This window comes from Carassius carassius, chromosome 47 (assembly GCF_963082965.1).
Source record: "Carassius carassius chromosome 47, fCarCar2.1, whole genome shotgun sequence".
In the NCBI taxonomy this organism is placed as follows: Eukaryota; Metazoa; Chordata; class Actinopteri; order Cypriniformes; family Cyprinidae; genus Carassius; species Carassius carassius.
Window position 1 is genome coordinate 4,148,580 of NC_081801.1, and position 144,179 is coordinate 4,292,758.

Below are 144,179 nucleotides of genomic sequence, written 5' to 3' on the forward strand. Positions count from 1 at the left end.
ATTATTTAACATGAGAGACATAAATGTCTATCTATCTATCTATCTATCTATCTATCTATCTATCTATCTATCTATCTATCTATCTATCTATCTATCTATCTATCTATCTATCTATCTATCTATCTATCTATCTATCCTAATCCTCCTATCTGCTTGATGAACTGCAAATCCCAGAAGGCGTCGCGGGGGCGTGTCGTCACGTGACCCAAGCAAGGTGTTTTCACATGAGCGCGCGGAGAGCAGAGGGCTCACAGAGGTCAGAGCTCAGAGAGTGCAGGCGGGCCGCAGAGAGACACGCTCAGGAGGATGGAGGTGGAGAACCGACCCAACGGATTTGACTTCTCCAAACGGGACAAATTACTGAGCAGCGGTGAGTTTCTGGTGCTCGTGCACAGTTATGCGGTCTCAGATGAAAATTAAGACGCTTCAGTTAGTTTTGAATCTTATTATAGATTCATCAGGGCATTACTCGGACATAGTGTGTTTTGCTTTATTGTTTCTAAAATTATCCTTTCCAGGTGTGTTTTAAATAATGTAGTCTACTTTTAGAGCTTTCTCAAAGGAATTTTGTGCAGTGTTTATGCAATGTGTAATTTTACCCCTGTATGGAGTAAAATGTGATGAATGGACATCCAGAGCTGGAGTTTGGGGACAGTGAGGTCTTTTAAAGGGCTGCTGAGGAATGTTTTTTATATGCACGTCCGCGAGGAATCGTAAAAGATGAACTTTTGAACTTGAGCGAATCACCCTCGAGCGCCACAAAAACACATCAGTGGCAACAAACAAGCAGTTGTGGCATTTTTAATCAGTGAAAATAAATCAATGAAGAGAAAAAAAAAATCAGATTGTATGTAAAAAAAAAAAAAAAAAGTAAAAATAAAAATTTGGATTGTATTTATTAATTCATTTACATCGTTTAGAATATTATTAATAATTATAAATTAAATATAAACTTTTTTTTTTTTGAAAGATTAGGAGAGTAGTTATCTAATGCTTTTTTATTTTCAAATCTGGAAAAACATTTAAAGTTGAATATCTTTGCTCTGTTTACTAATTAACTATTATAGGTTCTTTATCTTCATCTATGATTCCACAATGAACCTATTTATTGGTCAGCTATTAATAAAAAAATTTCAAGGGGTTCCAGGACCTTCAATGTCTATAGTGATTATGGCCCTGGTAATATGCAAAATAATGTGTAATTTACAGAAAGGCAATGAATCTCCCTGCTATGTAATTAATCACTGGTTTCTGCTGGTAAAGCGGACTCATGACTTCACCCTCTGGAAAGAGGTGCGTCAGATGGACTGGTAATAAGAGAATGATTTAACATTGCTGTCTGAAGACAATGAATGATTATTGTTGGTGTAAATGCATGCATTTACTTATAATTTCTATATGAATAATGTTACATTTATTAGGGAAGGACTACGAAAGTACTATACGTATGTATGTATTTATTTATTTATTTTTTGCACCATCAGGTTGAGTTCATATATATTGAGTTCATTCAGGCTCAGTTTATATATATATATATATATATATATATATATAAACTATATATATATATATATATATATATATATATATATATATATAATTTTTTTTTTTTTTTTTTTTAAGAGTGAAAAGCCCCAAGCTTTCAGTCCATTAAGGAGATGCACATATACTCTTAAGTTGACCAGCTTGTTTTTAGTGCACACAAAGGTTGCCAGGACTTCCAGATTTTACAGCTGCATTTCCAGCATCTGTTTGACACAGATATGCACACACACACACACACATACAGCAACTGCGGTCAACACAAACACATAAAAACACACACAAAAACACACACATGTTGCTATAGAAACACTGGATTGTTCACTGCACATACCAAAATACAACTGTATAGTCAACAGCCTTGACCTTTCACTTCTGAGTGACTTTTCTCCTCTCACTGACCTTACAGAGCAGAAAAAGAAAGAGGAAGGAGATGCCGACATGTATGTGCTTTATATGCACATGCATTAAAATGCATTTTCACTAGAAAAAAGTAATTATTTTTTGGTGATAGACTTTAGATAGACTTTAAATATCAAGCTGAAAAAACAAAAATCTAATTTCCTTCACTGATCATACAATTACTGTGAAAGGTGGTTTGTGTGCGTGTGTGATTAAAGATTTTACCTATAAGGTTGGTTGCCCTTCCCCCACAAAAAACAAACACATCATAAATGCATAGAAGATAAACTTCCTGTCCTCCCACCCACACAGGGATCATAAACAACCCCCCCCCCCCCCCCCCGCCCCTGGCCATTCCATGACCCCTTGTTTTGACCCTCTTGTTGCCATAGAAACCTTGACGGACATGTCAAACAGGTAGATTTGTTCTGCCCCATGAGAGTTTTTGTTTTTCATCCATTTTGCCGTATAAATTGCGTTTTTAAAGCAGGAGACCATTATTGCATTTTGAAGGGATAGTTCAGCCAAAAGTGAAAATTCTTTTAAATCTCATGTCATTCCAAACCTGTATGACTTTTCCTTCTTCTTTGGAAGACTTATTTTGAAGAATATTTGTAACTAAACAGTTTCCGTTTCCATTGACTTCCATTGTGTGGACGAAAATAGGTTTGGGACGACATGAGGGTGAGTAAACATTTGAGGGTGAGTTTTCATTTTTGGCTGGACTGTCCTTTTAAAGGTGTTGGAAATCTTTTAGGTTTCATTTTTATAGATAACATAACAAACATCTTAAAAAGATGCTTAACATCCCAACTTAACATTTTCTCTTCTTTTTCTTATTTGAACCAACTCTTATTTTGAATCACTTCTAAAACACCATGAAATAAATTGCTGCCAGGCAGAAATTAAATATGATTCTATCATAAATCAAGCAACTAGATTTTGACATCTTGAAGCTAAAGAAAATGCAAGTAGTTGCTTCTGTGAAAAAGCATGCAAATAGTTCATAATAAATAGATGCAAAAAAATAGCTTTTTTTTTTTTAAGCAAATCCTAATCCAGATTTTCAGTGTACATGAATCGTAAATTTATGCCTGGATATGTGAGTAGAGTGTAGATGACCACACATACTCATATGCAGACACACATTGTGATGAGCAGAGACCGGGGGGTCAGCTGGGATCTCATGTCCTCGGATCTGAATGATGAAGCTTTGGAAAATGGAAAATAAATGGATATTCAGGTTACGTATCACCACTACATCTGTACAGCTCCCCTCCCGATCCCTCTTTCCTTCCATCAGCCAAGTGGAACAGAAGGCATCTGGGCAGCCTCATCCTTCTCTTCTGCAGATGGGGGGTGGGGTATTGGTATGTGTGAGTGTGCTTATACGCATATGCCTCTATACCGGTGTATATGCATGCCTGGACTGTGTGTGTGTGTTTGCTTGTCCTGTGTGAATACAGTGCAAGTGCAGTGCAAGATCATGCAGAGTTTTTTTCCGCTTACAACTTATTCCATTGCTTCTCATCAATAAATTATATGTATAAATATCAACATCAATAAATTTACATATTAATTTTTTTTATTCATGTTGTATTATTAAATTGTCATTTAAAAAAATCTAAATACATTTTATATAAAATAAATTGTGTATAAAATGTGAATTTATTAATATAAATATATTAGGTATTGTTTGCAAACGCCATTGGTTTGATATTTTGTGGTGAAGCTCAAAATTGTAATGTCAAAACATCTTAAGTGTCCAAAATCTTTTTAGTGCCACTGTATATATAACTGAAAACACAGTTTGGTGAACCATTATGGAAATGGAAATTATAGCAGTATTTCTAGATTGAGAAGATCCAGCCCTAGATATCTTACCAGTTTAACATCATCCAGAAGTTAAATACTGTAGCTTAATGGTCTGAGGAGGGTTGAGTGGGATGGAGAAAATGTATGGCACAGAAGGCAGACGGTGAGCGTTCGCTACTGTAGCTCAGTGCCAATGGCCTACAGCCATCACAGATATTAGATTATCTTCAAGGAACCTGCGGTTGGTGGAGTGTGTGTGTGTTCTGCTCCACCATATGCCATGGGTAGCTGGAGTGTGTGTGTGTGGAGCCCTGCGTGTGGCAGATCAAAAATCTGCAGATGTCATCGAGCCAAAGAGATTACACTCATACACACACACACACACACACGTGGCACTTTCTGAAGAGGTCGCGGAGGTCACGTCCTGAGGGACAGAAGTGAGAGGTCTGGGCAGATGGGTGTATGTGTGTATGAGAGTAAGATAGATAGAGAAAGTGTTGTTTTAAGAAAGAGAGGAGGCTTTGTTTTAATGCGCTCTTGATGTTTTGTGTGGTATGAGGAACTGCTGTTCAACATTTAAGTGTGTCCATTGTAAGAACATTTTAATGTTCATTATAGCTTGGAATAGATTATGATAGTATAGCGAAATGCCTGCAAACATGTTTATTGAAGGAATTTAAGGGGATAGTTCACCCAAAAATGAAAAATTTAAACATTTACTCATCCTCATGTCACTTAAAATTGTTAAAGCTACTTATAATTTAAAGTCAATTTACCCTTCAGAAAAACAAGCTAAGAAAAGTGTAGAAAAAAACTACAAAGGTGGTATTTAAATGTAAATTAATTATTTGGTACAAAGCAATGAGGACCTCAATGACAGACATAATATTAAACAAATGTAAAATTTGGTTAACGAAAACTAAAACTATTAAAAAAACTACAAATAGTTTTAATTTGGTGTTAATTGAAATAAAGGTAAAATAAAGTAAAAAAATATATTCATTTATATAGAAAAACGTTCTAAAACTGAAATAGATATAAATTAAGGCTAAATAAAAAAATTAAGAAATCAAAAACTAATAAAAATTATAAAATTAGGCTAAAAATTAAATAAAATCCTATTCAAAATATTAATAAATGTTATAATGATCAATAAATAATACTAAAACCTAGATAACATTAATTTATACAAGTCAAAAACAGTAACTAGCATTTAGCTAATGATTTCACTTTGATCTATAAATTGTTTAATTGGAACAGTGTGAACAAAACCATTTACTAAAATGAGTCAGATTTTTGCGGTTTGTAAAAACTGCAGGCACGATAGATGTGGAAAAAAAAAAACATATAGAGACTATTTGTTGATAAGGACAAAAGGCTCATTACCAGATTCCAAAAGTTGAATCATTCATTCTTATGTCTTTTAGATTTTTTTTTTTAAATCTGCTGTATAAATACCAACTTACTAATGTCCTCTTTTTCTCTACGCTTCATATCCTCTCACCCTTTCTCTCATCTGCAGGTTTTTATGAAGAGAACTCCCTTCAGGACGACACAGGTGAGGGAACTGTCTGTGCTTGATCTCCATGCTCGTTTCTATGCTTTGTGTCTCAAACTTTTTTTTTTTTGATCATAAGGAATAATTAACATTATATTGTGTGGTGATCTTTTGTGTTTTTATATTTTTTAAAGCACAGTTAGGGATAGTAAAAATTAACATTCTTAAAATTAACATAAATATGAACATTCGTTCATCATTTACTCACCCTCCTATTGTTCCAAACCTGCATGAGTTTCTTTCCTCCGTTTAACACAAAGGATGATATTCTGAAGAATGCTAGTAACCAAGCAGTTGCTGGTAGCCATTGACATCCAAAGTATTTCTTCCTCTTTCTATGGAAGCCAATGGCAAAATATCTTCTTTACGATTAACAAAAGAAAAGAGCTCATACACGTTTGGAACAGCTTGAGGGTGAGTAAATTATTAAAGAATGTTCCTTTTTTGGGTGAACTATCCCTTTAAGAATCAAATAAACTCAAATAAAGAGGGAATTAAAAAATGTGACCGCAGTACTTAGCTTCACCAGTAGAGCATGTCACAAAGCTCTCTCTCTCTCTCTCTCTCTCTCTCATTCTCCAAAGCTCTGGTGAAATTGCATCTTTTAGGGGTTAGAATTAGTTCAGGAGTTTCTGATCTTATGTTGCCAGCAAATTCTTCTCTGATGCAAGCTGTACAAGTAAGGGTCAAACACAGTTAGAGAAAGGAAGCAGTTGATTTATGTGAGAAACCAATTAAGCCGTAAAGAGACAGAAGAGCATTTCTGAAGCACACACACACACACACACACACTGTACACACACATACTGGTGACATCACCTTCACTCCCTGTGGCAGTGAAGTCAAAGTTAGTTCAGCAATCAGGCACCAATAACAAACAAAATTGTAGGCATCTGATTGGCTAAAAGTATTCTATATTTCAATATCATAATATGTAAAGAAATATTTCACACAAAAATGAACATTTGCTGAAAATTTTCTCAACCTAAGGACGTCCAAGATGTTTGTCCATAAGAACAGATTTGGAGGAAATGTAGCATTACATCTTCTGCAGTGAATGGGTGCCGTCAGAATGAGTCCAAATAGCGGATAAAAACATAACAATAATCCACAAAACTCCAGTCCATCAATTAATGTCTTTTCAAGTGAAAAGGTGCGTGTTTGTAAGAAATAAATTCATCATTAAAAAAAGTGACGTGACATACAGCCAAGTATGGTGACCCATACTCAGAATACGTGCTCTGCATTTAACCCATTTAAAGTGCACACACACTCCGTGAACATACACCCGGAGCGGTGGGTAGCCATTTATTCTGCGGCACCCGGGGAGCAGTTGGGGGTTCAGTGCCTTTCTCAAGGTCACCACAATCGTGGTATTGCTGGGGCGAGACTCAAACCCACAACCTTAGGGTTAGGAGTCAAACTAAAAAAGCATTTTAATGATGGATTTGTTTCTTTACAAACATCCAGTTTTTCACTTAGCATGTCGTAAATTGATTGGAGTTACATTTCTCCAAATCCGTTCTGATGAAGAGACAATTTTATCCACATTTTGCTTGGCCTGAGAGTGAGAAAATGTTCAGCAAATTTTTGGGTGATCTTTTTTTAATATTATAATTCCTATAGTAGTCATAAAATTAACATATTACACAACATTTAATTATTCCGTTTATTCTCACTCTATAAAAGTATCTGACCACTGAATGCTGCGGTTAACCAGGCAGAACAAATATTTTCAAACTCCAAAATAACTGTTTAATAAAAACCAACAGTACCACATTACTTACCTTACATTTTACACCATCCTGTGCTTGTTGAGTGAAAGTTTGAGAAGTTTATTCTGTTTTCTCAGCTAATTTGACATCTATAGGTCAGTATTTTGTCAGATAGTAGTTTTTTAGGTCTTAAGGTCACAAATGCAGTATCTGAAATGTCTTATCAGACGATGTTCCAGTGTTCCTACTGCAGTGTGCACTCATTGGTCAGTGAGTTGCTTGCATGTTAAACCCAACGACATCAATGAATGTATATCACAGTCATGAAAATGAGATAAAGCAGTGTGTTAGGAGAGAATTGACATGTGTAGTATATGGTGATTTCAGGGCACAGCCAACGGTCGATGGTTTCTTATGCATCCAAACTCACCGACAGCGTTGAATGTTCCCAGAATGCACCAGGTGTGTCTTTACATATCCCGACCGCAATGTTAAATATACTGAATCTTATGTAGATTTATCCTTTGATTAAATGCATGTTAGATCACACTGGGATGTTGCATAATTATATGATGATTGTTTTATATAATTACTATCATGTGCTCAGAGAAAGCACATATTATTATTTCGAGAGAAATTATGTGGTTGTAATCATCTGCTATTGTATTCTGCTCTTTAGTATTATTCATTTGAATTAGAAATGAGAAAGCGAGTCATACACCAAAGCACAGTTATACACTATTATCCTGTAAAAGAATTGCTGCCATTTATTATGCTTGAGAAGCTTCTAATGCTACTAAATAACCCAAAACCATGTTTTATTTTATTATTATTTGAAATACCATATAAATAGATTGGTTTCTGAGTGTAGTAGTCATTTCATACCATGGTATATATAAAAAAAACCTTCAAATACCATGGTAAATGGATGTGATAACAATTAAGTAGCTGGGTTAATGTAAAAGTACCATGGTATTAGTATGTTTTTTGATCTATGTACCATGGTATATGGATATGATAATCATTCAGTACCATGGTATATAATATGGTGCAGTAATTTTATCACAATCCCATAATAGTTCTTGATGCAATACAGAAAATGATTTCTTTTAATATAATAATTAGATTCTAATCAGCAATGCAGTCACTTGCATTTGCAGTCATTTTACATATGCAAAATCTGTTTAACTGGGTCAGTGTCAACAATGCATAAAACCAACTGAATCAGACAAAAGAGCAACTGAACTTACAGTGAAAGATGGAGAAATCTACAGATAAATTAAAAGAGAAAGCATAAGACATTCTTACCTTGACATATTTACCTTGACTCTCCAGTGTTGACACTAATCAGATAAACAAGACTAGCTGCTTGTCGTCTAAAGAGTTAAATGATAACTGGAGAAATGTCTGCTTCTTCTCTTTCTGGCATGAAGAAACTGCCATGCTAAACAAACATGCTGGATGAGTCACTACAGAGCCAGCATCCTCATTGTTAGCTTGCTGTATTTGAGATGAACTATATATGACCCAAAAGATGTGCCGCTACGAATTTGGACATGTGCATTAAGTGATGGATTTTTATTGGCTGAGATTCCTGATGCTCTGAAATTGAGCTCTCTGATTGGCTGGGGCTGAGTTCATTTGCATAGATGGAGAGAAAGACAAAAAAAGTCAAACAGAAAGAGGCGAGAGACTCTTGGGAATAATTGATGAAAGATATAGTGATCAAAGAGAATAGAGGAGATGTGGTAGATGGATACATTTTGCCATTGGCAGTTATCGTCTGCTTAATTCCTACGGTTTGTTATGCTCTGCTTTCAGCTGGGAGCAAAAACACACGTCTAAAAACAACAAAACATTTTCATGTGTGTTTGTGAGGTTTTATTTTTTATGTCATCTATGTCAATCATTCTGGACACTCTAGGGGTGCATTTCCCACAATCCTCTTTGCCTGTGGTGACCCTCTCGCACAACATGCGTTAACTAGGTCAATGCATGTACATAGGAACTTATGAAGTAACCAGGCATATCTAAAACCCCATAAAATAGGACTGGGGCTCACAGACCAGTGATCTAAATGCTGGATCCGGTCACACCAGGTTCTTCTGCAGGTTTAAATCCTTCATTCCTCCCAATCAGAAGGAAGACTGATAAGTTACACTCCTCTGTGAAAATGACATTTACAGCAACGGTACTATGTAGTGTAAATACCCTTGTGAAGAAATTTTTTTGTGAGTACTAAATACAGAAATAATATACTTAAAAATATTAATAAGTGCACATTTAAATTGACAGTTCACCCAAAATTAAAATGGTCATAATTTACTCACCCACCATCAAGATTTTCAAAACCTTTACGAGTTTCTTTCTTCTGTTAAACATAAAAGATGTTCTGAAGAATGTTGGTAACCAAACAGTTGATGGTAGCCACTGACTAGAATGAAAAAGATACATGTATGCCATGTATTTAAATATATTTGTAATTATTACATACAGTATTTGTAATGATCAATTTACAGTTTAATCTATAACTATATAAAATATAATTAATTGTTATTTAAATGTAAAGTCAAATAACACACTACAGTTAAATTAAAAATCAAGTAATTAATTTTAGTAATTAATTTAGTAAATTTAGTCATTAATAGTCAATTAAATGATATATATTTTTTTACATGTGCTTTAATTTCAAGTGCATAGTTTGGTCAACAAATCACAATAAGTGGACTTTAAAGCACAACAAAAGATTAAAACAATGTTTTAAAATGTACTTTTTAATTAAAACTTAATTTAAAAGTGTACTTAAGTGTGTTAATAAACATAGTCATGGAAGTTTATTTGCTTAAGTACACATAACTTCACTTAAGTACACTTAAGTGGTCTTTTATTTAATTATTTAATTTATATTTAACATTTTTCCTTTCTCTTTGGAGTGTTAAAAGCTCTTGGTGCATAAAGAAGATCTGTAAAGTTGCAAAGACTCAAGTCTCAAAAAGAGAAGTTCTGTATCAAAAGTTAAGACTCTGCCACGCCCCCTAAAACAGCACTACATCACAATGTCTACATCACTATTTTGAAATATTTTCGCAATGCCACCCAAATGTTCACGCAAAGAAAGAAGGCGTGGTTACCGTATGCTTTTTTATAAAGATTCAGCGTGTTGTTTTACATAGGATAAATGTTTACCTAGTGTCACTTTAAGTTTAGCATGAACAATGGTTTGGTTATTTAGCCAACCAGCTAAATAAGACTAGAAACCAATAAAAAGGATTCTTGATTGTTGAAATGTCGCTTTTTAAATGTATATTGCTATTATCATCTTTAGCTATGTCAATCTTCAAATACTTAAAGACTAATGTTAAAATCATGATGGCATGAAGTAACACCTGATCTGGTCATTTTATTATTAACAATTTCCTCTAAAGCTGTTACTTCATATTTTCAGTGGTTTGGTACTCTCTGAGTGATATTAACAAGCTAGAAAGATGCAAGAGACATTGTGATTTCCATTGCTTCTGAATGTAGGAGGCAGTAATACACACTGACAGATCTAGAACAGCACAAACAGGGGATAAAGAGATGTGCAGTGAGAATGACAGAGGGATGTTGGGAAATCAAGGGATATGTTGCTCCTGCTGAGAACTAGATGGGCCGGCATCATCATTGCACGCTGACTGTGAAATGACTGTTTCTTCTGATCAGCAGAATCACAGGCCTGTTCAGAGTGGAGTAGTAGATTACTGTATACTATATGCAGTAAGTATACTTTGTTTAAACTGCATGTGGAACAGTATGCATTATGCAATGATAAACATTTGAAAAGCTCATACATTACTTTGTTGGTGCAATACCTCAAAAGTGCTATGAGCACATGCACTCTTAAGCCCACCAAGGTTGCATTTATTTGATCAAAGATATATAAAAAATATTGTGAACTTTTTTTACCATGAGATTGGCTGTAACCGTGTGTTATATCCCATTTAAATATGTGCATATATAGCACATTGACTGGCTGTGTTTATTAATAGATGATGCTGATATATATATAAAACCATAACTTCTAACCCTGTTTATTTTAAAAGTCTTAAATTCCTTGAAATCAAACATAAAACCAGTTAAGATGAAAATAAACTGCACTGGTCCAACTGCTGTTCTATAATATTGTCTCTCTCTCTCTCTCTCTCTCATACACACATGTGTATATATATATATATATATATATATATATATATATATATATATATATAAATCTGCATACTGTATGCTGATTGTAGTATGTAAACTTTGAACAATGATATGGTTAATTTCATATTATTATTTGCATTTAAAATGGTTTTGTTCTCCCTGCTGTCTGAGTCTGATCAGACCTTTGACTGATTTCTGGGATGCAAACTTGCAACCTACCACTTTTATTTTATTATTTCTACCTCATTCTGTCTCTTTTTTTCTTTTTTTGTGGCATTAAGACAATGATGCCAGTTTTTTAGCATGTGGGTTATAAAAAAAAAATCTATTGGTTTTATTTAGGTATCGGACACATTTAAATGGAGTGAGAGAGAGAGCGGATGTGTGTCAAAATTAAAAATGTGTGTTCCATAGTTGGCGTTGGCTATAAAGTTTGACCTGGGTTTGACCCAATCCACACAATACTGTGCCCTTACATCACACAACCTTCTTGAGGGTTGTAAAATGGCTCTAGAGTTCAGGGTTAGGTTGAGTGCTTTCCATACCAGTTTATGACACTCTGGCTTTTAGAAGACCTTTCTGTGACCCCGACACTCACCTGCTCCCTCTACAGTTCACCAGCATTTTTGAGAAACCAACGTGTCTGCCAAGTTTAGTCAATTAATTTCTGTGCATCATTTCTTTTGGGTGGTTAAAACTATTCATCGATTGATTTGGAATAATAATTGCTAAAGTTTGTATGTGGAATTGTACATATTCTTGGAAAATTGAAGTACTAAATATCAGTCCAACTGTGAGACTGGGATATTGTTTAAATGTAGATTTCATTCAGTTGTCTCACTTTCTAATGTGTCCCATCGCCGCTCCTGTCAGCTCTGTGTCTCTGTGGTTTGTAGTGAAATCTGGGTCACGCTGCATGATGCTGTAAGTCATCTCAAACGCACAGCGAGACTGGAGAAGATTCCTGGCGTGTGTGTGGGTCGCTGTATTTGTGTAATCCTGCTCTCTGTTGCAATGAGATTTAGATAAGAACTTTTAGAACTTTATTTAACTTTATAAATTTGAGATTAGAATAATTTCAACAGCTCAGTAAACCTAGATTAACCTACTATCAGACGTCACAGAGATAGCAGTGTGTCATTCTTGTTTTCCTGTTCTTTAATATTAAGGGAAAAGGTTGTCAGATTATGTTTACACATATTTATATCCCATTGACTGATGCTGATATGTATATAAGAATTGTTTTTTAACCCTTTTTATTTTATTCATGTATTAAAATATATATATTTTTTAACTTTTGATATTTTTGATTGTATTAAAATCACAAAATAATACATTTTATTGTATTACATTACAACATATTTCATATATTCTTATATCTTAAATGTAATTTTTTTAAATGAATAATGTATTATTATATATATTATATTAATTTTATTTTATTATTTAATTTTATTATTCTTTTTAGATTTAATATTATTTAAATTGTATTTTTATTTTATTTTAGTAATGCATTACTAATTCCTAATGTATTTTAATAATAGCATGAAATCATGTATTTTGTTACTTTTATATACTTCAATTTATTATTTCATTATTTTTACATTGTTTTTAACAGACCTATTTTTATAATAATGCATTAAAAAAACATTAAATATAATACTGTCATCTCTCTCTCTCTCTCTCTCTCTATATATATATATATATATATAATTTTATTTTATTTGAATACTATGTGAAAATATAATTGTATTAATTTTTTTCTTTTTCTTTTTTCTTTTATCAATATATTTATAAAATCAGTGTATTAATGTATCTGATTTAAAGACATACCTTACCATAGACCATACCATACATTACTATAGACTTCTAAAGCTGATAATAATTACTATGGACCTCCCTGTTATTTTTGAAAATGAGGCCTCACTCTTTGATTTGTGTGTACTTAAATGACATCTCTTTCTTTCTCTATAGAGGACGGCGGTGAGCGCTGGTGTCTGATCTGTGGGGACCGGGCATCTGGGCTGCACTATGGCATCATTTCCTGTGAGGGGTGTAAGGGCTTCTTCAAACGCAGTATTTGCAACAAGCGCATCTACCGCTGCAACAGGGACAAGAACTGCCAGATGTCCCGCAAGCAACGCAACCGCTGTCAATACTGCAGACTGCAGAAATGCCTTCAGATGGGAATGAACCGCAAGGGTGAGAGAAACACGAGCAACAAACAACCACACACACACACACACACAGGTGATGATGATTCAAACCAGAAGATTGTGTCTTAAGATTTGTGATTAAATCAGCTGTGCTTAAGAAATAAAGTGGCAAACCTATTTAAATCATGGATGTTATTATTATTATTATTATTGAAATAAAAATTTGATAAAAAATTAAACATTCATTAATTTAGAAGATATCATAATATATGCATAAAATAATAGAATTTAAAAATAACAGTGTAATATAATTTCTATTCATTTCTAATTCTAGTTTATTATTAAAAATAATATAATTTATGTATAAATGAAAACGTTTTTTTGTAAATAAAAACATATTTTAATTATCATTATCATAATCTAAAAGAAAGGAAAATACAAGAAAATATGATTTAATTTCAGTTTAAGTTTTTGATGCTTAAAATATTATAAAACTTTAGATCTTTTAAAACTTGGCTATTAATTGGCTAAAACATCCTTTTATCTTCTGCTTTGGCTTTGTATTTTCTTATCTTTACCTGTGTAATTTTCTTTTTCTTTTTCCTTTTTCACACACATCCATTCAGAATTACAATTTCACCCTAATTATGCAGCACGTCTTTTGTATAAACACAAAAACATAATGTTCAAGGATTATGCACTTTATATATTTATTTACATCTTAACTCTGTCCATCTCATCTGCTCTTTGATGCTTAGAAGCAGATCTGATTTTTCTTCTATGTGAAGAGATATAGATCAGGGTTTGATCGGGCATGCCTGAAGAAAAAAATGCACAGAAATCAGATAGTAGATCTGGGTTGTGATGCTGATAACAGATGATTTCTTGGTCCAGAGCATGCTGTACCTTTCTTGGCAAAACTCACACACATATAACCATATAAATAATACACATTTTCTAGGCTTTAGCCTATGACACGGCTGATTGTACTTGCCTGCGTTTTACACCAGAGGGAGCTGTTGGGTATTTATTGCTCGATCTGCCACCAACTTCCTCTTTCATCCCTCTGGCAATATTTGATTTGCAAAAATAGCAATAATAATTACTTATATGCTGTATAATGCATTACATTTAGTTATACCAGTGCGGGTAATTTCTAAATAAATAAATTTTATGTAAACAAAAATATATATATATCTTACATTTTTGCGGCTCCATTGAGAAATCAGTCAAGAAAGAGATGTTAAAAAGCTTGATTGATATTGCTGGTTAATTTTTCAAATTGAATATACAACTACATATTGAGATAATTGCATATCATATTTGAGATGTGATCATATTGTTTCTGGAAAATAATGATAAATCATCCAGTATTTAATACAAAAAAACTCTGCATGTTATATATACAGAATGTTGCTGAAATAGTATGCAGTCCAAAACATAACATTTTGATCTCTTTTTCAGCAATCAGAGAAGACGGGATGCCAGGAGGGAGAAACAAAATGATTGGGCCTGTACAGGTAAGATATTTTTTTTCTCGTAACTATATTTTTAGGGCAAATAAGTCCCCAGAAGTGACCTAAATCTGATAAAAACACAATTTTGAGACATATAATTATAATTTTTTTTTTTCGTTTTTAGTAAGGGATATCCTTATTTAGAAAGCTAAATGTCTTTTTTTTTCGACTCGTGTCTGAAACCTCATATGCTTTACACTTAGCAAAAATTATTTGACTGTAACAAAATGTACAATGTTACAAAAGATTTCTATTAAAAAAGAATAGAATCATTTCTAATCATTGAAGAATCCTGAGAAAAAATAATATCACGGTTTCCACAAAGGTATTACAGAACACAGCTGTTTTCAACTTTCTTGAACATCGAATCAACATATTAGAATGATTTCTGAAGGATCATGTGACACTGAAGATTAAAGTAACGATGCTGAAAATTCAGCTTTTGCATCACAGGAATAAATTACATTTTAAAATATATTCAAATAGAAAACAGTTCTTTCAAATGGCAATACCATTTCACTATATTACTGTGTTTTTGTTCATATAAAAGCAGCCTTGGAGAGAATTCTTTAAAAAACATAAAAAAAAAATCTTTCCCACCCCAAACCTGTAGTGAATGTGTGAATTAAACCTGATGTGCTTCTCGCCGCCGGGGACTATTGCTTGCGTCTCATCTTTGTGTTTCCTCTGAGAGTTGAGTGAGATTCTGAAGGCCACGAATGGAGCAGATCGATTGTTCTTTGATACAAACAGAAACCCTGTCCTTCTCTCTCTCTCTCTCTCTCTCTTATTAGTATGTATACAGCATATAAATCTATAGAGCATGTGAATGAGATGCACAGTGTGTGTTTGTGTCACGGTGTCCTTGTTATATGCACTAAAGTGTTTATTAGCCTTGTCGCTCATTTTTATTTCTCTCATTCTAGCATGAGTTCAGTCATTCGTTTACATCTCGCTCTGTTTAAAAACACAATAGACGAATCTATCGCTTTCAGTCCGAACCGGATGACAGTCGAGGAGGGGCACAAGATAAGCAAGTTTGTTTGGAGCTGAGTGTCTATCCAAGCACCCCATGTCGCTATTGATTTAGTCTATTATTGATGGAAGTAAAACAGATAAAAAATCTGTACAAGTACATTCTCGTCAACAATTTCAGCTTATTCGCAACAAACTGCTCCGTATTGACCAATCACAATCCTTTATTTCCCAGCGGCGTTCTGCTCGCTGTCGATGGCATGCATTCATCACTGATTCTCTATATTTCTCTCTGTGTAGATCTCGCTGGAGGAGATCGAACGAATCATGTCTGGCCAGGAGTTTAAAGAAGGAGCTGAACTATCAGATGTGTGGAGCCACAGCTACAGTAACCACAGTTCACCTGGCAACAGTATCTCAGATGGCGGTCAGACCTTATCTTTTTCCGAGCTGTCAACCAGGTGTGACCCGAATGAGATGTTCGAACGCTTTTACACACGGACACACTGACCTGCGTCTGTCCTTTTCATGTGCACGGACAAATGGCTTTGATTAAACTGAATTAGGAGATGTTTGTGTTGTGGAACAAACAACATACTACACACATGAGCAAAAAGTGGAAATTGATGTTATTAATGTTTTTAATTAATTTATTTATTGTGTATGATACTGTAAAGACATTTTTTTTCATAATCTTTCATATGCAATTTTTACCGTTGAATTTTTTTCATATATTGAGCATGTTATTCCAAAGACAATTTTTTTTTACACGCGTATTACAACAAACAGAATCAGGGAGTTCAATATACAAAGAAACACAAAAAATTTATGCTATTTTAATTTACTAGCACAAATGATAAAAAAAAATAGTTTTTGTAATTTTTTATTAAATATAATCTTTGTTCCACCTCTAAAACAACTTTCCTTTTCTGCCAACATCTTTCCATAAATAGACACTTTTCCTAATGGATAAAATGTTATAGATAAAATACATTTTTATATCTGATTATCGTTTTTACTTTTAAATATGTGACAGAATTTAAAATAAGAGTTATGATCGTTACTTAAAAAGCTAAAACAAAAGTTTGTTACTTTATATAAAAGTTAACTGAAATAAAATATTGAATACTTTAAATTATTTTTTGTCATCTAGTTGCCAAGGCAACATTTCCCATTTCTGTTTAGTTGACGTTGATGTACTAAAATAACTAAAACTAATAAGTTAATTTAAAACTTAATAAATAATATAAAGATATAATAAAAAAAAATTATAAAATAGTAAAAACATAAAATTAAAGAAAATGTAAAAATAAACTAAAAAGAGAAAATATAAAAAATAAAACCTTATTCAAAATATTAACAAAACCTATAATAGTATAACAATGATACTAAAATTACACTGTTGCAAATGAAATTTCATATTGACTTTTGGCTTTTATATCAGATTCCATGTATATGCTAAGATTGCTTTTGTCATACAATGACATGTATGATGTATAATTTCCTTTCTTGTTCTCTCTGCAGCCGTTCTGTGGATGTGAGCACATCCCCCGTGTCCTGTAGAGATCAGTGCAGCGGTCCTAAGCTGACACACTCTTTCCTGTTGTGTAAATATCCTTTACCTCCCTCTACTGGCAGCAGCCTGAAGACGCAATCACACACACTGTCAGCCCAGCTCCTCGCTGCTGAAGATCTCACACCTCTCACTACACCCATGGTCATAGAAGAGGGGTAAGACTTGTTCCATTTCAATTCTATATTACTCAGCTTTCAGCACATAATGGAAAAGGTTTTCATTGTTCTTTTAAGGGGGCATCCACATATGAAGTCTTAAAGACACTAAAGCGAAACCAGCTTGTTTAATTCTAAGGTTCTGTCATTTATTCAGGTATAAAGTGACTCAGTCGGAGCTGTTGGCTCTGCTATGCCGTATAGCTGATGAGCTGTTATTCAGACAGATTGTCTGGCTGAAACGTTTACCCTTCTACAGCAATCTGTCCATCAAAGACTGCACTCGTTTACTGGGGGCTTCCTGGCATCAGCTCATCCTGCTCTCCTCACTCACTGTGCACAGCAGACAGATACTGGGAGAACTGGCTAACATCACACACCAGTACATACCGTCCAACCTAACACTTCAGGGGTGAGCTAAATGTGTATAAACAGTAGTGATCTCTAATGCACGGGAACTCCACCCACTGTAAAATCTCATTGGTCCAAAATATCTATGAACGTATACATGTGTGTATACAGGTTTGGTGAGGATGCCATGGAGGTCATGGAGAGTTTAAATTTTCTCTTCCGTAAGTTTCATCAACTAAGCATCAGCAGTGAGGAGTACAGCTGCTTAAAGACCATCACCCTGCTCAATCAAGGTAATACGCACATTACACTAACCTTGATTTACACTGAGATCTTTGTGGTCATAGCGGATGTGTGTAATTTGAGCGTGTGTGTGTTGTAGATAAGGCAGGTTTGTGCAACACATCCACACTGGAACAGCTGAGTGAACGTTACTGGTCCGTGTGTCGTGACCTGACCGAACAACTCCACCCTCGTCGACCCAAACGCTTCTCTGACATCATCACCTGCCTCTCCGAGATACGCCACACCTCAGGTGTGTATCTGTATAATACTAGAGGGAAATTGCAGCACAATATTTCAGACTTGATGCGAAATATTTCATAGAGATTTATTGTTTCCTGTTTAAAATCTTGTTGCGGATCAGGATACTACACGAATACACAGTTTGAATATACAACAATTAGCCAATCAAAATGTAGCTCTGCTAATTATATATCCTTATTGGTTATAGGTAAGATGATGGCCGTTCCACTGGAGCAGCTCCCACTGCTGTTTAAGGCGGTACTGTACTCCTGCTCAACCAATCAAAACCCTTGGCTAGCCAACAGCTCCACCTCCAAGACATAAGCCATGACTCCAACTTGCTGTTTTAGTTTTTCCCCCCCAATGTATTTATTACATGACAAAGTTGAATGTAAAACTCTTGACAGATTTGTGTGTGATTTCGAAAGTGCACCAAATGTAGCGATTTACCAAATTAGATTTCAAGATGCCTGAAAAGATTACCTCAGGAACATGGCTTTTAAAAGAAAAAGCCTTTGGAAAACCACAAACTCTTTGACCGTTGTGTTAATGATCAAAATGAAAAGAAAAAACACAAATGAACGCACTGCACTGCAGTATCATCTAGCTATGATATGAAATGTCCTTGTGTTAAAGGATGTCACTGATAAAATAGGCCTGATAAAATAGTGAAGGTGCTGAATTTCATTCAAAAAAACAACGTTTCTTATTCAGATGATAGCTACATTTGAGCTATAGAGATTTAAATATTCAGAATGATCATCCGCAGCTCACAAGTTTGAGTACCAAAGCTGAGTGTGCCACAGTATACATGCTGTTGACCATAATTTTTTCAGGATGGAGACTCCCGTTAATGTTTGAGCCAGTCGCCGGGGTAAAGAAATGCAATAAGCACACTCTTTATCCCAGGTGTGTGTGTGTAACATGTGTGATTTCCTCTCACACGTGTCTTCAAGGAAGTGTGAATGTTTGAACAGGGTTTATGTGTTTGTATTTTGCCGTAGTTGTAGTTTTGTTGGAAATGTAATTCCTTTATTTCTGTTTTTGAACATGTTATGTGTTTTGCCTGTTACCAGAGGAGCCATTTCTCAGGAAGGCCAGAGGGTTGAGTTTAATGAAACCTCACCGTGTTGTACAGAGGAACATTCCAAATATTACTAAACATTGGAGGAATTTCATGTGGTGTTAACCTTCCATTCCTTCTTTGAAAGTTTACATTTCTGTTTTTGCCACAGCAGCAGACAATGAGAGAGTAGAGTATAGCAACACGCGCGAGGGTCACTCTGATAGATAGCAGAGAAGGGGGGGTAATCATTTTCTTTGTGCGTGGTATGTTTCTCTCTGTTTTTTACCATCTGAGGCCTTGAAGTGCATCTGTAGTTGATGACATAAAGCCCGGGGCGGCAAACGGACTGCATCGCTCAGCTGTCTGTCCTTCTGTTGATATTCGGTGTTCATCTGTTTAGCATCGTATTTTTCTTCTCTGCATTTGAATGTTTACAGCATTTAAAATTACAGCAAAATAAAATAGAATTAAAAAGTCTCTGTGTGTTGATTTATCATCAGTGTCTCTGTTTGGTCTTCTCTATGGTGCTCTATGATCCATATGATGTTTTCCTGGTTCTTAGGCCTTGTAGGTCCAGACTAACATGCTTTATTACAATGGCCATCTATGTGCTAAATGTTGACCAATTTCTCTAGTCTATATACACATGATTTACATTCATTCTCTTCTGGAAAAACGGAACAAAATTATTGATGACTCACCCTGCACCACAGATTTTTGTCCAATTAAATGCTCTCTACAATTTATATGCCCCTCCCACAATTCCACATCCAGTCAAATAACATTAAAGCAAATGCTTACCACATATTTTATATATGAAACTATAATTCTAGGTTTATCCATCATTTTATCCATTACTATGCTTAATGGGACCGTAGTTCTTACCTACATTGAAGTCACTAAGTATCACAGTACTAATTACAAAACAATTATGTTGTGATTCATCTGATTGTTTTGGTTTATTGCTTATAACTTTCAAAAGAAGCCTTTTAAAAAAATCCTTATGGGAAAAATACTTCTAAAGCCAAGGCTGCTGAAAACATGGTCAGGCAGTTGTACACTGTTAGCATCATCAGAAAAGTGAAGTTATATTTACATATAGAAAAGGAAGAGTACAGTAAATACCCTGATGGATAGAAAACCAACCAAATAAAACGCATAAAGTATCTTTGTTCTCTGATACCTCTGATTTCCTTAGAACTAGATATGGGTCTGATTTATCTGACCTTATATCATCTTCATGAATTGAGAATAAAGCCTAAGCAAAATTACAGGAAGACTGGCCGTTGAGAGAAAGAAAAAGTTCATTAATGAATAAACTGTGTAAATCTCAGATGTCAAAACTTGCAGAGTTGCCTTTAGGTGCTGAATATAGAAGCATGTCTTTGTCTCTTTTTGACTTGTGAGCAGAATTTTGGAGTGTCCACTTGAGCTAATTTAGATGTCCATGACCTTATTCGCTTTTCATTCAGTTTTCTTTCCTCTCTCTCTCTCCTTTTCTCCATCACAATCAGTTATGATTGAGTAGTTTGGCTTAACTGAACAATACAACATATTTAGCAAACTTAGAGAGTCAGATATCCTCAATCATTTTACAGAATAATAGAGTTCTGTGTGAGTTTTAAGTGAAGATCCTGTTTCCTGTGTCAGGCTCCGCCTCTTCCTGCAGGGAGTGCAGAAATTGTGACTGTTTTTGGCACAGCTCTCCTTCTCTTCCTATTTTCTCTCACTACATTGATTCTCTTTGTAAAAACATGCAATCACATCTTTTACCTTTCCACAACTAGACACATGCAGTTTTGTGTCCAAAAATATGCGAGTCCCTGTAATTTTGCACTATTTACATTAAATATAATGCTAAAAAAATTTTTTAATAATTTTTAAATATCACTCATAGCTCAGCGGACCAGTAGCTAACTAAAATTAATCTCTTTTACATTTTCAAAGGACAAACGTTCTTACATCGGGCAAATTTGTGAAAATGAAAGAATATTATATTAACTGTTCAATCCATTTATTCACAGCAGTGATGAAAACACTGACAGGTACAAGCCAAATATGAACAGTTAATCGTTTCTAAATGTTGTCGGAGTTTGACTGAGAAGCACATGTAATTAAAACGATAGTTTCATATTGTTTAGTAGTTGCTTTTAACTATAAGGTCGTGTTTAAACGTTCAATTTTAGATAGCTTATAACATCTACGGTTATCTAGCCAAGAGTGAGTGCTTCTCTTTTGTTGTTGTCAGTGGCTTTTTGTTTGATTTCTGAGCTTCTTCCAGTATTTTCCACTGATATGTGTTAGAAAAGACTTTACCGTTTCGTTTACAGCCCTTGTTCATTTCCTGCAACTTAATGCAAATCTTACCACTTTTTTATTATTTAAAAAATGCATGTAGTGATTCTGCTACATGCATAACTAGAGAAGGAACTGTTTTGGTGGCTTATCTCATATTATCCACCTTTTTTATAAACAACAAATGGGTGCCGACACTGTTCAACCTGATTAAAAATCATTGCCTAAGTTACAAGCACACCGCCAGCCAGAAGCATTAGACCGAGTTAAATACGAGCTCAGATTCAAAATATGATGTTGCTGACTGCCACAAAAATAAGATTTATTCCTTCAGTTGGCCAACAGTTGATTATATATCCTATAAGAATAAATAATATCCCCTCTAATTAATAATAATAAAACCAGTTTATTGAACATGATATTGCCTTTGCTGCCAATTTTCTGGAAATAGATCTTTCTGTTGATGAGCTACAGTGATTTTTACTACAGATTCCATGCTTTTAGGTACAGCATCAATTAACGACAATAAAAAAATCATGTCCTTTTATGGCTTATTGTTTAGTTTGTCATAGATGAATGTCTAAATGTCTTTATTCAAGTCAAAATGGTATTTATTGTGTGTGGATTAAACTACAATAGGTTACATCAACAAAACCAAGGAATCTATAAAGGTCTGATCGAGTCTCGCATTTATTCAGTTTTCACTTCATGTTTTAGGCTAGTGAACAAACAGCATTCTTTTTAACAAAAAAGAAAAAAAAATAAGTTAATTTCAATTTATGATGCATACATGATGGACAGACACAATCCTTCTGTTATAGAACTACATTGACTGTGACATTTTCGCACACTTCCAACACACAAGCACACTACAGCAAGAGTGTTGAGTATATAAACCATACAAGGTTAGGAATAATAATTTTTACACAAAAGCTGTCAATTAATCTTACATTTAACAAGTACACTTAAGAGGTAAAGTGTAGCCAGTATGAAAACAAGTACTGTTTGTTGATTCCCTCCTCCCCCCAATTTTCATTCTTAATGTTTTTTTTCTTTCTTCTAGTCATATTTTATCATGGAATATCATTTATTAAACTATAGTTAAGTCATGTTGGTGGAAAAGCCACGAAGGTCAAAGACTACAAAGAAGACGCTTCTGAATCTCTCATTTTTTATTTTTAATATCGGAGATAGACATGACAACTCCATTGGACATTCGGGGTTTCGACCTTGCTAGAGTCTTTTTGTTGAGGTGCACATAGTCTCTTTTTGTCACTTAAAATATTTTTTCTTTTTTTTTCTTTTCTGGAACAATATTTTGATGGACAGACCACAGATAAAAAAAATATCAATCGAAGACAGATATCAATCATGTCAGTGAAAAGGTACCAGTGTTGTAAAATAACTAAAGTACAATAATAACCATTATTTTAAGGTTTTTGTTAATATTTTCATAGACTTTAGTCTTTAGGTGCTTTGTTGTCTTAAATTGATTGATATATGTGTATGTGTGTGTGTGTGTGTGTGTGTGTGTGTGTGTGTGTGTGTGTGTGTGTGTGTGTGTGTGTGTGTGTGTGTGTGTGTGTGTGCGTGTGTGTGTGTGTGTGTGTGTGTGTGTGTATAAAATATATTACAGCCATTTATCTTAACATATGCATTAAACACTAGTAAACGATGACAAAGTATTTATTTGGTTATATGATCAATGATTTTGGTGTGGCTAATGTTAATATATTGAATTATAGTAATGTGCCACACACCATAATGTAGAATTATAATGATTTTATCCTATAAATAAATAAATGCAGTCCATTTATAATATATAAAATATCAGAATCAGAATCAGAAAGTTTTATTAATTATAAATATTATACTACTATAATAGTATATATAATAGGGGGTTATATTTTGGCTGACAAAGGGAAGTTGGGAACGGAAGCACAGTGTAAGAATTTCTTGCTTCATTGAAACAATTAGTCGTGCAGTCAGATGCATCATGCATGTGATTATTTCCATCAAACGGCGACATGTGACCTGTGATTTAGTTCGGATGTTGTTCTGGCACTCGCCTGTGTGTGCTACTCAAATATTTTGTGTATTAATTAATATGCTAATGACAAATGAATTTGTGCCTGTCAGCTATTGTATGTATTGTGAGCAAACACATGTTCCACGTGCCATTGATAGAGAATAAAAGCGCAAGGGAACTACGCACAAACAAGATGTCTTCATCACCTCTGCATGTTGGCTGCATCCAAAATGGCATACTTCCCTACTATACTGTAGGCAAAAGGCAGTAGGCGAGCGAATAAGTATATTTGAATCCTCAGTATTCATAAAAAAGTAGGTGAAAATGCTGCCATCAAAGGCTTTGAGTAAGTATAGAAACTATAGAAATGAATAAAACATCTTTTAAATCTCAAGTTGTAGTTGAATTATTGTGACTTCAAACAGAGCTATTAAAGCACATTTCGGAACACGTGTTTGGGTGAACTAACCCTTAAACCCCCCAAATAGAAATATGTGTAAGCATTTATATTATAGTAGTACCTTGAAGAAATAAACTTTAAGAAATAAGCAGCTTTATTAAGCATTTGTGCCAAAGACACACAAAAAAAGAATTTACAAAAATCACATTTTCATTTATTTATTTGGCAGATTATTACAGGGACCCTGGTCCCCCTGCAGCAACCTGGAGAAAAGAGGCATGCTCAAGGACACAAACCATTTCAGTTGTAGCATGTAATTGTAAACATATGAAATGAAATTTGGCAAGAAATGGAATGCTGACAGCCTTAATGTGTAAATGCTTTACAGGTAGTGGTTGCTCATGGACAGCAGGCACACATATGTTTTAAGCAGACACAGTGATAGCCAGATTGTTCTCCCACTCTTGCGTCAGGGTTGTGTGGTTCAGGTGCGTCATCATGGACTTCCTCATCCTCTCTGTGCACTCAGGCAAGGACAGCCTCGATGTCCCTTTCCCATCCATGATCTGATTCAGTCTGACTGCAGTGATGGACGGCAGAGACAGCTGAAGGTGGACACGGTGGTCAGCTGCTTCATCAGAATAAAGCTGCAGAATTGGCTCAGCTGTGTTGAGACTCATGCATAGCTATGGGATATGACAAAACATTACAATTTGTTTGGTTTACTAAAAATCTATAATTAATTATTGGTGAGTAATTGTTGGGGTGAGCCAGCAATGAATTCTGGGGTAATCTTAATTTTTAAGTAATAATACATTATTTATATTTTTCAGTATGAAATCAACAGTCTTCTCCAAAGATGAGATGATCTTTGTGCAGATATTACAAATATTGAAAACACTGAGGAAAAGAGTAGCTTGTGGAGTTACTGATACTATGAGGTGTTTGTGCACCTGTCCCTCTTATTTTCTTTTTATTATTATTACTGCAGAACTTATAATTACATACAAGCAGGAAACATAAATATAATGGGTTTGCATACATCATAGTATGAGGTTATACACACAGAAAAAAGGATTATATATTGGAATGATCATGATATTCATATAACCATGATGATACATAAAAAATACATGTTTTTGTTATTTATTAGCCTGAAACAAGAGAAATTCAACAAGAAAAAAGGAAAATAAATGAGATTTAAGCCAGTTTTGCATGTAGATGAACAATTTTACACATAAAATAAAGAAATTAGCATATTGAAGATATAACAATTTGGGGTTTTTGTAATTAGAAATAATATCTTTAACTGGGTCATTTTAGTAGAGTTAAAATATAAAAACTTAGATCAACACAAAATGTGTTGGTTATACTACAATCAATAAAAGGGCAGCTGTTTCTTCAACAAGACCACAAAATTAACAAATTTCATCAAAATCAAAATATTTACTGATAAATTAATTAAACCTGTCGCTCGTATTTTTTAGGTTGTTCGTCATAGGTCACATGATAACGTCAACATGGAGGATGAAGTCCAGGTCGCATTCATACTTCACGATGATATTTAGAGCTACGTACTCTTTTAGCGCTCGATAATTAAGTAGCCTACTTATTGAAATTAAGTACCTAGTCATTGAGTATGGCACTTCTGATGCAGCCGTTGTCTTTCACTTTCTATATTGATTAAGTGACACAATGACTGATGGGAAATGCGCCATATGGAGGCTGACACTCGTGTGCACGAGTCATGACAGATTCTTTTGTGCTTAGAAGGCCAATACCGATTGCTTCATTAAGAGAGATTAAAAGGTATTAATTTATGCTGTTAATTAGAGTTGCGCAGGACGATTTGATTGATGCAGTGTGAAAACATGCAATGTTACAGCTGTGTGTGTTTCAGGTTTACCATACGTTACTAGGGATAAAATGTCTCCACGAAGATGGTAATATCCAAAATCTTTGTCCTTGTAGGGAAATTTTTTGGTCCCCATTGTGAAACAATCTTATAAATCGTACAGAATGAAGATTTTTGAAAATCTAAAAATGGTGAAAGTTTCCTGTGAGGGGTGGGTTTCGGTGCAGACTTAGAGAAGGGGATAGAAAATACAGTTTGTACAGTATAAAATCATTACGCCTATGGAATATCCCCATAAAGCATGGCAAACCAACGTGTGTGTGTGTGTGTTTATACGTGATTCAAAGGAAACGGTGACTGTCATATGAAAATGCAACGAGGATAGCCTATGAGGATAAATGTTTAAGTGTCAAGAAATAACAGCAATTCTTTGCTTTGATTTTCATTAATAATTTTAATTTAACCTCTTTAAATCGAAATATTTCACGTGTGACCTTTTTTGACACAGGCAAAACATCTGAAAAATCTATTTATGAAAAGGTACATTCTTGCATCACAATAATTCAGTGATACTTTAGTCTTTGAAATGGGTACTATATCTATTTTCGTCGTGTTCTCTTATTTTTTTTTACATGACATTCTTGTAATTAAATGTCTTCTATAGCTCGACGAAAGAAACATTTAGCTACTGGGATTTATTAGTCGAGTATGATTGTGATGAAGATGATGGTGGACCAATCAGATATCATTGGGAGAAAAAGCACGTAAAATAGTAGTTTAATTATTTTATTTATCTTCTAAATTACATGTTTTTTTAAATAAAGAATATATATATAATGAATAAGCTGAAGGTTACATTGAGATGTGAAAGTGATATAAAGGTATATTAAAAAGGAACAAAATCTGTCATTGGAGCAGTGCCTAGACTTGTAATTTTTGTTTTTAGGTGCGTAGTACATTAAAAGGCATATTAGTACCTAAATGGTGCATATTAGTAATTTTTGAAAGAGGACCGGTGACAGCTTTTGTACTTTTTTTCATAAAATAAGATAAATATAGCCTGTCTATATGCATATTAACAACAAAAATAGTTAGGTCGATTTGAAAGCAAAATTGTATAGTTATTTTTAATTATAAAATGATATGCAATTATTCAGAGTTCATTTGAAGCAATGGCTTGGAAACTGTTGTCTCCTCCCTAGTAGCCTACCTGTTGCAGATAGGCGCTTCTTTCTGTCGCTCATCGACTCTTTGTGCGTGTGTGTGTGTGTGTGTGTGTGAATATGAGGGCATGTCTGCTGTGTGAACGCACAAGGCGAAACACTAAAGAGCTGCTGCCCTCGCGCTGTCCTCGCACACATCACGCGGGTTTTTCGGGGAAACATCCACGCACTGAGCCGGCAGGATCGCGCAGTGTGGCGGCTCTGGAGATTAAATTCCACGCGCAGAGATCAGCAGCACTGAAGCACCGCCGAGGAGCAGAGAGTCACTGACAGGTAAGAGTTTCCTTTCACGTCAACTTCACATGCTTTCGTCTCAGTCATTTGAACCTATTTGCATTTCAAACGAAGAATGCGTATTATATTAATAAACTTAAAATTGTAAACCAGGTTCATAACAACAGATGTAACACCCTATATATATATATATATATATATATATAGGCTATATATATAACAAAATAATACAAATAGGCACATGGTAGGCTATTAGTTCTTAAATGACAACGCTGTAATATTTTCTCGTTTACTTAATGTAAGGTGATTAATATTTACTGTTAAAATTCACAAAAATTGCAATACTAAAATGTCAAATATAACATTTTATCAAAAGAAACGTATTTATTAGTGACAGGAACGTGAATACCTGCATGGTGTAGAAAAATGTAGGCAGAAATTGCTAGTAAATTTCCCAAATAAATACAGAAACTATAAGTAGCCTAATAACGTTGAATTTAACGCAAAATTCTAAAGCAGAAGTAGGCCTGCTGAAATCTTTGCTGTATTTACCACTTCTAAAAATATTTTTAGAGTGTAGGCTATATCGGTGTAGCCTATATATTGAATGTGATCGTTTCAATGCCTTATTATTTCATATCACGTTAAACTTAAAATAAAGGTTAGGCCTAGGCCTGCATCTAGCGTCAGCATGGGTTTTACTATTTGGGGGATCAATTTAATACAGACTATTATGTTATGGCGTACATTATTAATATATTGTTTCTCTTTTTATTATTATTATTTCTAGAAAACCTTCAATGTTATTGTGCTGAACCATAGCAAGAACCATATACAACGTTTTCGATCAGAAGAAGGTTGTTTGCTGAACTGAAGAACTGCGATTTTAAAAGTGTGTGTGTGTGTGTGTGTGTGTGTGTGTTGATATGTTTGTGCGCAGGCGCTCGGCGGGGCGGGATGGACTACAGTTATGACACGGACCTGGAAGAGTTGTGTCCGGTGTGTGGGGATAAAGTTTCTGGCTATCATTATGGTTTATTAACCTGCGAGAGCTGCAAGGTATTAAATCAGACGGTTTCAATAGGCTATAGCCTAGTTTAAAACGTTTCGAGTAACCTAAAATCTATCCATAGCATATGTGATGACATTAATCTAAATTATCAGGTTTTTATTGAAGTCTAAAGATCATTTGTTTAATATAAATATTTAATATATTTATCCTGAATAATTTACTGAATTGGCTGAATCAACCTATAGCTAGCAAAGTAGGCTTTTTAAGGGTCAGTTCAAGTAGAAACAGCTATTTAAGATGAGAAATGCAGTGTCCTTTTTTTACATTAGGCACAGACTTTTTTGTCGATGTATTAGATATGACATAAAGAATATTTCGATGTTTTAGTGACTGCGAACACATCACGTAGCCTGTTTATTCATTTTAAGTCACCTTGGGCAATATATCTATAAATATTCTAGCTATGAAATAGCCTTTTAAAATGTTTGTTTTCTTTCTTAGCGTTGTCGAATGTAACAGTTTGTTCCCATTCATTTTAAAGGGTTTCTTTAAGAGGACCGTACAGAATAACAAACGGTACACCTGTGCGGAGAGTCAGGACTGTAAGATTGATAAAACCCAGAGGAAACGCTGTCCGTTCTGCCGCTTCCAGAAATGTCTGAACGTCGGGATGCGGCTGGAAGGTGAACGAAATATGTTTAATCTCACATCCAGTTCAGTATACAACTAGCCTACAGGAATCTGAAATTCAGAAAGGATAATTGTAGACCAAATAGCCTAATAATAAAAAAATATATATTTAATGTAGGCTATACAAATGAAAATATTTAAAACATTTTTAATTTTTAGAGCTGTTTGTTTTTGCTATAGCTTTATATATGTTCTTACTATTTTTTGTTATCTTATCATTCATTATTAGAATCTAAATGTTTATATTATTATCTATAGATAAAGATTGTGACAGCTCAATATCGACAAATTGGATGAAAAATCGATCAAACCATATTTCGAAAGGCATTCGTCTGTTTTAAAAAACGAATAAGAATTTTAATTGCATTGCAACCGTTTGAGTAATTTCAGATGTAGATGTCAAATTAGAGAAAAGAGAAAAAAAAAACAACAGTGAAAAAGAATCGCTGTTCTTGTTGCAAGGTCGCTATTATCTGCTGGCACCTTTGCCTTACCGGCTGCGCGCGCTTCGCTTCTGGATCAAGGTTAAGTATTCATTTAAGCACAGCTCTATTTTTAATCAGTCAGGCTATAGAGGTATTTTTAACTAGTTCGTGAGTTAATAGAAGGACGAATTTTAGAGAGATGGACTAGAAGCAACATGAACACGATCTTCTAAATATAAAGATTCCAATTAGAACCAAATCTGTTAAACAGTTTAATATGAAAGAAGAACCCTATTGAAGTTTCACGAATATCTTATTATCATTTATTTATTTTTAGGAAGAAAGAAAACTTGAAAGCAAGAAAAACTGATTACTGAACCTTTATTTGATATTTATTTGACTATAATTATACAACATTCGATTTTATATTATAATTATGATGTTTACAAAAATATGTGTGTGTGTGTGTGTGTGTGTGTGTGTGTGTGTGTGTATGTGTTTGCATATACAGTACAGACCAAAAGTTTGGACACACCTTCTCATTCAAAGAGTTTTCTTTATTTTCATGACTATGAAAATTGTAGATTCACACTCTTGGCATTCTCTTGATGAGCTTCAAGAGGTAGTCACCTGAAATGGTCTTCCAACAGTCTTGAAGGAGTTCCCCGAGAGATGCTTAGCACTTGTTGGCCCTTTTGCCTTCTGTCTGCGGTCCAGCTCACCCCTAAACCATCTCGATTGGGTTCAGGTCCGGTGACTGTGGAGGCCAGGTCATCTGGCGCAGCACCCCATCACTCTCCTTCTTGCTCAAATAGCCCTTGATGCCTTCAGTGTGACTCTACAATTTTCACAGTCATGAAAATAAAGAAAACTCTTTGAATGAGAAGGTGTGTCCAAACTTTTGGTCTGTGCTGTATATATATATATATATATATATATACACACACACACACACACACACACACACGTGTATATATGTATACACACACACACACACACACACACACACACACACACACACTACAGAACACGTAGCATACTGTTTTTATTATATCCTTTTTGTATAAACCACCTTTTATTCCGACTGACTAATGTGCAATACAATATTTTTAAAATAATATATAATATTACTATACAGTATTGTACTATCAAATATTATAATGCAGTAACTACCATACAATGCTATATTCATTATATATTTCGTACTCTTTGAAGTTGTGTGTGTGCATATATATATATATATATATATATATATATATATATATATATAAATATAATTCAGAACATGTGGCATACTGTTTTATTTTGTATATCCTTTTTGTTAAAATGTGTTTAGACAGATTAAAACATAATTATACAAGAATTTTTATAATGCATTTAAATATCAATATTATACTATAAATTAACATTATTTATTCAGTGTGATGTAATATGGTACGATTTATGCCCACAGCTGTCCGTGCGGATAGGATGCGAGGAGGGCGCAATAAATTTGGCCCCATGTACAAACGAGACCGGGCATTAAAGCAGCAAAAGAAAGCTCTCATCCGGGCGAACGGCTTAAAGATGGAAGCCACGCCCCCTTTGCTGTCATCACCTCAGTCTGACTACAGCTTCAGCACCGCTCTATCCACCCCAGCTACAAAAAACATGCACCCAAACATCGGCACCTCAGTGGCTCCTATCGATTATGAACGCAACCTCTACGCATCCAGTTCCCTGGGCTTGTCTGTCCCCATCCCAGCCCACACCCCTCTGCCAGCACAGTACCCAACGTATCCCACCCTGCCCAGCCGTGCCATCAAGTCAGAGTACACGGACCCCTACACAAGCTCAGAGCACTACACCAGCGCCAGCTCCCCAGAATCCGTTCCAGGCTACACATATGTTGACCAGATGCGAGTGTCGACCAGCCCGCAGCTCGCCCCGCCGGGCTTAACAGTACCACCACTGGTTCTAGAGTTTGTTCGCTGTGAGCAAGATGAGCTGCAGGTGCAAAGTAAGATAAGCGCTCACCTGGCCCACCTGCAGCAGGAACAGAACTCTCGGAGCGTGGCGGCCAATCAGGAACAGAACACACGTCTTGCTGCCAAACAGGAACGGCTCAGCACCTTTGGCCTGATGTGCCACATGGCCGATCAGACGCTCTTCTCTATAGTGGAGTGGGCGCGGAGCTGCATCTTCTTTAAGGAGCTCAAGGTAAGTGTGAACATGAGTGAAACTGAATTCAAAGTGTAGGCCAATGCAAAATGAAAATCCTGTCATCATTTACTCACCTTTCAGTTGCTCCAAACCTATATGAGTTTCTTTCTTGTGCTGAGCACAAAATAAATTAATTTTGAAGAATGTTGAGTTGACGGTAGCCATTGACTTCCATAAGATGTAAAAAAGTCAATGACTAATATTAATTGTTACCAACATTCTTCAAAATATCTTCTTTTGTGTTTAGCAAAAGAAAGAATTTCATACAGGTTTGGAACCACATGAGGGTGAGTAAATAATGACATAATTTTTGGGTGATAATGATTTTGGGACAAATTATTTTTGGGTGAACTATCTTTTTGATAAAACCGCCTTGCATCGTATTTGTGGAACAAAATCCAATGCTTGTTTCTGACAAATTTTGGAGTGCTGATTCCAAAATCATAGTCTGTTTTGCTCAAGCATGTCACTTTTTCTTGCAATGTATGCATTTTTGCCGCCATTTATAAGGTGAAGACATCTTGTATTATGCCACAAAGACATAATTCCTATCTTCCTCTAAGCCAGGTTACAACTATTTGTTCAAAAATGCCTAATCCTGATTCAAGGTTGAAAGTATAGCCAGTGACAAGAAAAGTTATTAGGCATTTTTTCACTTATTTGCATATTGTAAGTTAAATTATAAGAGCAAAGCTGGTACATATATATGGTGCATATATATGGTACATATATATATATATAAATATATATATATATATATATATATATATATATAAATAATCTTAACTCTTAATTCGTAATTCGTATTTTATAAAAAAAAACAACTTTATTGAAGTTTTATTGATATTTCATTTCAGCAGATAAAGTAATATTAGGCCTTTTACAAGCACACACACACACTCACACGCACAATGTTTGCATGAACAGAGTGGATGTGGTTGGCATGATGAAATGATGCTGACATGGAAAACTAGGGAGTGTGTGTGTGTGTGTGTGTGTGTGTTTCCAGATGAAGAGTCCCGGCCTGCTGTGTTTGCTCTGGCTCGTTGTCATGTTTATAATGGCTCAAGCATGTGGACAGTGATGTCTCATGTGACTCAATCAACAGGTGTATTTGAGGAAAGTAATATGGTTGTCTGGTCATTTTAAGCAGATATGGGGTTTTGTAGCATAAATGACACAAATAGCAGGAAACACTGAACTGTAATGATGGTTTGATGTTGAAGGAAAAGCATGGACATAGTAGAGTGAATAATGATAATAGGGCATGTTTTGTGCACATTTAAAAAGATTGATAAGATTTATTTTTTATTTTTTGATTAATGTTTTTGAGCATAAGATGTCTGGATTTATTTGTTCTAAAATACAGTAAAAACTGTAATATTGTGAAATATTCACAAAAAATATGCTCAAGGAACATTTCTTCTTATTATGAATGTTGAAAACAGTTGTGCTGCTTAATATTTAGGTGGAAACAGTTATACATTTCTTTCTGGATTCTTTGAATAGAAATGTAAAACAATCAGCATTTATTTGAAATAGAAATATTTAGCAACATTAAAAAATAAAAAGTATTTACAGTCACTTTTGATTCATTAAAACTGTGATTAATTATGAAAACTATTTGCCTGATGCGGAATTTTCATGACGCATTAATACATTCTGAATTGAAGGGGGTCGTTTCTTGCATACTGTATTTCTACTTTATTTATTTATTTTATGATTGTAGAAGTCTGTATTTAATGTTAAATCGAAATGCTGAGATATATTTCAGATTCACTTCAGAGGGCTCAACATTTTCAGGACAATCATAAATTGAGAGCTTCGGTTATATTCTGTCCATTATGAACCGTGGAATTGAGGGGTCTTTAAATAAAACACTTGAGTTTTGGTGGTCCTGAAGAGCTCTTTAAATAAACTCAAGAGTGTTTGTTGTCTTAAAGGAAATAGAGGATATACTCCTTTCTTTTGTTCATTCTGAGCTCCTGTCGCTCTCTGTAGTGTTTCCAAACTTTGCTGACAATGCATGAACACAATAACATTACAGATTTTCAGTCACACACACACAATATACATAGTAACACTGGCCATTATTCACACACACACACACACACACACACACACACACACACACACACACACACACACACACACACACACACACACACACACACACACACACACACACACACACACACACACACACACATAGACAGTGATACACTGTGAATTTTATACACACATAATGGAATAAACTTCTCAACACGCACACACACGTGTTGGGATGTGTGGACTTTCATAGGTGTGATGGTTTTTATACTGTACAAACTGTGCTTTTCAATCGCCCTACACAAGCCTACACCTAAACCTACCACTCACCGAAGACTTTGTGCATTTTTTGATTTAATTACAATTCTATTAAATAAAACACCAATTAGTACGTTTTTTAGGCCTTTGGAATTAAATGTACACAGAAAGTGTCCTCATAAACCACACAAACCAGTGCACACACACACTCACTGACACACACACACACACACTGACACACAAATAGAAATAAACAGAGGCTTAAAAAACAATAGGAAGGCTAAATTATTATCTGAAATAATATTTATTTATTTATTAAATTTTAGTGCAATTTTTGCTTCTCAGTACCCGTGTGTGTGTGTGTGTGTGTGTGTGTGTGTGTGTGTGTGTGTGTGTGTGTGTGCCCCCGTGCGCACGTGTGTGTGGGGGTTTAGCAACAGCATTCCATTCCAGATAAGGCGAGAATGTGTCCATGTGTTCAGTCTGGCTGAAGAGTTTTCTTATTCAACCAGTCTCACTCTTTTTAATTCGTCAGATTCCTCCAGAAAATAGTTGTAATATTTTAAATAATAGTTAACTGACTATTATTCGCTCCTAAAAGTTTCCAATTAGAAACAAAGTCGTTTTTCTACTCTGATGTAATAAGAAAACCGTTTTACATGAAAGCTTTTTATTTTATAATTCTTTAGAAACCAATACGCTGATCTGAAGAACTTAAGGAACTTTTTTTAATCTTCAAAGGAGCCAATGGAAATAACATTCTTTGCAGAATCTAAGAACTATTGAAGAATCTTTCATTTTAAGAGAGCTGATATTTCTGTTCTCACTGATTTATAAATACCAGTAAAATCAATATTTACCTCCACTTTTCAATCCTTTATAGACAATAATCAGTGAAGTACTGTTGTGCAGGGTTATCATTAACTAAAACTAAAATGAAAACCATAAAAATAATCGGTTAACTGAGATAAACTCAAATATAAAAACTTAAATTTATTATTATTTTATTTCAGCTAGTTTCGAAGGCAACATTTCTCATTTTGACTCAGTTTTACTTGAAATTTTACAAAAAGCTAAAAATGAATAAAAAACTAATTAAAAAAATTATTAAAATAACAAAAACACTCAGCAAAATTACTTAAACTTTAACTAAAATTACAGTGAAAATTTACAATATAAAAATTAAATATAATAAAAAATATGAACAATATTATAGTATGAGTGAAACTAAAATAACACTCTTGTGTTGCATTCTCAGAAAAAAAGGTACAAAAGCTGCACCTTGGGCAGTATCCTTTCATAAATTACTAATATTCACCATTTAGGGTAAATAAGGCACAAAAGTGTACCTTTTATAAAGGCATCACACCAGGTTTTATACCTTTTGAGAGTGTACACAGTCATGGTGTCAGTGGGTAATACCATGGTATTTTGATTTAGGCATATAGCTGTACCAAACTACCATATTCATACTGAGCTACGGAGACACTATGGTAGTTTTTGTAGGTGACATGACTGCGCTAAACACACTAAGACAGGATGCTGTAACACCATCATCACTTCCTCTGTTTGTGCTGATAGACTGTTTCCACTTCACACTGTTACCTGAACAGGTGTGTGCACAGATACACCGGATGTGAAGTGTCAGTTTATTTACCCTCTGAAGACAAATATATGCAGTGTGTGTCTGACAGTTTGAAAGATGTTTAGGATGGATTGTGTGCATCTCAATCTACAGCCAGTCTCTAGCAATGTTCAGAAAAGCATACTACCAAATTTGCAGACAGTGTGTATTATGTTTTGTGTTTGTTGTTTTTTGTATGCCTGCAATACTCTGATGACTTCAGAAGTTTGGGATTGATATTATTTTTATTATTGATATATTATATCTTTTAGATTGACTAAGGCTGCAATGTAATGTAAAAAAAGCAAAGTCTGTAATGTTATGAACTATTATTACAGTTTTAAATAAGTATTCTTTTTGAATATATTATAAAAATGTAATTTATTCCTGTGATGTAAAGATGAATTTTCAGCATCATAATGCCAGGCTTCAGTGTCACATGATCTTTCATTCTAACATGCTGATTTGCTGCTCAAGAAATATTTCTGATTATTATCATCAGTGCTGAAAACAGTTGTGTTCCATATTTGTGGAAATGGTGATACGATTTTTTTTCAGTACTCTTTGTTGAATAGAAAGTTTAAAGAACAGTATATATTTGAAATAGAAATCTTTAATAACGTTATAAATGCCTTTACTGTCACATTTGATCAGTTTAATATGTCCTTGCTGAATAAAAGTATTACTTTCTTTATTCGTTAATAAATAAAAACAAAACTGTCCCATGAAAATACCTATTTAATCATTAAACCAGCCATGATTTTCAAAAATTTCCTTCAAGTTAAGACATTTTAACACAAAAAGCAAATAAATAAATTTATGTAACTAACCAAACAATATATATTGTAACTGAATGACGGATACCTCTCAATTAATTAAAGTTGAAGCCATGTTAAAAAAGCATCATATTGATATCTGCAAATTGTCTGTTATTGCCAAATTCATTCTGTTTATAATATTTTAAAGTCAACAAGAAATGGAAATTGGTCATAATGATTTTCTTAATGCATATTTTTCTAGTTATATTTTAACCATTTATTTGGTCATGTTATTACATGGTCATGTCTTCACACACACACACACACACACACACACACACACACACACACACACACACACACACACACACACACACACACACACACACACACACACACACACACACACACACACACAGAAGTATACAGTTATATTGAGCAGTAATAAAGTATGTGGTATATTGTAAACAGCTATACTGATCAGTATAACCAATACACCAAATCTGCTTTATGAATGTAGCTCCTTTCACCTGTGGTCTTTTTGTGAGTTTTACTTCCACATTCACACAACTGGACATTTGTGTCCTTGTGGGTCAAAATCTCAAATTCCTGCAACACAAAAAGAGGAAGGTTGATTTGAGAAAGATACAATGGAGATAGAAATAGCAACAAGAATAAAGCCTGTGTTGTGGAAGTCTGGGGCTGCGAGCAGGTATTATCATTGATAAATGAGGGTTGCAAAATACATGCTGACATGCTGACAAGGAAGTGTTGTGGCGTTAAAGTGTGGATGTGAATGTGGATGTGTCTGTGTGTGATTTCTGAGTCAACAGCTATTGCTGAGAAATGGACAAGGGTCTTGTTTTACTCATAATCTTTTCAGAGCAAAGCTTTTTCTCTGTCCCATATAATAGCCCACACTGGGTTGCCAAGGGCATCTGACACTCTCCAAAAGCGGCCTCACACAGCACTTATGGTGATGACGCCGAGGACAAGCTGAAAAATGCTAGTACACTAATGGTAGTAAGTTGCAGGTTCAGTATTCAAAAGGGAAGTCCTTACTGTAGCCCTTAGCATCATTTCTTTTGTTGATTTATTTTTTTGGGGCTTTTGTCACTTTAACTAATAAACCTATTTTTCTTGACCTATATAGCTATATAAGGAATAGTTGACCCCAAAATGAAAATTTCCTGAAAAATTACTCAACCTCGCAGACCATTGAAGATGTAGATCTTTAGTGTTTTTCTTCAGTGGAACAGATGTGGAGAAATTTAGAACTTAGCATTAGTATATTGTTTACCAGTGCAGTGAATGGGTGCCATCAGAATGAGAGTCAAAACATCTGATAAAAACATCACAATAATCCACAAGTAATCCACACCACTCTAGTCCACCAATTAATGTCTTGTGAAGGGAAAAGCTGTCATTAAGGCGTTTTAACTTTAAACCATTGGCCAAATACGAGTTCATAATTCAGAATGCTTCAACGCTTCCTCTAGTGAAAAAGTCTTGTCTCCTATTGTCCTCTTACATCAAAATGCATTGACATTATGTGACCCTGGAGCACAAAACCAGTCTCAAGTCGCTGGAGTATATTTTCTTGCAATAGCCAAAACAACATTGTATGTGTCAAAATTATCAATTTTTCTTTCATGGCAAAAATCATTAGGATATTAAGTAAGATTATGTTCCATGAAGATATTTTGTACATTTCCTACCATAAATATATCAAAACTTAATCTTTGATTAGTAATATGCATTGCTAAGAATTCATTTGGCCAACTTTAAAGGCTATTTTTTCAGTATTTAGATTTTTTTGCACCCTCAGATTTCAGATTTTCAAATAGTTGTATTTTGGCCTAATATTGTCCGATCCTAATAAACCAAACATCAATGTTAAGCTTATTTATTCAGCTTTCAGATGATGTATAAACCTCAGTACCGTTTGGCTGGTTTTATGGTCCAGGGTCACATATTTGTTCAGAACAGTTTTGGACTGTTTTTGCATGTAAACAGTACTTGATCTGTGCATATTTCTCTCCTGATTCAGACAAAATGACATTTTCACTGGAGACAGCATTATTATGGATTGAGGACTTGGTAGTAGAGGTTTAAATTTAAAATACATTAATGATGCATTTGTTCTTAAAACTCTTTTTGCATTTAAATGATGGACTGGAGACTGAATTATTGCAATGTATTTATCAGCTGTTTTAACTCTCATTCTGACGGCACCCATTCACTGCAGAGGATGCATTTTAATTTGTTTGTTTGTTAATTTCTTTGCATTATTAATGCACAGTTTTAATAGGAATGAATAGGAAATGAGGGCATTTTAATGTGCTGCTGCTGTGCACTTGATTCTGTATCATTTTCAGTGTGTCATTTTGTAGTGCATTTTCAGATACATTCTGGTTATCTAGTTTTGTGGTAGCACTTTTAATGTCACTCTGAACATGAGGTAGCAGTTATAACATTGCTTCTACCTTCAGCAGGTTCTCTCCTACCAGCAGGTTCACTTCAGGCTAATAAAAGTGTTATGTTTGTACATAAAGGCAACTGGAAATGCAGAAAGATTTTCTTCTCAAGTATGAAATGACTTGCTTCAAAAGAGCTTTAGTCTGAAGCTGTTTCTTTGTATTCTAACTAACATCAAAATATTCACTAGCCGTAGCTACTTCAGCAAGCTTAAATAAGCTATAGCATTACTTGCTTTTAATTTTTATTTTTTTCAAATGACAAGGTTAAAAGCATAGATGAAAAATGATAATATCACCATTTACTCACCCATATTTCAACCCCATGTTTATTTCATTTGCATTTTGAGTGAACTATAAAGACATATATTTGATTTTCACATTTAATAGGTTGCTTGCAACTAATCAGCTGATTACATAACTACAAAAATGTCATTCTTTAGAATTGAAATGATTTGTTTAGAGAATGGTGAAGTGGTATTTAATAACATTCAACCTAAGTATTGCTTTCCACTGTTTGCATGGAAATATTTGCATGTGTGTTTTTGTTGATCGTGTAGCAGTGTAACACAATGTACCTGCGTATCTACAGCAACGTACAGACTCCAGCTTCCTTCACTGTGTGCAGATCTCTCGTCATGGCAACAGGAGTGTGGAATTAAGGGAGTGGTGGAGCTGCCATCCAATTCTATGCACTTTAAAAAATAACAACTGCGTTTCTGCTGCAATTAACTGTGCCACCTCGGGAGGCTCCTGAAGGGTCACGAATCTTGTATGCAACAGTGAGCTCAAAGTTGTTTAGGTAGAATTATTTCATCTGCATAATTGCCTACTTTCAATCCAATTCCACCTGCTTGGACTGTGACTAGGCACAATAGAGGTTGGCTGTTAAATTAAGACCTGACTCATATCTCTGCTAACCTGAATGATGGTTAAGTCCATTCTCTTTCATTTTTATACAGAAACTCAATGCTTTTGTGTTGGTGGTAGAAAACTTGCAACTCTCTGGAAATTTTGTGTGGGCGAGGCTTCTTTTAAACAAGTCTGAATGTGTATTTGGTAGGCACAATGACACATTCACATTGTATTGCACCAAATATGAATATATTTATATATATATATACAGTACAGACCAAACGTTTGGACACACCTTCTCATTCAAAGAGTTTTCTTTATTTTCATGACTATGAAAATTGTAGATTCACACTGAAGGCATCAAAACTATGAATTAACACGTGGAATTATATATGGAATTATATACATAACAAAAAAGTGTGAAACAACTGAAAATATGTCATATTGTAGGTTCTTCAAAGTAGCCACCTTTTGCTTTGATTACTGCTTTGCACACTCTTGGCATTCTCTTGATGAGCTTCAAGAGGTAGTCACCTGAAATGGTCTTCCAACAGTCTTGAAGGAGTTCCCCGAGAGATGCTTAGCACTTGTTGGCCTTTTTGCCTTCTGTCTGCGGTCCAGCTCACCCCTAAACCATCTCGATTGGGTTCATGTCCGGTGACTGTGGAGGCCAGGTCATCTGGCGCAGCACCCCTTCACTCTCCTTCTTGGTCAAATAGCCCTTGATGCCTTCAGTGTGACTCTACAATTTTCATAGTCATGAAAATAAAGAAAACTCTTTGAATGAGAAGGTATATATATATATATATATATATTTTTTTTTTTAAACTTAATTTAGCATTTATAGAGAAACAGTTGAGATTCACGAATTAAGTCAAATATAACTAATATAAAAATATAAACAAATATAAATATGGTGTAACTGTAAATTAATATGAAATAGTGTTAAATAATAATTATCAATAAATGTAACTCCATTAAATTTCCTGAACTATGAAAGGGCAACTTCTGAGCAACAATATTTTATAACAAATAAATTATAATTAATAAAAAGTATAAAAATCTACATAATGCACACATACAAATATTTGGAAATTAATTTGTGTCTGCTTTCATTCATTCACTTTCTCTTTGCTACACAGGTGGGAGATCAGATGAAGCTGCTGCATAATTGCTGGAGTGAGCTGCTTGTGCTGGACTACATCACCAGACAGTTGCATCATGGGAAAGAGGACAGTGTGCTTCTCATCACAGGACAGGAGGTAACACACACACACACACACACACACACACACACACACACACACACACACACACACACACACACACACACACACACACACACACACACACACACACACACACTCACTCATTTGAAATAGACCCAATAGGCACATATGTAGTTGATCTGTTGATTTCATGTAGTATATGTCTATGTGTGTGTCAGGTTGAGCTTGGGTCCTTACTGGCCCAGGCAGGGGTCACTCTGAGCGGGATGATACAGAGAGGTCAGGAGCTGGTGCACCGTCTACGAGAGCTTCAGCTGGACCGCAGAGAAACCGCCTGTCTCAAATACCTCATCCTCTTCAACCCTGGTGAGACAACAACACATGAATATCAGCTTAAACCAGAGAATTATGATTCTAAAATGAGTCTTGGTAATGTGATTATTAAACTTGGTAAAAAAATATTAAAAATTTAAAATAAATACCGGGAGAAATAGTCTGCACCTATAATGTTAGTCAAGGACTTTCATATGTAAATAACTTTGATAAGATTGGCTGATGTCTTTCCATGTGAACTACTAGGTTTGCATGGACATTCATTTATACAGTTCAAACCTTTGGGGATTTTTTTACTTTTTAAATTTTTTTTTTTGTATTATTATTATTACAATTTAAAACAACTGTTTTCTAATTAAATATATTGCAAAGCAGAATTTTCAGCATCATCACTCCAGTCTTCAGTGACGATCCATTAGAAATCATTCTAATATGCCAAATTTGCTGCCCCAGAAACATTTTTACAACTTATTACTATATGTTAAAAACAGTTGTGCTGCTTAATATTTTTCTGGAAACCATGATACTTTTTTCAAGATTCTTTGATGAATAGAAAGTTTAATGTCAATGTCAATGTCACCTTTATTTATATAGCGCTTTAAACAAAATACATTGCGTCAAAGCAACTGAACAACATTCATTAGGAAAACAGTGTCAATAATGCAAAAATGATAGTTAAAGGCAGTTCATCATTGGATTCAGTTATGTCATCTCTGTTCAGTTAAATAGTGTCTGTGCATTTATTTGCAATCAAGTCAACGATATCGCTGTAGATGAAGTGTCCCCAACTAAGCAATCCAGAGGCGACAGCGGCAAGGAACCGAAACTCCATCGGTGACAGAATGGAGAAAAAAAACCTTGGGAGAAACCACGCTCAGTTGGGGGGCCAGTTCTCCTCTGACCAGACGAAACCAGTAGTTAAATTCCAGGCTGCAGCAAAGTCAGATTGTGCAGTCTGAGTGTGTCATCTGTTTCCTGTGGTCTTGTCCTGGTGCTCCTCTGAGACAAGGTCTTTACAGGGGATCTGTATCTGGGGCTCTAGTTGTCCTGGTCTCCGCTGTCTTTCAGGGATGTAGAGGTCCTTTCTAGGTGCTGATCCAGCATCTGGTCTGGATACGTACTGGATCCGGGTGACTGCAGTGACCCTCTGATCTGGACACAGACTGGATCTGGTGGCCACGGTGACCTCGGAACAAGAGAGAAACAGACAAATATTAGCGTAGATGCCATTCTTCTAATGATGTAGCAAGTACATAGGTTGTTATGGGAAGTGTTTCCGGTTCCGGTTTACCTAATTAATGCAGCCTAAAAATCCTTTAACGGATTTGGATAATAAAAGCATATTAGTATGTTATGTGTATGCCAGGTTAAAGAGATGGGTCTTTAATCTAGATTTAAACTGCAAGAGTGTGTCTGCCTCCCGAACAATGTTAGGTAGGTTATTCCAGAGTTTGGGCGCCAAATAGGAAAAGGATCTGCCGCCTGCAGTTGATTTTGATATTCTAGGTATTATCAAATTGCCTGAGTTTTGAGAACGTAGCGAACGTAGAGGATTATAATGTAAAAGGAGCTCATTCAAATACTGAGGTGCTAAACCATTCAGGGCTTTATAAGTAATAAGCAATATTTTAAAATCTATGCGATGCTTGATAGGGAGCCAGTGCAGTGTTGACAGGACCGGGCTAATATGGTCATACTTCCTGGTTCTAGTAAGAACTCTTGCTGCTGCATTTTGGACTAGCTGTAGTTTGTTTACTAAGCGTGCAGAACAACCACCCAATAAAGCATTACAATAATCTAACCTTGAGGTCATAAATGCATGGATTAACATTTCTGCATTTGACATTGAGAGCATAGGCTGTAATTTAGATATATTTTTGAGATGGAAAAATGCAGTTTTACAAATGCTAGAAACGTGGCTTTCTAAGGAAAGATTGCGATCAAGTAGCACACCTAGGTTCCCAACTGATGACGAAGAATTGACAGAGCAACCATCAAGTCTTAGACAGTGTTCTAGGTTATTACAAGCAGAGTTTTTAGGTCCTATAATTAACACCTCTGTTTTTTCAGAATTTAGCAGTAAGAAATTACTCGTCATCCAGTTTTTTATATCGACTATGCAATCCATTAGTTTTTCAAATTGGTGTGTTTCACCGGGCTGCGAAGAAATATAGAGCTGAGTATCATCAGCATAACAGTGAAAGCTAACACCATGTTTCCTGATGATATCTCCCAAGGGTAACATATAAAGCGTGAAGAGTAGCGGCCCTAGTACTGAGCCTTGAGGTACTCCATACTGCACTTGTGATCGATAGGATACATCTTCATTCACTGCTACGAACTGATGGCGGTCATATAAGTACGATTTAAACCATGCTAATGCACTTCCACTGATGCCAACAAAGTATTCAAGTCTATGCAAAAGAATGTTGTGGTCAATTGTGTCAAACGCAGCACTAAGATCCAATAAAACTAATAGAGAGATACACCCACGATCAGATGATAAGAGCAGATCATTTGTAACTCTAAGGAGAGCAGTCTCAGTACTATGATACGGTCTAAATCCTGACTGGAAATCCTCACATATACCATTTTTCTCTAAGAAGGAATATAATTGTGTGGATACCACCTTTTCTAGTATCTTGGACAGAAAAGGGAGATTCGAGATTGGTCTATAATTAACTAGTTCTTTGGGGTCAAGTTGTGGTTTTTTGATGAGAGGCTTAATAACAGCCAGTTTGAAGGTTTTGGGGACATGTCCTAATGACAATGAGGAATTAATAATAGTCAGAAGAGGATCTATGACTTCTGGAAGTACCTCTTTCAGGAGCTTAGATGGTATAGGGTCTAACATACATGTTGTTGGTTTAGATGATTTAACAAGTTTATACAATTCTTCCTCTCCTATGGTAGAGAATGAGTGGAACTGTTCCTCAGGGGGTCTATAGTGCACTGTCTGATGTGATACTGTAGCTGACGGCTGAATGGTTGCAATTTTATCTCTAATAGTATCGATTTTAGAAGTAAAGTAGTTCATAAAGTCATTACTGCTGTGGTGTTGGGAAATGTCAACACTTGTTGAGGCTTTATTTTTCGTTAATTTAGTCAATGTATTGAATAAATACCTGGGGTTATGTTTGTTTTCTTCTAAAAGAGAAGAAAAGTAATCGGATCTAGCAGTTTTTAATGCTTTTCTGTAGAATATGTTACTTTCCCGCCAAGCAATACGAAATACCTCTAGTTTTGTTTTCCTCCAGCTGCGCTCCATTTTTCGGGCTGCTCTCTTTAGGAGCTCTCTGTTTTCCTTAACCTTCCTTAAGCGTAAAGGAGCAACTTTATTTAAAGTGCTAGAAAAGAGAGAGTCCATAGTTTCTGTTACATCATCAAGTTGTTCTGAGGTTTTGGATATGCTAAGGAATTTGGATACATCAGGAAGATAACTTAAAAAGCAGTCTTTTGTGTTAGAAGTGATGGTTCTTCCATACTTGTAACAAGAAGTAGAATTTACAATTTTGGCTATATGAATTTTGCAAAGAACTAAATAATGATCTGAGATATCATCACTTGGCTGAATAATTTCAACACCATCAACATCAATTCCATGTGACAGTATTAAATCTAGAGTATGATTTCGACAATGAGTAGGTCCTGAAACGTGTTGTCTAACACCAATAGAGTTCAGAATGTCTATAAATGCTGATCCCAATGCATCGTTTTCATTATCAACATGGATATTAAAATCACCAACTATTAAAACTTTATCTGCAGCCAGAACTAACTCAGATGTAAAATCACCAAACTCTTTAATAAAGTCTGTATGGTGCCCTGGTGGCCTGTATACAGTAGCCAGTACAAACATAACAGGGGATTTATCATTAACATTTGTTTCTTTGGATAATGTTATATGAAGTACCATTACTTCAAACGAGTTATACTTGTAGCCTGCCCTCTGAGAAATAACGTTGTTATAAATTGAAGCAACACCTCCACCTTTGCCTTTTAGACGTGGCTCATGTTTATGACAGTAATCTTGGGGGGTGGACTCATTTAAAATAATGTAATCCTCAGGTTTTAGCCAGGTTTCTGTCAAACAGAGTACATCTATATTATGATCAGTGATCATATTATTTACAAAAAGTGTTTTCGTAGAAAGGGATCTGATATTCAATAAGCCAAGCTTTATCATTTGTTTATCCATATTGCTTCTGTTTTTTATTTGTTGAACCTCAATTAAATTGTTAATCTTAACTTGGTTTGGACGTTTTTTGTATTTTCTAGTTCGGGGAACAGACACAGTCTCTATAGTGTGATATCTAGGTGAAAGAGTCTCTATGTGCTGAGAATTAACTGACCTCTGTGACGGGAGGCAGCTAGCAGATGGTCGGTTTAGCCAGTCTGTCTGCTTCCTGGTCTGGGCCCCAGTTAGTCAAGTATAAACACTAAGACTATTTGCCATATTTCTAGAGAGAAGAGTGGCGCCACCCCAGGAGGGATGAAGACCATCTCTTTTAAACAGGTCAGGTCTGCCCCAAAAGCTCGTCCAATTGTCTATGAAACCTATGTTATTCTGTGGGCACCACTTAGACATCCAGCCATTGAGTGATGACAATCTGCTATGCATCTCATCACCACGGTAAGCAGGGAGGGGACCAGAGCATATTACAGTGTCTGACATCGTGCTTGCAAGTTCACACACCTCTTTAATGTTATTTTTAGTGATCTCCGACTGGCGAAGTCGAACATCATTAGCGCCGGCATGAATAACAATCTTACTGTATTTACGTTTAGCATTAGCCAGCACTTTTAAATTTGCCAAGATGTCAGGCGCTCTGGCTCCCGGTAAACATTTGACTATGGTGGCTGGTGTCTCTATATTCACGTTCCGTACAATAGAATCACCAATAACTAGAGCACTTTCATCAGGTTTCTCAGTGGGTGCATCACTGAGTGGGGAGAACCTGTTTAATGTTTTGATCGGAACAGAAGAGCGGTGTTTTGACCCACGACTACGCTGCCTCACCGTCACCCAGTTGCCCTGCTGCTGGGGCTCTGTTTCCGGAACCGAACAATGTACAGGAATCCCTGAGCTAGACGCATCCAAAGCCGTATCTAGAGCCCTAACATTTTTTTAAAACAGCCTTTATTTCAAATAGAAACCATTTGCAAAATCATAAATGTATTTACTGTGACTCCAATCAATTTATTGTGTCCTTGATTAATAACAGTAGCCTATTTAGAAAAAAATAAATCTTTGCACTACTCCATTAATGTGCTTATGGTTTTGACATCATAGGCTAATCAAGATGATTTTAGCAGTTTATATTTTGTGGAGGAATAATGAATCATGGCTATTAATAATATATATATATGTATTTTTAAATTAGAATTTACTGTTTCAAAACACACACAAAAACTTTCCCATGATAGGCTATGTCATTTTTATTAAGATTGTGTGCCAAAATCTCGTTTAAGTAAATGTTTCGCTTACACTTGTTGTATTCTTCTAACGTGATTGGCTGACAGATTGATAACTTTATTTCAGTTATGTGCATGTATCATTCGATTCCTAGTAGGATTTCTTATAATTTTTTATTTAATTATGTTTCCCTTAACATGTTCCGCTAAACTGAATGAGTTTTAGTCCTTTACTAATTCCAGAGGCCAAAACTTCCTATTAGGCCTAATGAGGAAAAGGCGTGAAATTTCTTTCTTTTTTTCTAACCCTCTTCTCCGTTCAGAAATGCTGCTGCTGTTTTTAATAGTTTAATATAAAAGACATTTTCATAGGCTCGGCGTCAACGCCTGTCACCCCGTCCTCTGCGTCTTATTGAGCGTATCCATATTTCCTCTGCTGGGGTTTGACCGAGGCTAATTAACTTCTCAAAAGATGAATATTGCATTGATTTCCAGCTCCTCTAACAAGGACGCGCGTGTATCGGGCTATTTGTTGTAAGTGGCAGCGTGTTTTGTGTGGCGTGGGGTGCGCGGTAACTGGGTAATGGGCTTAATTAAAATGAAAGCCTGCTGAATTGCTCCCGTTTACAAAGGCAGGGAGCCGGACCCCGTATCTGCTCGGAGACGCACACACATCGTCTACAGCGAGACTCCGGCTCAAAAGAAGTTTAATGGATTGACCCCATATTGGTCCACGCCGCCATGGAAAAATGCTCCTTTATTGTTCGCGTTCTCTTAAGTGAGAGCAATTTAGCCCCGACAAAAGCTGCTTTTCATAATAAGAGTGCCTGAGAGCTGTGTGCGCGCGCGTGTTTGTATTTGTGTGCGTTCAGAAAGTGCTTGAAAACCCATTTTCCACTCATGCAGTCTTTATTGAGACTCCATCAGTGTTGCAATGGCAACTAGCTAAAATTTGTATTAGTTTTGAAAAATATGTTCACATTGTATATATATATAATAGTTATTTTAATTATAATTCAAATTAAAAGAAATAAATGATGTTGCCTTGGCATAGAATGTTTTTTATGTCTGTATAGTATTTAATTGTTTAGTTATTTATTTAGTTTTAGTTATTTTAGTTCGTGTTTTGTTATTTTATTTCAACAAACTAAATGAAAATGAATAATGTTGCTTTGGCAACTATATATATATATATATATATATATATATATATATATATATATATATATATATATATATATATATATATATATATATTTCAGTAAATTTTTTTCTTATTTTTAGTTTATTTACAATTTAAAAATATGTAAATTTTATACATAGAAGTAAAAGTAATGTAAATGTTTTTATAGTTTTAGTTAACGATAATAACCCTGCTGCCTCTCTGTAACTGCAGATGTGAAACTGCTGGAAAACCAGCCTTATGTGGAGAGCGTGTACGAGCAGGTGAACGCTGCGCTGTTGGAGTACACACTGTGTGCGTATCCGCAGTTCCTGGACAGGTTTACCCAGATTCTGCTGCGCCTTCCCGAGCTCAGAGCACTGAGCACACAAGCCGAAGACTACCTGTGCTACAAACACCTGAGCGGAGAGGTGCCATGCAACAACCTCCTCATAGAAATGCTGCATGCCAAGAGAACCTGCATCTGACACACACACATTCATAGGCCTGATTCCTTTTGCAGAGGGCACTTTTATCGACCAGATGTTTCGCAGCAGTCGTCTTTCACACACAGAAAACCTCATCAACCATGCCACTGTGTTTCTGAAAGGGAAGAGGGGAGATATCAGTGTTAATGACTATGTTTAAAATATAGAGCGCTGCAATGATGACCTATTTTTGTTGGCCAAACAGGAAGTTAGCATTAACCTGGTTTCTTTGACAAAAACCCAATAAGAATTTTCAATTGGTTTTTGGATTATTGTAGAAAATAAGCTCTATGAGCAACAAATTTAAAAACACACATGCACACACAAGCATGTATTACTGTATTTTATGTCATAGAATAAAACATGAACATATCTTGAGCTTGTGTTAAACATAGACCTTATTTTAGTCATATTAACCGATTTAAAACTCCGAACCGGAAGTGCTTCATAAAATGCTTGTTTCCATTTTTTTTGGCCTACAAAAATACATCATCCCTTCAACACTCTATTTAAAAAAGCAACAGATTGCGCTTCCCTATCTCATTACACACACACACACACACACACACACTGTCTTAAGAAAAAAAATACAGTAATCAAAAGCTGAGGCACAGTCACAGACTCACAGCCAAGAACAGCCCACTTAGACAGGAAAAAGATGACATGTCCATCATGTATTTAAAAAATATAATACAAAGTAAAGCGCAAATGAATGACAAGCTGCAAGATTGGATGATTTCCTCAAGAGATGTCAGTAAATGAGCTAAACAACCTTCATTAGCTTTATCTTTTTAAGCAAGAGGGAGAAAACAAGAAAGAAAAAGAAAGAAAGAAAGATATAGGATAGGCCTCACTCAACACAAAGCATTTCCTGCACACACATAATAGCTCTGCCATAGTGAGCTGCCTACATAGACAGCATCATCCAAATGGTGGATGAGGCAGGACTAAGACTTATTTCATTCAATATTAAAAAGTACTGCTAATATAATCACATTTAAATAAAAACAACCTATTTTAGTTCTGTGTATTTTTAAAATTACATAAAACATAATTTGCATACAAATATACTATAGTTCAAAAGATTTTTAAATTATTCAGCAAGCAAACAATTGATCAAAAGTGACGTTTATAATGTTACAAAAGATTTCAAATAAATGCTGCTCTTCTAAACTTTCTATTTATCAAAGAATCCTGAAAAGAGGGTACCAGCATTTCCACAAATACACATGAAGCAGGACACACTGATAATAAGAAATAATACGTTTCTTGGGCAAATCAGCATATTAGAATGATTTTTGAAGGATCTTTTGACTGGAGTAATGATGCTGAAAACTCAGCTTTGCATCACAGAAATAAATTAAATTTTTTTATATATTTAAATTTAAAAAATCATTATTTCAAATCATAATAATATTTTACAATTAAAAACTGAATTTTTGATCAAAGCAATGCAGGTAAGAGACTTCTTATGCTAAAAGCATTAAAAATGTTACCAACCCCAAACATTTGAATGTAAATTATGAAAAATACATTAACCTATTTGAGTATCACATCATCATCTTAGCTACAAGGTAACACTAAACTCTCAAGTTTCAAGGTATTCACTCATGCGGTGCAATGATGATAACAGTGCTGCCTACATAGGCATTAAAATCAGTAGACAGCAAGGCAGCGCATTAGGTTTTGGAACGAAGCTCTTAATGCCTATACAAGTATTTATCAAACACTGCATACTAAAACCCACACATTATCAGCACAAGATCGTATGTTTAAAATGAGCTGAGTGTGTGTTTATATGCTGAGGAAAGGGGAAGTAAATTAGAACTTGCAATTCTGCCTTAACACTAACACTGTTGATCCTGTGAAGCTGAGAGAATCAATAGGGATAAATAACTATTCAGATGTGTGTTTGTGTCTCTGTGTGAGTGTGTAAGAGGGTTTGTGTGTGTGACCCTTATCTCAATATTAAGCCCTTTCAAGCTTAGGCCAAGCTGATTATGATATCTCAGCATGTTTCAGTTTTGTAGTGGAGTGTCTGATTGGTCAGGTTCTCTTTCATGTAACATGTTTGTGTTAATGACATTTGTTATGAATGTGCTTAACTGTATTGTTTCAAATGAAAAAAAATACAGATTATTTAAACCAGCAGATATTAGTTTCCCTCAGTTATTTGTCTAAAGGTGTGGTCATGTTCAGCGGTGCTTGGTGAATTTTTGCGGGCAAACTCCAGTCAGGAATTTCTTAAAATTCTGTATTTTTGCGACTTTGGAGCCCATCACTATCGTATAGCTGTATATGTGGCCATTGTTGCAGTGAAGCAAACCACCCTTTTCGCAGAATACCAAGAGAAAGAAACAGAAGCCATTCACCATTAGAAGTCAGTGTGCCATAAGAATGATTTTGAAACTGATATTTCAAAGTAAACTTACATACACATACTTAGTTTGCATTAGATAACAGCATAAAGCCATAGCATTTCAAACATAAAATGTATGCATCATTTAATTTAATTAAACCCGCCAAACTTACTGTGAAATGGGGACTTATGCTGTTTTCTTTTTAAATAATTAGTGCATGTTTTGATATGATGTGATAACATGCATCATATTCCTAAAATTAAAACATTTCATTATTTTATGCAGTGCAAAAAAAAGAAGAAAAAAAAAACTGAAAGAAACTGAGAAACACATCAATATTAAAACAATTGAAGAAATATATTAACACAAATAATAACAAATTGCCTTCTCATTACCTTCCAGATTTTAATGGTATTAAAAAAATAAATAAATAATAATAATAATAATAATATACAACTATAACACAAATAATAATTGCCTTCAGAATTTTGATGAAAATAAAATAAAAAAGGAGGAAAATGCCAAATAACATGCACCATATTCATGAAAGTAAGAATATAAGTACAAATAACTCATATTTAATAATATCTAAATAAGTACAAGTAACAGAACACATTGACCTAACAGATTACATGGTATTTTAATTTAAATAATATTAGGTAAAAATAAGTTTATATATATATGTGCTAATAGAAATCCAAAAGCAAAATACAATATTACATTATTTCCTTTATACTGCACTAAAATCTAAACAGATTCTTTGCAAGAAAAGGGAGAAAATCAAGAAAAGGGGGAGAGCGGGAGAGCTCAGCTGGCTCTTTTGAAAGTACAAAATTAAAATGGATTAAAAAAATCATTTTTCTTTTCACAGATCTTCAAAGAGCTGTGTGTGTGCATGGTTGTATGTGTGTGTGAGAGGGTTCAATACTGCACCTGAGAGAGCCGGAGTGAAAGTCAGGACACAATTAACGTGAGAGCTTCTGGTTTAGTGCCAGGGCAGCCTGTGTCTGTGTGAGAGAGTGGACGTGGGAACAGGTGTGTGAGTGGCTGATGTGTTAGAGAGCCCTAAAATGGGTCTTTTCAGCCAGTGTGTGGACGTTTGAAAGTGTATGTGTGTTTGAGGGAGGGTGTGTGCAAACATGACACACTTAAGGGCCTCTTCAGCTCCATTAATTGGTCATTTGACATGAAAGACCTCATACCACCTTTTTTACACGGCTGCTTCCCTGAAGACCCAAAGACCTTCACCCTCAGAAGGGACACACACACATAAACATAACATCAACCTGTCTATCATCTCTTGCTCCTTTTGATAGATTATTCTTTTTTATTGTCAGAACCAGTGATGTCATATCCTGCGACCGAGGCAGGAAGTGACGTCTGATATGTTCATATGTCCCTGCACACGAAAGGTTTTCATCATCGTAGGTTCAGAAAAAGTATTTTTATAATGTCTCTTTCTGTAGTTTACCCTAAATTGGACAATTAACTGATGAATTTACCCTCATGCTGTTCTAAATGCTGCTGCACTGATAATATAGATAAGTCATTAATTATTTGTGTATGATAACTCAAAAATTGCAGATATTACAACTCTATATTATTTTTGTGCTTAAACGTTTTAATGGAGAGGGCCAAAAACTTAACTTAATTGAGGGCCATGTGCTGAAAGTAAATGTTGCATTATCCAACTACTAAAATTTTAATTTTCATGTAAAAACTAAAAAAGGTTTTAAAATAAAAATAAAAGTAAATCAAAGGTTAATAAAATACAATAATTTATGTAGTTAAATATTTTATTTTATTTCAGTTAATGTTTACTTTGTTTTTTATATTTTTTATCCTGCTTATGATATTGCCTGGCCAAATCTCTGGTCTAAATATGTTTAAAATAAGCACTGAAAGCTAAAATCAATCATTTGAAATGCTTTAAGTCAATTTAGGCATCATATTATAATGTGCAGTACAGATTACAAATACTTGATATTTATTGACTAAAGGTTACATTTAACAATTATCAGTGTTTTAAAAGATTCACAACCTTTAGAATTTGTTTTTCAGCATACATTTTCAGGAACACATTTCATTAATTGTCCGTAAACAGTGGGTCGACGGTCTTAGAACGTTTGAGGTGCCTGTCAGTTGCCTAAAGATAGACAAAAACTCTAAATTTAAATAACCCAGGATCCACATGGCAGATGTGATGTATTTATGGTACATGGTTATTGTTGTTCCCAAAAGTGAGCAATTCCTGACAGAATCGCCAAAAAAACCCATTTGGGGAAGTCCTCATTTGCAAAACTGGTATAAAAATAAAGTAAACAAAGTCTTTTTGAAATTGCAAAAAAGCAGAAAGTTTTCTGTGAGGGGTAGGGTTAGGGTTTGGGGTAGGATTAGGTTAAAAATGTGTATAACTATCTGTGTATAAAACAATAGAAGTCTATGTAATGTCCCCGTTTAGATAACTAAGTAAACGTGTATGTGTGTGTGTGAGCATTAACCTTGTGTATCTTTAGCTATCTGATCTGGGGGTGCCCACCTGTGGTTGTCCTAAGTTACATCAGAAACTTAATGACCTTAATGACCACCTGCCTGGCACGTTACCATGACACCCGTGTGTGTCTGATCAAACCGTTTGATACCAGATAATTTGAGCTCTTCCCTTCTGTTTCTACAGGCTTTGTCTTTTTCAAACAGACACACACACATTTGAGAAACACCTCCAGGATCTCAGTGAAACCTGTGGATTTTAGATTGGGTTAGAGTTCAGATTAGGGTTTGATTTACCACAGGGGTCACCGAACTCGGTCCTATATAATATCAAAATGGTAATGACTAAGCTTGGCAACTAGCAGATGTTACACTGTTAAAATATACACAATGAAACTTTTTTTACAGTATATAATGAGTCGAGTTTCTTGAGTCTGTAAGAGCTTTATCTGCTCTCTGAATGAACTGATGTGGTCAGAAGGAGAACACAATGTTCCTAACGCTGCTTTCATTTTCTGAAGACACTGTAATAAACCTGTGTGTGTGTGTGTGTGTGTGTGTGTGTGTGTGCGCATGTTTTTGTGACCTATCAGAACACAACTATGTATAATGACATGGGTATGACACAGGTATTACCAGGAGAGGGTGATTTATGAGGACATAACCCATGTCCCCATTTTTCAAAACGCTTATAAATCATACAGAATGAGGTTTTTTGAGAACGTAAAAATGCACAAAGTTTCCTGTGAGGGTTAGGGTTAGGTGTAGGGTTGGTGAAGGCCGATAGAATATACAGTTTGTACAGTATAAAAATCATTACGCCTATGGGATGTCCCCTCTTTTCACAAAAACAAACATGTGTGTGTGTGTGTGTGTGTGTGTGTGTGAGTATGATTAAAAAAAAAGATGACAGCTTTCCTTTCATTAGTTTCTTTTGCAGCATATTCTCCTTTTTAATCAAGTTCGGACTGAAAGGATACTTTGAATCATAAACATGTTTTGCATTTTTAGTGCTCTGAAAGAATATGTGTGAATGCATGTATTTGCGTGTCAGATCTGGTCAGTAAGGACATACTTTTAGATGGTTGTCATGGGGACAGTATTCAGCGGGATACAGAGCACGCGCACACAGGTGTAAGGTGTGCTGCTTGAGCTTCCTCTCTGTTATACAGAGCTCTGCTAAATGCTCTGTGCATTAATGAGTCATTCTGTAAGATAAAATACTACCTCTCTCTCTTTTGTAGTAAATCAGAATTAATGAGCAGTTCTGGGCAGATGTCAGAGTCAGATCACTAATTAAACAACACAGGAAATTGCTCTTTATGATAAAACACTTGCATGTGAGAGAGTGTGTGTCTGTATGGGAGATTTATAGACAGGGAAGATGGGTAAACAAGGTCTAATCTTGCTCTGACCTGTCCTCCTGGCACAACATTAAAAAAAAAACATCAAACAGATTACACACTTAGATAAAAGGTCTACATATATTTCTATCACAGTACACCTATAAATATGTATTTTATGATGAAACTAAGATGAAACAAACACATACACATTATGCTCTTCGTAAAAACATGTGAGGTTCTTTCCACAACATCCTTACGGATGTGAAGAGTGTCTCTCCCACAAGGAGCCACAGGATGTGTAGGACAAACCACACACACACACACACACACAGATGCAGGCAGTCTCTGCAGTTCGCTGGACTATTTGAGCTAGTCTTTGTGTCCTTTCGTTTTGAGTGGATGAGAAGAGCGCGTTTAGATTAATGGAGTCTTTTGTGCTTATTTCTCTTTATTGTATTCAATTCTCTTTCAAAGGGAAGCATTTCAGCACACACTGTTCCAAACATTTTGTGAAGTCTCGTCTAATGGCTGGAGAAATTACTATAGACGTCAAGTCATACAGTTGTGTACAGAAATGTAGGCCTACAAAATCAAATGTTTTTTTTTAAGTGTATTTTGTTCAGGAAAGTGTAAGACGACAAAATTGACAGTGCATAGTTCAAGGGAAAGACTAAATAAAGGGGTTTAGGATGAAGTCTTAAGCTTCAAATCTCCAGTATAATCAGGGAAATGTAGGGTATGGGAAAGTTGGATTCTTTCTTACCCTGTTCCCATTTGCATACTAAGATCTGAGTGCATACTGCCTTCTACTGGGAGGATGTGGAACTGAACACTAAGTGTTATACACTCATCAATCCTAAACCCAGTTCTCTTGTTATGAGTTGCTATCATATATGACTCAATATAGTGGATAAAATACTAAACTCAGCAGTTTGTAACTATTGTATCTTTAAAACAGCAGGTTCTCATTGTGACAACTTGGTAAGTCTTTTATACAGTACGCCCTTATATTATTATTTTTATTATATTTTTGTACTTTAAATTACATACACAGACTCACTTTCTACTTCCTCAGCAGTAGCAGTAACTTGCAACAGCCCCAATTTTCTATTTTTATACAAATTAATCTTAATCATAATTATGTTCATTATTTTTTATTATTATTATTTGTGCATCAAATGAAGAACTATGTTATTGATATGAATTGTGAGCATTTTTTTGTTTTTTAACAAGTTTGATTGCCTCGCAACTTTGTAGCATCAAAAGGGCTTTTATTATACATGCCACTTGAACATTTACCTTTTTACTTTTTTGGGGGTACATCGGAAAGACATTGTGCCTCACCAAAAAAATTAAAAATGCACCTTCTGAAGATGATTCACTGATAGTAGATGGAACAAACAAAAGATTGAATGGAGTGATCAGAGATATTCAAGATGTAAAAGCAAGATTGGAATTCACACAAAATTGAGTGGATGGATTAATGATTGGATGCTGGGGTAAAGATAAGGCAGTTTGTAAAGGACATCATCAAAATATAGCCCAGAATTTTTTTTATTTTTTTTTTTACTTTTACAATTTGAAAGATGAACAGACTATCATATTTTCAGCCAATAAGTTAAAGGGTACAAATATTTTATTATTAATGAAGACTTTTCTGAGGCTCTTCAGTTTTTATGAAGAAGGAAACTCCTGCCCAAATTAAGAGCCATCAAAATATGACTAGTCATCTTACCCAGAACTGGAAATATTCAAGCATAAACTTTTTATTTATTTTATTTTGTAACTATAGTTTTATAATTTTATCATTGTTTACTATTATTGTTTTCTATATTCATGTTGATAAGGCTAAAATAGTTATGTATGCAGATGATTCTACAATGTTTTCTGCGGCACATAAATTAGCTGAGCTTCAGAAAAAAAATACTAACAATTATTAAGTAGGCTCGAGTTTATAAATAGTTTTATATATGAACTAAATGTATCATTTTTAGTTACAGAAATAATATTACTAAGCCTGCTGACTTGGATTTATTTATTGATGGAATGTCAGTGGAACAAGTAACAAATGTTAGGTTGCTGGCTGTGAAACTTGACAAAAGTCTGTAATATAGTTTGGTTAAATTTCTCAGTGATAGTGTAAAACAACACCCTTTTTACCCTGTCAAAAACAGCACTTTTCAGAGCAAGCTGTTTTGTAGCAATTTCCTTTAAATGCAAATGAACTCTGCTGACCCCGCCCCTCTCTTCCAGTCGCTCTCAGAGTAACCATTTACTTTAGCCGTATTCAACTGACACTTGCTAATTAGCACATTATCAAGCCGCATCCATGCTTATAAAAATATAATGGCCAGGGACAAAACCAGCCCGCGCAGTTGTCTCTCCATAGTTGCTGGCTTTTCCTCTTATGTTAAAATTTTCCGGCACGTAAATACTGACCAATCGATAAGCAGTTTACGAAATACGTCATGGCCAATGAGTGATGTGGATGTTGTCATGTGAGTGCATTTTGGTTCGTTTCAACCAGGCGGCAAGGAAGTCGACCGGAAGTTGAAGTCGGCCGCGTGCCGCCATCTTGTAGCAGAACTTCACTTGCATTAGCGAATAACTTTACATCTGAGGCGTTTAAAGACTCCGTTTGTCCATTATTTATTTCTAAAGATACACGACAATGTATAAAGGGCTCCATTACCTTCTATGTTACATTATGGCCCCGTAGAAACAGTTTTTGTAAAAATAGGCTAACGATTGCGTCATAACCACTCGACTCTCTGTCGCATTACCGTACAGACAGGAGGAGAAGCTCGCAGGCAATTAACTTAATATGGCGTACTGGCGTTACATTTTAAAATACTATACAAAATAATCTGAATACTTACTCCTGCTCACTCACGCCAAAGAACTCCCCGCTCAAGCTCGCCGTCTCTGCAAGATTAACGATGGCAGTTTTCACGCACAGCTACTAGAAGATTTACATCTGTCAGACAGGTTGCTGACGTCATCAAGCTTAGTTTGAGTCTGCGCGTCAGAAACGGAAGTGCTAAAAACGCTAAAAATGGGCTTCACTTGTCTCAATTGAGTTTCAATGGGGTCGCTGTGTCCATTTCTTTTACTGTCTATGGTTTCAACTGGTTCGGACCAAAGCAATCAGTGTGGTGTGAAAAGGAACCAAAAAAGCTGAAAAATGCTACAATGTATAATTGTTTGCCATTGATTCGGACCAAATGAACCAAACTAGAGATGTGAAAGCACCTAAGGTAAGATGCAAGTCTAGTCTGTGCTGAAACGCCACTGTCAATAAAACTATCGTGGGCGGGGCCTGTCTGTTTGACGTCGGCTCATTTGAGAAAGGGGAAATGATTTAACTGATAAAAAAAAGTGGTACCACTTTATGGAAGCTAATAGGGATCCAAATAAACAAAAATAAATAAACCGATTTTTCTTTTCCAAACAGCAGGTTCTCGATGTGACAACTTACTCCATATGGTGTGACCAAACGCCATTATCTTTCTAACAGTGAATATGTTTAAAATAATTTTAATAGCCCAGACTTTAAGCGACTGCATGGAAATGGGCTTTGTGTAAGTGAAAAGTGTGGCAACTAAGTTAGCTCCAAACTCCCCTATTTCTAACATTTATAAAACACATATAACGTTTAATAGTGATATGGGAATGTAAACACTGATTTTCCATGTCAGATGTCTGTAGAATCTGAATTTGAGAGAGAATTACGCGAGAGCGTGTGAAGTGTTACATGCTATACGTTCCTGCTCTATAGGTTCCTAGCGCTCATTCTCATAGCTTATTCTATAGAATTCACGTGAGTCGCGGAAACTGAAGCGTGTAACACAGAGGGAAGCTAGTCTCGCGCTTCCCGGAAACGGGACTGCAGAATCATGGCGACCGTCTCAGTGTGCCAGTATCACCGCGGAGGTTTCAGTTTCGAAAACTGCAAGAGGTGAGGTTTATCATTTTGTGTAAGCGGGAATTTAGCCGGTGGAGTGGGGTGGTTTTTATTTCACTGTTTCGGTGAAATAAAAAAAAAGCTTGAATGGGTTTTAAACGCCTTTTAGCGATCGGTTGAGTCACGGCCTTTCGGAATGACTCAGGAGAATTTAACCACACTCATATTAATAGCGGTTTTCTTTAATAAACGTTATGTATAAAAAAAATAAACCTGTTTTATAACGTTAACGTGTTTTTGTTTATTATTTTATATATTTCGTTGTTATTGCTGGGCTTCGACCCCGCTCTTATAGTCTATATGTCGCAAGTCCAGACTAAATTAACAATTAAATTCTCAAATAACATGTTTATCCATTTTTACAAAAGATTTTTTATTTTTATTAATCAAATCATTCTGCTATTTGTATTTGAATAGTAACTGACAGAAAACTTTAAGTTTATAACTTAGGTGATACATGACTGGGTCTTTTTGTGAAGAAGAAGCGTTGTCTTTGTTGTTGTCTTTATTTATTTATATATTGATGCAACTAAAGCTTTCTGTTATATAAACCCCATTCGATTGGCTTAATTTGTTTCTGTATAAATGTAAATAAACCACAGAAGAGTGCTGATATGAAGGTGCATTAGAAGTGTCCAGTAGTTGTCAGGAGAACTTTGCAGATGAATCTATTGTTGACATGCTGTCAGTATGAATCAAAAACATAATACATTTAGTACATGTGCTGACTGGTCAAACCAGTGGCTTTTAATTTTTTTTTTTTTATGTAGCATCTTTTTAAAGTTCTAAAGAGGGAGAGTTTAAATATTAAGAGCTGAAAAATTCTATTTGGAAAGAATGTGAAATGTTGGTGTTGTTATAGAAATGCTCTTCTGGAAGCAGACATCAATAAGCTTGGTCTCAGCTCTCCTGCTGCTCGTAAAACCGGCACCACCATTTGTGGACTCGTTTACAAGGTAAGAAAAAAGGGTTTGATTTAAAAACAAAAGATGAACAAGAAAGAAGATTGCCTCATACAAAGCATCTCTCTCGCTCTCAGGATGGTGTTGTTTTAGGTGCAGACACTCGTGCGACTGAAGGAATGGTCGTTGCCGATAAGAACTGTTCTAAAATTCACTACATCTCTCCCAACGTATAGTGAGTTCAAACACATCATTATGCAAAACTCATATCTTTCTGATTTACAATCCTGGAAATTCAGTGACATTTTTCTGAGAGGGGTCTCTTCTCTCTTTCTCTTATTCTGTAGTTGTTGTGGAGCCGGAACCGCAGCAGACACTGAGATGACCACACAGATCATCTCCTCTAATCTGGAGCTCCATTCTCTGTCCACCGGCCGTCTTCCACGAGTTGCCACAGCCAACCGCATGCTCAAACAGATGCTCTTCAGGTAATGAAGCATCACAGCACTCTATGATGTGAATCTGTACTACCAGGTCAATTGGTTGGAATAAGATTAAGGACAAAAGCAAGTCTAATAAATAGCAATAAATAGCATTTTAAAATGTATTGAAATAGAAAACTGTTATTTTAAATTATTGTATTATTATTTAATTTATTGGAATTTTGATCAAATACATGCACCCTTGGTGAGCATAAGAGACTTGTTTAAAAACACTTGAATTCAAAAAATGTAATCATTCCAAACTTTTGATCGGTAGTGTATGAGTCAACTGTGTGTTTCATATGTAGGTATCAAGGATATATTGGTGCTGCGTTAGTTCTCGGAGGAGTTGACTGCAATGGCCCACACTTATACAGCATCTATCCTCACGGATCAACAGACAAACTGCCCTACGTCACTATGGGTGAGTTACATACCTATGTGAATCATCTTCCCATTCCACCAAAAGGGGGAGACATTGTGTTTCTTAAAAGCCTTGCCTAATATGATAACATGACACATGTCATTTAATGAGTATCTGTTATTGCAGAAGATGCTTTATTAGATTGGCTCTTTCTCACTGGTAACATCATCATGTGTTTGTTTGGTAAGGTTCTGGATCTCTGGCTGCAATGGCTGTCTTTGAGGATCGCTACAGGCCCAACATGGAGGTAACTCTTTGTCATGTGCATTTATATGTCTTATATGTTTTTTTTTACGTTCAGAGTTTTGAGGTTAGCAAGGTTTTTATTTATTTTTATTTATTTTTATAGAAAGTATTGCTTTTATTTTGCAAAGATGCATTACATGAAAAGTTAAAGACATTTATAATGCTACAAAATAATTGGGTTTTAAATTAATTTTGTTCTTTTGAACTTTCTATTAGGGCTGTGCGATATGGACAAAAAAAATGTATCACGGTTTTTTGATAGATTTTTCGATTTCGATTTTAATCACGATTTTGACACACACAGACATGCTTTACAGTCATAAATGCATTCAGTATAAATTTTAAACATATTTCCAAAAGAAAACCAATGAGAGCTTTACATTTTTTTTAATGTCTCTAGAACAGACATAAGTCAAAATAATCACTAAGTAAAGATATCAAACAAAATGTCTAGACATATGGAAAAAAAATAAATAAATAAAATAAAAAATAAAACCGTGTTCAGGGATTTTTTTTTTCTTCTTTTTTTATTTATTTATTTTTTATTTTTTGCCATGCATTGGTCATAAAGCTCACTGTAGCAGTGCCTCAGGTGTTATATGTTTTGCCCAATATATTTATTGCCCAAGGGTCACACGTACTCCGTCTGCAGTAAGTATACAGTAAGTCATGTGTACGCGGTTCAGTTTTCTGTGTTGCTGCAAAGATGAAGTTGACGATGCGGACTCGCCATGAACGCCAGAGAGAAATGCACATTTCATATGGATTACATCATCAGATTAAAAGAAGACATTTCAAGCTTTCTGTAATATATATCCTATATTTCTCAAATCTGTGAGGCAAAAACTGAGTTTAGTTGCAAGTGATCGTGCCGGCGCCTTATTACTTATTATATTGTCTGCTAGGCTATATATTTGCTTCTTATTTATTAAATACGGGCAACTGATTGATAAAACATTGATCAAAATTAAGATACAATTTATACAAAACGAAAATCTTTTAAAAAGAGTTTTCTATAAAACAAAACTTAATGAAGTCGTCAAAATCATGTTTTACCAAAAACAGCGCTGTTGCTCCCCATGCAGTCTTCTTTGCCGCCTCCATCTCTACGTGCAGACTGAGCTTGCGCGTCATCTTCATACCAGTTATTCAGCCAATAAAGTGTAGGCCTATATATTTAAAAAATGTGTCTAGTACTATATAATTGACAAAGGTTTAATTGGCATTTTTTATTTCAAAGGACCCGACCGACCGCGACCCGAATATCATTTAAAAATATTTTTGGATGACTCGTAACCGTGGGCACCCGCTCATTTTGGATCGACCCGCGCATCACTGACTCGCACGCAGATTTCCTTTGCTCTGTTAACAAAACCAGATGCGCGTGCTCAGATCATAGACTGTATAAGGCTCAGATATATGCTGCCTTACAATGTGTCTCCTCTCACTCAACCTGTGTCTGTGCACTCACAACTCTCTCTGTGCTCACGCGCAAGATATTAAATCTTTTCACACCTTTCTATTTATAACCTTTTCTGTTCTCATCTTTTACCGTGTGCAGTGTGAACATCCTGTTCCATTAACATGGGCTCAAAAAAAAAAAAAAAAGGCTACATATATACGCATCACAGACAGAGTGTGTGAACCTGGAGTTAGGCATATGCCCAGTCTGCTCTGTTCTCGTGCTCCACTTAGGTGCGCTGCATCCTGATTGGTTCAGATAACATACTGCGGGAGGTCAGGGCCACGGAAAATCGTGCTATAAAGCAATTTAGAAATCGCGCACACTCAAATCGTGATTTTATTTCGATTTCGATTAATCGCACAGCCCTACTTTCTATTCATTAAAGAGTCCTGAAAAACAATCCTAAAAACTTTACCCAATTTTTTCACAAAAATATTAAGCAGAACAACTGTTTTCAACATTTATAAAAAAAATAAGCACCAAATCAGCATATTAGAATGATTTCTGAAAGATCATGTGACTCTGAAGACTGGAGTGATGATGCTGAAAATTCAGCTTTGCATCACAGGAATAAATCGTATTTTTAATACAGTATTGGTAAGCATAAGGGATTTCTTTTAAAAACATAAAAAAACACACCTTAACTTGAGTGTTAGAGTGTGTGTGTGTGTATGTGTGTGTGTGTGTGTATATATATGATTGTAAACAGACATGGACATATTGACAATATCATTATGAACAGTCTATTCCACTGAAGTAAGGATAATGATGATGCTGGTTGTGTCGATCAGGAGGAAGAGGCCAAGTGTCTGGTGCGGGATGCGATAGCGGCGGGTATCTTTAATGACTTGGGCTCAGGCAGCAACATCGACCTGTGTGTGATCACCAAGGGGAAGGTGGACTACCTGAGACCTCATGATGTGGCCAACAAGAAGGGTGTCCGGTGAGCATCTCTACTGCTAGTGGAACATCAGCTCCTAAACGCCTGTCTTAACTTTGCTGTTATACTTGTTGCATGGTGGCATGAAGGCAGTGATGATATCTGTATAATCAGTCTAATTCATGTGAACATCGAATTGTGTGCATTTTAAAAAGAACCTCAAACTGACATTAATGCCCAGCCAGCATATACACCTCTATAAATGATGATTATTACATAATCTGCTTATTGCAATCATCGTGCAGGTAGTCTAAGTCTAGACACAAATGGTCAGTATTATCTGTTAATGCATGCAGCCACATATGTGCATGATATTAATCTGATATTTTAACCAAATGAAAGGCTCATGCTTCACTGTTCCCTTTTAAGGGAGGAAAAGATATATGGACACCCTGTGTGAGTAACCCGTTTGTTAAAACTGTGCACTGAGTCTAGACAAAACTGTAACCTGCATGTGTTTGACTAACCAGGTGTGAGGTTGAAGTAGTTGAGTTGTTCAAACTGACAAGCTGTTTGGTGATTTTTCTCTTACAATCTTATGTTAGTACATTATACATGTTTTGTAGAGCACCAAAGTGTGTTCCGTTTTATCTTGTGTAAAACATCAGTGTTGCAGTCCTGATTAGATTCATGTGTGATTAGACTTTCTTTGCAGGAGTTGCATCTTCTTTCATTTCATCGGTTTTTCTTGTGTATGTGTATTTTCGTCACAGAACCGGAAACTACAGGTACAAGCATGGAACTACCGGTGTTCTGACGAAGACTGTGACTCCTCTGAACCTGGAGGTGGTGGAGGAAAGTGTGCAGACCATGGACACCTCCTGAGATGACGCAACCCACCACACTTTGATCTGTTTGTTTCCCCATAACCATTCTCCCCAAGTCTTATGTGGTGGTTTAGTAATTTTTCATTATTTCCAATAAAAGAAGTTGTGAGTTGAAGTTTTCTTTTCTTGTGCATCTTCTGTGCCATGCTTTATTTATTTTAAAAAGCATGGGATCATCTATTTTGGAGAACCCCTTATCTTGTGTTTTTAATCTAAATTAAATACTGGGTCAATAAATGTCAAGATTTTTAGAAATATGTTTGAAAGAAGTCTCTTCTGCTCTCCAAGGCTGCATTTATTTGATCAAAAACACAACTGTAAAACACTAATATTGTGAAACGTTATTACATTTTAACATAACTGTTTTCTATTTGAATATATTTAAAATTTTTATTTATGCAGCGCTGAAATTTTCAGCATCACAACTCACATCACAACAAGTCTTCAGAGTCACATGATCTTTCAGAAATCATTCTAATATGCTGATTTGGTGCGTATTTTTTTTATAAATGTTGAAAACAGTTGTTCTGCTTAATATATTTGTTTACCACCATGAGGGCACTAAATAAAAACCTTAGATAATACAAATTCTCAGTTGATAATAAATATTTCAGATGTCCTTCCAAACAAAGCTGTCACAAAGTCAATATTTCCAGTTACATTTTATTGTTAATTACACATTTAAATATAAGACAATGCTTCCTTAAAAAATAACATCTCTTTGGAACAATGTATGTTATGAATTCTTTCATATGACAGATATTTGACCAGAGAACAAAACCGCCGAACTCACTGTCCCACACGTTTTTCTTTGCGAAACACTTGACAATTTTATGTGTGTGTGTGTGTGTGTATCAGAAACATAAAGAGAGATAGGTAAACGCAACAGTATGGCTCTTTATATGCTGTTATGAATATAAGCCTACAGAAAAAGTATGTATAAATGGAACCACCTTGCTTTGACATCATCAACATGAGGCACTGGTCACCTGACCAACTTTCTCTAAACCAATCAGCATACAGCACTTTGATATATCATTCGAAGGCACAAAAGAATATATCGACATTCCTTTCAATACAGATCTAGACAAACGCTCAGCTTAAAACAGTACAGACACTGTTTGCATTCTCTCTTTACTCATTTCTAGATCTTTCTATAGCTTGATCAGTTGGACTGAGATAGCAGAGATCGCAGGTTTGCGCAATGGTTCTCCTCATTGCTGCAGGTGTGTGTGTGTGTGTTTGTATCAGGTGCTGGACGTCCACATGTGCATCTGTTTTGCATACTGCAGGACGAAGCTGATGTCGGGCCGCTGGTCGGGATCAGGGTTGATGCACATACAGACCAGATCTCGGAGCTGCAACACATACAAGATGTGCAGTTTACAAAACTGTTCACATGCTGTATTTTCATGATTTGATAATTGAGATGGGCTGTTGCAAAATCTAGTGAGCTGAATACCTAGAGTTCAAAAGTTTGAGGTCAGTAACATTGTATTTGTTGAAGGAAAAAAAAAGTGGAATATTAGAATGATTTCTGAAGGATCATGTGACACTGAAGACTGGAGTAATGATGCTGAATATTCTGCTTTGCATAACAGGAATTAATATTATTTATTAAATCTATTATTATTATTAAATTAAATATATTAAAAAAGAAACCAGTCATTTTAAATTGTAATAATATTTCATAATATTACTCATTTTACTGTATTTTTGATCAAACAAACGCAGCCTAGGTGAGCAGAAGAGTTTGCAAAACTCATAAAAAATGTACAGACCTCAAACGCTTCAAAAGGAAGTGTATTTTTGTTTTCCAGGATTACTACTTTTTCTATCATTATTATAACTGTAAATCTAGCAATTCAGAGAGCCTTTGCCTTTTTTTCCTTCTTTGCAGAAATTGCCAGATATTTGTGCATCGTGTGTTTCTGTGCTCACTGGAGTATTGAGATGTCAGCTTCACTCACTGGTGTAAATGTGTGTGTTTTGTACCTTCTGTGAGTAGTGCTCTGGTGGCAGAGGAGGGTAATCGCACTGTTCGATCTTTTGGCACAAGGAGAGCAGGTTCATCTTGTCACTGTAGAAGGGGCTGTGCAGAGCTGCCATCTGAGAAACACAAAAATCTTTTTCAGAATATTAAAAAAATATCGCAGTTCAAAGACTCCAATAAAAAATTCCTGGATTCAGAGTTTGAAACCCTGGATTTAAATGCATCACATGTGTATGATATTTATTTATTTATTTTAAAGAAATTAATACTTTTATTCAGCTAGGATGCATTAAATTGTCCAAAAGTGGCAGTAAAAATTATAATGTTCCAAAAGATTTCTATTTCAAACAAATCCTGATCTTTTGAACCTTCTATTCATTAATGAATCTTGAAATAATCACAGATTCCACCAAAATATTAAGCAACACAACTGTTTTTTTTTTACTTTCAAAATGATTAGAATGTTACTTGAGCATTAAATCATCATATTAGATTGATTTCTGCAGGATCATGTGAGACTGAAGACTGTAGTAATGATGCTGAAAATTCAGCTTTGAAGTCAAAGGTATAAATTACATTTTAAAATATATTCAAATATAAAAAAGTTATTTTAAACTGTAATAATACTCGCACTTTATACTGCATTGGTGAGCATAAGAGACTTGAAATGAATGAATGCTAGTATGCCGTTATGAACGTGTATGTGTTTGTGTACCTCATACAGCAAGCATCCCAAAGACCAGATGTCCGATTTAAAGTTGTAGCCGTTTTCATGAATTCTTTCCGGAGACATGTAATAGGGAGTTCCAACTGCAAAAGACACAGACACATGTTAAGCAGGTATGCAGTTCCTGTGCATGTATGAATTTGAATCGACTGGCTAGTTTTGTTATTTCAGCCTATAAATATACATGACGTGTGTGTATATTTGAGTGTTTGTGTGGATGATCAGTGGTACCAAGAGAGTGCGCAGCAGTGGTTTTGGAGCTAAAGAATCGACCTAGTCCAAGGTCACCGAGTTTGACCTCTCCAGTAGCTGTGATGAAGACGTTGGCTGGTTTTATATCTGACACACACACACAAACATTCACAGAAGAACAAAATAAATGGGGGAACATTAATGTAAAAATCATGTGTTTCTGTTTCTGCGAGTTTACCTCGATGCATGACTCTGCGTGAGTGCATGTGTTCCAGTGCGCTGCACAGCTGCACGAAGTACTTCCATATCGTTCGTTCAGGAATCAACCTCCGCTTCTTCTTAAAATACTACACACATATGCCAGGGTTATAATCGTTAACTAAAACTATTACTAAAACCATAAACATGGTCTTTTCTTGAAAAAATATTAACTGAAATAAAAAACAAACTTATTTTATTTCAGCCAGTTGCAAAGATGCTTAGTTTAAATGACTAAGTACTAAAATAACTAAAATGATACTAAATAATACACAAACTTACAACTAAATAAACCCCCTTTCTCTCTCTCTCTCTCTCTCTCTCTATATATATATATATATATATATATACATATACTGTATATATACATATACAATTTAAAAATGACAAAAACACAGCTACATTGCTAAAATGTGGATACAAATAAAAAATAAATACAAAAATTAAATTAAAAATATTAACAAAAACTAATAAATAATTAAACTAATAAAATAAATAAACGTATACTAAAAACTACGACTTAAGAAAAACTATATATTGTATATATGCATATTTAAAAAATTAACAACAAATTTAAAAAAAAAAAAAAAATTACTAAAACTTTATCTAAAATTGAAAACAGAGAATGTAAAAATCATATCCTTTTCAAAATATTAACAAAACTGACACATGCACATTTAATTGAATTTTTTGACAAAAAATAAATAAATATTTGGCCGTCTAACGTGCCGCAAGAGACTGACCTTAATCATCTGGGAAAGGTCACCGGCGCCTGCTAACTCCAGAACGATATTCAGCTCGTTGTCTTCAATAAACGAGTCCAGATACTTAATGACGTTTGGATGGTTCAGTTGCTGCAATCACAGAATGAATATGAAACATCACCAACTTTCACAAACAGAGACATGAGCATGAGTTTAAAAACGCACTCTGCTAACCTTTAACAAGTCGATCTCTTTAACACAGTCCTGCCGGGCTTTAGCATCCATCATTTCAAAGATCTGAGAAAATAACACAATATTACAACATCCACCCAGACGCACGGTTGTTTCAAATTTGGTCATTTCATGTAGAGTAATAAATGAAAAAAAAAACGGGTTCTTGGTTCATTCGTCACACTAGCAATGACGGATGTATTATTGCACACGGATTTGCATAACATTTGCATTTAGTATACAAACTGCAACAGTATGAGTAGTACGTTACAATGCAGTTTAAAGACATGTAAATGTTCACCTGTACTTTCTTTAGTGCCACTTGCTGGTTGTTCAGTAGACATGTGGCTTTATAAACCTCACTGAACTGGCCGCAGCCGATCTTTTTCTCAATGAGGAAGTTAGATGTCAGAGAATAGAATCCATATCCTAACATGTTCCTCTGAGAAGACAGACAGAGGAACAGAAAGAGAGTGAGAGTCAGAGCAGTGTGGTTACCTCAGCATCATTGTTACGATGATTCAGAAAAGCTTCTGTGTTCTGTTGATGAGTGTAATAACAGCGTGTGCCCAGGCGTGTGCCAACAGCTGCACGTGTGTGTGTGTGTGTGTGTGTGTGTGTGTGTGTGGTCAGACCTGGTCGTTCTGTACCGGCACTGTGTAATTTTGATTCTGATCTTGAAGGCTGTTATGCTCCATAATGATATTCCAGACCTACAGGCAAACACAAAGGACAGAGTCAAACAAAAGGCAGACATTTGCAGCATCTGTTTTATCAAACGGTTGGTTTCATTTCCAGATGACTGCTTTGTTTAACTGTAGTTTTTCAGTAACAATAAAAACAATCCTCAATTGTTCAAACAAAAGGTGGAATCAAATAAGCAGCTGTCAGTATTTTAAAACAGCAATGGATTATTACAGACGAGAATCATTATTACATGTTCTCATATTTAGGAGAAGTGACTGGAAGAAACATAGAATTAAGAATTGATTTTTTTGTTATAAATCATCCTGCATTTTTTGTGCGTGTATTGGCCTTTTGATGACATTCAACAGATATTCAATACTTGTATTTATTTATTTGCTCTGAAATACACTATTGTTCAAAAGTTTGGATCAGTAAGCTATATCAATATATCTATATCTATCTACAGTATCTATCTATTTTTTTTAAGCTATGCTCACCAAGGCTGAGGGCTGCATTATTTGATTAAAGCACAATAAAAACAGTATTTTCTATTTGAATTTATTTTAAAATGTAATTTATTCCTGTAATAATAAGCATCATTACAGTCTTCAGTGTCACATGATCCTTCAGAAATCATTCTAATATGATTTGCTTAGCACACAAAAAAAAAGGAAACAGATTAATATTTTTATTTTATGTTTTATTTAATATTATATTAATTATTTTAATAGCTTAATATTTTTGTTGAAAACATGATCATTTTTTTTCAGGATTTGTTGATGAATGGAATGTTTATAAGAACAGCTTTTATTTTAAATATAATATTTGTAGCATTATAAATGTCTTTACTGTCACTTTTGATAAACTGCATCTTTACTGAATAAAATTAAATAAAAAAACTGAACCCACCTTTTAAACATTTAATCAGAGGAACATTTCAAACAATAAAAATAAGTAGATTTAAAATGTTTCGTGTGAGTAAAATGCAGTATTTCATCTGTTGCTTGCAAAGTTTTATATTACCAGCAAAAGTTTTACAAACGTAATGTGAATTTTCAATATATCGCCCAGACCTATGCTGCATACACACCAATAGGTGTCAGCATAAAGTCTAATACCACTGCCATTTATGCATCTAAAACATGAAGAAAATATTTAGTTTTATTGAAACAAAATCTTACTGACACGAATCCTGATTCTAAACAATTAACATTTCCCCCAATTTAGTATCAATGATTTTTTTTTTTTTTTAATGAAAAAATGCATTGCAACTTCTTCCTGTCCCTTGGCACCCTGTTTCAGTAATTTTCTTTTTTCAAAACACCCACATTCAAAATACTGAGGGAAATTCTTTCAAAGTTCTTAGGTACTACATGTTGGACATGAAACACATTACAGATCAAAAGATAAAACCTTCTGGAGAAGTACAGGGATACACCACGCTACTTTATCCTGAGAGCGATTCTGATACCTGCAAAATGATGCTTTATTTGAGCTCGACAGTAATGACCACGCCTAACAGATGGGATCGATCTCGTCTCACTCACACCTAGCCCATTAAAAAAAGGTCCGTTTTGGTTTCAGCACCTATTCAGGATTAGTGTAACCTGAGAAAAGTGTTCCAAAGAATTCATCTCAATCCGCTGTATGTGTGCAGACGCATGGGAACAGTGGTTAGTGTGAGTGAAGGTGTGTGTAGTCTTAAGGCCATGTGTTTTCTTCTGCACTTTTTGGCTTGACATGTACAGACAGCTCCTGTTTTATTTTAAACCAAACTCCAGACAGCCTACTGACCCACATTCACAAATACACACAAACACAAATGACGGATCCTGTAACATTCTGTGCCTTTGAGGCATAATAAAGAATTAGCAGAATGAGCATGTTCAACACGTTTGTGTTTGGGTGCGCGTGCACATGTGCTTGTCAGAAGCATCTATCCAAAGTCATATAGAGTTATTTTTGGATATATATTTGGAGATATATATGCAAATGTACAAATACATATCCAAAAAAGTATTTATCTATCTATTGATACAAAGTTATACGTATATTTTTGGATGCATATTTGGAGATAGATAGATGGAGATAGTACGCTAAGAGAAAACAGACTGAAGGACTGTGTAAACGATCTAGCTAGTCACTGCTGACTAATATAATCGTAATCATATAATAAAACAGATCACAGTACACAGAGCACATCTTTTTCTCATTAAAACAAACAAAAACAAGTTAGTCCCTGCTTACAGTGATGGAGAAAAAAAGAGAGATTTTGGGGAAGGGAAGGAGAGGGTGGTCCAGTACCAATTTCCTTCCATTCATGTAGAGAAAAATACAGAGGAAGAATTATTTTCTACCGCCTGCAACAGTGCAGCTCTTCACACACACACACACACACACACACAAAAACACAAAAGGGAACATTATAACAAGACACATATGCACGTGCAACACTCTGTTCAAATTGTTTCCAAAACCACAATGCTTATGTGTGCTTTCGGTGTGTATTTTCAGATGGGTTAGCGGTGAATCGCGTTTTTCTTAGAAACCCTAGGATACTTAGAAAGCTGACAGGCATCATCTCCCTAATGCTTATCAACACAAGATTTGTAACACAACAGCTATATTTAGAATCACATATAACACTACTCTTATGAAAGTGTATACTGTTTCTAGCATGTGACTTTTCTGGATTGGAAAGGGTGCAGTAGATGGATATATATAAAAAAGAACTTTTTACAAAAATAAATAAATACTGTACATAGTAAAAAAAAAAGAAAGAAAAAAAAAACCCTTTTACTCTGTAAAAATGCTATTGTAAAATGATAAATGATGATAAATGGAAAGATGGTACCAGATATGGTGAAAAACGAAATGCTTTAACGTCACATGATATGTAATTTTCATGTAAACTACTTTGATTTACTTATTATGGTGGTCATCAGTAGCCTATATTTTTGTGTTAAAAAGTAGATTTTAGTTATATTAACAGTATATCACTTAGATAGATAGATAGATAGATAGATAGATAGATAGATAGATAGATAGATAGATAGATAGATAGATAGATAGATAGATAGATAGAAGGATAGATAGATAGATAGATAGATAGATAGATAGATAGATAGATAGATAGATAGATAGATAGATAGATAGATAGATAGATAGATAGCGGTGGTCTTGAAGCAGTAAAGTGCGCGCGGTTCAAGCAGTCTGACTTCCTCTAACTCTGGTGAGTCACGCGCATCTGTTTCCGCCCGGTAAAATGCCACAGATCTAACAACTCAGTTGCAAAAACCCCCGTCACATATCCACAATCTCACTTCCAAAAAGGCCCGAGCGTGTACAGAAACCCACACACACGTGTCTGATCAAACAGCCCTGCGTGATAATATCGTTAGACTTTGATGAAAGAAGCCCACATCAGTAGCCTACTGCGTCGTAATCTGCCACAAAAATGAACAGGTATGAGTTGTTTGGTACTGAACCACTGAGCCTGGATGAAAACATCACAACGGACAGTTAAAGTTATTAATCACATTCAAACAGAACTAATTATCTTGATAGCACAAATAGCCTATTTTGGCAGGAAGAGAAGCCATGAACTTGATAGGTGACATATCATGTCAACTACTTAGTTACCCAAGTTTATGCTGTTTTAGAAATATTGAGAGGACAATATTTTTAAGGTTTGTTCGTTCATTATGAGTTACTGAATGCCACGTGATTAATTTTCAGTAGTATTTTAGTTACATTTTAATGTTAATAGCCTATTTTTTGTTTGTTTATTGCTATTGTGCAGTGTTTTTGACATGGTTCCTTTAGTATGAGTCATCTCAATGAAAAGAAAGAAAAAAAAATACTTTTTGTGTGTGTCCCAAAACACGTGAATGGATACAAACAAACAGTGTGTGGGCGGAGTCAGAACGGCAGCTTTTCCTTATAAAAAACAAGCTCTCTGAAATAATATCATAAACATAAGCGAACAATAAAACAGACTTATTATCATCATATATGAACCATAAACACATGCAACTGTTGATTCGGAGCAGTATGTTATATTTGCACATATAATCGAAGTTGCAGTGTGAAGGTGGGTGTTCCCGTTCAACTAGAGGAGCATTTATTTAATGTGCCTTTTATACTGGCTTATTTCCCCTATACAGTATTTACAGTGCGATATAATTGTTTTGGGTTTATTGATTGACATTACAGCTTCTGGAAACAATACAAATGAGCAGACCTAGATCCTAATATGCATAAAACAGATGCATGAACTTTCAAAACAGATCTACTTTCCGCGCAAGAGCATTAGATGTGATCTAAAGCATGAGACACTCGCACTGCCTACCTTGCGTCGTTTCTTGTAAACTTAATTCAGAGCAACTAAACAGCCATGTGTTCATTTAGATTTTCTCTCTCTCTTTTCTTATTGCAGTACAGCGACATTGTGCACCCCAAGAAAATTTTGACACGATCCTTCACTTTAACATGAACACGTTGTGCAACTGTAACGCCGTATAGCGAGGCGCTCGAGCATCGTGTTTTCACAGCAAATTGGGTTAAAAGTCACGCAGCAGTTGTACTTACCTCTCCAGCGCGGTGCCCCAGACATTTACAGGGCAGGAAAATGCTGCAAAGCCCCTTTGGTCAATTTCCAGATTCACAAATATCACGGACCACGCAAGTTTGAGTCACACCCCGCGCATCACATGGCTGTGATCTGTGACTACAGTAAGACACTTTCTCTGTGAGACACAGTAAGGGGAAGAAAAGAAGAAGAAAAATCTGATGTTTCTCTTTATGGTTTGCAGCTTAAAATTCTTCTCATTATTGAATGATAATAATTAGTTGAATAATTATTATTTATTTTATATTTTATTTAAATGTGACAACACCACCAAGTAATAACTACTACTACTAAAATAATAATAATAATAATAATAGTAATTAGTAGTAGTCATACCAATAGTATTTAACAGTATTTAACAAGAGTCATAATGATTTTTATATTATTTCGTTTATTGACATAATGTCACAACCACATAATAATAATTTAACAATAAGCAGTCTGATAATTATTTGTTCTATATATTTTTACTTAATTTGTTTTTAATAATATATTTATATAATAATAATAAGTAAAAATGTAACAAAAATAGGTAGTCTAATAATTATTGTTATATAAAAATATTTTATTTTATTTCATTTAACTGAAATAATATTACAACCACTTAATAATAATAATAATAATAATAAATGTTGAATTTTAGCTTTAAAATTTTTAATAGCACAGAAGTAGTGGTGGTATATTGATAGAAAACAGCCTAATACGTCCCAAACCTGATCTTTAGGATGTGTAATTTAGGCAGGTTGATATTCTATGACAGTGTCATGACGTCATTGTTTCGGTGTAACCCCAAGGGCAATAACGGTAGGACAGAAAAACCCCCAGACTTTTCATGTGGCCTGCTCTGGGTTATGGAAAGCGGACCGACACCTTTCTAGAGTTTGCTGCCTCTCTCGGTCTCTCGCACGCACACACGCTCATTTTCTGCCTGAGTAGTTGTCATTCTTGTGAGGAAATTATGAACAAATATCTTTCAGAAACTTGTCTGCCTTAACACACAAAGCACCCACAGACACCATGTCAAAGTTTGCTGTTGCAGACACAGTAATGTTTGACACGTGTTGTACTAGAGGAAGTGGTAAAGAACTCTGTTTAGTGGCATTAAAAAAAAGAATGACATAAAACGGTAGAGTATGTGGAGGACTTCTGCTTTTTCTTAATTTTAAGTGTGTGTGTGCGTGCGTGCGTGCGTGCGTGCGTGCATGTATAGAGGAACTATGAATGAATGTGTGGTTTGTGGATTTTTATGATTCTTTCTTGATCAGTCATAAGACATTTCAGTACACATGCGCCCCCTCGAGGTCTGAGAGAGAGAGAGAGAGAGAGAGAGAGAGAGAGAGAGAGAGAGAGAGAGAGAGAGAGAGAGAGAGACTATGGCATTATCATATCAGACCACAACTACCCAGTGATTTTGTGGGGCATAAGAGAAGTTTAGGGAAATGGGTGTCAAATATATATGATATAATATACGTTTTTATTATATGTATGTATGTATATATATATATATATATATATAATAGTGCTGTCAACGTTAACGCGTTAACGCATGCGATTAATTTTTGTCTGGTTTAACGTGTCAAAATATTTAACGCAATTAACGCAGCATCCGTATTTTCTGCCATCCGTTGGCTAGCTTTACATTATATGATCACGCTCTTATTCATTTAAATGCTTTTAAACATTTCAAGCGCGGCAAGACAAAAGAGAATGCGCTGTCTGTGAATGCCCTTATGTGACACATACACACACACACACACAATGCATAGATAGGGCGCCAGATTCCAGTTCTCTTAAGCGCTTGAACTAACAATAAACATCCCAAAGTGCCAGTTTTGTCGATTATCCTCATAAGAGCAATCTTAAATGATTTATATAAAGTCTAAAATGAACAAAAAGAGTTGTGAGAGAATGAGGCGAGATCCATAGGCAGTATATAAACGGTGAGATCCGCGTGTCTGTCTGCTCTTAAAGGGACAGCAGCCAATAAAGCTCCCTGTCAGTAAAGTTAAAGAACAAAGGGAACAGAGAAAATGACTCGCTGCTCTTGACTAAATAACTTTTGTAGCTTTAATAAGGATTAACTATTTAATTTATAGTTTATGCAGTGCAGACTGCATATAACTTTGATAACTTTATTAAATTTCTGTATATTTCCTAACTGTTAAGACAGGAAGGGCAGGAGTAAACATGACATTTATTATGGGTTTATGTTAGCATTGTTTTAAGTTTACTTAAATTAAAAACTGTTATATTTTTGAAGCCTAATAATAAATGTAAAAAATAAATAAAAAAAATCAGTAGCTGTATTAATATCAGTAATACTGGCCTTCATTCATAAAAAGATGTCATTTAAACAAGTATTTAAATTTAACTGTGAAATTATTACATTAAAAAATATATTAAAAACGTACAAAAACATTTTTTTTATTGCGATTAATTGCGATTAATCACAGAAAAAATGTGTAACTATTATAACTATTAATCTATTTAAAGTTTTTAATCGATTGACAGCACTAATATATATATATATATATTATATATATATATACACACACAGTAAACATGTGAAGTGGATCAAAATCTTTCATCAAAGTTGTCCTAAAACCAAAACGATAGCCGTTCTTGTCTTAAGACAAATTTGATTAACTTTTTTTATCCACCTCAAAAGTTGACTTGTATAACCCATATATTATAAGATATAATGTTAATTTAAATACATTTATTTAAATGTTACTGTTGAATATATTTTACACTCTTTACAAATATAAAAAGATAGATCATTAAGCACTTTTACTGTACAGAAAACCACTTTTAATTTATTTAAATGAATTTAAAACATTTATTTGAATTGTAATATTTTTCAAAATATTACACACACACACAAACATATGTGTATGTGTGTTTATATATATATATATATATATATATATATATATATATATGCAGTCATGAGTATAACAGACTTCCATTGAAATCCTTAAAAAAAATCTCAAACCTCAGACTGTTGAATATTAGTTTAGATGTATCAGAAAATTACCACTTTAGTACACATATAGTACAAAAATAAAAGATAAATAAAATAATAAGAAAATGAAAGTAAATAAACAAAACAAAGATACATTTAAATCACGTGCGTATTTGTTTTCCATGTACAGTAAGTGTAGAGGTCTGTGGGAATGAGAGCAGCGTGTCCTGTATTCCCCCATCCATAAAGGCAAACATGCCTTAACACACACACACACACACACACACACACACACACACACACACACACACACACACACACACATATATGTGCTTCCTCTTGGTAAACACTTGGTCGAACCACAACCACAAGCATGAATTGTGCAGCATATAGAAATAGTCCAACTCAAACAAAACCCCTTAATTATTTCTACGTTCTTCTTCCTCTTCCCATCTTCCGGTTGAAATTCTTTACTCAAGAATTTTAAGGAACCCCTAATGAAGAGAAATTCCTGAAAATATTTTCTGCAATGCAAAACTAAGATTTCATTAACAGCTAATAAAAATGTGGTCATGGAAGAAGGAGAGCAGCAGATCTCTTTCTCTTTTTGATGCTGTGACCGCGTATCTCCACCAATCTCTCCAACACTGGCGGACTTCAGTCTCAGCTCGTAACTGCACAATGCAAAGCACAATCACCTCAGTAGGGATCAGGACAATTACACTGGATACTCTTTGCACACGCAAACTCTCACACACTCAAAAAAAAATAGGAAAACAACACAAGAGTACACACACATCGCTCACCAGAGAAAAATAATCAGCACCACACACTCCAGTGCTGAATAAACAGACATCTTATTTTAAGAATGTGAATACTTTAAGCCATTAATCTTATTCAGAGAGTTCAAATAAAAATAACCACATCTGATTTTTCTCTGTGTGCGTATGGGTGTGTGATTTTATGTATGTGCAAATACACTGTTCAGTGTTCATTTCAGTCCTGAAAGATCTAAAATGATGATTTACAGTCTTAATGACTTGATATTAGTAACAAACTACCGTTCAAAAGATTGGGGTTGGCAAGATTTTTTAATGTTTGGAATGCTTTTTTATTTTTAAGGGTGTAACCAAAACGCTGATCTGAAGGTAATAAATTAATAATAACAACAACTATTTTTAAGAGTGGTAGAGGAACTCTGAAGACATTGGCGAGTGAGCGCTGTGACTGGCTAATAATGTTTTGTTTTGTGTGTGATGTGATGGAGAGGTGCCAGTGGGGCTGGACGGGCTCAGGGATCTGTGGGACAGTCCAGGGGGAGGCACTGATGGGGATGTGATTGTGGAATTGTCAAAAACATTGTCTACTCCCATGCTCTCCTGATACAGAATGTTTCTCCTGAATTTTGCACGGGCATTCTGGAACCAAACCTACAGAAAATAAATATATAATTTGGATTTATTTACAAAGGAATCACATTATCAGTGTTGCAAATGTACTTTGATTAATGGCCTAGAACTAGTGCCAAACCTCATATATTTTATTTACATTTTTCATTATTTAAACAGTTTCTAAAGCCTACACTATGGAAGCCTGTTTCCACAATGGGGGGTAAATTCAGTGGCGGACTGGCACCAAAAAGAGGCCCTGGCAATTTTAGCAGAGAGGCCACATTTGTCTTCTCAAGTCATCTGCAACCAACAAAGAAACATAACATTACACAAACAACACACTCCAATAATAGCTTAACCAAAGACATAAAAAATAAATGTTTTACCTTCATGTGGTTACAGTAGCAGGTTGCGCAATAATTTGCTTTTTTCTGCCACTCTGCCAATCACATCATCTGTATCCAGTCTCATGAGGATCTCCTTCTCTGTTGCCATCAACATGAAGGCTTCCCAATTTTCCTCTCGCATTCTGCTCCTTAGACGACTCTTGATGAACTTCAGTTTCGAGAAGCTTCTTTCACATGCCACTTGTGTGCAGGACAGGGTCAACAAAAATTTGTAGGCCAACTGTATTTTGTGGTATGCATGTGAAAAAAACTTCAGCTGCTGGAGGAGGAAGTAGCAACACACAGCACAGTTCCTGCAGGCTGTGCATCTTTTGCTAACTAGATCAATTTCCTCCATGTCCTCCTGATTGTCTTCTTCCTCAAGAGGTAAGAGACTGTGACTCTCTGGTTGTGTACTCACTGAGAGGGGATTTTTTAATAGTGTTCCAGTGGAGGGCCAGACTGCACAACTCAGACTGTAAATGTTCAACTGTTGCATCTTCATCAAATGGAATGAGGCATTTACTTATGTCCTCAAGTGCATTATGAGGGAGTCAATTTGAATTTATTTCTGGAAAATGAAGCGGATCAAGTAGTGATAAGTCAGCATAAAGTTTCCCGTGCTGCAGGAAGTGGCGGTGCATACATTCAGAGACTGTATCAAGAATGATGTTGTGAACATTGATCCTGTAAGCTGTCAGTGAGTCTTCAGTTGTGTTTTCTTCATCGGTAGACTCTCCTGGCATTGTTTTTCTTTTTTTCATCCGTTTTGATGGCAGTGAAGCCTGCACTTCCATCTCAGAATCCACATTTTGGAATCCACCATTAGCACATTTCACAAAATTGTCTGCTGCGTCTTTCACTGTGTCAAAGTCTCTGACAAAGTCTTTAAGTTTGTGGTGTGTTTCTGTCACCATGCGATGGGCAGTCAAGAGATCCATGGCATTGGTTTGGAGATACTTTGACAAAGGCGATGTGAGTGTGAAAACACGCAGGAACAACTGTGCAGTGAGAACTGTCTCATATTTGAGGAGTGACTCAATGAAGGCATGTGCTTTTACACGTACAGCTGGCTTAAACTGTGAATTGTCCTGAATTTTGGACAATGTTTCAACTAAGTCCACATACAAAGCATTCTTTGGCTGGGCAAAGGATCCAAAGATCTTCTTTAATGCAGCATCCTTTGAAGACCATCTTGTTTCCCCAATCAGGGAAATTCTTCTGTGTTGGGGGTCCTGACTTACACCTTCCCAAACATTCATTCTCTGATATGAGTCACGAAGAAACACTGCAATCTCATTAATCAACCCAAATAATGATGCTGCTGTTATCACAACCCCTGTGGTTTCAGACATAACCAGGTTTAGAACATGGGCATAACACCATACGTGCATTTGGGTTGGGACTTCTTTTGACAGCCAGGCAGAGAACCCCCTGTATTGCCCCTGCATATTTGCAGCCCCATCAGTTGAGTTTCCAATGCAGTTCTTCACATCAATTTTGCAAGTGGCCAACGTCTCCTTGAGCACTTTAAGAAAATCCTCCCCTGTTGATGACTTGCATTCAACAACTGCAAGGAGCTTCTCCTGAATGCTGCTGTCTGTTACGTAGCGAACTACAACACTGCACTGATCTTTTGAGGTTATATCTTGAGTTGTGTCTATCTGTACAGTGTACATTTCAGCCTGGATTACTTCAGTCGCAATTCTTTCCTTGATGAGTTGCCGGATAGCCTCCACAACTGAACATACAGTAGTTTTGGACATTAATGTCACTAGTGAGCCTCTTCCTTTGCTTGACATTCACACATTCTAGATGAATATGTGTGTTTTCATGACTGTTGAGTCTCTGATGTATGTGTCTCCAATCCTTACATCCTTGAATAAAGGCATTTGTGTCTGTCTTTTTAGAAAATGCCATACAAACTGCACAAAATAATGAGGGGTTTTCAGCATCATAACTCACCCATTTTCTTTGGGATCCATCTTTATGGCTGTAGCATTTCTTGACAGATTCCTGAGCATCAGAAGGCTGTTTTGGATGAAACTTAAAAAAATTTAGTGTGGTGAATTTTGGGCGTACAAAATAATTATATTCATCCTCCTGGATCACCTCTGTCACTGGAGCAGCTGTTGCTCTGCTTGTACTTGCAATAGCAGGTGCAGGTGTAACTGACGCATCCATTTCTTGGCCTACAGTGTTTGCTGGTGACTGTTCTTCCTCCACTAATTCCTCCTCTTTCTTTTCCTCTTCAGACCGGCTCCCACTCTCGTCTGGCACCATGTCACCTTCACTCATGCTGCTAGCGGCAACAGCTGCAGAGCAGCTAGGAGTCCCACCGGGCTCATTGTTGGGCACAGGCTTTTTAGCAAATAACTCCACAATATTGGCGCTTTTCACACTTTCAGCCAATAAAGCCTTACGCTTCTTCTCTCTCTTTTTTTCTGCTCCACCCTTTTCTACTCGCCGTTTTCTCATTCCTCGATCCATTTTCTTTCACTCCGTGTTGTTGATATGTTCTCATTAGTCATTACCCATCATTCACTTGTCATTATCCATCATCTCATCAGGTCAATGATCGCGAGAAATTCCAGCCCGTTCTCATCCTAGGGCGTCATATATTTTTCCTTGTTTTTTTGTGGCCGCCTGCAGCTCCGCTTATTTTATTATTATTTTATTCATATTTACATTTACATTTACATTATGCATGCAGACGCTTTTATCCAAAGCGACTATTGCATTGATTTAAGGTACACATTTTTACATTTTGTCAGTTCATATACTTAGTCTGTTGATTTGCGACGGCCTATTGTTGCAAACACTCCGCTTTATTTATTTATTTAGCCTTTTTATATGTGCGCCACAAGTTGTGATGAGCGCCGGCGAGCGAGCCGTGCTGCCGCTTGCAGCCATTGCACCAATAGGCGGGCGCTTCCTCGCTTTATTTAGCCTATTTATTTGTTTGTGATGCGGCCACAACAAGTGATGAGACCAGGCGGCCGCAGTGGCATTTGCCCACATTCCCCAATGGCCAGTCCGTCACTGGGTAAATTAAAGAGGTAATTGCAACTTTTTATCTCATAATTCAGACTTTTTTTCTCACAATTGTACCTTTACATCTCGCACTTCTAACTTTTTTTCTTGAAATTATTAAAGCTTGTTACACCAAAAAATATCTTGCAATTTCTCTCATTTTGTCATACTTATACTATGTCTCACACTTCTGAATTTTTCCTCACAATTGCTTGTTTAAATCTCACAATTCAGTCTTTTTTTCCAGACAAAAAAAAAATATATATCTCAAAAATTGCAAGTCATAATTTGTAATTGCGAGTTTAAATCTTCAATTCTGACTATTTTCTTGTAATTCTGCAATTATTCAAGTTTATATATGCAAATCACACAGTTATCATATATGTTAAATATAAACTCTCAAAACAAGCTTCCATTTTAAACCTTTCTGTTTATTTCCATATTTAAATAAGACTTTTAAAGCCACATTTTCAATGTGGTCTCAGACTTGTGGAGCCCATTGTATATCTAAGTCAAGCAAAGGTCCAGAGATTTTTCTGACCTGGAGCACACGTTTGGTGAGGGAGGTTTTCTGGGCGAGCTGTTTGATGTCTTTGGGATCTGGACTGTAGTTGTGGGTGAAGAAGTTCTGCATGCTCTGCAGCTGGTGATGCTTGAAAGACGTTCTCATGCGTTTGGATTTCTGACAGCTCACTCTCTCCGACAAGTCCACACCCATATCACTCACATCTAGAGCGCACACAAACAGTTAATCATCACATATGACTCACTGAAAGACTAAAGGCTAGGGCATTACCATCAACAATAGCAAACATTGTCTTCTCATTTTCAACTTCTGCATGCATTTCCTTGAGAACAAAGTAACAGAACTATGATAATTCACTCTTAAAAACTGTTTTCTATAGAACATGGTTTATTACAGTCAATCTATAATATTTATAATGATAATTAATAAATGAAAAGTTGTTTTAAATATATTATCAAGTACGTTATATTTTTTATGTTACTTTACATATTTTGTAAGTACATTTACATATTAACGATTAAAATTGTATTAATATTAATCATTGTTTTATTTACATTTATATATTTAATGGGATCTGACTTCATAATGCTGACATATTGTTTGATAAGAAGTATTCATATTTTTATTCTGTTAATCTCAAATATATTTAATATGTATTACCGATAAAAAAATCTGGAATAATTAAGATTTAATTTTTTTTAAACATTAAATGTCTCTTATGTTATCCAAGGCTGCATTTATTTTGATAAAAACAATAATATTAATAATAATAAGTATAAGCAACGATATTCTGAAATATTATTCAAATTTAAAACAACAGTTTGAGTTTATGGTGAGTATTCAAAGTCACATGATCCTTCATAAGTCATTCTAATATGCTGCTTTGGTGCTCAAATATGAATAAAAGTTCTTGTTAACAATGTTGAAGTTGTTTTTGCTGCTTCTGGAAACTATGATGCATTTATTCCTAGAATTTTTTGATGAATAAAAAGGTAAAATAATGATTTATTTTTGTTTTAGTTACCACAAACTTTTGAATGGTAGTGTATCAAATAAATAAATAAGCAGCACAACTATTTTCAACAGCTTTTCCATTGCATTAATAAATTACACTTTAAATATATTGAAACAGGAAACATTATAACATAATATTTCTTTTACAATATGTCACGATCGTATAAAGGACAGGAAGCAAGTTGCAAGACGTATGGTCAGGCTGGGTGGTGGATGACGCAGGGACCTTGATGGGACCTCGATGGTGATTAAATGCGCAGGTGGGTGATGATGAGGGATCCGTGAGATGAATGGTATATCCGCAACGACTGAACAGGAACAAGACACAAGGAGTATGCTGAGCAGATATGGGACACAGACAAGAATCACGGAGGACCTCAAACAACAATCTGACAAACAAGAGACGAAAGACAGGGCATTTAGTAGGCTGGTGTAATGAGCTTAGCTTTATTAATCAGATATATTTTAACTTCCTGCGTGAAATATGAAAACTCTGGACAGGGATCTTTGGGCAACTTGTCACAAAACAATTTAGTGTTTATAGCATATTTTGCACTTTTTTTTATATTTTCTAAATCTAATTTAAAAGCTTTTTTTAACTTTAGATACAATTTTATTAAATGATAGCTCTGTTCTTTTTAAATCAGTGTCAATAAACAACAGGTTCATATTTTGACAATATCCCTATAGTGAAAGGTCAGCGGTCGCTAAATGAACTGGATTTTCTTTGTTTTTTCTTCTTTTTTTCTGGTAAAAAATTATGGGGATTAAACAACAAGAACAACAACAAAAAGTACTAAAAATAAACCTACTCTGGGAAATATTCGCTGGGGTAAAAAGCCTGACAACTAGCCCCTGTGTGAAGTAATGGCAAAGCGGTGAGTAACAGACTCATTTCGTAGTTGAATAGAGATATTGTGTCTAGGTTGTCTATAAATAGGTTACATTTATTTTACCTGTAGTAGGCTAGTCCTCCTTACAGTTAACGTCCCCGTGTTTACTGAAGCACGTGATCTCTGACTCCAGGTCAGCGTGACACGCGCTGCATTTTTAACAGCGCCCGTGCCACCTTCTGTCTGCCACGAGCAGGCAGAAACGATCTGAGATGAGCGCGCCACAGCCATCGCACACCGGAGACTCACAGCCCTGGAACACCACACCATATTTACCCCAATATCTCATCCTGAATGTCATAATTTATTTATTTATTTATTTTTTACCAAAAATGGTTCATGTACGTATATAGCTGTTTACGAGTTCGCGTTCATTTTCAAAGACTCTAATATTTTGTGAATGCATTAATATTTTATATATTTATATGAACAATAATGTTTTGAAGCAGACTACTTCTTCATTAATCAGCCTAAGAATAATCCATGAATATTTTGCCAACATTCATAGTCTACATAGTTTGTGAAGTTTACTGTAGGCTAGTTGTGCCATGCAGAACTTGTGTATTTGCAACATTACAATTTATACACAACAAAAATATAAATATGTGAGACAACTGTTAATTTAACGGTGTTGAATATTAATATTGTTAATACGTCATTTTAACCTAATATATATTTTAACTTTTCACACTTTTCATATTAATTAATGCTGTAAATATTATATACTGAATTCAATGTCTTGTAAACATATCTCAGGTAAAATAAAAAATGTATGTAATATTGTAACATCTAAATTAACAGTTTTTATAAACTCAAAATGATTATCTAACATGAATCAACTTTTTTCACATTTTCACTTTTTACATTGCTGTAAGTTAAAATAAAAAAATGGATTTATCTATTAAATATTTTTACAGAAGGATAAAATTAATTTCTTAACTATTCGTTGTTTTCCATGTTGATATTAGAGCAGTAAGGTCCTTCTCTCCCGCAGTGTATATATTTGATCTCCGTAGGGTCAGGGAAATGATGTCTGTCTGTCTGTCTGTCTGTCTGTCTGTCTGTCTGTCTGTCTGTCTGTCTGTCTGTCTGTCTGTCTATCTATCTATCTATCTATCTATCTATCTATCTATCTATCTATCTATCTATCTATCTATCTATCTATCTATCTCTTCTCCATTCATAAAAATATAATATTTCCCTATATTTAAAATGCATGTAAAGGTAAAACTAGACTAAGCTGTTTAAAGAGCATGTCCAAAAATAACTAGATTTCCTCAAACAAAGTCTAAATAAAATGCCATCTGGAACTTGTTTTTCCAGGAAAACATCCCCGAATCGAGTGAGGATATTGTTGCGTGTGCTGGGTTTGACAATATCCCCTAAGTCATAGAAATATATTTGTCTCTAATTCTGTCTTCCATTTTTTTGTGGAGGTCTGTCAGCTCATTCAGGCTTTTGACTAAATACATCGGACTCATGTGTTTCTGTACTTATGGGACAGGAGGAGGTAACCACTGTTTGCCCACATGTACCTCAAAGGCAATCATGGACCCTTTCTTAATCATGTTAATCTGACTGAATAAACTTGACTACAGTGTTAGGCAACTAATCAAAGTTATTTTTAGGAGTAGCAAGAAATAGCTTTTCCATATTAATTTTATACTAAGTATGTTGCAACAAGCTTGTGCATTCTATTCTATTCTATTCAGAAACAGCTCTATTCTTAAATATACAAGGAGGTATAAGCAATGTAACCCAATGTAAAATACAATATACTGATACTGACTGGAAATGATTTGGACAATAAAATTAAAATAATATCATAGAAACAATTGTCACCCAGTCAGAGATAATATACTAGGCCTATAATAAAATGACCTGTTTATATAATGTTGATGTAAAATGTATAAATGCAAAAAAAAAAAAAAAAAAAAAAAATATATATATATATATATATATATGTATTATTATTATTTGTGTATGTCTAAAAGAAAGAAAGAACAATGCAATAACACTACCAGCAACCTAATTCTATATTTATTTCCCATCAGCAGGCTCCGTAGGCAACCCAATCAACAAAATATCACAGTAGACTCTGACTCAGTCACAGCACTCCTGACATCACACACATCCACACTGACCATCTGCCATGCCATACAGCTGTGACAGTTGTTATTGCAATTTATTGTTGCAATGCCCATACTACACTCCCGTCTGTGTCAGGGATTCTTCGCTGTGTGGGAAATGTAGTTCGGCGTTGCGTCGATCGTCAGCCGGAGACACGCCCAGAAAACTACTACTCCCATAATCCCCCAAGGCTGTAGTACCGTGATCCGCGCGTGGAGACCATGGCGTTCCTGTGCAGCATGTGACGGGGATAACAGGAAATATTACTCAGATAGCGGGTTATTTTTCACGTTATTCTGAAGCAAGGATTGGATTTAAATAGAGGATAAAATGGGCTCTCGTATCAAGTAAGCGTCAATGTCTCTCTCCTCTCCTGTAACACATAACGTTACAGCGTTGTTCTAAATGCGAGTTTTAACCTCCCTAAAAGGCCTGTTCAGACTTGTTGCGACAGAAAGAGTCGGTGCTTTGGTTGTTTATTTTGTTAAATGCATAATTAACGTAGTACTTAATTATGTTTTGATGTGTTATATTACCTGGAGGGTTGTGTATTTGTACAGTACTGTTTTAAAGGAGGAGGCACACGAAGTTCATGTCACTGATCATTGTTTACATGTCCAACAGCAATGAATTTGTTAACTTTGTTATGTTAAAAAGAAACAATCTTCACAATATGATCAAACGAATGCATATCTATGTAAAGGAAAGTAGAATCATATATTTATATGGAGATTTTGGAGTCTATTGACAGTGTTTCCAGCTCAGTGACACTAACTTGCTTTGGCAATTCAATGCACTTTATGAATAAGACATGATAGAGGCTTGCTGTGGTCACATTGTTGTTCAGGGTTTAAAATCAGCCCATGATAAGACTGTTTTGGAAACAGCCTGAAGGACAGAACAGAGTCGGGTTTAAACACATTTTCCCTCACTAGTAAAATGCTTAGTACATGCTTCCACATGATGGAAAAGACATTCAGTGTGTTAAGTTGTAGATCTTTCTGTTTATAGTTGATAGTTAAGGTATTAGATGCCATGAACGCTCATTTTTAAGCAATCACCTTTAACAGGTTTAGGTTATATGTTTGAGTTGTTCAAATATTATCTTTATAGCATAATAGTATATAGTATAATAGTATCTTTATGGATTTATGTCTGTTGTATTTGCTCCACATTTTATTTTAAATCATTCCTCACACAGGTTTCTGCAACACTTGTGAAGTACTTTAAAAAGTTAGTTAGTGTTTTATTTTTAAATTACACTCAGCTGCTTTTATTTCTAAATTGCTGAAAATATTAACTTGTGGTTTCTGGTTTGGTAATCTAATAGGATATTCTTTTTGCTACAGTAGACAAGCCTACTTTTTGTGGGGAATGTGACCATATTCAATTCATATCACCTTTTACCTCACATCAGATCAGGGTCCCTTACCTGTATGACAAGAGCAATTTAATTAAATTTTTCATTTGTTAGCCTGACATTATGACTGGATGCTATGCAGAAGGCATATGTTTTGCATGCTCACATTTACTACTTTTCCACCAACATGGTACCAGAGTGGGTGTTAAAAACAAACAAACAGCAACTTTAAGATTAATATATAAAATATTAAACTATACAAAATTTTACTGTTGATTTTCTTGTAAAAGTCATACTTATTAGTCACATTGCTTAGAGTGTATTCATATTTGACTTCTGACCCTTCAACCTGTGTTATTTCTGTTTCAGAGAGAGCCCTGGGTCACCCTTTGAGGTGTACATGGAAGTGGTGCATTCTGGGACGGCTGGCTCTGGTGAGTTCTCTCACACTGACAATAAGTTAAAGTTTCAGAAACATAATATGCTTCTATTATGCAAAATATGCATGTTGCCCACACATCCTTTCTCAGAATGCAGTGATCCACTGTAGTTCTTTTTAATTAGAATTCTGTTTCCTTTACTTCCTTTTCTAGTAGGGAAGATCCAGATTAGAAAATGTAGTTCCATATATGATAAATCTATGAGGGGACATTAGTATGGAGTGATTCAAGTTTGTAATGGTTTAATCAAATAAAACAAATATTTAGTGTGTAACCCGTTTCATTTTCTGGCTTGTGATCAATTAGGTCAAAGGCCTGTTGGGTATTCAGTGCATTGGAGGTATATGTGGGTTCAATCAATTAAATGAACAAAACCTACTGGAGTGTTTTATCAGTCCACCAGAAAAATTGTTTACTAGATACCAGACTGCCATGGTGAACACTTCTGATGAATAAATATTATAAAAATATATTATATATAATATAAATGTTTTATGTCATTAAAACCTTTGCAAGAGATTTGTTTAAGATATTCAGTAGCAGTATAATAAAATAATTTTATTTATAATATATAATATGTTCAAAAGGCTGCATTTATTTGATCAAAAATAAAGTAAAATAATAAATAAAATAATATTTTTTATAAATATTATTAGTTAAAATAACTAATTATTATTATCAATTTTGAAAACAGTTAGTGCTTAATATCTTTGTGGAAACTGTGATATAGTGTGTGTGTGTGTTTTTTTTTGATGAATAGAAAGTTCAAATAAATGCTGTTTTTTTTAAATATAAATATTTTGTAATATAATATTTTTTAATGTCACTATCATTCTAAGAATTTTGGCCACCACTGTATATAGATGAGCTGTTTGAATTCCCCTCATGCAGACCCCTAGACGACTGTTGCTTAGGGACCGTATGGTTTGATGATGTCAGCAGGAGCTAAGCATCTTGGGTCTTTTCTCCTGAGACAAACCCTCCCACAATGTTCACACATCCAGAGTCACATATCTCACTGAAAGAAAGAGGAAACCCTTTCAGAGGGACTGTTGCATACATTTTTGACAGTAAATCTGTGAGATAAAATAAAGCTGTTTATTCTACCTGCCATTGTGGTTTGTTTTGAAAATGTGAGTCGGTTAAGGACATGCAAAACTGATGCCTTTTACTTTCCATGTATTTTCCATGTTCCTGGTCTTATTATCTAAAACTGTCTGGTAATGGAGATGAAGTGGGCTGGCATCATGTGGGGAGACCAAGCTTCTATAGAAAAGCTTTTTCTATCTGTGTGTTTGATTATATAACGCCAACACATCATTTCTGGGTTATTTTCAGGACCAGAGATACGAAGGAGTTTCCCCGACACATACGCTGACCAGGTTTGCACTTCATTATCTGTTCTGTCTCTCTTTAGGGATGCTGGGGCGGGGATCTCTTAATTGTTGTTCACCTCAGTGATAATGCAGTGAGCACCTGTTCTGACAGATGGAGTTTAAACCACTAGAGAGTGTGTGTCTTTTTCTGAGAGGGTCTATGGTATCAGACACCCTCTTCATGGAGTTTTAACTAAACTCGCTTAAGATCCTGACTCTGGCTAACAAAGAGGAATCCAAAAAATAATAATACTTTTGCTATATTCAAAACCTGCTTACTCTATAAACAGTGAATAAAACACTATATGGGAAAGTAGCAAGCAAATATTTATTCTGTGTGCTGGTAAATGGTGTTGATTACCTACAACCATTTCAATTTTAATATTTCTTTAAAACTCTCGCATCTATGCTGAGCAGTGTTTCTGCACCCAGATAAGATTATCTATCTATAAATCAGTAATAAAGACATCAAGTAGACAAATATGTTACCTACAGGTGATAATAATAGTGTTACCACTAAATTAATAACAAAAATGAATGATGTATAATTTTAATTTTGTAATTATAAATAATGGTATCCATTAATTATACACTACAAAATCAGAAGTTTTGGGTCTGCTAAATTTCTCTTATTCTCAACAAGGCTGTATTTATTTGATCAGAAATACAGTAAAATCAGTTATATTGTGAAATATAGCAGTTTTAGGGAACTGTATTCTATTTTATATATTTTAAAATGTAATTTATTCCTTTGATTCCAAACATTCTTATGATTATCATCAATGATGACTATCATCAAATAGTTCAGTTTAGTTCAGCTTAATATTCTTGTGGAAACAGCGATTCTTTGACTAACAGGAAGAACATTATTTATTTGAATGCATTTATTTTTAATGCTTCCTTACTAAATCAAAGTAATATATATATATATATACACACACACACACACACACACACACACACACACACACACACACACACACACACACATATATATATATATATATATATATATATATATATATATATATATATATATGTATATATATATGTATATGTATATGTATATACAGTACAGACCAAAAGTTTGGAAACATTACTATTTTTTATGTTTTTGAAAGAAGTTTCTTCTGCTCATCAAGCCTGCATTTATTTGATCAAAAATACAGAAAAAAATGTAATATTGTGATATATTATTAAAATTTAAAATAATTGTTTTTAAATTTATTATACTTTAAATTATCATTTATTTCTGTGATGCAAAGCAGAATTTTTAGGATCATTATCACATGATCCTTTAGAAATCGTTCTAATATGATGATTCATTATCAAAGTTGGAAACAGTTCTGCTGCTTAATATTTTTTCAGAACATGTGATACTTTTTTAGGATACTTTGATGAATAAAAAGTAAAAAAAAAAAAAAAAAAAAAGAAGCTATGTTTTTAAAATATAAATATTTTGTAATAACAATATACACTACTGGTCAGTAATTTGGGGTCAGTAATTTTTTTCTTTCTTTCTTTTTTTTAAATAAAATCAATACTTTTATTCAGCAAGGATGTGTTAAATTGATAAAAAGTGATAGTAAAGAAAACATATTATTAGAATATATATTATTAGAATTTTTATTTTTATTTTGAATAAATGCAGTTCTTTTAAACCTTTTATTCATCAAATATATTAGACAGCAGAACTGTTTCCAACACTCATAATAAATCAGAATATTAGAATGATTTCTAAATGATCATGTGATAGACTGGATGTTACATGTGACACTGAAGGCTGGAGTAATGATGCTGAAAATTCAGCTTTGCATCACAGGAATAATTTTTATATATATATATATATATATATATATCTATCTATATCTATATCTATATCTATCTATATCTATATATATCTATATATACCTGTTTATTGCGTTTTCCGGAACACTCAGCTCACGTGTACAGACGCAGCTTTACTCACCCTGATTGTTGGGTCCAATGGTCCCAGAAGACACTCTGGGTGTCGTACCCAGCAGTGAAGCTCTGTAATCTGGGCTGTGTCCCCTCCCTCTCCTATGTCATGCTATTGTTAGGGATAATCCCTAACTCCTGACACAGATGAGGGCAGGAAAACACAGACACTTACACACACCCCTGTGTGTGCATAGTCCAGCATAGTCCCTCACACTTACAGTTTCGTCTTTTGTGCGAATGAAGCTAATGGTTATGTTTCAGTGTGTGAATTCATTCTTTCTCATAATCTGTTTTCAGAAAACCCTACAGACTATCCCAAAGTTTTGTTTCCCCTTCAATATGGACAGGTAATGTTACAATCTTTAATCAAGTCAAGTCATCTTTATTTATACAGCGAATAGTTCACCCAAAAATGAAAAGTTGCTGGAAATGTACTTGTCCTCAAGCCATCCAAGATTTAGTTGTAGTTTATTTCTTCATTAGAACAGGTTTTGAAAAATGTAGCTTTAAATCACTTGCTCACCAATGGATGCTCTGCAGTGAATGGGTGCCGTCAGAATGAGAGTCCAAACAGCTGATAAATACATCACAATTATCAACAAGTAATCCACACCACTCCAGTCCATCAGTCAACGTCTTGTGAAGCGAAAAGTGGGTTTGTTTAAACTTTATACCATCGCTTTTTTTCTAAAATTCGAGTTCATAATCCATGATAACATTTCCTCCAGTTAAAAAGTCCATCTCCTGTTGTCCTCTCACATCAAAATCAACCAACATATTGTCTTAGAAATGGTTTGGACTCTTTTCACTTGTAAACGGTGCTTGATTTCTCTCCTGATTCAGATGAGGCATCAATTTGTACCTCAGGATGCATTACAGAAACAATATTTTGCATAGAGGACTCATATTTTAGCTGGAAGCAAACATTAAAAAAGGAAAAAGACATCACTTCACAAGACATTAATTGATGGACTGGTTTGATGTGGATGATTTTGATGTTTTGATCAGCTGTTTAAAAACGAGTTCAGTTATTGTTCAGCTATATAAGCTGCTCTACTGAACTTGACTCAACTACTGTCTAGTGTCATTATTAAGCTCGATGTAGCAAAATTTGTAAATTCTGAAACAATTCAGCTGTAAAGCAGCTCTACAGAAAACAATAGTCACCATTCAGCTCAGTTCATTTTGTTTGTCGTCAAATCACTTTCATTTGATTCCAGCATCTCTTGAACCTTGATTTTATAAGTTCGGATCAAAATTTTGTCTTTGACCCTGTCTTTCAGTAAGGCAGTGGGCCAGGTGGGGCAGAACTTCACGTTTGTTCTGACGGATATCGAGAGTCAACAGCGCTTCGGTTTCTGCCGGCTCTCATCGGGAGCTCAGAGCTGCCACTGCATCCTCAGGTACAGATTTTTTGTTTCAAAAGTACAAGTATACTTTTTTTCAAATAGACCTGTTTTCGTCATTCATCTTCTTCAGATCAACTTAATCTAATTGTAGTCGAACTGTCTCTGTTTAGCTACTTGCCCTGGTTTGAGGTGTTTTACAAGCTGCTGAATATCCTGGCAGAGTATTCAACCAAAGGACAGGTCGGTGGTGCATGAATGACAACCACATTCGTATGTCACTGTGTCTTATACACGCAGATGTACACATACACATTTAATTAGGAATTTGAATAGGATTTCTCGCTGATTTCATACTTTACATAAATTCGAAAATTACAGTTACCTTTAACCTGATAACTTTAACCTGAATTTAAAGTACAGTTTTTTTTTTAAATTTTTAATTTATATAAAAATATTTCCCTGGGACAAAAGTGTTTTTCCCCCTCCAGACTTAGTTTGGTTAGAAGTTTGGGGTCAGTATGATTAAATTTTTATTTTTTATGTGAAAGACATTAATGCTTTTAATTAGCAAGGACACATTCTTTTGATCAAAAGTGATAGTAAAGATATTTATATTCTTATAAAATGTATTTTTTTAATTCCTGGAAAAAAAATTATCAAAATTACAAAAAAAACCTAATTACAGAAAAAATTGTTTTCAATGTTGATAATATAAAATAAAAATATATTAAAATGTAAAACATTTCTTTTAAATTGTAATAATCGTTTACAATATTACTGTTTTTACTGCATTTTTGATCAAATAAATGCAACCCTGGTGAGCAGAAGATACTTATCTCAAAAACATTACACAATCTTACCAACCCCAAACTTTTAAAAGTAGTGTAACTCAAAATTTCCTCTGAGGAGATTTTTCATCTGTTTGACCTCAGAAGTGTAGCAAGGTCATGAATGCGTGCATATAATAATGATGTTGCATTGATTATTCGTAGTGATTTAACATCTTATCGTTTATATAGTATAAAATCTGCATGTGAGACTTACTGTTTTAATTTGTTTGTATTTGTGTTACAGGACAGTCAATGGAGATCGTTGTTAGAGTCTCTACACACGTTAAACATCCCTGATCCTGGAGTGCCTGTGCATTTGAGTCTGGTAATATACAGTAATTAAATGAAATAAAATTTATGCATTTAGCAGACGCTTTTATCCAAAGCGACTTACAGTGCATTCAGGCTATAAATTTTTACCTATCATGTGTTCCCGGGGAATCGAACCCCCAACCTTGCGCTTGATAGCACAATGCTCTACCAATTGAGCTACAGGAACACTAAATATACACACTAATTATAACTATATATATATATATATATATATATATGTATATATGTGTATATATGTATATATATGTATGTATGTATAATTATAATTATAATAATAATATATTAACATTAATATAATAACTATAACAATTAATTAACACTCAATATACACACATGACGCTTGCATCAGAAAAGATGATCATATTACAATCAATTTATTGTATAAAGCTAATTACATTTCTCTCTCTCTCTCTCTCTCTCTCTCTCTCTCTCTCTCTCTCTCCCTCTTTCTTTAGCATTTGTTTTTCACAGTGCCTGATCCTAGGGAATTACCCAGTATACCTGAAAATGTAAGTCTGGCTTATTACCTTGACCCTGTTAGTCACAATGTAGAAATGACCTATTTATGCATAACTATTCGGATGTGACTAGTAAACTAAGGACATCTGAGAAAACAGGTTTAAAGGGGCAAAGAACTGAGAAATCAAAAATTCCTATATAACGTGTATTATAAAAATATCCTGTGAGTTTCAAAACGGACGTGAGTGCTGTTGCGTCATGTCACAAAACAATTTACTGTCTAGGATTTGTTTTATCAATCTGTGCCACATCCAGTGTAGACAGAATTGGAGATTATAACGAGTTCTGTTGTCTCTAGTCCCGTTGCACCGCTTGCGTCCGGTGTAAACACAGGGTACAATTAGCAAAGAGCTCCAGATTGTGTTGGTGAAACACTGTTTGTTTGTTTGCTTGCTTTATTTTGCTACGGATTAATTTTTAAACAAGACAGTGTGATGCAGGCTTTTCAGAGAGACCAAAAGTAAATGTAGTGCAGAGTGTTTCCGACAGCCTTACACTCTATTTGTGGCGGCACTCCCCCACCCCCATATTCATATACATACATATATATGCAAATTAATATTCTGCCAGCAGGAGGTGCTTTAAGAGTGGGAGAGAGAGAGGTTTCTCCGGTAACGGCTGTAAAGGAGCCTGAGTTCACAAATGCTGCCTTATCAAGCATTACATGCAAGATAAAATGAAATCGAAATTTTTCTAAATACAGTCGGTTTCCTTCTGAAATACAGTGATTAAAAAACACCCGCACCGGTTTTTGATTTTGAAACATGCAGTGCAAATGTTTATTCAATGTAGTCAAAGCCTTTTGGAAAATCTATTTGTGGTGGTCAGTTTTGATATTGTGGCGGCCTGCCCCAAATAAATCAATGTGTGGGGAAACCCTGGACTTAACTGGATCCAACAGTAATGTTGCAACACAACATAGTGCAAGTATATGTGCTTTTACAATGATTACGATTGCATTGTCTGTTCCAGACCATTTAATATATATACTGAGTATTTATACATTTTAAATGGTAAATGGACTGCATTTATATAGCGCTTTCAACAGACCACATGGCCATCCAAAGCGCTTTACAAGTTGCCTCACATTCACCCATTCACACACTCATTCATACACTGACTGCGGTGTCAGCCATTCAAGGCCCCATCCAGCTCGTCGGGTTAGGTGTCTTGCTCAAGGACATCTCGACACTTGGTCAGGTGGAGCCAGGGATTGAACCACCAACCTTCTGGTTTGTGTAGACAACCTACATGAACCACTGAGCCACTGCCGGCCAGTGGTTGATCCATGTTGATCCATGTTGTTTCCAGAGTATGTCACAGAAGCGTCCAACTGTTATTTTAATAAGGGAAACTGTTAGCTAGTCATAGCAGTGGTTGTTAACTTGCTCATCTTGAATGCGCCCACGCCTGTAAAAAACAAACAAACAAACAAACAAACAAAAAAACCAACCCAGACAATTCTGCAGAGAGGCTTTAAAAAAACAGGATAGAATGTGTTTTTTAGTTTTATGTAAACTCACACTAACATTATTAGTGAACCTCGAGGAACTTAAAATAATAAAAATGCGGTTTATGACCCCTTTACAATGATTCAAAATTGTCTGTGAAAATCAAGTTTACCTAGTTAAATTCAAGGCAATTCAACTAGTTGTCATCAATCCATATAACATATTACATATAACATGACTTGATTCTTTTTATGTATTTACAGAGAAATCTGACTGAGTATTTCGTAGCAGTGGATGTGAATAACATGCTGCATCTATACGCTAGCATGCTGTATGAAAGACGAATCCTCATTAGCTGCAGCAAGCTGAGCACTGTGAGCATCATCTCTACCATTATCTTTCTCTCTATTGTTGGTTGTTTTTTTCTCGTTTTAGAGATATTAATAAACCTTCTTCTCCCTCTCAGTTAACCGCATGTGTTCATGGTGCGGCAGCTATGTTGTATCCCATGTACTGGCAGCATGTTTACATTCCAGTACTGCCACAGCACTTATTAGAGTACTGCTGGTGAGTACACACTCATTCTCATATATATATATATATATATATATATATATATATATATATATATATATACACACACACTTGAGAAGGACCTTATATTTATTTTGTTTTAAAATTGTTGCTAACTACTTTACCCAATTTTTTTTTATTACAAAAATAGGCACTATTTTATCCAGTTATGAACAATTTTTTGCTCATAAGACTGTCCTCACAAGTTAAAGGAGGATTTAATATGTTTACAAAGGTTTGATTTAAATTGATAAAAAAATTGATATTAAGATTAAGAATTGTTCATTCTGGACTTGCTCATTCATATTTATTGAAAAGGAAAGAGAAACCAGTTTGTAATTTATGTAAGAACTTGAGTTTAAAGCATCTTCTAACAGAATATCCATTTTAAATGATATTATACAATGTTTTTAGTCAGTATATTAATGGACAGATTTAAACAGGTTTCTTCTGGAACAATTTTAGAATTATAAGTACCATGTATATAAAATAATCATATATTTAATACATTTTAAAAGCCATAAATTATGAAATATTGTTATTTTTTTTGTTAGTGCTCCAATGCCATACCTGATTGGAGTGCATTCCAGTCTTATGGAGGTGACTGATTGCTTTATTTTATTTTACCTTAACTGCATATTCATATTTATCTGTGCTGCAGATTCACATTTCAATCACAGCGATGTTTTATTGAGTTACGTGTAGTGTAGCAAACTTCTAGGCTGTATTTAGAATGTTTTGTGTGTGTTTGTGTTTATGGTAACAGAAGGTGCGAGGTATGGCTTTAGATGATGTGGTTCTTCTCAATGTAGACACAAACACCCTTGAAACGCCATTTGATGACCTACAAAGCCTTCCTAATGATGTGGTGAGTAAATACGACCTGCTCAAATCTCCAAAAAGTCTTATCTGTTTTGGGCATGATGTTGATGTTGATATTGATTTTTCGGTGATGATCTGATATGGAAATATATTTATAATGGTCAAGTAAGTGATATATATATGTATATATATATGTGTGTGTGTGTGTGTTTTAGGTTTCATCTTTAAAGAACCGCCTAAGAAAAGTTTCCTCGACGACAGGAGATGGAGTGGCCAGGGCGTTTCTGAAGGCACAGGCAGCTCTGTTTGGCAGTTACAGGAATGCACTACAAATTGAACCAGTGAGAGTTTGACATGTTGATGTGCTTATGGTTCGGACTCAAATGTTGGCTCTGAGCATATAAACATGTAGGGTAACTGTGAGAGTCTAGTGGACAGTCCGTGTAAAATGCTCAGGAATGAAGCTGCATGTTTTTGACTTCCCATGTGTCTAAATGTTCAGGAGGAGCTAATCACATTCAGTGAGGAAACGTTCATCACGCACCGATCCAGCACAATGAGACAGTTTCTACAGAATGCTATCCAACTACAGTTCTTTAAACAGGTATTGCACAAATATTTACCTAACTATCTAAATGAGAGCATACAATAGACCTTTATTGTTTTTATATGACGCTAATTATAAATACAGCTTCAAATAAATATTCCTTCTTTTAGTCTATGCACTGATAATATAATTTGTTTTATAAAACTACAGCTTTTTTGTTTTGTGTTTCTAGTTCAATTTATGCATATTAAGGCACTTATTTTGTTAGTGTTATAGCAGAACCTTTTTTAACAACATCGGACTTCGGTGTTGCTATTGTTAACTAAAGCTATTAAAAATCATTTTTGGTGTACTGAAGCTGAAATAAGTTTAAAGGGATACTCCACCCCAAGAGAAAAAGTTGAAGCATTAAGATGGCTAAAATATAGTAATATTTAAACTATTTAAAATTAATAAAAATGGCAAACGCACACAACCAAATTACTAAATTTTTCTAAAATTTAAAAAAATGAGAACAGAAAAAAGTTATACAAATATAATAGGCTAAAATATATGTATAATACTGCTTTACGTGTACTGTATTCATTTTACAATCAGACACAGAGCTTCTGTCAATTAGTGTTACAGTGGTTCCTTTCACGGTGTGTGACACCTACATATAGACAGAGGTGGGTAGAGTACCCAAAAACTGTACTCAAGTAAAAGTAAAAGTACTTCTAGAAATATTTACTCAAGTAAAAGTAAAAGTACTAGTCTTGAATAGTTACTTGAGTAAGAGTAAAAGAGTATCGGATAAAAAATCTACTCAAGTAGTTAGTTACTAGTTACTTTGGGTCATATATACTGAGCCTATTTTTATTTAGATATATAGATAAAATGTATGTAATGTGTGTGTGTGTTTATAAATGTATATATTTCATCATCCTTTACTCCAATTTATGTAATTTATTATAAAACCCTGTCTGTTTACTTAAGTAACAGATATAGGTGTCATGCCATAACATATTTTTAATACGACTGACTTTATATTAAATGTGAATTTAACATTGAAAGTTAATGTGATTTAAATATTGCTACTAATCTTTCATTGTTCAGAAAGAGAGCAAATAACATTTACATTATTAAAGATAATTTTCACTGACAGTCTAGATTTCAATCACTCTCAGAAACTCCCATTAAAATCACTGAAACTGTTAACGCTGTGAAATCAATATCTTAATTAAAGATTCGTACACACATCTGCACTTTGTTGTTCCTGTGAGAGAATTCGCCAGAAAGAGGTATTCAGTCAGTGAACGAGGGAAGGAAGCACCGGCATTTTAGCGATGACTCATCTGAACACCTCTGATTGGCCAATGCTTTAATAAGCTCAAAAGAATCATGTGTGATTGGTTATAATGCGCAGCGCTGTATAAACGCATCTATCTCTGGCTCAGCACCAGCAAGCGATCACAGATCTGAATTTAGCAGCTGACTTGCACCAGTGTGATTGTATTAAAATTAATAAAATCTTAATCGGCTATTTTTTGTCTTTTGGAAGCTTCATTCAACTTGACTCCCCTCTGTTATAAGCCACACACGTACAACAAACTAATGTCACAGTGGTATCGTGTACTGTAATCGAATGTAGCCCAAGTTATTACCTGTTAAACAGTAGACAGCACACGCGGGGTTCATCTAATAAGGATCTCCATCGCTAGCAAATAATAACCTTTTCAGATTTCAATTCAGTGCAGTTCCAGCCACGTTTTCAACGCTCTTTCTGTTCTTAAACGTTACAACTCCGAGTAAACCACTTCAGATGCTCAGCGCGTGCGGCAGGGAACTGAACGACTCATTCAAACTGATTCATGAACCAATTCACTCGTTTGCCAATTGGTTTGATCAAGCCTTTGAACAGAATTGACTCAAAAGAATGAATCATTCGCGAATGGGCATCGCTCATTGCCCAGAGAAAAGTAGACGGCGCGTTTGGAACCAACTGAAGCATTTATAACATTTATTGCATTAAGATAAAGTAACGAGAGGAGCGTCGCCCACAGTAACGAAGTAAAAGTACAGATTTTCCCCCAAAAATTTACTCAAGTAAGAGTATAAAGTACCCATCTTTAAATATACTCCGAAAAGTATTCGTTACCCCAAAAAATTACTCAAGTAAATGTAACGAAGTAAATGTAACTCGTTACTACCAACCTCTGCATATAGATCATTGCTTTAATGTGTGTTTACAGTTTATAGACGGGCGTCTGGAGCTGTTGAACTCTGGTGAAGGGTTCAGCGATCAATTTGAGGAGGAGATCAACATGGGAGAATATGCTGGTAAGAGAACTTACATTTGTATGTATATTTATTGTAAAGCTATTAAATGCATGTTATTCTGTGTTATTGCTGTTTTTACATTCACTCTTCTCTGTGAATGTTTCATATTTGTGTTACAGGTAGTGATAAGACATATCATCAGTGGCTTTTCACAGTGAAGGTGAAGTTTCTTGATTTTTGTGTGCTGGATGATTTGGACTGATTCTTTGTGTGTTTGCTTATGAGCTCTTTCTCAGATTGATGATGTCTTTTTCACCTTTGGCTTATAGAAAGGCAGTGGGGCCATCTTAAACACAGTGAAGACTAAGGCAAATCCTGCGATGAGGACCGTTTACAAATTTGTATGTATCCATATGTAAACACTATCTTTCTCATTTCTCTATGTGTGAGTGAATTCTTGTTTTGTCTGTGTGAGAGTTTCTACTGTTTTTTTTTTTTTTTTGGTCTAGTTTCTCTTTCTTTTCTATGAGAGATTTATCTGTGCTTTCTGTGTAAAGAATCTCCTTATGTTTCTTCTACAGGCCAAAGACCATGCCAAGATGGGCATCAAAGAAGTCAAGAGTCGACTCAAACAAAAGGTGCTTATACAATCACCCACCCAAAACAAAATGATTGTATTGTATATTGTATGTACATGCATTTTTTGTTTATAATGTGCAAACAACTGTGTATTGACTTGCAGGAGCTTACAGAGAATGGTTACTCAGAAGAGCCTGGTTCCACCTACTTACCCTCCACACACAGCAAAGACTCCCTCACCTGGGACCAGAGACAACCAATCACAGTGCACTTTGGACAGGTGGGTGTGGGGAATTAGAACTGTTCTGGAAATTACAAAGTTTCTGCAAAGAACATTTACATAGTGTGAATTATCAATCAGATGATACAGTTCATTGGTGTAATGGACATGTCTGTATTGTTATCATGGCCACTTCAAAATAATGTAATAATTACCTAATTATCCGAATTAGATTTTTGAAATGAGCTTCTCGTCTACAAAGCGATTCAAATTTAGAACACTGCAGTGTGCAACATTGTAACTGACTTCCACTTGTTGTATTTATATATTTCCATTTATATTTATATGCATTAATGAATTTATTTTCACAGATACATTTTCATGTATTTCAATATGTGATAAAAGCTTCAGCAATTATCGTGATATGAAGCTTTGATGTTGTCACATGCCTGTGTCTTATGTATGTTAAATGGAAAGTGTTTTGAGATGGACATAGTAATTAGGATTCAGTCCATGTGTCGAACTGTTAAAGGGTTAGTTCACCCAAAAAGGAAAATTATGTCATTAATGACTCACCCTCATGTTGTTCCAAACCCGTAAGTCCTCCGTTCATCTTCAGAACACAGTTTAAGATATTTTAGATTTAGTCCAAGAGCTTTCTGTCCCTCCATTGAAAATGTGTGTATGGTATACTGTCCATGTCCAGAAAGGTAAGAAAAACATCATCAAAGTAGTCCATGTGACATCAGAGGGTCAGTTAGAATTTTTTGAAGCATCGAAAATACATTTTGGTCCAAAAACAGCAAAAACTATGACTTTATTCAGCATTGTCTTCTCTTCCTGGTCTGTTGTGAGACCGTTCAAAACAGTGCAGTTTAGTGATATCCGGTTCGCGAACGAATCATTCAATGTAACCAGAGCTTCTTGAACCAGTTCACCAAATCGAACGGAATCGTTTGAAACGGATTTTCCTTTTTGGGTGAACTAACCCTTAAATTTTTAGGAAGTGTGCGAGAGAAGTCATGTTTTCACAGATAAAAGTGTGTGTGTGTATGTATGTTTGGAGCAGACTGAGCAGTCACATTCCCCACGGCCCCCTCGGCCACAACGTCCCCCTCCCCCCCATCCCTCCAAAATACAGCACATCACACGACCAGTGAGTACAGCACTCTCATCCTGACCTCTGACCTGTCAAACTGAGCTCAAATATTCCCCTCTGCCCTGACTGCTGCACTGGAGTGTGTTATATATGTGTGTGTTCTGACAGGATACTGTTTGTGTGGGTGTAGGTATGTGTGTATTTACATACCTGTGATCTTACTTCAGTTGTTTTTCCTACAGATTAATGCTCACTCACACACAAAACAAGTTTGTCATGTGTGTTTGCACTTACTTTTCTACCGCACAAACTTTTTCCTCTGGTTTAAAGGGTGCTTTATTCTGTCAGCCAATCTTAATGTCTTGGATACCACATTTCTGTTAACATTTGACAGGTTCTTGACCTCTGACCCTTGCTGTCTAAAAGGAGCATTTGACTTCTGACTTAACAGTGATGCGGTGATACCTACAAAGATTTTACAAATCCAGAGACACTAGTATGCTGTTTAGAAAATGTGTTTGCGTGTGTTTGCAGGATCGGCCTCCCCGGCCTCTGGTGGCAAAGAGACCATGCAGTAACATTGGCATAGAGGGAAGCCCTGAACAGTAAGACTTAAACACTTAACCTTTCTCAAGTGCAATTGCAAAACACAAACGAATAGACAATGGTCTTTGTGTTTCTTTCTATGGAATATTTTACTCTGCATTCACGGCAGATTTTATTTTTGTTCAATGACTGCTAAACTGTATATTTGTCCATTCAGAATAAGAGTGAACTGGTAAGAAACACAATGAGATGAGAGAAAACTTAAAATAGAATACAGCATTCTATATTGTAGCTATGCATGTTAACTAAACTATTTAAGAAAAAATAACTTTGTTTGCAGATTGGTAATAATATATAAATGTAATATTTTATTGTTGTATCAGTGTTTCTCTTGTTGTTAGGTTGATTGTTTACATTTGTAATGAACTATTTCACAGAACATTTTAGCCAATATTTTGATTCAGTTTTTATTTTTACAGTTTTCTTACAGCCATTTTTATGAACTTGTGTTTTTAAAAAATATTTCGAAATATTTTAAAAGTATTTTTAAGTTTTAGTTGTATTTTTATTTCAGTCAGTAATTTAAGTACTTTAAGTACTTAAACCTAATTTGTTAAACTTCTAGTTTGTTACCATACAAATCAGCACAGTAAATTATTGTGGTCTTGAATGAGTCATTGCATGTCTCATCTACTATTTTTTTTTTTTTTTTTTTCTCCTTCACTCTTGTGTTTTCTCTTTCACACTGGGATGGTCATTTTTGTTATTGTGTGTTTGTGTGTGGTGGTTACACCCTATACTTGGCTCTTTCTGTTTCCAATCTGTTTACGCTTTCTTTTTTTGTTGCTGTTGTGCTTTTCTGTATGTCCTGACATTATAGTTACATGCGTCCAACCCGTCACTATACAGTGTTTCTGTGCGAGGACTCTTCGGGTGATGAGCTGTCTCAGGATGATGACTCCATTGCTGCTTTTCCTGAACACTTCCTGCTTTCTGCTCCTTTTGAATGGTCTCTGTTCAAGTGTTTTTCATCCTTGATCTCTCTAATGATCATTAATCATAAAGTGAATATTTGATGACCTTTTCACATACTGTGCCCGCAATAAGTTTTTGGACACTACAAATTTAAAGATGCCATTGCATTAGATTACAAAATATCAAACCAAGTGGAAATATTAAATATACTGATACTGTTCAAAACACATTCTAGTTGTGGAACTAATCTATAGTACAGTAGAACAAATTTGTAAGTATAAATTGCATTAACTACACAGAGAGACCCCAGGGCTTGGTGCTTGGACACCTACTCTTCTGCCAGTGTTCCCCTAGCCGACCCTGCTTGTACCTTCTTGTACAAACGATTGTTAAATTGCCATTTATAATGCACTTGAACACAAATTTTGCGTATCTCTAGTAGATGGCATACTACACATCCCACACTTCTTGCTACGTGACACAAGGGCATACTACATTCTGGATTTTAAAATGCACATTGCATATAACGTTGTGACTGCAGTACCTGCCGTGTATTTCGAATTTGCACTACATTATATATGTCATACTATAATGTATACTGCACTACATATTGTGTCCTGGTAGAAGCTATATACTGCTTGCTGCATAGAGCATAGTGTGTGATAAAGTGCATCAGAATGTTAGCGTTTCTGAATGGGTCAGCGTAAACAGCCCTGTGAAACAAAACACTGCCCCCTAGAGCTCTGAAATAACTGTTCAAAACACATTCTAGTTGTGGAACTAATCTATAGTACAGTAGAACAAATTTGTAAGTATAAATTGCATTAACTGTACACCGAGAGACCCCAGGGCTTGGTGCTTGGACAGCATTGGCCAGCATGTTTGGCCTCCAATAACAAAGTACTTGAAACTAAAAGTTATTTTGTACTTGAGCATGTCATATAGCTCCTTGTCTAAACTCTTGTCATCTCTAAATTTCTCATGCACGTATTATTGAAGTTCTGCAAATAATCCAGAATATGGCAAAGTATTTGGTTCTGAATAAGGCCCAAAGAGCAATTCATTATCTAACGCAGTGAAAACCAAATTTTCAAGTGTCTGAATACTTTTTGGGGCTACTGTTCACCATAATATTTAGTTACGCTGTGGCTTTTTAGATTTGTCTTTAATGCTGTCTTTTATTGCATCGGTTTTATTGCATGGCTAGATTTAATCAATGTGATGTCTTAGCCTGAGGCATGCAACAGCTTATTTATGTAAAGTGATATTGATTGTTTTGTTGATCAAATCTGGCCATTTCAACAGCTCTTCATCTAACATGAAAATTATAATGTGTCTGTACTTGTTTGTGCATGTGTTGTGCGTGTGCTTGTTTGTGTGTTTTTGTGGCATGGATGTTGTGTGCATATGTGTTTTTATTTGCATATGTGACTCAGGCCCCAGCCATACAGGTCTCTGAAAGAGGCGGAGCTTGTGGAAGAAGGTGAGGAGGTTCGGGAGTGCTTCCAAGGTAACACTGCTCCGTCCAGCCCTGTCCTAGACAAGTTCTCTGACCTGAGCCTGTTGCAGGATGCTTTCCGTAGTCAGCAGGGCGAGCCAGAATGTACCAAAACCACAAATACCACAAAATCCTCTAACAGAACACGCTCTACACTCAGTTCTGCCAGAAGTTTGGAGGAGCTACAAGTAGACCCACAACATGCCAACTTCAACTGCCAGGTTAGATTGTGCTGCAAAGTGTTTGGGAGTGACGGCAACATGTACAAGAGAATCACATAAATCAATTCCCAGTTTCCCAACTTTGTTACTGGAGGCACACCAAAAGTACACATTTTTGAACTCTTTCTATTCAAACGCCTGGTTCAACTGCTCCTTAGCAGACTTCAGGATCTGAAATGAATGAATCAGATAAGGGAGACATCCAAAATGGATTTTGCTGTGTCTCCAGGATCATGTTTGAGAAACCCTGCGCTAAATTTTTGTTCCACTTGTAGGGACACTGCCAAACTCATGTTTTGTTATCTCACTTTTAGGAATTCATTGTGGTTGTCACTCTCGCAATCACCCAAACTATAGGTGATCAGAATGGGTTTAAGTTTATTTTTGTACATGGCCTCTATCTATTTAATACTTGTTTTAATTGTCTGTTCTCCAGCCGATGGATCTTACTTCTGGTGAGCGCACACGCACACTCCCTGGTCTTAAAACCACCAATCCATACAACAAGCACTGGAGCCAAAGAGATGTCCCATCCACATTGCTTGGCCAAGAGTCACCTTCCTGGGAGAGACCTCTCTCCATGCCACCCTTGGAACCCCCTGAGGCACAGCCACCCAGCAGAGAGAGTTCAAATCCTAGTGCAGAGAAGACCGAAGGGGTTTGTATCACAATCCCTCGTCCCCAAGGTCGAAAAACACCTGAACCGGGTGCAGTTCTATCACCAGCTGTGACCCTTCTGCGTGGGGTTAAACAGGCTAGCGAAAAGGAGGGAGGAGTGTCTGCTGGAGGGCAGGAGTTTCGGCAAGCACTGAACATATCTCCTCACTCCCAATCACAAACTCAGGCGGACTTGTTGAAGCCCAGTGAGCCAAACAAGGGACAGGACTTGCTAAGCTTGTTGGACCCTCTGTGCGGAGCAACAAAGAATGAGTCCACCCCACCCCTTTCTAAACCCCCTATACCTCCTCGACCCAACCTCCCAAACTTGCCTGCCTTCCCCCCTTCAGTATCACTGAACCCCTTTACCCAACCACCCCAATACCAGCCACAAAGGCATTATAGTCCTGTAATCCCAGGTAACCCTTTTGCCCAAGCATACATGCCTCCCCCAGGTGCCAACTACTTCTCCACCTCTGCCCACCCATTTTCAGTATTTGGTCAGACATCTGCTGTGGGTGTGACCCCAACCAGAGGGTCGTGGCCAATTGGACATGTTCCTCCATCCTCCAATAGTAGCGGGTCTCTTTCAACCCTCTTAGACTCACCTGCTCCGGCTTCTCTGGCCCAGTCTGCGCAAGTTTCTGCAGATGTACCCCTTGACCCATTCAGTGACCTTCTTATTATGGCAACAACACCAACAGTAATGGCCACGCCCCCCAAAAAGAAGGTAGAGGATTTGCGAAGAAGGTGGGAAACTTTTGACTAGCTCTGCCCACATCTTTCCTCTGCAGCTGCTACCAACCAGTGAGGGTCTGAAAATTTAGAGCCAGTGGGTATTTAAGACTGTGCCCCCTAGTGGCCTGAAAGCACTGTTGGACATTTTTCCTTCAGAGTGTGTCGTGCTTTTTTTTGCGCCTAGCTCACACTTAGCCTTAGGCACACATGCTAATGATTTGTTTCCCATAGCATCCGGATGAACAGTTTCGTTCCAATAGCAGCAAGATTAACACTTGAAAAACATATTAGCAGGATAACACTGTATTTTCTGTAGCTAGCAGTCTAGTTTCCATAAGGATCGAACTACAGTACTAAAGATACCACACAGTAAGTGACCCAAGTCCTACACTAGCAATTAGACTGGCATTTTTGCTTTTATGGCGGTAACTGCATGAACAGTCAGTGCCATTTTTATAAGAACCTTTTTTTTTTTTTTTATCCTACACATTCATTCAAAATGACATACACTAGTGTCCACCTTCTTGTACAAACGATTGTTAAATTGCCATTTATAATGCACTTGAACACAAATTTTGCATATCTCTAGTAGATGGCATACTACACATCCCACACTTCTTGCTACGTGACACAAGGGCATACTACATTCTGGATTTTAAAATGCACATTGCATATAACTTTGTGACTGCAGTACCTGCCGTGTATTTCGGATTTGCACTACATTACATATGGCATACTATAATGTATACTGCACTACATATTGTGTCCTGGTAGAAGCTATATACTGCTTGCTGCATAGAGCATAGTGTGTGACAAAAATGCAGTATGCATTTGATGAATTATATGTGGTGAATGGCTTCACTGGTACTGGCTTTACTTCTGGTTTTGCTTGCCTGTGTGTCAGTCCAAAAGTAATGGGTCTTCTGGAACAGGGTTCTGTTCAGTTTCAAAATAGTTTAGTTTAGATGCTAATTGTCCATTTGCTTTGATTTGATGTTGAAGTTCTCTCATTTTATTCTGAGCATCACATGATAGACTTATAGCTTTCATAAAGCAAACAGTCACCACCCTTCTTTTTAGCACTACCCTTTCCATTTAATCTGCTACTGCCTTGCGAGCTGCATTATGGGTATTTATTCTAAGAGCTGTTTTGTGCTTTTTAAACATACATACTGCTATAAAGTGTGTTAAAATGAGACCTAACTCTTTAACAGTTGTTTTTCTCATAATAGACTCTGCCTGTTTTCTGAGTTTAGTTATATATACAATCTTTGTTGGAGGATCTTTGTTTCATGCCATTTATTTTGTTATATTTTTGTCTGAGACAAGTAGGAGAACACTGTTTGTGCAAATCTTGACATGGAAAAGAATTGTGTACAACCAAACGCTCAAATCCAAAAGAAACATGTTTTTGTCCATGTCATTGATCATCAGGGAGTGAACTGGTGTCTCTGGTTTTGTTGTATTTAAAATATGAAATAATGTTATTTGTGTTATTAAAGTGTTCTTGAACATCTCTATCCACCCTGTAGAGCTGTTAAAAGTTCACGTTTTCTGTTAGTTTAATGTTTAGATCACCTTTCGAATTTGGCCTTAAATGAGTGTGTGCGCGCATGTGCATGCGTGTGTTATGTGTGTAAATTGAGAGCTGTTTGTTGTGAGAGGTTTGTTGTGTATTCTTACTGCATGGGTTCGTTTATGGTGTTTTGTTTTAAATTTTGTCTTAATGTTAAAAAGATGATTTTTACATCACCTGGTAGGTTAAAATGTTATTGGTGAAGCACACACTGTCTTTGGTCAGTAATTCATACTGAAAGTTTAAAACAAATTTCAGTGGAAATGGAAGCTTATACATCATTACAGAATACACTGAGTGGACCTGCACTGGATTACAGTGAACTTCTAGGGGGACTTTAATAATGTTTGACAAACACAAAACCAAAAATTAATAATGACAGTGAAATGCATGTGAGCATATTGAAGTGCAACTGTATAACAGAAAACATCAACTTTAAATGTAAATATTCAGTAAAAATTAACTGGGTGATGCAAAACGAGGCATTTATTTTTTTCATTGACAAATTTTTTTTGCTAAATGTTCTGTTAAAAATAACTTTACAATTTTTTTTTCAGCAATCATCAAATGACCTGAAGCTGAGATATATATATTTTTCTATACAGAGGTTTAATTGACTAGACATCCCAATTTGTTTAGTTTTAAAAGTTGTTCTGGATGAAGTATTGTAGATGCACATGAGGCCCATCCCTGAATGTGACTATTCTGAGATCGAAAAAAGTGTCAAACTATAATCTAACATGTCTGGGTTACACAGGGTTTGAAATTAAGACTGGAATGTATTTAATAAACATTGTCGGTCCTATTTTGACAGTATCCTTTAAGGTTTAGATATCTCAGCTTGAATGGTAGGAGAGTGCAGCTTCGGCAAGGTGGAACTATCAAGACGTGTTTCTGATTTGTAAAATACAATTTTGTCTTGGAATGTATCCTAATGTGAATTCATATTCAGTTTTTATCATCTTGTTCTTTTAAAAAAATCTTTTTAATTATTATTTGGATGTTATCATGTGTGTTTGCCATAATTAAAAACTCAGTATATATATTCATTTGAAAGTGGTGAGTTTGAGATTTGTTTTGCTCCCATTTATTCATTTATTTTTAACCATTCTCTTTCCCAGTATTTTTGCACATTTTGTATTATTATTATTATTTTAGGACTGTTTGTTTCATAAGTTAAAAAACACCACTAATCACGAACCTGACAATTACATCAATTATAAATTTTCCTCATTATTTTAACTGTAACTCCATTTAAACATTCAAACACAAACATTTTATTAAACAATTTTTGCACATTTGCATATTCAAAAATATATTCCTAAGATGATGTTGCAGTTCAAACTGTACTGTTTAGATGTAGGGAATCCTATGCATGCATTTGAAGAAAATCTGACTGGGAGAGAGAGAGAGAGAGAGAGAGAAAACAAATTATAGTCACAATTTACAAAATATACACAACCTGTAAACGCAACTTGCAATCGGTCAGTTTTTACAATATTTGGATATCAGAATGGATTTTGTCCTTATATTTATCTCTGATCTTTCTTATTTCATCTTCATACCAAGCAGAACTGTATTTCACCGCTCAATGCGATCATATTTGCATGTGTATGGAGAGTTGTGTACAAATGGTGGTGGTGGCGATGTTTATTATCTGATTTATATCTTTAGTAGAATAAATGTACATTCCTAAAAAATGTTAAGTGCGGTGATTGTCAAACAGTAACATGTTCACAGTTTTTTTTCCAATAACGATCTCAAACAGAATAACAAATTATTGCATTCACATTTTTTTTGGAATTACCGTAATTCCTTGATGTCAATTTTGCTCAGATTCTGCTAAAAGCTGTTTGTCTTTTGACTTCATCCATAACAGCTAAATAGCTGTGCAGCTTTGCTCTCTATGATTGCAAAAAAATTTATCACTATATTAAATCACTTCTCCTTGCTGTCTCATATGGAATATTAGAAGTGCAGATTAGTGTCTAAAATAAAAAGGGCATTATAGACAAAGATGTGCTGAGATTGCTACCTAACTAGCATTACTTGTAGTCTTTTTTTGTAATCTATCATAACTTGTAATTGTGCACTGATGTGAATAGCTTTTAGTATTCAGAAATGCATAATTAGGGTAATTCTGACACAATGTGAACAACAATAATTCATGCAAAACAGCAATGTATTACTTTAAAAGGGTAACTAGTTTTGGTTGGTTCCCACCCTTGTACTGTAAATGCTAATATATGGCCAATTGTTCACATTGGCATGAATATGAAGCCATATTCTTCAGTATTGATGATCATATCCAGTGTAGCCCACAGCAGGAATAGTAGCTAGTTAACAGTCTTGCTAAAGACATTATACAGTGCCTTGTACATTTTTTTTCAAACATTTTTTTTACTTGTACATAAGCACTATTTTTAGTGCTTATCTTTTTAAGATTTTAAATGCTCTCGGAAGAATGTAAACTCTTTTATTTCTGTCTCTTTGCAGTCAAAGCCGTTCAGGCATACGGTTCCATGAGGTAAAGAATCACCATGTTCAAGTTCAACTAGACTTGAGAAAGTTGCTGGTTAAATTTTTAGGTCTTCTCAAAAGGTCAACTATTTTTAATGCCTTCATGTTTCCCGTTTTTCCTCTCTCACTTGTTGTACAGTACATCTTCAGGTTTCTTGTTTGATGTAGCACTTGCTTCTCACTGTGGCTCTGTAATACCACAAGGCCTTGGAAAGTTTCAGTGTAGTTCCATAGAGTCACACAGACAATATTAGAGCCCCTTTATCTACATCTGTTTGTATGTTCAAATGAGACGCTCTTCAGGTGGTACTTTCAGCATGCTATCCATCTCCAGGCGTGCACCAGCAATCTCCTGATGGCTTGGGGAATAAGCTCCTTCTGATTGCCGCTTCCTGCGTGCTGTCATCAACATAAAAATGAGTCCAATGGCCACCAAGAGGATACAGCCACATGCAAGTGGAACCGCAATGGCCAACCATGGAAGATGTTCTTGCTGAGCCTGTTTCTGCAGACAGAGATTCAAATCGTTATTGTTGGCAGGTATAAAAATATAACACTCAACACTATGGAACTAATTTGCATGCTTATTTTTATACTCCGTGTTTTCTTACATTTGTTTCACAGAACTGGCCACTGAATCCTGCTGGACACAAACACTGAAAACGGTTCAGCCGATCCAGACATGATCCACCATTTAGACATGGGCTAGATGCACACTCATCAACTTCTCTCTCACATCTGTGGAATTAAACATGTACTCACATATGTACTTAGACTTAGTCGTCTATATCAATATATTTATATATTCAATTTATTTCTAATGGACAGTGATGTAAGTGTTAATTCTACCTGTCTCCTGTGAATCCTGGAGGGCAGGTGCAGTTTGCCCCCCATTGAGTGTCATGACAAATACCCTTATTTTCACATTCAACATCTAGTTCACACTTAAGAGGAGGGTAGTTATACCTGATGAACAGGAACACACACAAACAAATTTATAAACTTCTCAATGAGACTCAACAGTCTCACTAGTTCATTCAAACTCAGGTAACAAGAAATAACTGTAATGTGAAACAAAGTGGGACATTTGAAAAAATGAATAGTATATTATTTGATATTTTTTACATTAGTGTTCATTAACATTTACAATTGCAACCAGGTTTGCAGCTGTCTCTCTGAAGGCCACGTTATAACCCTTTCTCTGTTGGAAGACATAGTACTGTAAGTTACACTGAGTCAAGTCTAGGCATGTGTGTGATCTGTAGGAACTCACTGACAACGTGTTCCGCTGTACTTGGGTGGACAGATACAGGTGAAGTCATTAACTCCATCTACACAGGTCCCACCATTCTTACACTTCGATCCTTTGCAGTCGTCTATGTTTTCTGAACATGTAGGTCCAGCATATCCTGGGTGACACAAGCAGTCATACCCATTAAGCTTGTCTTTGCACTTGCCATGAAGACAGGGTCCTGAAACACACTCATCGGTTTCTTTCTCACAGGTGAGCCCTTCCCAGCCAGGTGGGCACTTGCAGCCAAACGTATTGAAAAGATCCACACACATACCACCACGTCTGCAGGGATGAGAGAGGCACACTGGAGCCCCATTGCAGCCTATGCGCACACGCTCATCTTGTTGTCGCCAAAACTGTGATGTTTGGGGTGATTTGGTATGGTCTACAAATGGAAGGTACACCTCACCCACTCTGACAGCACCTAGACATCCTGTGTACGTCTCTGCTAGTGCTACTTCACTTGACAAGTCTTTAAGAAAACTTAAACTACCAGCAAGTTTTGGGGCACTGCTACCATCTATGATACCATCCACCAAAATGAACCACTGCGATGCATCAAGTTCTGGATTGGCCATGGCAACCATGAGGTGATGCCAGTTTCCATCTGCAATGTGTCTTTGTCCAGAGAATATAACTGGTTCCACTCTGTTCTCGGTATGAAGCTCCACATGAATGGCTGTATCCACTAGACCAATCAGTAGAAGCTCCGCCCCTTTCCATGCACGAAGTAGCACAGCATTTTCCTGCCTTGTACGGAGCTCCATGGTCACATTAGTCACCGGGTAAACTAGAGATCCTTTAGCACTGTAGTGTAAGGGTGTGTTGTCAAAGGTCGCATTAGCAATGCCTGATAAGACAAAAAAAAAGTTTGATAAATCACATTTACTATTTTTTACACACATTTATTTTTATGACTTTATCAAAACATAATATTACTAAATTAATTATTTTACTAACAGGATCTTTAAGAAAATGGCAAATATAAACTGAATGTTTAAGATAAGCATACACTCAAAACCATCCAAGAGATCCACGCAGCGTCCACCATTTAAACACGGGTCGTTGACGCACCAAACCCGAGTTTCACATGTCTTTCCGGTGAAATCCCGAGAACAAGAACAAGTAAAGTCATTCCATGTTACTGTGCACTCTCCACCATTTAAGCAAGGCTCCACCTGCAAATTAACCACCCAAAATCAGATCTTTCATTTAATTATCCATTTAAATAGATAAAGTGGAATAAAAGCTACATATATTTCTACATACCTTGCATGTGTCATCACTCATGCATCCAGGAAGCACGTTCTCTGCATGACTTGAGATATATACGGTCTCCCTAAGGGCAGTGTTCCAGATTTCCACATTCAGATGTTCGTCGTTTAGTCTCAGGTCCTGCAAGCAGCCCTTAAAATGACCCCCCCAGTCAGCTGCACCCTCTTCACCTGGAACCCCACCAACATACACTAGGTCTCCTTTTAGAAATTCCAAGTCAGACAGAGAGCCAAGTCTGTAGCGCAATCCAGCATGGCTAAAGAACATCTGACCCTCCTGTACATCAATCTGAAGCATTTGCTTCTCTCCATTACAGACAAACACTGGTGAAGATAAAATGGGTGACCCCACCACAGAGGTGACATGTACTCGTCCAATTTCCAGATACATGGTAAAATAAGGATCATCCTTCTCTGTCCCCTGAAGCCCTGCCCTACGTATCTGAAATAATAACCCACTTGATTTAAGAGATCGTAAGAAGAATGACACACTAAAGTTCCTGCCAAAATCAGACAACAGTTCAAATGCGAGAAAGCTTGTAGAGTCCTCATGACTGAATGTCCAAAAGGAGAAATCTGTGGAAGGAAAAGAAATAGAGTAAAAATTCTAGCTAAAAATTCAAATTTCTAATATAATATAATATTTCAAATATATTCCCCTACACCACAAGTCCATTCCTGGAGGACCTCTGTTCTCCAAAGCTTTTGTCCTAATCTTGATTAGTTTGTTCAGGTGTGTTTGAACAAGGTTAGAGCTAAACTTAGCAGAAAAGTTGACCTCAAGTACCAGAGTTTAATGCCCCAGCTCTGTACATTACCCCAAGACCATTGTTTGAGTGTATGAGCATATGTGTATGCATACCTTGGCTGCAGTCACGTCCATAGTGAGGTCTATAACAGTCACAGCGGTAATCTGTCCAGAGGTCAACACAGTGCCCTTGTTGAGAGCAGGGATTTGGGTCCACCCCGCACCATTCTGTCTTTATACAGCCAAACTCTACGCTTGCCCCCTCATCTCCCAGATCATGTGGCATTACATGATGACCATCCACCTGTAGGTCCTCCATACAACCCAAAAAGCCATGTCCACTTAAGGTTAGATTCATGTACTCCTCTGGTACTCCACCCACATATAACTTTGTGAGGCTATCGTGGTGCAAGAAAATTTCTTCACCATCTGGTAGCTTGTATTCAACTCTGCATGCTTGATTGCCACAGCCTGGACCAATAATTTGCAGAATGAGTCTGATATCCTGATCCCATCCATCAATGTTCACCACTGCCTCATGCCAATCTCCGTCACTTACAAGCCCTGGCAATTGTGCCTCCAGTGACCCGCCCTCCTTTGATATTGCCTTGGCATGCAGCTGACCCCCAACAATCTCCAGAGAGAGAAAGAAATCAGCATTGTCTCGAAAGAACAGCAGCATATCAGGCAGTGTGGTGCGGAAGCGCATGCGTACTCCCAAAGGGTGTTCATGTTCTTCTATGTCTCTCCTTATGTGCTTGAGTGGTGGAATTTTAATAAGAAAGAACTTTGGCGAGGAGAAGGAGAATGTGGTTGGTATTGAACATACTTCATCATAAAATCCAGGTGGACAAAGACAAGTATGTTTGTGTGTCTCTCCATCCAGCCATGGCAAGCAGGTGGCGCCATTTTGGCATGCATGTTTAATGCAACCACGGAGTTGCACAGTGCATTGGGGTCCACCCCATGGGAGGAGACCTTCCTCAGCTTCTGCGCAGTGACACTTATATTCAGCCACTCCATCTTCACATACACCTCCATTAAGGCAGGGGGCGCTCTCACACTCGTCTATATTAACCTCACACTCCACACCTGAGAAAAGAGATAACAAAGTTAACAATACAAACATACATATGCAAACACTTTCCCATACGCAAACACTAACCTGCAATCCCCTCTGGGCATATACACATATATCCGTTTACAAGATCTTTACAGCTTCCTCCATTGTGACATGGCTCAGATACACACTCATTTATGTTCACCGAACAGTTCTCTCCTGGGGAGAACAAATAAACAAAACAAATAAATAGCATGACAAAGCTCTTTTTGTATGTAAAAACACTGCTTTAATACTTGAGCAACCTTGACCATCCATTCAGTCATGCATTGGGTGACAAAATAGTTTGACTCAGCCCTGGAACAAGTTTTTTAAATGAAAGCTGTTGTATTGCTGCCTTGTCTTTATTGATTTATTGTACTGTTTTACATTTACATCGGTGTTTTTATGTTGCCAGTACCTGTGTATCCTGGTTGGCACTGACAGATGTAACCTGCTGCTGTGGCATAGGTGAACACCAAGTCTGCGTCCCAGTGTTCTGGTTTTGACTTCTCAAAACATTCACCGTTGTTCTCACAGGGAGTATCAGCACATTCATCTATGTCCACCTCACAGTTATCTCCTTTAAAACCTATTCACACATCAACATCATTTAAGATTGTTGCAAAGTTAGATTAAAGACTTGAGTGTAATTTTTGCATAAAGGAGAGCTACCTGGCAAACAGGTGCAGTTGTAGTGGTTAATGCCCTCTAGACAAGTTGCTCCATGTTGGCAAGGATGTGATGCACACTCCAGAATATCCTCCTCACAGTGGTCTCCCATAAACCCAGTGCCTTCACATTCACACTCATAACTGCATACAAATGCAACCCATATCAGACAGTCAGTACACAATCTTATACATTTAACTATCAACATAAAATGTTTTTCTGGCCAATAACCAACCACTTATACAGGAAGAGACTGACTAATATGTAACTTCATTCATTCCCATAATTCCTGATTTCCTTTACCTATCAATGAGGTCGTAGCAGATTCCTCCATTCTGACATGGATCACTTTCACATTCATTGATGTTAATTTCACAGTCTGAACCTTCAAATCCCTGCACACAGTCACAGGTGTATAGCCCTACTAGGTCATGACAGGTGGCTTCATTTTGGCATGGATTTGACTCGCATTCATCGATCTCCATCTCACAGTTTACTCCTACAGAGATTTAGAAAACAATACATGATTAACAATGATATGCCAATTGTTGTCAGTGTGAATATCCATGTAAACCAGGAATGCCCAGTCCTGCTTTTGAGGGTCCATAAATCTGTAGAGTTTGCTTCCAACCTTAATTAAACACACTCAAACCAGCTAATCAATGGGTTTAGGATTACTAGAAACTTCCAGGTAGGTATGTTGGAGCTATACTTTGCAGAACCTTGCCCTGTCAAGACCATGATTGAGCATACCTGCTTTAGACTGTTAACAATACCATTACAAGATGGTGAAACTAAAGGTTTCAAACTAGATAATGTGAAGTGCCCACACAGATTACCTGTATACCCCAGCAGACATTCACACAGGTACTGGTCTTTTCCATTAATACAAGTTCCATTGTTCCAACAAGGTCGTGATGCACACTCGTTTATGTCAATCTCACAGTTGTGTCCTTGGTATCCAGGCACACAGAAGCAGTGATACTTGTTGATCCCATCCACACATATTGCACCATTTTGACAAGGATGTGAATCACACTCATCCACGTTCTCTTCACATGTCTCACCACGAAAACCTTCTGAACAGTTGCATTCAAATCCATCCACTATCCGTCTACAGGTGCCATTGTTGAGGCAGGGTTCATCAACACAGTCTATGATGCGATGACTGCAGTCCTCTCCTCCGAAACCAGGTGGGCACAGGCATTTGTAGCCATTCAGCTCATCTACACACTCAGAGAGGGCCCCAACACACGGCCCACTTTCACACTCGTTGATGTCCTCTGGGCAGGTGTAGTGCTCTGTGCCTGGTTCAGTCACACACCCTTCACATTCAGCAAACACACAAGCATTGTACAGCTCATCGCAGTCCCTCCCCATGTACCGCACTCCTACCCGTGAACACAAACACACATAGTCATCCATTGTATCCACACACGTCGCCCCATTTTGGCAGGGTGAAGATGCACACATGTCATATGACCCCGAACAGAATATACCTGGAAAAAGAGAAACAGGATTTAAATGTTGTACCTCTTAGGCCCAATTCCCAGTTATAGTTCATAGCCCTTCACCTAAACCTACATCTACCCTTCCCCATGACCCTCGAAACAGAGTGTCAAAAAATCCCCTATTCCCCTATAACGTTCTATATTAATGCGCTGCTTTCGTTGACACACTCACACTCACACACACACACATACTGGAGATCATGCAGTGCATAAATAAACATCAAGGAGGAAAGAAACTAGTCACTGCTGCTCCATGACTGTAATTAATAAAATAGCTTCAATACTGAATTGCTACATTATATTTTATAGCAACGAGAGGATAAAATTGCTGTTTTTGAAGTAAACACACTCGTTGTAGTGAGAGAGAGAGAAAGAGAGAGAGAGAGAGAGAGAGAGAGAGAGAGAGAGAGAGACGCATGGAATTTACACAAGCAACTCTCTCAAAATGGCCATATTTGACTAAAAAAGTTTTGAGATATCTAATTATACTTGTCCCCCTCAATGTCTATGGTGGTTAGGGTTAATAACGGTTTAACATTAATGATTTAATGTTACCAAACTTTAGCAATTTTTTTTGCAAACATTTCTTTGTAGATCATGACCGTAAATATAAGCACAAGATTGAATGTATCATAAAATCCTTTTTTACGCCAAAAATACTGCCTGAGCGAACCATCTACAACCCGGCAACAACATCACAGCACTCTAACATGTGAGTGGTGAGTTCTGCATATATTACTATGATAGTAAAACAGAAAACAAACAGAGACACCCGAGACAAAGGTAAAACTGATATGAGTTAATAACAGGCTGTTGATCCCAAACCTTAATCCTGGGTAAGACTGACTGAGCCCGAGGAATAAAGAGAGAGAATCTCTTCAAAGTCAGCATTACACATACTAAGCCCATCTGTGAGGTTGATCATCATTTGTGAGGTTCAGCATTTTTTTTTTACCTTTTCAGTCACAACAAGTCTTTACAAATGTAGTTTAGACCTAAAACGAAGAGATTGAATTTGTTTTTGAGTATTTCAAAATGCATATTTTGTTTGTGCATATATATGAGTTTGCATTTTTAGAGCAGAGAGTGGTACAGAGCATTCGCAGGGTTTTTCTTGTACAAATCAGCCAATTGCACGAGAGCTCTTTGAGTCATTCCAAATTCCTGTTATCTGCATGACCTCGACCCTCAACCCCCACCGCATGCCCAACTTGGATCCATTAATATGGCCCTCCCAATCCCTAAACCTTGTGGGGCCCCTTGTGCCACTAAACTCCACTCCCCCACCTTCTCTCAACCACTTTGCTGCCCTGGCCCCCTCAATGTCGCTTTAATAAGACCTTCATCCCAAATATTCATTCAGGCGGAAGATATTAATGAATGGGCAAAAGGAATGAGGTGCTGTGTGCATCTGTCTGTGTGTGCATGTTGAGTGTTGAGTGTGTATCAGGCTAAGACAGTGTAGCAGGAATGGAACAGCATCGAAGGGATGAATTTAGTTCAGGAATGTTTGTGTGTGCTTCAGCTTTCATGTTTGTGAGAACCAAATGTTCCCTTAAGGATAAATGGCAATAGATATTTATTTATTTATTTTTAAAACCATCTGTTATATGAAGGTTACATTATACCTGGAAACCATTTACCAGGCCATCATAATTTATTTTGGTAATTTTCAAATGCCTTTTATCATCTCAGTCTCAGAATTTACCAAAAGCCATTATAAAAAAAATATTATTACATTTCTAACTAGTTGCATAGGTGTAATAGGTAGTTGCTATAATGTGTTCTTGGTGGTTGCCAAAAAAATACTTAAAAAAAAAAAAGCCTTTATCTGAGGTGGAGAGAATCGCCAACTTAACTGATTATTGCATTTCCCTGGTAGTCTTATTTCCTAATTTTTCAAGTTTAATATTTGTTTTTGTTAAACATGAGTTAAAAATACCCATATTTCTCTCTCTCTCTCTCTCTCTCTTTTTTGTATATCAACAAGCACCAATATTAGTGTAAATTGACTTTCACATTTCTTTTTCATCACAAAATTCCTAAATAGTTTTTTTTCCAGGTTTAAATTAGATTTTGAATACCGGATTTTCAGTGTCAGACTTGTAGTGTCAGATCCGATGTGTTTGCCCAGACACTTTAATCAGCATGGAAGTGTTACTTTTAGAACAGAAACATCTTATCAGTCTCAGAACACAGACTGTTCTTACACAACACAACTGAGAGCTTACACGCTGATCTTAGTGTGAAAGCACTCACATTGATCTTAGAATGGACACGTGACTTACACCGTGATCTTAAAGCAAACAAAACAAGCACGCAGAGAAGAGGAAGTTATGAGTAATTGCTTCTTCCATTCCATAAGCACATTATTTTCTCTTATTCATGCAAGAAAACTTCTTTGAAGTATTTAAAAATAATCTTTACCAAAACCTCAAAACTAATTTTAAAAATACTTTGATTTTAGTATGTGTCTGTAAACTGTGTAGGATTCAGATACGTCCTACACCCGCTCAAGCATTCATTCAGTCCAGGAAAATGAGCTCCATGCAGACTGACCAGCAAGTGTCCACTGAGTGGGACTCGGTGTCCATAGTTACTTCTATGCTAATCTTGCCCTGAGACGAAGAGATGCTGACCTCTGTGACCCCAGATCCACCTCCTCATTTTCCTCATTTCCATTTATTTTCATGAGATCTTTACCCTAGGTTATACCATTGTCTTTCTCACGGTCTTGGATCTCTTCAACGCTCATGTCATTTCCTGTCAGCATAGTCTGATAAGTAAAGAAGATTTCCCAGCTCACGCTGTCATAGACGTGAACCGTCACTGAGCCAGATGACATAATGATGTCAGCCACAAGCGTCCAGTCCATTGATGGCACACATACATGAATTGACATCTCTAGTTTTCTTTTTTCTTTTTTTTACAATGTCTCCCTCAAACTCTCTCCTTCCTGTTAATGAAGGACACTGATTATCTGCTTTCTGCTCTGTCCTCTATATTGTGCAGCCTGTTTACAGAAAATTAAAGTGGATTACGCTGTCTGTACCTCATTTAGCTTATGTTCTCTCACACAAACACGTGTGCTTGAACACTCTCACCGACATAACCTTTAATTCAGAGTATTTCTGCACACTTTGGATACCATCAACATTCATTTCAAATTGAATGTTTTACTCTTTCTGTCTTGTGCAGCTAGTGAAAAGACTATTTAAAGTCCATTAGATGTTCCTACCATCAGAGAGAGCGAGTAGGTCAGTGTCTGTAATGTACTGAGATGATCGTAATCCTCTCAGAGTGGTGTGTGTACAACAGGACAGCTTTAGGTTAGTCTACACTACTAAGCCAGCTTTTGTTACCTTAGGATATAGTTCTCTGCCACTTTGTTTTAAAGAGATTACAGAGAGTGACTATTTTTCATGAGTTAGATACAGAAACTGCAAGGCTGCTAGTTATATTAATAAAAACTATATGTACTATATATATATGTTACTGTGTATTAAAAAATATAACAATTAAAAAACAATAGATTAACCATTATATATATTTTTTTGTCATTACTTTCATTCAGCATGGATGCATTCAACTGATCTAAAGTGGAACTGAAGACTGGATTAATGATGCTGAAAATCTGGGTTTTCAATCAAATTAATAAATTGCATATCAAAATATATTAAAATACAAGTCAGTTATTTTAAAATATGATGCGTTTAGGCTCCAGGTGGAGACAGGCTGTAGTGGATCTGATTAGCCAGACTTTAACATTGAGGTTTTACAGAGATCCGAGAGGCTCTGGCATCCCACGGCTGACAGAGACATTCTCCTGACATCTGTCTCGAGCGCTATGCCTTACTCCTTGTGTGTCAGTGTTTAAGGTTATCTTTGCGAGACCTCTGGAAGAATTTTAGCCATGCAGGTTCTGTTCTAAGAGCTACAGCACTGATACTGGCTGTCAATCAAGTGAAACTCCTCCCCTTTTGTTTACATCACTGTCAATCATCCCTGTTTGTGTCTTACTTCCTGCTGTGAGGGGGTGTGACATTTTAGTTTTACAATTTAAAGGGGCTATAGATTGTTTTAGTGGGGTCAGGTGGGGAAACGCATCTCTATGTGTGTGTATTCAAAGAAAAAAATAAATAAATGCAACAACAACACACCAGAGTTAAGTATGAGTTGAAAAACTATTATAGTATTAATATTTTGTTTTATTTAATTATGTATTTGTGTATGATTTCATTTTCAGTTTGTTTACTTTATATGGATGCCCATTTCCACTACAAATATTATAATTGTGATATATATTTGAGACAGAAACCAAACACACACACACACACACACACAGAGAGAGAGAATCTAAACTGCAAACTCAGTGAGAAAAAGTTTGGATTTAGTTTTTTCCAGAATTAATTTATAGTTTATATGACTTTTCTTTTTTTCTTTCTTTTTTAAATTGTAAGATATTAACTTTGAATTGTGAGGAAAATTTAGATAAAAAGTTGCAATTACCTTATTTTCTTCCTTATTCTGTGACATTAATGAGCTTCCGTGATTTTATTTATTTATATTTTTTATGGTTGTAGTTTTAGTTCCATGCATTCAAAAATAACAACCCTGTGACACACAGCATAGATTTGGGAGTTAAGATTCCTACTGTCTCTATGACTGTGAAATTTGTCACCGGTTTAATAGCCCATTCAGATCTGTATGAGATAATACTCACTTAATATGCATCTGTCCAGAGATATGGGTGGGAACGGATGGGTAACAGAGAGAACGAGAGTGAGACAGCAGCTGGGACGTGTGTGTGATGTGTGACAGGACTCTGTGATAACCTGTGATCTGTTTATTTTCACAGATGCAGGAGAGTTTTTTTCCATATGCATGTTTAATTCTTCCTCATTCTATGTGAACCTAAAAATTCTGAGATTCTGAGAAAGTTCTCAAATCAAGAATTGTCACAAATGTTGTTCACAGAATTTACTTTTAGATTATTCTTATCCACTTATTACTTATAATAATATATTACTCTATTACCAAAATATTAATTTAATTATCTAAATATATCTGATCCTTTTGAGCATTTATTCACACAAAAACATGTGGTAGTATCTAGCCCACTTAAAGTATTAATAACATTTATTAACATTTATTATTATACATTTTATAACTCTATTATTACCCAAAACAATAATGTAACCCTCTAAACATTGAGCAAAATTGACCAGCTTTTTTACTACAAAACAGAAAAACATGGTTATTATACTTAAATCTCGGTAAACACAAATGAACAATGCATACACTAACCATAGTTTAACCATGGAATTTATAGTAAAACTATGGTTATACAAATGGTAATCAATATGCTTAAAAAAACATGGTTATAATAAGAGCATGGTTAATTTTTTTGTAAGGGTGGATCCATAAAGACGCTATTTGTTAATGTTAGCATCAACACAAACACCTATTATAGGCTCACTTTTATTAGCAGAATCTTGACTGTGAGAGTGCAGATGACTGTTGTGTGAATTTATTCTTCCCTCGCTGTGTTCTTGTTGGGATTAGTGTTGGGGGCAGGGTACATTGTAGACATTTTCATTTAAAAAGTCATGTGAATTCCAGAATCCCCCTTGTTTCCCGAAGCGCCTGACGTCACATTTGCATGCATGGTTTGACATGAACTTTCAGCTAAGTCAGAAAATCAGACCAGTTTCACCTGCTGTTCCTCTCATTGAATTTCCCCGCTGACTTCCATTAGTCAATGCAAATGCACTACAGATACATTGTTTGTACTGGCCATACCACACTTGAGACCTGGACAGTGGGGTCTGTGAGTGAGTTTTGACTAAGCAGTGATAATGTAAAAGCCAAACTTCCATTTCCATTCCAACACTTAGAACCAAAACTAATGTTGAGCAGAGCGATATCGGCATGCTGTTTGTTTCACTAGAACACAGAGTTTATTAAATTAGCTCCATTTTAAAAAAGTCTTACATATTCAATTGTTTAAATGTTTGTTTGTTTTTTGTAATAATTTTTAACAATCATTTTTTTCTTAAAAAATTAAAATAAAGAATTAAAAATACCCAAGTAACTACACTGTAAAAGTTGTGAATAAAACATTAATTTGATTAAAAAGATTTTGGAGTTCATTTTAGGACAATATTATTTTATTCTAACTACTTCAAAATTTCATCTTGATTGACTGTGTAACTTGCCTTTTCTATGTACTTTTTGTGAAATTCACTAGAAGTTTCTACGTGAAGATTATTTCAGTGTACAGTTTTTGTTATTACTGTAAAATTGTAACACTTTTTCAACATGCGGTTCATGAATCTTTGTTCCAGTAAAAATGACCATTATTGCTCTGGTTAAACAAAAATTTTTTTTAAAATTAAAGTGGAAAATAATTTGCACTGTGTACACACAATTACACGCACTATTTACTTTTATTTATATCTTCAAACAAGTACTTTAGACTGAAAACTTTGTTACTATCCACTGAAATATCTCCTACACATGATCATCAGTGAAATACTCAGAGACAGCTTGGCCGTGCAGTCAGATGAAAGAGCGTTAAGCCTACGGGACGCAAAAGCAAACAGAGCTCGTTAGAAGTGCTTAACGCAGATTCCACCCACACACAACGTCCAAATGACTCAGCCCTGGTGTCATGGCAACGGGACACAATGGAACCCACCCCCAAAAGTTTTTCTTATTCAGACAGTGGCCTGAGAGAGGGGCAGAATCGGACTGGATGGATGGAAGGAGGGAAAATAGATGAGTAACCTCCCCCATACTCCCATCTGTACCACACACCATTTATTTCCACCCCAAACAGGACGAGGAATGAAGGTTAACACTCCAGTGAACATCTTTGGGAGTGCCAGATAACAGAAAATGACACCCATAAAATAGAAGTAAACTAGGAGATGAAAATGATGCACTCTAAAAAATAAAGAGGGGAGGGAGAGGGTGGGTGTTTCGCAGTAATACCATACACTCTTAAAAATGAAGGTTCCTTATCGGCATCTTTGGTACCATGAAGAAACTTGCTCATTTATGGAAACATTCCCTCCAACAAAAGGTTCTTCATAGTGGAAAAGAGTTTTTAGATTATTAAAATATTCTTAACCTTAAGAACATGTGGTTCTTTTAAGAACTGTTCGCTGAAAGGATCTTTGAGGAACCAAATATGGTTCTTCTGTGGCATCTCTGCAAAAACGTAGACCTTTAAGACATAGAAAATCTAGTTTGGTTCCTTAAACAACCTTTCAGTGAAAAGTAAAAAAAAAAAAAAAAGCTAAACTAACTAAAAACTAAGTCACCAATATGATGCCAGAATGTTGTGGGTGGTTGCTAGGGAGTTCTGAGTGGTTGCTAGGTGGCTGCTTACAGGCACAAGTCAAAAGAGCCCATCACTCCTTCTAATATTAAATTCTGGTCTCTAAATATGGCATTATAATATTTCTGTTTTAGTGTGGATAAAAGTACATGGATTTGCTTTCATCTACCCCATTATAAACAACAACATTTGCCAAAGAAGAGGCAATAGAGCCACACAAAACATCCAACCTGTTGCTCTTGACTCTAGCAGAGACACATATGATAGAACTTGGCCTTTCTCAGAATACAACACATATATGACCCTGGACCACAAAGCCAGTCTTAAGTGTAAATGTTTCGAAATTGAGATTTATACATCAGCTGAAAGCTGAATAAATAAGTTTAGTTTATTAGGATTGGACAATATTTTGCTGAGATACAACAATTTGAATATCTGAAATCCGAGGGAGCAAAAAATCTAAATACTGAGAAAATTACTTTTAAAGTTACCCAGATGAATTCTTAGCAATGTATATTACTAATCAAAAATTACATTTTGATATATTTACTGTAGGAAACATGATTTTTACTTAATATCCTAATGATTTTTGGCAAAAAAGCAAGATCGATCGTTTTGACCCATACAATGTTTATTTGGCTATTGCTAAAAATAAAACCCAATGACTTAAGACTGGTTTTGTGGTCTAGGGTCACATATAAATAACCAAATATTAGCAAGACATACCATTCTGTCTATTTCTATCTATTCTCAACAACTTTTAATGATCAATGTCCCAAACAGGGACAGCACGTAAAAAGTTCCTTCTTTCATTAAACCATGTGTTGTTCAACATATGCATTCATGAAAATGTATGTTTATAAAATATAAAACATCTTGTTTCCAGTGATTTCTATAGGTATCCAGAAAGAGAGAAAACTCACCCCATTTGAACATCATCATGGTCAGTAAAACTGTCCCGGGGCATTTCAGATGAACTTTCCTGATCTCCATGGTGATGTGAAACAATCCAAACAAACCAAACTAGAAGTGTTTTAAGCTTAATGTCTCTTTGAGTCCTTCATAGTGGAACAACCTTCAGATCAAAGCTTCTTGGGGATCATCAAACGTCTGAGTTCCTGCATGATCCTGAAGTTGAAAGTCTGCTCTGTTGAAATTCTCCTTGGTCTCGTAATTCCTATAAGCACCAGGTCGTGTAGTTCATGTAAAGTTCCTCTGTCCAGCATCAGAGCGGTCAGGCTGAGAGCACTGGCTCATTGTACAGGCAGTAATGACCCAATCCCGCTGTGGTTTACCACACTAATCACCCTGAAAGGGGAGGGGCCAGAAAACCTGAAGTGGACTTCAGCACCAGGACTCCTATGTGTGTGTGTGAGTGTGTGTGAGTGGATGGGAGGTGGTGGTGGTGGTGTTTGGGGGAGGGGGAGGGGGTTAGTTCTGAGAGGGTTATCATATAGAAATTATAATTGACTTAATATAAAAGTATAGAAGTCAATTCTACATTCATGTTTGTTATTCTGAATTTATAAGTTTGCTGATGCATGTATGATATTTTTATTCCTAAAATTATACGAATAATATATGATTATATTTCAAATGTATTTCAAACCTATAATTTCAGTTTGTTTTGTATTTATACAGTATATGTTTGAACCTACAAATAAAACATGATTATATTTAAACCCTACAATTTCACAGTTTTCTTCTTTTTATTATCATATTTAATCATTTACGCAAACTGCCTTTGCTCTTTTCAAGATCTTTTAGTAACATCTTTCTGGAGGCAAATAAGCAGGTGGACATCAGACAATGAAGGGTCAGGTGAGGTTTTGTGTTATATGTAGCGTATACTACGCTAACTACCATAATGCTATGTTGGTAACTCAGACTGTTTTGTTAGAAAACACTAAGCCCAGCTTGATAACTTCTTTCACAAATCAAGACAATCAAAAAAACTTTTCTAGGTGATTCCCTGCTGATTTTTTTCTAGCAGTGTATAATGAGCTGGTGAGATCTTCTATCCTGCTGAGAAATCACACAGTCTACTGGCATTAGTCATTCAAGGCTGTGTTTCTTTATACTTACTAAACCAACAATGATCTGTTTTTATGAACTATCAAACTTGTTGACCCAACACCAACCTCTGAATCATCTTTATACTCTAAAAATATCCCAGAGAATATATTTGGATTGAACTTTTCCTTACTGTTTAATGAGTTTGACTTAAACCCAATTAATGAAAAACAAAACACACCAGCACACACACACACACACACACACACACCCACGCACACACACACACACACACACACACACACACACACACACACACACACACACACACACACACACACACACAGACACACACACACACACACACACACACACACGCACACATCAAAATCTATGAGTGTGTCTGCACAACATCCTGTAAGGTACAACCCACTTTAGAAAATGATTAGAAGAAACACTCCTATTTCATGTATCTCTGACTCATCGCACATTTTGTTTATTAGAGGAAATTTTCACACTGTTTTGTTCTCTGATCCAGGAATAGCATGAGGTGTCCTATCTGTAAATGTCTTTGCACATTTCACCGGATGCTGACTTAGCTTGTGACAGTGTGTCACTCCTGGCCTTGAGATATGGACAGAGATGTTTCACACTCATTCATGTACATCTAGCACATCTTAAAGCTGTCATTTACAAAGCTTTAATGCAGCTTTGCAAGCTTACAACATCATCCCTGTGCTGCAAGATGACTGTCATAAAGCCCCAGTGCCAATGTAAACACATTTAACCTCAGTCTGATTTAGCATCTCAACTCTGATTTTTAATGTTCTCTACTTATGATTTCTTAAAACTTGTAAAATAGTTTACATTTTATGCACAATATTATAATAATGTAAAAAGCTATTTTTGGTCCTTTTTGGAGCTCAACAGCCTGAATTCCCCATTTTATTTAAGAAAGGAAGAAAGCAGCTCAGAGAGTCTGCTAAACTTCTCCTATTCCTATTCCTATAAGTCTTACAGGTTTGGAGTGACATCAATGTGATTAAATGATGACACAATGTCATTTTTTGGCATTATTTTTTAAACTAAATACTCTTAAGGTGTGCTTTAGTGAATTGTGTACTAGCTATGCAGCTCTTCTTGTATCCAAACCACTCTGTGTTCCTATTGATAACTAGAACGCATTAATCAGAATGTCTTAGAACTGTAGCTATATTTGAATATTTAAACCATTTAATAGTTTTTCAACAAAATTAAATGTAACTTCCTCATAGGATGTAATGTGATTGTAATAGTTTTTTAACAAAGTGAAATGAAATGCAACATCCTCTTAGTTTCCCAAATAGAATGTGTGAACTGGTGGATGATGCAAGTAAGGTTAAGTTATACTGGATGTGGGTATGAACTAGATTTACTTGGCTCAGCAAATTGGAACTTTTTGTCAGGCAGGTTTGATAAAACATGATTGTAGCTTGCATTGTCATTCAGTCTGGCTGTGTAATGTTTGCATTGAGGTTTTTGTAAAATTTAGGCTTTACTGTATATACCACAAGACAAACATAAAGATAGGCTTTTTGCTGTTGTCTTTATGTTGAGGCCGTACATAAAAATGATGCAGTAACATTAATAGAAAGGATGCATTTTATTTGTTTAATTTGGGATATGCATCCCTATGTGGAACTTTATTAAGATTGGATGCACTGAATTGACAATACTAAGTCAGACCTACATTCACCAGCAACTAATCAACAACCTGTAAACAACCATGGGGACTTCAAAACAGGCACATATGGCTGGAACAAAAGAGTGCCCCTTATTGCTGTAAGACCCCCCAAGATGTCACCCTAAGTGCACTAAAAAACAGTAATCTGCTGTCTGCATTACAACAACACATGCACTCTATGCTTGTAACCGCAAGCAAAGCTTAGTACAGAACAATGACCATATGATTAGATTAACAGTCACAAATCATTATATCATTGATAGCACAAAGACCATGAGCACTTCACTGCACTGTCACAGTGTAATGACTATGACTCTTCATACAGATTACATATCCACACTTATACAGGTGTAGTATGAATGTATATCATTTTTAACACAGTATAGTAATTACAGAGCATTTTTGTTTTTCTGCAACCTTAAAGTTGACTTTGGAAAAAAAACATTATTTCATGAATTAAAACATTCAACATTGCAATCTATTTTATGTGCTTTAAAGTAATATGTTTCTAGTGGCATGTTGAGATAAATATAGAATAGATTATCAGTGTATCAATATATATGTGCAGAATTGGTTTTTCATTCTTTCATCAGAATGTAGTGGCCTTTTGGAGTAGTTACAGCAAATTCCCAGCAGAGGGAAGTATACAGCAGTACTACCGTCCACAACCATTCTGTTTTGATGCAATATACAACATAGACTCCATTGCTAAAAAGGCCCAGCAGAGGTTGTAATTCCTTCACCAACTGAGCAAATTCAACCTGCCACAGCTGCTGAAACAGTCTGTATGGTTCAGCTACCAAATCAGACATTAAGAGACAACAACGGACAGTCAAGACTGCTGAGAAGATTACTGGTTCCCCGATGCCCAACCTTCAAGATCTTTACACCTCCAGAATGAGGAAAAGGTCCAAGAAAACCACTTTTGGCCCCTCACACCCAGCTCACTCTCTCTTTCAACGGTTACCCTCAGGATGGCGCTACAAAGCACTGACCTCCAGAACAGCAAGGCACAAGAACAGTTAAAACTTTCATAACTATACATTGTCCATTATAAGGGACACATTTATACATAGCATATGAAAACTGTACATTTGTAAACTACATAAACTACACTTGTAAATATCAAACAATTATATATGCCTTTTATTTATATTTCTGCTTCTTTATTATATTGTTTAAATTACATTTTTTAATTTTCACTTATATCACTGCTGAATCCCTCCAGCAGCTAAAAGCATCCTAAGATGGTTAGCTGGTCATCCTGTCTGGTCATAGCTGCTCAGTAGGCTGATTTTAGAGGGGTTTCGAGCACTTCTTAGCTGGTCAGGCTGGGAGATCAGCTGGAATAACCAGATAAAACCCACTTTACCATCCTAGGCTGGGATAGCAGCTAAAACCAGCTACTTCCAGCTTAAACCAGCTAAGACCAGTCAACCAGCTTAGGTTTTCTAATTTTATCTGTTTTTTACTCAGCAGGGATTAGAGTTATGTCTGCACTATATCTACTTTCTTTTGAACTTGGAGCTCCTGTCATCAAGACAAATTCTGTGTGTGTGTAAACTTATTTGGCAATAAAGCTATTTTCTGACTTCTATGTTTGAGTAAGGTGATATTTTATATACTATAGACTATTATTCTCTAATAACAGGCCTGTATAAGCTATTGTGAGTGATTCACGTTCAAGAGCCACAATGCAACTGACGTTATTTATGTCACTGATGTCAATCCAAAAAGTAGCAAAGTTCATACGTTTAATTCTCAATATTTTTTAAGTCTTTTGAGGCTATAAGACTGCAACTATGTGGGGACAAAACAGAACTGAATTTAACTGATTACTCACAAAAATTCTGATCTCTGTTCTGTATTTGCGACACGCGTGCATGGTTACTTCACAGCACCATATAAGGAGAAAAAAGGAGGAGGATAAAACTTGCCTGTTTGTTAAGAGAAATTACAATTTGCAGAAAGTGTAACAACATATCATAGTTTTCAGTCACGTGACTGGCTCGAAGATCCATGGAACTGCAGCACAAGCCTGTCAGTTTAATCTGTTCCAACCCAAAAATATTTAGATGACCTCTCAAAAGAATAAAACAAAGACATGTGAACAAAATTCAAGTTCTGGCCGTTAGCAATCCAAAGCATCCGCCGCAATATTATAGTCACTAAAAACAGTGGGACATGTTTAATGTGAAAACACTTAAAGTGCCTTTAAAACAGTTATATTAAAGATTACATCCAGTAATCACCTTATTGATGACAATGCATGCTTTATACAGGTAAGCAAATAAGCCTGACATATAAACGCAATGCGTTAAACGATTAAGCATCTTCTTTATGGTTTTCTTTGGGAAAACATTTAATATTAAACTTTTGTGCATAACATTTATATTCTGGGTTCATCTGCTTGGCTGTACAAAGTATGCATCATCAATAAGTTGAATACTGAATTTGGCTTTTAAATATCAGTCTTACTACTGTATATTTCTAATTTAAAACGTAAAGCCTTATGTTGCCCTCCATGTTGGCGTTCCTGTATGGGTGTAACGTCACGTGTAAACTATGAATTTAAGATTTTCTTCCACCATAAATGATACACACCTTGTGAAAAAAAACATGTAGGCCTAAATATACATGCAATACAGTGTATACACTATGTCCCATAAAAACAGATTGAGTGGGAATGTAAAAACCATATAAAGTCACAGATCATCCGCCTCAGGGCCGGCCCGTGGCATAGGCAACATAGGCCCTGTCCCAAATGGCACCCTAAACCCTCACGGTCTTCCTCTGAGTCTGCCCTTCATGACGTAATGCCGCTTTGACTGTTGGGTAGAAGTCTGCTGCGGAGTTTGCTCGGCAGAATGCGGATCGAGGGCGCATAACGGCCGCAAAGGGGGCATTCACAAGCACCCTTCTGAATGCTTAAATGACAAATGGAACAGTCTCGTGGACTTAACGGACACGCGCATGTGGTAGCCATTGTAAGTCCATAAGACTGCAAGTGCAAATTAAATATTCCATTTGGGACAGAGCCATATTCAGTTGCCTAGGGTGAAAAATGAAGGGGGGTGCCACAGGAGAGTTTTTTTGTTTTCTCTAAAGTGCACCCTCTTGTGACGATCATGCATCCTACAACCATATATTAAGCTAAATAATTTCTGACAGTTAACATCATTTAATACTGATCTATCATCAAACTGATTAAAATAATGTTAGAATAAAACAAAATCGACATCAATGTAAAATCATAAGATTGTTGGACTAATTTAAACACTTTGCATGCGTTGAGTTAACTGCTTAATTAATTTTACTTTACTGTATTTACTAAATAAATACAGTAAATAAATGTAAGCTTCTGTATTGCTGTTTAAATATCAGTTACACTACCGCTTAATTTTAAATCACCAAAAAATATCTTACTGGCTTTTGAAAAAGACCATGACTAGGACTATAATCTAGCATTCAAAAAATTAAATAATCAAGTTTAAGTATGTAATTTTCCACTGTATGCACAGATTTGAAATGAAAGCTATGGGTATGCTAATTATAAGAACTATCTAGTTAGCTTGTAGCCTTTATTTTGTTGCCTTTGTTGTCTGTTAGACTACTTTAGGCATTTCACATTGCTCATATTTCCCGTCATGTAATAAGTACTTTTCACTGTTCATAGTTGTGGGAATAGTTCATGGCTGGTCTCTTCAAAAGGCTTTTAACTCTTCAACATCCATTTATTTATTATCACAGTTTATTTACTACTTATTTATGTTAATACTTAGCAGTATTTATGTTATGTTATATTATAGTAAAGTTTTGAAAAATCAGCATTTTCAGATTTTCTTTTTTTTTTAGTGGGGGTGGGGGAATCTAAAGTCTTGCATAGGGCACCAACAGAGGCTGGGCCTGCCCTGCTCCGCCTGCACTGCCGTAACGCCTCCAGCAGACTTTGAAATCATTCACAGTTAAGTGAAAGCAAAAGGAGAGGGACATTTAGAATGAGAGAAGTAAGATTGTAAGAAGTTTGACTTTCTTGCGCAAGGCTCTGTGGCGTGAATCAAGTCTCAGAATGAGTTCGCAAGGTTCCGAAGGTCACAGGTAAGACTCCAGTTGAAACACTTTTGAAGTATAGCACGTTTAAATGAATTTCTAAACTTTTGTTTATGTGTTTTAACTTTCATGTTCTGTTCACAGTCCTGTGAAGATGGCCTGTGTATTTGAACCTTATAAGAAGCATAAAAACGTAGGCAAATGTCTAATCATCAGTAATGAGGACTTCCGTGAGTATCAGCCTCTCTGAACTATGAAGTTTAATCTCCGAGCTGCTTACAGTATTTGGAACTGTTCATTAAATCACATCTGCCCTTTTGAATGGCTAAAATAACACTAATATTGAATATAATGCTACTGTAACTCTTATCTAAATTTAGCTCTAATCAGACTTTTAAATGTTAACTATTTAACACACTTTGCATTAAACCTGGATTCTTTGCTGACTCCAGCTCTTCTGATTTAAGTTTTTATACCACATCTGCTTACAGTCTTGAGTTCTTATTCATGTGATTTTTAGCATATTAGTCCTTTTTGTGGCATTTCTCCAAGTATCTGTTCCTGAAAAATAATTTTCTAGCATTTTGATGAGACATTTCTCAGGGTTTATTTTGCGATAATGAATGTCTGACTGTGCATTATACCCACTTTTACATGGTCATGAATGAAGTTAAGTAGTGATGAGTTTAAATAGTTGAAATGAATCAGTCACACACTGATGCTGTCAGTTGATTAACATTTAACTCATTCATTAAATTTACTTTTCAGTAATTTTCAACTTCCTCAATAATTCTAATAATGGAACTGTTAATAGAATTGGAAACAAAACTACTACATGAAATTCCTTACATATCCATTCCATAGTTGTGTCTTTTTGTTACAGGCTCACCACAATTTTGTAGAAAAGGCTGTTCAGTAGACGAAGACTTACTGTCGAACACGTTCAAGTCCCTGGGTTTTCATGTACAGGTGGAGAGGAACTTGTCAGCTAATGAAATGATCGGTGCATTAAGGAAAGGTACAGCTTGCTATCATTTTCAGTATTCTGGATTTGTCATTGTGTGTGTATGAATTTATAAACATGGTGTGTGCCACAGTTTCTAAGGAGAACCACACAGAGAATTCATGCTTTGTATGTATATTGATGAGCCACGGATTGGAAGGAACAATTCTGGGATCGGATGAGCGCTGGATCCCTATCAAATCTCTGACCTCTTTAATGACCTCTGACCTCTGCCCTAGTCTCCGGGACAAACCAAAACTCTTCTTCCTACAGGTAGCTGTCACCTGCAAAAAGCATGGCTCATGTCATAACATTGACAACTATATTGTTAACTATGTGTGGTTGGTTTGATTCCCTATTCAGGCCTGCAGGGGGCAGGAATATGATCCTGGTGTTGAGGCGGACAGTGTAGAAGCGCCAGAGGAATTTTTTGGAATATCTGACGCTCCCGAAGCAGATTTTCTCTGCTGTTATTCCACAGTGGAAGGTTTGCATTGCACTGACATAGTTGCAGCACACTTGGATTTATCACATCTTCATACTCTCTCCACATGCACATGTGCATTAAAAAAATTATGTTTTCTTAACAGGGTACTTCGCTTGGAGAAATCCAGACACAGGCTCTGTATTTATCAATAACCTTTGCAAGATGTTGAAGAACTGTCATCTAGAGATTATTCAGATTTTGACAAGAGTAAATCATTGTGTGGCCAATCAGTTCCAGTCTAACACCAATGACCCGGATACACATAGAAAGAGACAAATGCCGTGCTTTGCCTCCAGACTGACCAAGGAGTTTTACCTTCATGTGCCAGAGAAGAAAAAGAAATTGTAATTTTTAAATCATTGGCATCAAGTCAGTGATATTGTTTGCAAATCAGCATTGTATTAATATGTTACTTCTTATATGCAAATACTTCATTCGGTGTTCTGTACGAATACATTCAAGACTGTACTTCATCTATTTGTTTGTTTTCTCTTTTTTCTAAATACAATTTTCAAACCAAAAGATAAGATTATTTAAAATAACCAAGTCTTGCATCTCATCTATGAATATCAGTCAAAGAAATGTTAGATTTATGTTTATTCCACTCTCTCTCTCTATATATATATTATTATATAAAGATTCAACAAAATCTATACATAAAAGGCAGATCTTTTGAACATTATGAAGGCATGGTTAAAGTAAATAATAAAGTTTGTTTTTCCTAGCTTGAAACAAAATTAAACGTGTCCATACTAAAGAAACACCCATATATCTTTTAGTTGGGATGGCGAAGACAGCAATCGACCAGGGGTCAAGTAAAATTCTTTACACTTGATGAAAGGTAGTTTTCCTCCTTTCTCTCTCTCCCTCTCTCTCCTGGTCCTGACTGCTTCAGAGCTCTGAGAACAGCCATAAGATAAAACAACTGGATGGAGAAGAAGAGGATCTGCTGTGCCACCATGCATTAGAAGTAAAACTCAATCAAGATAAACCACCAAATTATAGTTTGAACCAAAAAGGTGCCAAAAGATGCCACCAAGGCAAGCTCCTCTTATACATGCGGGAAAACAAAACTGTCAGTTGAAAAAAAGTCACTTATTTTCCTCTGTAAATGTAAAGGACTGTTTTATAGTTTAAACATCTAATTTCTTACCCGTGTGCGCGAGTCTTGATCTTTAAGATCGATTTATATTCTGTTTTGACAAACAACGGTTAAATTGAAATATTCGCATGAATGTGTTTTTTTTTTGGACAAAGGCACATCGATAAATTTTCATTCATACAACCTGGAATGGAAAACATATTAAGTACCAGGTTTTCTTGGAAAAAAAAACTATTCATTACCTTTACAAAGCTTCTCTTGCACATGCAAATTTAATATATACTTATAGTCTTGTGGACAATTCCACAAATCTTACCCTGCGTTTACAAATCTATTAGTCATTATTTTACCTTCATTTTTATTATTTTTGTAGAAACAAGTGTGTGAACTAAGCATGCTTTCTAAATGTCTGCAAACATATTATGGTATTTTTAAGCTTCATCATTGCTCCAAAAAGCAAATCTCTGCAAATAGCAAAATCAGTGGACAAAGTCAACCGGAGTAATGTTTAATTTAAGTAAGACTTTATTGAAAAATCTCAGTTTATTAAGCAAAAGGCCCATTTACACCAAGAATGGTAACTATAAAGATAAATAACATGTAACTTATATTAGTATCCACACCATGCAATTCTTAAATTCTTCACAATTGGAGTTATTAATGGTTCCATCAGTTATGTAGTCCTACAGAAAGGCAGTTTGCCAGCCCTGTGAATGAAGAGTAGAGGTTGCACAAAACCAGCCAGAAAGAAACATGTAAGACCCAGTGATTCTAGTTCATAGCTAGCTGGTACTGATATAATATATTGTAATGCCGTGATTGAACTGGGAACGTAAGTGATTACTAAAGTCACAGTAGTTATTAGAATGAGGTAAAATGCTTTCCTCTTTATGTGGTTTTCTTCATCTCTCTGTCTCCCTCTCTCTCCAGGTCCTGGTTTCTTTAGAGCTCTGAGAACAGCTAAACAGCAGAACAGGTTTATTGCGAGGAAAATTATGAAGTGTACCAGGTAAAGGCATTTAAAATATGGCATAAAACACGGGTTTACAAGTTGCAGAGAAAACACACAACACGCAATAATCATTATCCAGGTAACAATAGAGCATGTGACTTTGTATTTGAGATGTTTGAACTTCAGAAAGGTTACAGGATGAACCACTGCCAGGTAATACTCAAAACAGATCAGACACTGAAAGAAACGGGCAGTGATGACAAATCCTGACAAAAACATCATAACACTCCAGAGGCTTGGAAAAACATGGCCAAGCACAGAATTGAATGAACGCAGACATAACATAATTTCACAGACAGAGATGTTCAGAGTGAAGAATTCAGATGCAATTCCTCTTCCTGTCCCTGTGACAATAAGCCACAAAATATAGGAGTGTGTAGGAAGACCAAACAGGATAATGATGACATGTAGTACAACATTATAGGGTGCATTGTTATAATAACTGGACAAATCGGTAATGTTACATGCTCCATTTGTTGGACTAGCAGCAGTTTCATTTGAGATGCTCATCATATAACTGTCTTTGCATTCACCTGAACAAAAATAAGGAATAGGATCAGATGTTAATCTGCAGAAAACAAAATATCAAAATACAATCTAAAACAAATCATTAATCAAACTTTTATCTTAATAAAAAATAAAGATTGTAAACACTTATCATGACTCAGCATCTGATATTACATTTTCATTTATTAGAATAAATTGGTTGAGTATTAGTGTAATAATGTTATACATGATCTATATTATATTATATTATATTATAATTAGTGCTGTCAAAGGATTATTCACAATTAATCGCATCTAAATATAAGTTTTTGTTTATCTGTGTGGACTGTGTATATTTATTATGTATATACACACACACACACACACACACACACGCACGCACGCACGCATGCACGCACGCACGCACACACACACACACACACACACACACACACACACACACACACACACACACACACAGAGCATATATTTGAAGAATATTTATATGTATTTACATGTATATATGCATATTCAAATAAATGATATCATATAAATATATTTAATATATAAACGTAACATTTTTCTTAAATATATACATGCATGTGTGTGTATTTATGTATACATAATAAAGACACACAGTACACACACATATATTATGTAAACAAAAACTTTTATTTCAGATGTGATTCATCTTGATTAATCGTTTGACAGCACTAATTATATAATATAATATAATATAATATAATATAATATAATATAATATAATATAATATAATATAATATAATATAATATAATATAATATAATATAATATAATATAATATAATATAATATTACATTACATTACATTACATTAAATTACATTACATTATATTATATTATATTCATATATACACTTTTAACAGAATTAGCATATATAATCAAGTATTAAGATATGTAATATAACTATAGATCTGACAATTTTATCAAATCATATTTTGTTTGTAAATGTTTGGATTATAGAAATAACATTTTGAAGAAAAATAATTGGTTACCGGAATAAGAACAGTCAAATCTCTCCACTCTCTCAACAGAAATGTACAGCTGTCTTCAGTGCATCAGCGATCAGTGCAGTTCTCACTCAGAATCTACAGTGCTGGCTGTGTTGTTTGTCAATTTTATTATTCTATGCAAATTTGAATATGCATATGGTGATTTACGAGTGTTAGCCTAGATAATACCTTATCATTAGTTAACCTCTAATTCATAGATGCTCACATATTCGTATTTAAAAATAATTAAGGTAGGCAATGATTTAATTGTACATCTAGTCTCTGTATTCATTTGTTCTAGTCCTTGTTTCATCTCCATCAGTGTTGTGCAAGTTACTAAGAAATAGTAACTAGTTACAGTTACTAGTTACTTAATTCAAAAAGTAGCTCAATTACTTTGTTGATTACTTACACCAAAAAGTAATGCATTACTGTTAAAAGTAACTTTTTAGTTACTTTTTTAAAGAACTTTCTTTAATGTTCCCATTAATGCGCTTTTATGCGTTATGGTCTATACAAACACATAGTAAAACAGAAAGTAATTTTTAAACATTATTTTGATTGAGGCAGACCTGCACAAACTGAATATTGTATATCACAAGGATTTCTGAAATAAATAACAAAACACCTGAATAATATATTCAGAATCAAAAACTAAAGTGGCTTCTGCATCTTAAAAGCTGTTGTGTTGAGCCCTTAAAAATGTTCCTTTCACAGCTTAAGTATGAACACTATCAACAATGGACAACATAACACAGAACATTTTGAAATAAATAAATGAAAGCAATCTGAATTATTCAGAATCAATTTCAAGAAACATACATACGTACATACATACATATACATATGTATATGTATATAAAAAGAGACAGGCTGCATGTTTTCAACAATGTTTCACCTGTTTGAGAAAAACATACAGAGAATCACTTAAGACACTTTGCTGTAGACCCATTCCACATAATAATATTCATTAAAACTGTAAGTTAACACGTAGGAGCTTGCTGCATGAATCCGTGAGTAGGCTACAGTTTACAAATCCATGGGAACGGATTGCGAAAGTGTGCGCGCAGATTATGAATTCGCGAGTAAAGATTCAAAAACCGAGGGTACGGTTTACAAAATCTGAGCACACCAGAAAGACACAGCTTACATTTGACTAAAAGGTTTTTGTCTTTATATGCTCAACTAAAGTGAAATAATGAGCATATTTCCACTTTGAGAAACTCGTGTTGCTCTCGCCTTGACTCGCCATGACTGCCGCACATACTTGAATAAACGGAAACACGCCCACAGTGCGTCTTCATGTTTACAGTGGTTGGCATCCACCAATCCTACAATGCATCGCTGCTGCAAACAGGTTAGGCTGCACTTCAGTCAAAATTAATTAATTTAAAAAAAGTAACGGACAATGCACCATATGGTAACGGAGTTAATTTATTTAAAAAGTAATGCGTTACAGTATTAGTTACTGTCAAATGGAACTGCGTTACAGTAACGCGTTACTAATAACGCGTTACTGCCCAACACTGATCTCCATTGTTTTTTTGTTTTTTTTACATTTAATTTTCATGCTAGTTTCAAATGTTTCTTCTAAAACAACAACCACAAAAAAAACATTATTTTGAATTAGGGAATATAGTCTTTCTTGACATTAAAACAATACTAAAGTAAATGGAAGCCCAAGCATCTAAAAACATGAATTTCTTATTTACACAATAACAGCAGGACACTACAGGTCTTTACATACTTGCTAAGACAAAAAAGTGAGAATAAATAAATACAATTGTTTTATACTGTAATTAAATATAACAAATGTGTTGCTGTTCACACCTGTTCACAAACATTTTCATATATTTGACATCATGGAAATCAGAACATGGGAGATTAGTTTTACTGATAAGAACAAACAATGAACATGACACGTTGTGGCATCTGTTATCCACCAGACACTTTTTGTGCAGTGCTTTTCAAATAGTAAGGTAATAAACGAAAAGGGTTTTGCAACGACTGAGACCTAAAGAAGGGCAGTTTGCCAAACCTGTGAGTATTGATTAAAGGTTGCACAAAACCAGGCAGCATGAAACATGTGAAGCTTAATGAATCCAGTTCTGAGATTTTCTGTATTGGAAGAATATGTTGCAATGCCACAAAAACACTTGGAACATATGTGATTACTAAAGTCAAAGTAGTTATTACAATGAGATGAAACACTCTTCTCTTCACATGGTTTTCCTCCTTTTTCTCTTTCCCTCTCTCTCCTGGTCCTGACTGCTTCAGGGCTCCGTGAACAGGTTAATGGAAAAAGTAAGAACTGTAATATGTAAGTGCAATGTAACTGCAAGTATGTAAAAATGTGAGTAAAACAGACTCGTGTAAAAAGCACACAGTAGAAATCAATCATCATCCATATCAAAATGGAACATGCAACTCTGTATCTGAGAGGTTTGTACTTCAGAAAGGTTACAGTGAACCACTGCCAGGTAACCCTCAACACTTAACAACACTCAACCGCTGCACTGATAATGTACCAAGTACTTAAGAGTAGCAATATTGAATATTTGGTGGCCAACAGATTTACCAAGCTGCCATTCAAACAGTATATATATATACAAATAAAAAATAAAGAAAGAACAGGCCTAAGATATATGCTAATGTTACAGGCGTTGGCTCTTTCAACACAGTCTTTTGAGAATGGATGGATGTTTGCTTCATGTGATAAGCCAGGTAAAGGAAATTATATTATCTTGCTGTATGTGTGTCGATTACCATAAATCTTTAAACTGACACAAGGATATAATGCTACATATCACATAAAAACAAATAGATAAAACATTTTAATAGAATTGACAACAGAGTTTACATAAGTGTGGAAAATACACATCTGAAAGTTTCTGATACATTAATGCAAATCATTTTATGGGATATGAAGCTCACTTAAAGAAATATCCGTCAGCGGTTGTGGGCGGGGCCTGTGCAATATGACTCCATAATGCTCAGAAAATCAAAACAACTTGATTATTGAGACTGTTAACGTTTTTGGGGATTGAAAAAATAGTGAATTGGTTTTCATTGTTGTTAGGGTGGTTGTGTCCGCACACTGCTAAGACACATTACATGCAAACACAATCTAAAAGGGAATTTTTCAACCCATGTCCCCCTTAAGAATGATGAGCATAGGGTTAAAAGAGTCAATGTTAAATATAATCTGATAATGATTCCTTTGATTACATACCTTGCAGTTCTACACAGCAAAAATGACAGAACTCCATAAAAACAGTGCAGTTTGCTTGTACACATTTTCATACTAGACAAATTTTACAATCTTTGAGGAAGTGAGGCAGTAGTTTAGCATCCCGGTGCAGATAAAGAACAGGTTGCACAAAACCAGCTAGAATAAAACAACAAAGACTAGGAAACCAGATCAGTGAAACCTCATTCTGTTCTTTTTCCAGAGCAGTGAGGAATCCTGTGAAAATTAAAGGTGCAAACATGACAATGAAGGTTACAGCAGTTATTAAGATTAGATTAAATGCTCTTCTCTTCATGTGGTTTTCCTCCTCTCTCTCTCTCCCTCTCTCTCCTGGTCCTGACTGCTTCAGAGCTCTGAGAACAGCCACAAGACAAAACAACTGGATGGAGAGGAAGAGGATGAACTGCAGTGAGAAGAACCATGCATATGCTTTCAGATTCAAAAAACTTAGTTTGATCACAATGCACAAACTGGATGCAAGAGTGATTATCCAGGCTACAGTGCAACAGATCACTCTGTATCTGAGAGGTTTGTACTTCAGAAAGGTTACAGGATGAACCACTGCCAGGTAACGCTCAACACACATGAGACACTGAAACAGAGGACGACCAGTGATGCCTAGTCCTTGCAAAAACCATTTTAGTAACACTACATGTCTGGCATCTTTTGACAGGTATAATAAAATAATCAGAGAGTAAATTAAATTACATATAGTGAGATTAGCATTGAAGAATTCTGATACAAATCTTCTTCTTTGAGTAATAAGCCACAGAACATAGGAGTGTGCAGGAACTCCGAACACTAGATTAAAACAGAGCAAACCAAGATTGACACCATTCAGTAACAAGCCTTCATATGTTGTGACATTGCTGGAGGGATGAACCCCAGTTGACGTGAAGTTCTCAGTGGAGACGTTCATGCTCAGTGCTTCTCAAATCTCGAAATACAGTATATATTTGTCTAGTTGTAATCTACAAAGGAGAAGAGAAAGATAAATGCAAGATGATACAGGGGGTCATTCAATCACACCAATCTACATTGTATATAAGAAGTGTACCGTTGAGAGTTTAATATCAGTGTATTTTATTCAAGAAATGTGTCTTGTTTCAAGATTAACTGTAAGAGTTCATAAAAAACCTTTTATCATTACAATAATGTTAAATTTGAAAAATCGAACAAATTAAGATCAAAAACATTCAACACAACAGCTAATGGATCTAAACTAACCCCACCCCGCCTAAAAAATACTATAATATTAAAATAAAAAAATGTTACCTGAAGAGTGAGTTGACACCAGACATCCACCTCTGTGCAATGCGCTCTGAAGAATGACTAAAAATATTAGAGCATGATGACATATTGTAAACACCTTATGTGTGGCATGCAAATATGTAGATTTATCAACATAATGCACAAAAAGACAAATAACACTCTTGAAAAAAAAAACCTTTTCAACATTTAAAAGGAAGACATTTATGTGGAAAGATTTCTTTTTGTTTCAGGGTATACAACTACGCAACTATATATAGATATAAATAAACATTTTCAATGGTTTGAGTTTGGTGTTTAGAAAATTACTGAAAGATGATGACAATTTGCAAAAAATAAAAGTTTTAATAAAGTACCAAACTGAAGTGTCTGCTAAATGAATAAATGTAAATACATTCATATAGAAAGCTCTGGGGTGACTTCACTCTTAAGGTGGCTCTTATATATATATATATATATATATATATATATATATATATATATATATATATATATATATATATATATATATATATATAAATAAGAGCCACCTTAAGAGTGAAGTCACCCCAGAGCTTTTCTGCACAGGGTTCTGTAGACTGATTTAATATAAGAGCGTGGTTACATAAACACCTAATATGTGACATGCAAATATTTACATGCGTAGCCTAAACATAAGGCTCAAAAGGCATGTCCTTATAAAGAGCATTTTTAAAATCTTATAACTAAATTTTATTTCAAATGAAAGTGACAGTAGAAACTGCAACTGTAGTCACACACATTTATGATTATCTATATGTAGAATATACTCCAGCAGATGATTTTGCTAAACTAACACAACACAAGATGATAATAATATGATAATACATATTAAAAAGGCAAACCAACATATTTGATCTCCTTTCAAATTTAAATTGTCGAATGTGGCATCTGTCATACATATATGGTTTGCATTGATTTTTACGGCCCCGTAGAATGCTAATCTTAGATGCTTTGCAACCAACAAAAAGTTGGGTGCCTCATAATCATGTGCTTTGGACAGTCACAGAAACACTGTATAACACTGTGTTGCAAAAACTTTTCAGCAGTGTTGGGTGTAACGCATATAATCCGATTACTTTTTTCAAGTAACTAGTAAAGGGATGCATTACTTTTTATTTTACAAAAAGTGTTAACTTTCTTCTCCTGCATCTTATTATTCATACCATCCAAAATGGCACAGCTGAACACAGCTGAAAAGAAAGTTTGAGCTCTGCCCTCTACTGTACAGATGTGAATTTACATTTCCTTCAGTCTGGGGCTTATTCATTTCACTTTTGTTGTGAAACGGCGTTTACATTTGCCAGAAATATTACTTTTTATATTAAAAACAAACAAGCAAACCCAGCTCAGATGAGCAAAATTAATGTATTACTTTTCATCACACTGCTTTTCAACATTTGAGGGGAAAAGTGTAAAAAAAACTAGTTAACTGGAGTGGAGAAGAGAACAAACAAACAAACAAAATATTGTTCCTTTACTTAACCAAGGTTAAGTTTGGTAAGGGTTTTAACCTGGGGTTTAGAATGACCCAGGTTAACTATTTCAAGTGTGAAAAGCCCTAGTCTGAAGGGATCGGGCATTACTGTCTTATATGTTGGCGCTTATAGCTACACTATTTTAAATCAGAATATTATGTTCAGAATGCATTGTTCAGAATGAGTGTCTAACAAATCATCCAGCTTTATTAATACATATGCCTGACAAAAAATGTAAATGACATCTCAGAAACAAATTGTTTTATTCATTAATACATTTTGACTACACATATAATAGGCTTAATACATAAATTTAATTCAATATTTTATGTACACATTTCAATTTGATGACCTCCTAATAAAACAGAACTGTTAATAGCTGACCTTAACTAACATCTTAAGCTAAAATTTAAATGAAATGATTTTTTAAAGTTAACTTCCATAATATTTAGTAATTGAAGTAAAATATCGTATAATGCAGGCTTTATTAAGAACAGAGGCAAGAGAGTTTCCCATACCGTTGAAGATAAAGAACGGGCTGTAAAAAACCAGCCAACGCGAAAAAAATGAAACCAACATTCCATAACATTTCAATAAATATTTGTGCCAAAAGGGTAAACAATGCAGCGATAACGAACGGTAGATATATGACAAACATGTTCACAGTAATTATTAGAATGAGATAAAATGCTCTTCTTTTTACATGATTTTCCTCCTCTTTCTCTCTCCCTTTCTCTCCTGGGCCTGACTTCTTCAGAGCTCTGAGAACAGTCAAACACAAATACAACTGAATGGAGATGTAGAATAAAAGCTGCATCAGGAAGAACCATGTGTATGTATACAAGTTAGACATTGTGATCATGCAGACTGAACAAGAGCCAAGAGTCATTATCGACACTGCAATGGAACACATCACTTTGTATCTGAGAGGTTTGAACTTCAGAAAGGTTACAGGATGAACCACTGCCAGGTAACGCTCAACACAGATCAGACACTGAAACAGAGGACGACCAGTGATGCCTAGTCCTATAAAAAATATTGCTAGTGATGAAATTACTGGAAACCAGTTTGACAATATAAAGAACAAACAATTCAGACAGGTACCAAT

The 144,179-nt window shown here is 35.6% G+C and overlaps 8 protein-coding genes across 11 annotated transcripts; 5 read left to right on the forward strand and 3 right to left on the reverse strand.

The window, feature by feature from the left end:
* Nucleotides 1–222: 222 nt before the first annotated feature.
* Nucleotides 223–19,380, forward strand: nr6a1b (nuclear receptor subfamily 6, group A, member 1b). The gene is made up of 10 exons (XM_059542421.1): nt 223–370; nt 5,282–5,317; nt 13,192–13,419; nt 14,838–14,893; nt 16,166–16,326; nt 17,390–17,596; nt 17,754–18,008; nt 18,119–18,240; nt 18,330–18,482; nt 18,681–19,380. The coding sequence occupies exons 1-10, from the start codon at nt 307–309 to the stop codon at nt 18,794–18,796; spliced, it is 1,398 nt and encodes a 465-aa protein (XP_059398404.1). The 5' UTR covers nt 223–306; the 3' UTR covers nt 18,797–19,380.
* An 8,006-nt stretch (nt 19,381–27,386) lies between these two features.
* On the forward strand, nt 27,387–48,977 carry LOC132130763 (nuclear receptor subfamily 5 group A member 2-like). The gene is made up of 7 exons (XM_059542561.1): nt 27,387–27,613; nt 28,515–28,633; nt 29,128–29,269; nt 31,155–31,900; nt 41,067–41,186; nt 41,372–41,519; nt 48,298–48,977. The coding sequence occupies exons 2-7, from the start codon at nt 28,532–28,534 to the stop codon at nt 48,549–48,551; spliced, it is 1,512 nt and encodes a 503-aa protein (XP_059398544.1). The 5' UTR covers nt 27,387–27,613; nt 28,515–28,531; the 3' UTR covers nt 48,552–48,977.
* A 9,572-nt stretch (nt 48,978–58,549) lies between these two features.
* Nucleotides 58,550–64,112, forward strand: LOC132130604 (proteasome subunit beta type-7-like). The gene is made up of 8 exons (XM_059542363.1): nt 58,550–58,705; nt 59,574–59,667; nt 59,751–59,848; nt 59,961–60,101; nt 60,404–60,519; nt 60,708–60,766; nt 63,022–63,173; nt 63,884–64,112. The coding sequence occupies exons 1-8, from the start codon at nt 58,644–58,646 to the stop codon at nt 63,993–63,995; spliced, it is 834 nt and encodes a 277-aa protein (XP_059398346.1). The 5' UTR covers nt 58,550–58,643; the 3' UTR covers nt 63,996–64,112.
* A 534-nt stretch (nt 64,113–64,646) lies between these two features.
* Nucleotides 64,647–73,536, reverse strand: LOC132130442 (serine/threonine-protein kinase Nek6-like). The gene is made up of 10 exons (XM_059542150.1): nt 73,380–73,536; nt 68,738–68,815; nt 68,404–68,544; nt 68,106–68,168; nt 67,911–68,021; nt 67,148–67,256; nt 66,949–67,056; nt 66,706–66,800; nt 65,993–66,106; nt 64,647–65,355 (listed from the first exon to the last, which is right to left on the reverse strand). Exons 2-10 carry the CDS (start codon nt 68,798–68,800, stop codon nt 65,245–65,247), a joined length of 915 nt encoding a protein of 304 aa, XP_059398133.1. The 5' UTR covers nt 68,801–68,815; nt 73,380–73,536; the 3' UTR covers nt 64,647–65,244.
* A 4,026-nt stretch (nt 73,537–77,562) lies between these two features.
* LOC132130270 (LIM/homeobox protein Lhx2-like) lies at nt 77,563–83,858 on the reverse strand. The gene is made up of 3 exons (XM_059541966.1): nt 83,756–83,858; nt 81,736–81,923; nt 77,563–77,814 (listed from the first exon to the last, which is right to left on the reverse strand). Exons 1-3 carry the CDS (start codon nt 83,856–83,858, stop codon nt 77,563–77,565), a joined length of 543 nt encoding a protein of 180 aa, XP_059397949.1.
* Nucleotides 83,859–85,941: 2,083 nt separating this feature from the next.
* LOC132130786 (DENN domain-containing protein 1A-like) lies at nt 85,942–106,386 on the forward strand. Of its 4 annotated transcripts, XM_059542591.1 has the most exons (24): nt 85,942–86,104; nt 87,487–87,551; nt 88,896–88,939; nt 91,193–91,242; nt 92,179–92,298; nt 92,415–92,484; nt 93,319–93,399; nt 93,863–93,916; nt 95,641–95,751; nt 95,844–95,944; nt 96,505–96,550; nt 96,717–96,818; nt 96,988–97,113; nt 97,275–97,376; nt 99,551–99,638; nt 99,758–99,798; nt 99,908–99,979; nt 100,160–100,216; nt 100,321–100,437; nt 101,447–101,533; nt 102,011–102,081; nt 102,903–103,031; nt 104,434–104,716; nt 105,153–106,386. In XM_059542591.1, exons 1-24 carry the CDS (start codon nt 86,088–86,090, stop codon nt 106,140–106,142), a joined length of 3,024 nt encoding a protein of 1,007 aa, XP_059398574.1. In that variant the 5' UTR covers nt 85,942–86,087; the 3' UTR covers nt 106,143–106,386. The 4 variants fall into 4 exon arrangements, with proteins under 4 accessions (XP_059398574.1, XP_059398576.1, XP_059398575.1 ...); XM_059542593.1 differs by lacking the exon at nt 102,903–103,031; XM_059542592.1 differs by lacking the exon at nt 101,447–101,533.
* Nucleotides 106,387–108,940: 2,554 nt separating this feature from the next.
* Nucleotides 108,941–125,417, reverse strand: LOC132130146 (protein crumbs homolog 2-like). The gene is made up of 13 exons (XM_059541814.1): nt 125,074–125,417; nt 116,134–116,793; nt 115,598–115,793; nt 115,298–115,437; nt 115,044–115,214; nt 114,689–114,802; nt 113,638–114,615; nt 112,771–113,351; nt 112,514–112,679; nt 111,481–112,351; nt 111,057–111,173; nt 110,819–110,945; nt 108,941–110,712 (listed from the first exon to the last, which is right to left on the reverse strand). Exons 1-13 carry the CDS (start codon nt 125,141–125,143, stop codon nt 110,491–110,493), a joined length of 4,413 nt encoding a protein of 1,470 aa, XP_059397797.1. The 5' UTR covers nt 125,144–125,417; the 3' UTR covers nt 108,941–110,490.
* Nucleotides 125,418–131,910: 6,493 nt separating this feature from the next.
* Nucleotides 131,911–133,878, forward strand: casp21 (caspase 21, apoptosis-related cysteine peptidase). Its single transcript, XM_059542043.1, has 6 exons — nt 131,911–131,984; nt 132,081–132,166; nt 132,820–132,954; nt 133,034–133,212; nt 133,303–133,426; nt 133,530–133,878. Exons 1-6 carry the CDS (start codon nt 131,956–131,958, stop codon nt 133,772–133,774), a joined length of 798 nt encoding a protein of 265 aa, XP_059398026.1. The 5' UTR covers nt 131,911–131,955; the 3' UTR covers nt 133,775–133,878.
* Nucleotides 133,879–144,179: the final 10,301 nt, after the last annotated feature.

Coding starts and splice junctions, on each gene's coding strand:
- nr6a1b (XM_059542421.1), top strand. CDS start 307: ATGGAGGTGGAGAACCGACCCAACGGATTTGACTTCTCCAAACGGGAC. Junction 5,318..13,191: donor CTCCCTTCAGGACGACACAG/GTGAGGGAACTG, acceptor CTTTCTCTATAG/AGGACGGCGGTGAGCGCTGG. Junction 14,894..16,165: donor AAATGATTGGGCCTGTACAG/GTAAGATATTTT, acceptor CTCTCTGTGTAG/ATCTCGCTGGAGGAGATCGA.
- LOC132130763 (XM_059542561.1), top strand. CDS start 28,532: ATGGACTACAGTTATGACACGGACCTGGAAGAGTTGTGTCCGGTGTGT. Junction 31,901..41,066: donor TCTTCTTTAAGGAGCTCAAG/GTAAGTGTGAAC, acceptor TTTGCTACACAG/GTGGGAGATCAGATGAAGCT. Junction 41,520..48,297: donor CCTCATCCTCTTCAACCCTG/GTGAGACAACAA, acceptor CTGTAACTGCAG/ATGTGAAACTGCTGGAAAAC.
- LOC132130604 (XM_059542363.1), top strand. CDS start 58,644: ATGGCGACCGTCTCAGTGTGCCAGTATCACCGCGGAGGTTTCAGTTTC. Junction 59,849..59,960: donor TACATCTCTCCCAACGTATA/GTGAGTTCAAAC, acceptor CTTATTCTGTAG/TTGTTGTGGAGCCGGAACCG. Junction 63,174..63,883: donor GCCAACAAGAAGGGTGTCCG/GTGAGCATCTCT, acceptor TTTTCGTCACAG/AACCGGAAACTACAGGTACA.
- LOC132130442 (XM_059542150.1), bottom strand. CDS start 68,800: ATGGAGCATAACAGCCTTCAAGATCAGAATCAAAATTACACAGTGCCG. Junction 68,169..68,403: donor TGGCACTAAAGAAAGTACAG/GTGAACATTTAC, acceptor TTATTTTCTCAG/ATCTTTGAAATGATGGATGC. Junction 67,257..67,910: donor ACCTTTCCCAGATGATTAAG/GTCAGTCTCTTG, acceptor ATATGTGTGTAG/TATTTTAAGAAGAAGCGGAG.
- LOC132130270 (XM_059541966.1), bottom strand. CDS start 83,858: ATGGCTGTGGCGCGCTCATCTCAGATCGTTTCTGCCTGCTCGTGGCAG. Junction 81,924..83,755: donor GCGTGTCACGCTGACCTGGA/GTCAGAGATCAC, acceptor TGTGCGCTCTAG/ATGTGAGTGATATGGGTGTG. Junction 77,815..81,735: donor TCACCAAACGTGTGCTCCAG/GTCAGAAAAATC, acceptor TATTTTCTGTAG/GTTTGGTTCCAGAATGCCCG.
- LOC132130786 (XM_059542591.1), top strand. Junction 91,243..92,178: donor TTCCCCTTCAATATGGACAG/GTAATGTTACAA, acceptor CCTGTCTTTCAG/TAAGGCAGTGGGCCAGGTGG. Junction 95,945..96,504: donor CACTTATTAGAGTACTGCTG/GTGAGTACACAC, acceptor TTTTTTTGTTAG/TGCTCCAATGCCATACCTGA.
- LOC132130146 (XM_059541814.1), bottom strand. CDS start 125,143: ATGGAGATCAGGAAAGTTCATCTGAAATGCCCCGGGACAGTTTTACTG. Junction 115,438..115,597: donor TGCTACGACCTCATTGATAG/GTAAAGGAAATC, acceptor ATTTGTATGCAG/TTATGAGTGTGAATGTGAAG. Junction 113,352..113,637: donor TGGACGTGACTGCAGCCAAG/GTATGCATACAC, acceptor TTCCTTCCACAG/ATTTCTCCTTTTGGACATTC.
- casp21 (XM_059542043.1), top strand. CDS start 131,956: ATGAGTTCGCAAGGTTCCGAAGGTCACAG. Junction 132,167..132,819: donor CATCAGTAATGAGGACTTCC/GTGAGTATCAGC, acceptor TTTTTGTTACAG/GCTCACCACAATTTTGTAGA. Junction 133,213..133,302: donor CAAAACTCTTCTTCCTACAG/GTAGCTGTCACC, acceptor TTCCCTATTCAG/GCCTGCAGGGGGCAGGAATA.